Source organism: Pseudophryne corroboree, chromosome 7, assembly GCF_028390025.1.
Source record: "Pseudophryne corroboree isolate aPseCor3 chromosome 7, aPseCor3.hap2, whole genome shotgun sequence".
Taxonomy (NCBI): Eukaryota; Metazoa; Chordata; class Amphibia; order Anura; family Myobatrachidae; genus Pseudophryne; species Pseudophryne corroboree.
In genome coordinates, this window is record NC_086450.1 from 392,260,747 (window position 1) to 392,404,925 (window position 144,179).

The 144,179-nt window shown below is 47.9% G+C and overlaps 3 protein-coding genes and 1 non-coding gene across 10 annotated transcripts in view; 2 read left to right on the forward strand and 2 right to left on the reverse strand.

Annotated features, from left to right (window-relative positions):
* MAD1L1 (mitotic arrest deficient 1 like 1) overlaps positions 1 to 5,662 on the reverse strand; it is a 1,517,492-nt gene extending 1,511,830 nt beyond the window's left edge. For 4 of the 5 annotated variants that reach the window (XM_063934609.1, XM_063934611.1, XM_063934612.1 and 1 more), the window contains exon 1: positions 5,499 to 5,660. The gene's annotated coding sequence lies outside the window, so the exon portion shown is untranslated. Of the gene's footprint in view, positions 1 to 5,498 lie in introns of all 5 variants that reach the window. The other variant, XM_063934608.1, reaches the window with a different exon arrangement.
* A 27,324-nt stretch (positions 5,663 to 32,986) lies between these two features.
* On the reverse strand, positions 32,987 to 46,036 carry MRM2 (mitochondrial rRNA methyltransferase 2). The gene is made up of 3 exons (XM_063934613.1): positions 45,940 to 46,036; positions 44,266 to 44,555; positions 32,987 to 33,551 (listed from the first exon to the last, which is right to left on the reverse strand). The coding sequence occupies exons 1-3, from the start codon at positions 45,960 to 45,962 to the stop codon at positions 33,112 to 33,114; spliced, it is 753 nt and encodes a 250-aa protein (XP_063790683.1). The 5' UTR covers positions 45,963 to 46,036; the 3' UTR covers positions 32,987 to 33,111.
* A 74-nt stretch (positions 46,037 to 46,110) lies between these two features.
* NUDT1 (nudix hydrolase 1) lies at positions 46,111 to 115,947 on the forward strand. Of its 3 annotated transcripts, XM_063934616.1 has the most exons (6): positions 46,111 to 46,439; positions 46,666 to 46,789; positions 98,475 to 98,631; positions 100,493 to 100,638; positions 114,353 to 114,432; positions 114,903 to 115,947. In XM_063934616.1, the coding sequence occupies exons 3-6, from the start codon at positions 98,480 to 98,482 to the stop codon at positions 114,987 to 114,989; spliced, it is 465 nt and encodes a 154-aa protein (XP_063790686.1). In that variant the 5' UTR covers positions 46,111 to 46,439; positions 46,666 to 46,789; positions 98,475 to 98,479; the 3' UTR covers positions 114,990 to 115,947. The 3 variants fall into 3 exon arrangements, with proteins under 3 accessions (XP_063790686.1, XP_063790685.1, XP_063790684.1); XM_063934615.1 differs by lacking the exon at positions 114,353 to 114,432 and having other exon boundaries at positions 46,124 to 46,439; positions 98,472 to 98,631; XM_063934614.1 differs by lacking the exon at positions 114,353 to 114,432 and having other exon boundaries at positions 46,126 to 46,439.
* LOC134946938 (U6 spliceosomal RNA) lies at positions 64,572 to 64,678 on the forward strand. Its single transcript, XR_010182485.1, has one exon. It is a non-coding gene; the product is annotated as a U6 spliceosomal RNA (small nuclear RNA).
* Positions 115,948 to 144,179: the final 28,232 nt, after the last annotated feature.

Genomic DNA, 144,179 nt, shown 5'->3' on the forward strand with positions numbered 1-144,179 from the left:
TGGAGTCCTCCAAGTCGCTAGTGGCCGCAGGCACCACAATAGGTTGGTTCAGATGAAATGCTGATACCACTTTAGGGAGAAAATGCGGACGAGTCCGCAGTTCTGCCCTATCCGAATGGAAGATTAGATAAGGACTTTTATAAGATAAAGCCGCCAATTCAGATACTCTCCTGGCAGAGGCCAGGGCTAGTAACATAGTCACTTTCAATGTGAGATATTTCAAATCCACCTTTTTCAATGGTTCAAACCAATGGGATTTGAGGAAATCTAAAACTACATTTAGATCCCACGGTGCCACCGGAGGCACCACAGGAGGCTGTATATGCAGTACTCCCTTGACAAAAGTCTGGACCTCAGGGACAGAGGCCAATTCTTTTTGGAAGAATATTGACAGGGCCGAAATTTGAACCTTAATGGATCCCAATTTGAGACCCATAGATAATCCTGATTGCAGGAAATGTAGGAAACGACCCAGTTGGAATTCCTCCGTCGGAACCCTCCGATCCTCGCACCACGCTACATATTTTCGCCAAATGCGGTGATAATGTTTCACGGTGACTTCCTTCCGTGCCTTAATCAAGGTAGGAATGACTTCTTCTGGAACGCCTTTCCCTTTTAGGATCTGGCGTTCAACCGCCATGCCGTCAAACGCAGCCGCGGTAAGTCTTGAAAAAGACAGGGACCCTGCTGTAGCAGGTCCCTTCTCAGAGGTAGAGGCCACGGTTCGTCCGTGAGCATCTCTTGAAGTTCCGGATACCAAGTCCTTCTCGGCCAATCCGGAACCACTAGTATTGTTCTTACTCTTCTTTGCCGAATGATCTTCAATACCTTTGGTATGAGCGGCAGAGGAGGAAACACATACACTGACTGGTACACCCAAGGAGTTACCAGTGCGTCCACAGCTATTGCCTGTGGATCTCTTGACCTGGCGCAATATTTGTCCAGTTTCTTGTTGAGGCGAGACGCCATCATGTCTACAATTGGTCTTTCCCAACGGTCTATTAACATGTTGAAGACTTCTGGATGTAGACCCCACTCTCCCGGATGAAGATCGTGTCTGCTGAGGAAGTCTGCTTCCCAGTTGTCCACGCCCGGGATGAACACTGCTGACAGTGCTATCACGTGATTCTCCGCCCAGCGAAGAATCTTGGCAGCTTCTGCCATTGCACTCCTGCTTCTTGTGCCGCCCTGCCTGTTTACATGGGCGACCGCCGTGATGTTGTCCGACTGAATCAACACCGGCTTTCCTTGCAGGAGAAGTTCCGCCTGGCTTAGAGCATTGTAGATTGCTCTTAGTTCCAGAATGTTTATGTGAAGAGACTTTTCCAGACTCGTCCATACTCCCTGGAAGTTTCTTCCTTGTGTGACTGCTCCCCAGCCTCTCAGGCTGGCGTCCGTGGTCACCAGGATCCAATCCTGAATGCCGAATCTGCGGCCTTCTAATAGGTGAGCCTTCTGCAACCACCACAGAAGTGACACCCTTGTCTTTGGTGACAGGGTTATTCGCAGGTGCATCTGCAGATGCGACCCTGACCATTTGTCCAACAGATCCCTTTGGAATATTCTTGCATGGAATCTGCCGAATGGAATTGCTTCGTAAGAAGCCACCATTTTTCCCAGGACTCTTGTGCATTGATGTACTGACACTTTTCCTGGTTTTAGGAGGTTCCTGACCAGATCGGATAACTCCTTGGCTTTTTCCTCTGGAAGGAAAACCTTTTTCTGAACCGTGTCCAGAATCATTCCTAGGAACAGCAGACGAGTTGTCGGGATTAAATGGGATTTTGGAATATTCAGAATCCACCCGTGTTGTCTTAGCACCTCTTGAGATAGTGCTAAAGCTGTCTCCAGCTGTTCTCTGGACCTTGCCCTTATTAGGAGATCGTCCAAGTATGGGATAACTAATACGCCTTTTCTTCGAAGAAGAATCATCATCTCGGCCATTACCTTGGTAAAGACCCGAGGCGCCGTGGACAATCCGAACGGCAGCGTCTGAAACTGATAGTGACAGTTTTGAACAATGAACCTGAGGTACCCCTGGTGTGCGGGGTAAATCGGAACGTGTAGATACGCATCCTTGATGTCCAAGGATACCATAAAGTCCCCTTCTTCCAGGTTCGCTATCACTGCTCTGAGTGACTCCATCTTGAACTTGAACTTTTTTATGTAGAGGTTCAAGGACTTCAGATTTAGAATAGGCCTTACCGAGCCATCCGGCTTCGGTACCACAAATAGAGTGGAATAATACCCCTTTCCTTGTTGTAATAGGGGTACTTTGACTATCACCTGCTGAGCGTACAGCTTGTGAATGGCTTCCAACACCCTCTCCCTTTCGGAAGAGACGGTTGGTAAGGCAGACTTCAGGAAACGATGAGGAGGATCCGTCTCTAATTCCAACCTGTACCCCTGAGATATTATCTGCAGGATCCAGGGGTCTACCTGCGAGTGAGCCCACTGCGCGCTGTAATTTTTGAGACGGCCCCCCACTGTCCCCGAGTCCGCTTGAGAGGCCCCAGCGTCATGCTGAGGTTTTTGCAGGAGCCGGGGAGGGCTTCTGTTCCTGGGAAGGAGCTGCCTGTTGGTGTCTCTTCCCTCTTCCTCTGCCTCGTGGCAGGTACGACAAGCCCTTTGCTCTCTTATTTTTGTAGGAGCGAAAAGGCTGCGGTTGAAAGGTCGGTGCCTTTCTCTGTTGGGGAGTGACTTGAGGTAAAAAAGTGGATTTCCCGGCAGTAGCCGTGGCCACCAAGTCTGATAGACCAACTCCAAATAACTCCTCCCCTTTATACGGCAAAACCTCCATGTGACGTTTTGAATCCGCATCGCCTGTCCACTGTCGTGTCCATAAGGCTCTTCTGGCTGAAATGGACATAGCACTCACCCGAGATGCCAGTGTGCAAATATCCCTCTGTGCATCACGCATATAGATAAATGCATCCTTTATTTGTTCTAACGACAGTAAAACATTGTCCCTATCTAGGGTATCAATATTTTCAATCAGGGATTCTGACCAAACTACTCCAGCACTGCACATCCAGGCAGTTGCTATAGCTGGTCGTAGTATAACACCTGCATGTGTGTATATATTCTTTTGAATAACTTCCATCTTTCTATCTGATGGATCCTTAAGTGCGGCCGTCTCAGGAGAGGGTAACGCCACTTGTTTGGATAAGCGTGTGAGCGCCTTGTCCACCTTAGGGGGTGTTTCCCAGCGCGCCCTAACCTCTGGCGGGAAAGGGTATAATGCCAATAACTTTTTTGAAATTATCAACTTTTTATCAGGAGCAACCCACGCTTCATCACACACGTCATTTAATTCTTCTGATTCAGGAAAAACTGTTTGTAGTTTTTTCACACCATACATAATACCCTGTTTTACGGTATCTGTAGTATCAGCTAAATGTAACGTCTCCTTCATTGCCAAAATCATATAACGTGTGGCCCTACTGGAAAATACGTTTGAATTTCTACCGTCGTCACTGGAATCAGTGCCCGTGTCTGGGTCTGTGTCGACCGACTGAGGCAAAGGGCGTTTTACAGCCCCTGACGGTGTTTGAGGCGCCTGGACAGGCATTAATTGATTGTCCGGCCGCCTCATGTCCTCAACTGACTGTTTAAGGGAAGATAAACCATCACGTAATTCCACAAATAAAGGCATCCATTCTGGTGTCGACCCCCTGGGGGGTGACATCTGCATATTTGGCAATTGCTCCGCCTCCACACCAATATCGTCCTCATACATGTCGACACCACGTACCGACACACACCGCAAACTCACAGGGAATGCTCTAATGAAGACAGGACCCACTAGCCCTTTTGGGGAGACAGAGGGAGAGTCTGCCAGCACACACCACAAAGCGCTATATATACAAGGGATATCCTTATATTAAGTGCTCCCTTATAGCTGCTTTAATATATATATATATAGCCATTAATGTGCCCCCCCTCTCTGTTTTACCCTGTTTCTGTAGTGCAGTGCAGGGGAGAGACCTGGGAGCCGTTCTGACCAGCGGAGCTGTGACAGAAAATGGCGCCGTGTGCTGAGGAGATAGGCCCCGCCCCTTTTTCGGCGGGTTCTTCTCCCGCTATTTTTCCAGTCAGGCAGGGGTTAAATATCTCCATATAGCCCCTATGGGCTATATGTGAGGTATTTTTAGCCTTGTATAAGGTTTATATTTGCCTCTCAGAGCGCCCCCCCCCAGCGCTCTGCACCCTCAGTGACTGCCCAGTGAAGTGTGCTGAGAGGAAAATGGCGCACAGCTGCAGTGCTGTGCGCTACCTTATGAAGACTGAGGAGTCTTCAGCCGCCGGTTTCCGGACCTCTTCACGCTTCAGCATCTGCAAGGGGGTCGGCGGCGCGGCTCCGGGACCGGACTCCACGGCTGGGCCTGTGTTCGATCCCTCTGGAGCTAATGGTGTCCAGTAGCCAAGCAGCAAATCCACTCTGCATGCAGGTGAGTTTACTACTTTCCCCCTAAGTCCCACGTTGCAGTGATCCTGTTGCCAGCAGGACTCACTGTAAAGAAAAAAACCTAAACTAAACTTTCTCTAAGCAGCTCTTTAGGAGAGCCACCTAGATTGCACCCTTCTCGTTCGGGCACAAAATCTAACTGGAGTCTGGAGGAGGGTCATAGGGGGAGGAGCCAGTGCACACCACCTGACCTAGTAAAGCTTTACTTTTTTGTGCCCTGTCTCCTGCGGAGCCGCTATTCCCCATGGTCCTTTCAGGAACCCCAGCATCCACTTAGGACGATAGAGAAACTAGGGTTAGTGCGCATTCACGTGCAATAACCCAGGTTATGTTTTGCAGTGTGAAAAGGGTATGAGATGGGAGGTTTCCGAATAGCCTACCACGGTGTATATGCAGACTGTGAGTGACCATCAATAGCTAGATTTTTGTTTTCTGTGGCATCATTGAAACTAGACCAGATTACTATTTTTGCTGATAGAAAAATGCCCTCAAACACACTAAAACACAAATGTGGACCTAGAGCCTGACAGTGCAGCTCTTAATGTTGCAATGCTGTAGCAGCCCTATGCACAATCTACTCACGTATGTACCGTATATGTTTATTTTACTTTTTTAAGTATTTATTTTTTTCCTAGATCAACCTGCAGCCATCACTCATTTGGCACTAACCAATTCAGAATCCCCTGGGGACGGCGCAGAGTGTCACTGCTAGAAATACAGGATATGGCGGATTGTAAACCTAGTCAGAAGAGCTTGCAATCAGGAGGAAGCCAAGGTAAAAGGGACCCGACATCACTAAGCAATACAGGGCTTTGAACTGGAGACCTGTGGCTCTCCAACAGTAACTACAAGTCCCATCAGCATGGGTCTGCTGGGACTTTTAGTTCTACGAGTGCTGAAGAGTCACTAGTTGCCGTATATAAAGCACAGGTCCATACACATGAGCCACAGAGAGAGAGAGTGCGAAGCTCCCTACACTGCCCAGCAGTAATGACCATGTGCACAGAGCCATTCACACCCGGCCACTCACCGCCTCCTCTCCGCCTGCCTGCCCGGGATGCTGCTGCTGCTACCGGACACAGAGAATAACTGAAGGCTCCCGCGTAGTTGCGATCTCCCTTACCAGATCTCGCGACACAGCCGCCTACCGTAATGACCGTGCTTCAGGAGCACTACTGTAGTATCTGGGTGACTACCGTAATTACCGAGCTGCAGGAGCTTTGTCTTAAAGCTAGACGACTACCGTAATGACTGTTCTTCAGGAGCACACCGTAGTAGCTTAGTGACTACCGTAATTACCGTGCTGCAGGAGCATTGCCTTAACAGCTGTACAACTACCGTAATGACTGTTCTTCGGGAGCACGCCGTAGCAGCTGGATGATCGGTCATGGCCCCTTTATTACCCCAACCTGCTCAGCCACTGTGCTGGTGATACAACAGATCATGGTGTAAAATTATATGATGATGATATTATTATTATTATTATTATTATTATTATTATTTATTTTAATAAATGTAATCATGTTTCATGTATCCGTTTGTGGCTGGTACACCTGCTAACGCAGTGCAGAGTGGCATGGCTGCTTGTAAGTCACTTGCAACAAAGTCGATTTATAGAAAACAATTTTTGCCCAGTTAAAAAAAATGTAGCTTTCTATTTCATTCCTGAATTCTGCGACAGAAAGTTGCCAGTCCCACACCAGCTTAATGGATATAAATATGGGGCTATATCTTCACACCTTTCAAACTAGGCTTACCATACGATCACTTTAAACCGGGACACTCATGAATTGCACAGGTTCTGTGGCGGATTAATACCAGGTAAAATGCAGGCTTGAAGTCAGCCAGCAACAGAACACGAGTGTCCCGGTTTAAAGGGACTGTATAGTAAGCCAACTGAAAACAGATGGAGAGGAGATGTAGGCTGCAAGTGCAGGAAAGTGCCATTTCAATGGCGTGGAAACGGGGCACCTCATCTCACCTTGGACTTAAAAGAGTTTTGAGTACAATTCAATTAGAGGTGAGTTGCCGTTGTGACAGCACATATACACTGGCCTCAGCAGCAGAACGTGGTGGCGTGATCTCATTGATAAATGTACACAGACATAAGGGGCTGCAAAAAAAAACCCACATAGCTGACATAGTGGGTCATTCCGAGTTGATCGTAGCTGTGCTAAATTTAGCACAGCTAAGATCGTTAACTCAGACATGCGGGGGGACGCCCAGCAGGGCCGGATTAACAATGGGGCTGATGGAGCTGCAGCTCCAGGCCCACCTTCAAAATAGGCCCACAGCAACTGCATACTGCTGTGCTGCTGTAAACAGGAAAAAAAATTCCTGCTACAGCAGATTGCCAGTGACGCTGCAGCGTGGTGACCACAGCTGCAGAGCAGAGCCACCCCGCCAGCACCTCGCTGCAGGACAAGACGATCAAGCCAGCGGCACTAGGACCCAGCGCTGCTGCTGACGGCATCTCTGCAGTGGGGATGAGTGGGAGGGGACAGGGCAGGCCTTTACATTACACAGCGTACGCGACGGGAAGCCTGGACCACGACCCCAGCCTACCATGAAGCCCTTGCTGAAATTCCTGCTCTGGCGGCTCCCGCGCTGTTCTTTTCTCAGCCGCGGCTCCATCTAGATGCCACACGGGCCGTCCGCGGCTGTGCCGTGATTGGAGGCCGTGGAAGGCCGGGTGTCCCCCTCACACTGGGTAAAACAGAAAAATGCAGCGCTTGAATGGTCACATAAGCAAAAACAAGTAGCGTATAAAATCCTTATTTTAATAAAACATATGTTAAAAGGTGATCTGTAATAATTGAGTATATGTATCTAATAAACTTTCACATGGTTTTCAAATATCAATCATGATAGGTGTTTTTCAAATGTCAAACAGTCCTTGTAGAAGGTCGGTAATACGGAACCTGTTCCTATGATAGTCCCCTTGCATAGAAGGACCCTATGTCCTATCCGTGAGTTTATAGTTACCACCAGCGTCCCTTGAGGTAATTGGGCGAAGCTGCGTCCGCAAAGTGCTAGTCCCCCGGGTGGGACTTGCCTGATAGTGTGTTTGCCTAAACCTTGGAAGGATTGGACCTGGACCAAGCCCCCGCAATTGCCTTTTCAACAACTTGGACCCTTAAAAGAACCTATACTGTACCGTGGAGGAGTCACATCTACCACCCTCTGAGGACTAGCACTTTGCGGACGCAGCTTCGCCCAATTACCTCAAGGGACGCTGGTGGTAACTATAAACTCACGGATAGGACATAGGGTCCTTCTATGCAAGGGGACTATCATAGGAACAGGTTCCGTATTACCGACCTTCTACAAGGACTGTTTGACATTTGAAAAACACCTATCATGATTGATATTTGAAAACCATGTGAAAGTTTATTAGATACATATACTCAATTATTACAGATCACCTTTTAACATATGTTTTATTAAAATAAGGATTTTATACGCTACTTGTTTTTGCTTATGTGACCATTCAAGCGCTGCATTTTTCTGTTTTACCTACTGTCTAGGGGTCTGACCAACCCTTTCCTATACAGCTGCTGTGGGGAACCACCCATCTAGCGCCTGGGTATAGGTAATACCTTTGGGTATTGCTTTTTTAATTCTCTTGCACGTCCCCCTCACACTGCCCGGTGCAAGTAGGTCAGAAACCCCGGAGTCCCCTCTTATACCATTACTGGTGCCGCAAGTGACAGGTACTGTGATAAACAAAATATAATATATAACCCAAAACTCTGCAGTGTGTAGTGAAAGCGCCTCCTGCGCCCCCTCCCTCCCTCCCTCCACAACCAGACTAGTCCCTTCTCCTCCCACTGTCACCAGGCTAATTCCCCCCCCCCCCCCACCCCAGAGCAGGCTAATCCCCTCCCCAAGACTAGACTAATCTCCCTCCTTCCCCTGTCACCAGACTACCCCCTCCTCACCAGCCTAGTCCCCCTCCTTCCCCTGTCACCAGACTACCCCCCTCCTCACCAGCCTAACCCCCCCTCCTTCCCCTGTCACCAGACTACCCCCCTCCTCACCAGCCTAACCCCCCCTCCTTCCCCTGTCACCAGACTACCCCCCTCCTCACCAGCCTAACCCCCCCTCCTTCCCCTGTCACCAGACTACCCCCCTCATCACCGGCCTAACCCCCCCCCCCCCCGTCTACACCTGTCACCAGGCTACTTCCCCTACTCACCAGCCTAATCCACCCTCCGCACCCTGTCACCAGGCTAACCAACACCCCTCACCAGACTAATCCCCTCTCCTCCCCCTGTCACCAGGCTAATCCCCCCCCCCACCCACCCTACCCAGAGCAGGCTAATCCCCCCCTAAACTAGACTAATCCCCCTCCTTCACCCTGTCACCAGACTACCCCCCCTCCTCACCGGCCTAACCCCCTTCATCCCCACCCCTGTCACCAGGCTAACCCCCCCCCTCACCAGACTAATCCCCCCCCACTTCCCCTGTCACCAGGCTAACCGACACCTCTCACCAGACAACCCCCCCCCTCTACCCCTGTCACCAGGCTAACCGACACCTCTCACCAGTCTAATCCTCCTCCTGTCACCAGGCAAATCCCCCTCCTCCCCCTATAACCAGGCTAACCCCCCCTCACAAAAATAATCCCCCTCCTCCCCCTGTCACCAGGCTAACCCTCCCCCTCACAAAACTAATAACCCTCCTCCCCGTCACCAGGCTAAACCCTCCCCCACCAGACTAATCTGCCCTCCTCTCCCATCACCAGGCTAATCCCCCTCCTCCCCATCACCAGGCTAACCCCCCCCAACCAGACTAATCTGCCCTCCTCCCCCATCACCAGGCTTATCCCCCTCCTCCCCATCACCAGGCTAACCCCCCCCCCAACCAGACTAATTTGCCCTCCTCCCCCATCACCAGGCTAATCCCCCCCCCCCTTACCAGACTAATCCCCCCTCCCTCCTCACCAGGCTAATCCTCTTTGCATCCCTTGTAACCAGGCTAATCCCCCTCCTCCCTCATCACCAGTCTGATTCCCCCAGCCACCAGAACACCTGACTGTTCTTCCCCCTGTCTTCCTCCCATCTTCCATTGCTCTTCCCATATCTCCCTCCTGTCTTCCTCCCATATAGCCCCTATTCTTCCTCCCAACCCTGTTCTTTCACCTGTTTCCCTCCCAGTGGCGGAACTAGAGAGTGGTGGGCCCAGGCGCATCAATATGCATTGGGCCCCCCCTCCCATATACAAAATAGGGACCACCCAAAAAGTGGGGTTTGGTCTCACTGAGAAGGGGTATCACCACACAATAGTACTCTCAAATGGCACCACACAGCAGCGCTCCTAATACACCTTACACTACACAGCAGCACTCATTATACACCTTACACTACACAGCAGCCCTCATTATACACTTTACACTACACAGCAGCACTCATTATACACCTTACACTACACAGCAGCGCTCATTATACACCTTAAGCCACACAACAGCCCTCATTATACACCTTAAGCCACACAACAGCCCTCATTATACACCTTAAGCCACACAACAGCCCTCATTATACACCTTAAGCCACACAACAGCCCTCATTATACACCTTAAGCCACACAACAGCCCTCATTATACACCTTACGCTACACAGCAGCACTCATTATACACCTTACGCCACACAGCGCGCTCTTTATACACCTTACACCACACAGCAGCACTCATACACCTTACACCACACACCAGCGCTCTTTTTACACGTTACGCCACACAGCCGTGCACCTTAAACACCTTACGCCACACAGTAGTGCTCCTTACACACCTTACACCATACTGCAGCGCTAATTACAAACCTTACACCACACAGCAGCGCTCCTTATACTTGTAATCCCACACAGCAGCACTACTTATACACGTAACGTCACACAACAATGCTTCTTACACATGTCCCGCCACTCAGCAGTGCTTCTTATACACGTAACACCACCCAGCAGCGCTCCTTACACATGTCCTGCCACACAGTAGTGCTGCTTATACACGTAACGCCACACAGCAGCGCTCCTTATACACATAATGCCACACAGCAGTGCTCCTTATACATGTAATCCCACACAGCAGCACTTCTTATACATGTAATGTCACACAGCAGCGCTCCTTACACATGTCCTGCCACACAGCAGTGCTTCTTATATACGAAACACCACACAGCAGCGTTCCTTATACACGTAATGTCACACAGCAGTGCTCCTTATACATGTAATCCCACACAGCAGCACTTCTTATACACGTAATGTCACACAGCAGCGCTCCTTACACATGTCCTGCCACACAGCAGTGCTTCTTATACACGTAACACCACACAGCAGCGCTCCTTATACACATAATGCCACACAGTAGTATGCCTTATACATGTAACGCCACACACAGTAGTGCTCATTATACACAACGCCACACAGTAGAGTGCCTTATACACGTTGCGACCCACTGTAGTACTCCTTATACGGGTGTAGTATGGTATGTCGGCGTCCGGGCTCCCGGCGACCAGCATACCGGCGCCGGGAGCCCGACCGCTGGCATACCGACAGTGTGGCGAGCGCAAAGTAGCCCCTTGCGGGCTCGCTGCGGGCACGTGGCGCGCTGCGGGCACGTGGCGCACTACGCGCACCACGCTATTTATTCTCCCTCCAGGGGGGTCGTGGACCCCCACGAGGGAGAATAGCTGTCGGTATTCCGGGTGTCGGGATCCCGGCGCCGGTATACTGTGCGCCCGGATCCCAACATTTGGCATACTGAAGACCACCCCCTTATACACGTTATAACACTCAGTATGTGAGTGCACTATTTTTATAGACAAATAGTTAAAAACTGTTTAAAAATGTTTCAAACTCGCGCGCGCACACACACACAGCACTGGTCACACCCCCATACCAGTAGCCACACCCCCACCATGCTGGCCACACCCTTTGCGGCGGCACACAATAGGCCCTTCATAAATTTCAGCTCCAGGCCCATGAGGACCTTAATCTGGCACTGACGCCCAGCACAGGGCTAGTCCGCCCCGCATGTCAGTGCCACCCCCCCCCCCAACCCGCACAAATACAAAGGCATCGCACAGAGGCAATGCCTTTGTATTTGAGGAGTAACTCCCGGCCAGCGCAGCTCCTGCGGATGGCCGGGAGTTGCTCGTTGCTCCCGATGGCCACAGCGGCTGCATGACATGTCAAGCAGCCGCTGCGTGCCCGCCCCCCCAACGGTCCAGCCACGCCTGCATTGGCCGGACCGCTCCCCCTAAACGGCAGCTTAACGCCACCGTTCAGCCCCCTCCCGCCTAGCAACCGCCTCTGTCTTAGAGGCGATCGTTAGGTAACGAAAGCTGCCATGCGCCGGCGCACTGCGGGGTCGGCGCATGCGCAGTTCCGACTCGATTGCTGCGACAAACTGCAGTGAGCGATCGGGTCGGAATGACCCCCATAAGCCGCACTTACAGAGGCGAGAACATTGGCCCTAATTGAACTGACCTTTTTTGTATGCAGTTCTATGGGGCTGAAAACAAAAATCAGCAGGTACAGCGATTACTAGAAGTGCTGCATATGCACATTTTTACTCGGGAGAGCCAACCTGCCCCTAATTGCATCAACCCAAGTTTAATTGATCACTTTTAGTGCACATGATTGATAGGGATGTGGTATCTCAGCAGTTGGGATCCTGACAGTCAGAAAACCGACAGCGGAATCCCGATGGTCAGAATTTCAACAGATCCTGACGGTAATTACTGGGGTTAAGGTTAGAGTTAGGAACTAGGGGAAGGGTTACGTACAGGCTGCGGGGTGGAGGGGACAGTTTGGTATAGACTGTGGGATGGGGGTGTTAGGGTTAGGCTGCAGGAGGGGTGAGTTAGGGGTAGGGCCAAAATACTTACCGAGATCCATCGGGATTTTGACCATCAGAATACCGATGTCAGAATCCTGACCATCGGGATTGTCACTGCCAATATATTATACCCAACCCATTTGATATTGTCATTGTAAGCTCATTCTTGGTGGTTGGCAGGGATTGCACTAAAATAATATGTTATAAATAATGAGCACTCAAAATGTAGCATTATATTAGTATGGACATCTACATATATGTAATGCATGCTGTCCATATGTATTGTCAAAGTCGAAAAATATTGTAATGCATGCCTAACGTACTAACCCCATGCACATCCCCGCTGCGCGTGCACTCAGTCTGCCGTGCGTGCGCATATCCGCAATTTGCGTAACGGAGCTTGTCACGGCCATGCGCCTTAGCGCGTGGTATGCGCATTTACGGTAGAGTTTGTGAACGCATAGAGGGTTATTAGAACATGACATATTTAACCCAAATAGTGTACATTGTAGATATAGTTCCCCTAGACCAGTTCCTGGACGGAGGGATTCGCCTTTGCATGATAGGAAGGGTCAGATGAAGGTTGGAAGGTGATGTCTAGTATCCAGCTGTAGGGTATTTTGAGGGTAACATTCCGGTGTTAGTTAGAGAAAGATCGCTTATTCCTGCGTATAGTTATGTGCAAAAGTAGAATATGAACATTAACTGTATTTACTGTATTTTATGTATGCAGCGGGAATCCAGAGGATACCACCCACAAGAGCAGTTGGGGAAAGACATCGCCCACTTATTCAAATCCACCTATGACCTTTTCTGTAATGTAGAGACACATCTCTGTGTCCAATGAACAATGAGATTACAGTGACCATTGTATTGTGTATGCATGTTGTGTATAAAAATACCATTGTTGCCTGGCCGGTCAGAAGACTCTGAACGCTATCTGTATGACCAGTGGAGGATCGGCCAGGTTGCGCTTGCGAACATTCTCACGTATGTACATTCTCTGTAGCCATTATTCTATTTAGATTTACTTGTTAGCCTGTAGTGTATGATTTGTATTGTTTTACCTTTTGGAATTAATCCACTGAGGCCTTAGAACCCTGTGGTTGCAACTACAAATCAGTGTTGTGTTTTCACTTTCCTGCATGGGCTTTAAAGTAGATTTATCTGTATAAGGTGAATAAGCATTGATAAGGTGTACGCACTGCGGGTACATTGTACCGCCAGCGCTACTTAAGGTTTAAAGGTATTACATCATTACAGTACTTTGCTGTTAAGGGTTTAAAGTGTAAGCATATCATTACATTGTATCATTTAACAAGGTTTAAAGGTTATCCATTGTATGTGCGCACGCTGAGCGTACTCCGTACACTCAGCACGGCGTGTGTACGCCAAGTGCGTAGCACGTGCATTCAGTCTAGCGGCCATAGCGGCTCCACGGTAATAGTGTATTTAGAGGTATAGCTTTGCGGTCTAAGATAATATCGGCATTATCAATTGGGAGCTAGTCCGGTTCCTTCTCATACCCGCAGCCTAGCAGAGTTTTCGCAGACTTTATCTATCAGAAAAGGGCGGAAGGGTATCCCCTATAAACCTTCTCTTGGTCGGGGGATACAATAAGTGCTGATTAGATAAGCGTCTGCCCTGCATGGTTTGAAGGGATGCTGGAGGGATCTGTAAGGTAAGAACGCAAAAGCTATTTTTCTTTTTAAAATCTGTAAATTTCTGTTTTGGCGCCAAATGCGCACACAACACACACATACATCTGTATTTTGTACTTTGCATATCAGCTCACACTATTGCCATAATTACTGATTACTAGATTCATTTTGACCTGTACTGGAAAATTTGTTGCTATTTAGTTAACATATAGAGTTAATATTTAAGGGAGTAAGTGTAAGACGCACACGCAGCCTGGCCTAGTTGTAAAGGTTTATACAGTAGAAACTGTGTGTGTGTTAAGTAAGTGATTATAGTTAAATATCGCTTACATTTATAGAAGTGTGGGATTTGTAGTACTGCGGATGTACGCCCTTTGTACACGTGTCTCGGACAACGTTTGGGACTGCGTACGCAACGTAAAGGCCTACACACGTGGCGTGTTTACGCAACGTGCTTACAGGTACGCCCACTAAATACAAATCGCACAATATCATTGTTTCAGTTTAGGCGATACGGTAGCCACGCGATAATAGCACAAATTTGTTCAGTTTCCAATATTTAATTTAAAAGAACCTTCCCTTACTGTATCACCTCTGGAATTACTCTGTTTATCTGAATGAAAGTTAATTTTCTGTACAGAAAAACCAAAGTGTATATGAGTGAACGAGCGTGAGTGTGCAAACAATAAAGGTTTTGTGGACCCAGGGAATTCGGGATCCCGTAGGAGACCACATCAGGTGAGTGGACACTTGGTGGCGAGAGAGTGGCTTTCTCACGTTAACATTGATTAAGGTATAAAGGAGCAATTAGTATATCAGCAGACCAAGAGGTCAGCGAAGTCAGAAAACCGCAGACAAAGTCACGCGAAGCTCTGAATACAGCGGCCTAAAAGGTCCGCAAGGTTTTGTGTAGAGCGCAGCCCCGGGGGTTGGCGTAGTACCCATATAGGCCCGTTCAGATACGCTCCGGCTGAGGTTTCGCAGCCTGAAAAACGTTACCTATACGCTGTGTGATTGTACCGCGCGTTTGTGAGTGCAATACTTGGCCCACCGCGATAACCCTTTTACAAGTTGTGCGTAAAAGTCGCGGGCTCATTGGCGCTAAGTGTAGTACACGCAACGTGATTTCTGTAACATTTTTTTTATTTTAAGGGAGTTTCGCTGGTCACTCAGGAAATCTCCAACGACCAATATTTACTGGGAAGGGTAAGTCACTCCCACACACTCTCAGTAAATAGAGGTTACATAGGGCCCTAGGATGGGTACGACCGGTGCTGAAGACAGTGCTTAGGTGTATTGGCCAACGTGGGCGTGAGTGGGTGAGAGCGCTCTGAGAACTTTCACCGTTGCCTTACCACTGAGTATTTTGGTTTTTGTAGGAATTAGCTGAGAAGGCAATACCTGCAAAGGATGGGGGCCAGTTGCTCAAGTAAGGGACGATCAACCAGGGTTCAGGTTGATATTCCGCGGCCCAAGGGGTCGGCGAGGTACATAATGTGTGAGAAATATGGCTCACACACAGAGGTTTTATGCAATGAATGGGAACGTATGACTGTGGAAGATAGGGAACCATTCCCTAAGGTAGGCAGTTTTAGTCTACAGGTGTTGCAAAATTTAAGGAGAAGGATATGTCTAATAAAATCCAGAAAACAAAGGATTAGACATACAGATTGTTTACATTTATGGCAACAGGAGGGTGATATGCAAAGGGGATTAGCTCAAACAGCTGGTTCCAACCCTAGCAGGAAACTGATAGCAACTGCACCACCACAGACCGTACATTACAGGTGTTATGCACACCAGTGCCTGCAGGAAAGTACTGGTGTCAGGACTGTTATGCACTCCAGTGCCTGCAGGAATGTACTGGTGTTTGAACTGTTATGCAAAACAAATGGACTCACAGACAGACTAGGGAATATGACATAACGTACACAGAAGGTGGTAGGGTAACAAAATACACACAACGTGAACAGAGAAGCCCAGAGGCTAAGGAACTGGGTATCTCCCTTGTATTAGAACTGCTCAGATGTGAAAAGCAAGATGTTGTGTTTTAATACATAGAAAACCCGAAATGCTGTTGCTAAGGGCAACAGCAAAACCCTAAAGGGTTACCAACGGGTGTGGCAGTAAACTCCTTGGTCAGAGATGGAATGATAGACACAAGGAGATTCTTCACAATCCTAATTCTCACTTGCAGTGCACAGGTTCGGTTTACTGCCACTAAACTGACCCCTGACACCTAGCACAGTGAGACAGGATTAGACAGGCAAGTCTTAGAATACAGCCGCAAACTTGCTAAGTTCACAGAGTAATAACAGAACCCCAGCAAGCTAAACGACTGACTCCAGTCTTACTGCTAGGTCTGGATTGGCAGAGTGTAATACCAAATCCCCAGGCCTATTTGCAGTAAGCAACAAACAAATACAAAGCTACACAGTACTGGCTAACTTTCAGAAACTGACTAACCAACAAAGATTCAGCAGCATCTGCTTACCCTGAAAAGAGGCCTTATAAAGCAGGTGCTGTCCACGCCCCACTCAGACCTCACAGACTGTGAGCACAAAAACCAGCACCGGATCCCCTGCCATGCACAGAGCCTATAACCACTGCACAGCAAAAGACCCGAACCGGAGTATCAGCTGCGCTCAGGTTACTCCGCTAGCACTTGTCTCCCGGTTGCCATGACGACGTGGCAGCACAGGGCAGGAGACCCTAACAGTACCCCCCCTCTGACGAGGGGTCAAAGAACCCCTACCACCGGGTTTATCGGGGAACTGCGAGAAGAAAGAGCGTATCAGTCTGGGGGCATGAAGATCACAACTGCGCACCCACGACCGCTCCTCCGGGCCATACCCCTTCCAGTGCACCAAAAATGACAGCCGACCCCGAACCACCTTGGAGTCAAGAATCCTTTCAACAACAAACTCCCTCTGGCCACGTATCAGAAGAGGGGAAGGTCTTCCACTGGAAGAAGGATTACTAATCGCCCGTTTTAAAAGGGAACAATGAAATGTTTTATTGATACCCAAAGAACGGGGCAGATCTAACTGAAATGCCACCGGATTGATAACCCTGGTGATCTTATAAGGGCCGATGAACCGGGGGCCTAACTTATGAGATGGCTGTCTCAACTTCAAATTCTTGGTAGACAACCAGACGAAGTCTCCTAATTTGAAGCTGCAGGGTCTTTTCCGCTTATCAAAAACCCTTTTGGTCACTAATGACACAGACACAAGGGCTTTCTTCACTTTCCGCCAAATACCTCTAAGGACCGAAACCACAGAGGAACCACCAGGCGCGGAGTCCAGGGGGTCAAAAGAATTGGCCTTAGGATGATGCCCATACACACAAAGGAAGGGAGAGATCCCTGTAGCAGAGTGAGCCGCGTTGTTATAGGCAAACTCCGCCATGGACAGATGAGCAACCCAGTCAGTCTGACACTTGGAGACATAACACCTGAGGAACTGCTCCAAGGACTGGTTCACCCTTTCAGTCTGCCCATTAGACTGCGGATGGTAGCCCGACGACAAGCTGACAGAAATCTGGAGATCGGAACAAAATGCCCTCCAGAATTTGGCCACAAACTGGGATCCGCGGTCAGAGACCACATCAAGTGGCAACCCGTGGAGACGCACAACATGCAGCATAAATAATTCAGACAGGCGTCTGGCCGATGGCAGCCCAACCAGTGGAACGAAGTGCGCCATCTTCGAAAACCTGTCAACGACAACCCAGATGGCTGTCATCCCCGAGGATTTGGGCAAGTCCACCACAAAATCCATTGAAATGTGGGTCCATGGCTTAGATGGGATAGAGAGTGGATGTAGTGGGCCAACAGGAACCCCTCTAGGAGTCTTATTTCGGGCACAGATGTCACATGCCCGAACCCACTGATCCACATCCTTAGCCACCGAGGGCCACCACACCGCCCTAGATAGCAACTCCCGAGTTCTGGCAATACCCGGGTGACCTGCAGACTTCTTGGCATGGAATTCCAGGAACACTCGCTGTCTTAACCTAGGAGGCACAAACAAAAGACCTACCGGAAGGTCTGGAGGAGCCTGCTCCTGTGCTCTAAGGACTAATGATAAGAGGTCCTGGGTAATGCCCACTTTAATACATGATGGGGAAACAATGGGCAACGGCTCCTCGGTGGTCTCCTGGATTGGAGCAAAACTCCGCGAGAGCGCATCAGCCTTGATGTTTTTTGACCCAGGGCGATATGTTATCAAAAAATTAAAGCGAGCAAAAAACAAAGCCCATCGTGCCTGCCTGGCATTGAGACGCTTCGCTGACTCTAAATATGCCAGATTCTTATGGTCAGTGAGAATTGAGACCACAAACTTAGCCCCCTCAAGCCAGTGTCTCCACTCCTCGAGTGCATCCTTAATAGCCAACAATTCCCGGTTACCCACGTCATAATTCATCTCGGCAGGCGAAAATTTACGGGAAAAGTAAGCACAGGGATGAAGGCGATTATCTGACACTCCCATCTGAGAAAGCACTGCCCCAATACCCATCTCAGAGGCATCCACCTCCACCACAAAAGGACGCTCTGGATCTGGGTGTTGCAGCACCTTGGCCGAAACAAATGCCCTTTTGAGACGGGCAAAAGCCGCTTTAGCCTCACAAGACCAGTGAGCAACATCCGCCCCTTTCTTAGTGAGTGCCACCAAGGGCGCCACTATAGACGAAAATCCAGCGATAAATCGTCTATAAAAATTCGCAAAGCCCAGGAAACGCTGAAGCGCCTTCAAACTAGTGGGCTGCACCCAATCCAGGACTGCCTGTACCTTGGAACCCTCCATTTGGAAACTTTCTGGGGAGATAATATATCCTAGAAATGCGATTTGCTGAACTTCAAATTCGCACTTCTCCAGCTTCGCCCCAAGCCGGTGGTCTCTGAGTTTCTGGAGGACTAAGCGTACATGCTTCCGATGTTCCTCCAGGGAATGGGAGAAGATTAGGATGTCATCTAAGTATACAACTAAGAATCTATCCAAATATTCCCTGAGCACATCATTCATGAAATCCTGGAAGACTGCCGGGGCATTACAGAGCCCAAAAGGCATCACCAAATATTCATAATGCCCCGAGTGGGTATTAAAGGCAGTCTTCCATTCATCCCCCTCTCTTATTCGGATTAGATTGTACGCACCGCGTAGGTCAATCTTAGAAAAAATGGTGGCAGTACGAAGCTGGTCAAACAAGACCGAAATGAGAGGCAGTGGGTATGAGTTTTTAATCGTGATACGGTTCAATTCCCTGAAGTCGATGCAGGGTCGCAACGAACCGTCCTTTTTACCCACGAAGAAGAACCCCGACCCAACTGGAGACTGTGAAGGTCTGATAAATCCCTTAGCCAAGTTCTCCTGAATGTACTCTGCCATAGCCTGAGTCTCAGGACGTGACAGGGAGTACAACCTGCTCTTGGGAAGCTTAGCATTTGGCAACAAATCAATGGCACAGTCATAGGAGCGATGGGGAGGTAGTACCTCTGCAACTTTTTTGGAGAACACGTCCGCAAAATCTGCATAACACCCTGGCAATCCTGGCAAACTTAGCTGCGAGAACCTGACTGGAAGGCTCAAGCAACTCCTGAAACAATCAGTACTCCAACTAAGAATCTCCCCAGAGACCCAGTCAAATTGAGGATTGTGGGCCCTTAACCAGGGTAACCCCAACACCAATGGGGCAAAAGTACAGACAGTCACATAAAAGGACAATTTTTCAGAGTGTGTGGCTCCAATAAACAAAGAAATCTGGCTAGTGCAAGAGGTAATTTTACCTTGGGATAATGGTTCCCCGTTTAACCCACAAATCTCAATTTCCGATGCCAAGGGTACTAAGGGAACAGAGTGTTTCAGGGCGAATTGGCGGTCCATAAAAACCCCGTCGGCCCCACTGTCCACAAAGGCCTCAGTCTTGACAGTTTGACCGAGGATCTTCAAGGTCACCGGAATGATAAAAGTCTTCTTGGGAAATTCTGACTTCTGGCCTGACAGGATATTTCCCATCACCCTCAGGCCCTGAAGTTTTCCGGCTTTTCTGGGCATGATACTACCACATGACCTTTATTCCCACAGTACAAACACAACCCCTGCTGTCTCCTCCGCATCTTCTCACGCGAGGAGAGGCGGGTAGCCCCAATCTGCATAGGCTCCTCGGAAAATTCCTCAGAGTCTGAGGTTCCCTTGGGAAGGAAGGAAATCTCAGTCTCCCTTTCAAGCCTACGCTCTCTCAGCCGTCTATCCACCCGGATGGATAACTGCATGAGCTGATCCAAGCTATCAGGCAAGGGATGTTGTACCAGTTGGTCCTTTATCTGGTTAGAAAGACCTCTTCGGTACTGGTGTCTCAGGGCTGGGTCATTCCACTGGGTATCATGGGCCAACCTCCGAAACTCCGTACAGTAAACTTCAACTGGCCTTCGCCCTTGCTTAAGGATCGAAATCTGAGCCTCGGCTGAGGCCGTCTTGTCAGGGTCATCATACAACATGCCCAGTGCCGTAAAAAAAGCATCAACACTTTTAAGCGACGGACAGTCAGGCTGCAACCCATATGCCCAGACCTGTGGGTCTCCTTGTAGCAAGGAAATCACTATGCCCACCCGCTGAATATCCGACCCAGAAGACTGAGGCCTAAGCCGGAAGTATAGCTTGCAGCTCTCCTTGAAACAAAAGAACTGCGAGCGATCTCCAGAAAAACGATCCGGGAGATTTACTTTCGGCTCCTTAACCCCTGCAGGTGCTGCTGCTGCGGGAGCTCCGCCAGCAGCCTGGGAGGTGTGCATTTTAATGGACAAATCATTACATTTTTGAGTCAGGACCTGCACCTGATCAACCACCTGTTGCAACGTATTTTGAGGGGTATGCTCCATATTCCCACAAAATTTCAACAGGAGTATTTGGGCTGCTGAATATGTTATGCACACCAGTGCCTGCAGGAAAGTACTGGTGTCAGGACTGTTATGCACTCCAGTGCCTGCAGGAATGTACTGGTGTTTGAACTGTTATGCAAAACAAATGGACTCACAGACAGACTAGGGAATATGACATAACGTACACAGAAGGTGGTAGGGTAACAAAATACACACAACGTGAACAGAGAAGCCCAGAGGCTAAGGAACTGGGTATCTCCCTTGTATTAGAACTGCTCAGATGTGAAAAGCAAGATGTTGTGTTTTAATACATAGAAAACCCGAAATGCTGTTGCTAAGGGCAACAGCAAAACCCTAAAGGGTTACCAACGGGTGTGGCAGTAAACTCCTTGGTCAGAGATGGAATGATAGACACAAGGAGATTCTCCACAATCCTAATTCTCACTTGCAGTGCACAGGTTCGGTTTACTGCCACTAAACTGACCCCTGACACCTAGCACAGTGAGACAGGATTAGACAGGCAAGTCTTAGAATACAGCCGCAAACTTGCTAAGTTCACAGAGTAATAACAGAACCCCAGCAAGCTAAACGACTGACTCCAGTCTTACTGCTAGGTCTGGATTGGCAGAGTGTAATACCAAATCCCCAGGCCTATTTGCAGTAAGCAACAAACAAATACAAAGCTACACAGTACTGGCTAACTTTCAGAAACTGACTAACCAACAAAGATTCAGCAGCATCTGCTTACCCTGAAAAGAGGCCTTATAAAGCAGGTGCTGTCCACGCCCCACTCAGACCTCACAGACTGTGAGCACAAAAACCAGCACCGGATCCCCTGCCATGCACAGAGCCTATAACCACTGCACAGCAAAAGACCCGAACCGGAGTATCAGCTGCGCTCAGGTTACTCCGCTAGCACTTGTCTCCCGGTTGCCATGACGACGTGGCAGCACAGGGCAGGAGACCCTAACAACAGGAGAGAAAGTGGCTACAGACAATGGCATACTAATATATAATAAGAGTGAACTTAATAAATGTGTTAATGCTAACCCGTGCAAGTTGTATCCCATTTTAAACTTCCCTCATGACTGCGACCAAGAAGATGAGCCCAGCACGATATCGGCACTCTCTCTAGCAGCCACCATACAAGACACACAAGTGGGCACGGCCCAACCAGTAAGAGCAGTAGCAAAGGCCCCTAGCGGAGGGACAGGTGAGGTCGTGTCCACAGGTAAGTACGGTACAGTACATTATGCAGAGACAATTGCACCTCACATTGTAGAAGCAACCCAGAACGATGTAATTGAACTGAATCCTGTCAGGGTGATCGCAGTCCCCAATGGGAAGACTGACGCTCAGGGAATTACTCCCGTCAGGAACATTGCTATGCATTGTCCCTGGTCCCGGACAGAATTGAGGACAATTATGTCTGAATTTCCCGATCCCAGGAAGGATCTAGCCGCATGTCAGAGGTTTATTAGAGAACTAGGTAACGCCACCGAACCCACAAACAAAGATTGGCGGACAGTGCTACGGGCATGTTTGCCCTCCAATATTGACCCTGTGAAATTCATTGCTGACTGTAAATTAGATGCAGAGGTACCTCTCACTGATGAATACAATCAGTAGAATGTAAAACAGATCAACCTGCAATTAGGAGTATATTTCCCAACTGTTATCAAATGGAATAAAATCTTCTCCATTAGACAAAAAGAAGGTGAAACGGCTTCTGAATATTTCCATCGAGCACTGCAGGAAATGGCTAGATACACTGGGGTCGAGGATATTAAGGAAAATGTACATCATAGAGAGGTAGCTGTGTCCGTATTAATGGACGGTTTAAAAGAAACGTTGAGAACAAGGGTACAAACCACTCAACCAAATTGGAGAGGTATCTCGGTGGCTGCGTTAAGAGAGTCCGCTATTGAGCATGATCGGAACATCATTAGGCACAGGGAGTCACAGGGGGATAAGCTGATGACAGTAAGTATAAAAGCCCTGACAACGAAGCCACATCAGCCTAAACCCCAGACCCCTGATGGTAAGTCATATGTGGTAAAATGTTTTAAATGTCAGAGGGAAGGACATTACGCACGGAACTGTAATTTTAAAGACCCACATAAGGTATATCGACCCCCTAGACCAGAACATGACTCACAGCATAACACACGTAATTGGGATCAGGGACCGCATAGGAGGAATTACGAGCCACATGCAGGGGAAACAAGGAGGTACCCACCTAGGAGGGATTGGCAGCCCTCTGGAAATTCTCAGCTACCCCCCTCACATATCGTAGCTGCCAGTGCGCTGCGGGAGGGTCACAACTTACAATAGGGGTCAGGCCACCCCTGTAGTTTGCAGCCAGTGAAGTTGATTGCTAGCCTTGGAAATGAACCAGAGGTTACAGTTGATGTAGCTGGTAGATCACTACCTTTCCTTGTAGATACAGGGGCGGCCAGGTCAGTGTTAAATTCAACGGTAGGTATGAAAACAACGGGTAAAACAATTTCAGCAATGGGGGTAACAGGAGTAGTGCAACACTACCCTTTAAGTAAACCAGCAGAGATTACGATAGGGCCTTTGCAGACCAAGCACTCCTTTTTGCTAGCTGCATCGGCTCCGACTAATCTACTTGGGAGAGATTTACTGTGTAAGATGAGATGTGTCATATATTGTACTCCTGAGGGTGTCTTCTTAGATATACCCGAGAACCACGTTCAGGAAGTGCAGGATATGTTAGACACTCCACAAAGGTTGATGTCACCCTCTGCTGTTATAGACAGGTGTCCATCCAAGGTAGAGGAAATGATCTCCCAGATACCGGAATCCCTCTGTACCGAAGATGGACAAGACACTGGATTGATGGCAAATGTAGCTCCAGTAGTTGTGCAAGTAAAAGATGGTAGGATAGCTCCAAAAATCCCACAGTATCCTCTGAAGCCAGAGGTGGAATTAGGAGTGTACCCAGTCAAAGAGCGCTTCTACAACAGGGCATCCTAGTTAGGACGTCTAGCACTGCCAATAGTCCCATCTTCCCTGTGAAAAAGAGTGGGGGGAGGGGTTACAGGCTAGTTCAGGAACGAAGGGGGATAAACAAGATAGTTGAGAGCCAATTCCCCGTAGTGCCAAATCCAGCTGTCATCCTCATGCAAATTCCCCCTACTGCGAAGTTTTTCACTGTCATTGACCTCTGTTCTGCTCTCTTTTCGGTCCCTCTGCACCCTGACAGCCAATATTTGTTTGCATTTACATACAGAGGAGTACAGTACACTTGGACTCGTCTACCCCAAGGTTTCATTGACAGCCCAAGTATTTTCTCTCAGGCTTTGCATGACTGTTTACAATCCTTTCAACCTGAGAGCGGATCAGTATTAATACAGTATGTAGATGACTTACTGCTGTGTTCTGATTCACTCGAATCGTCCTTGAAAGACACGAAACAGCTTCTGTTTCACCTTTCCAATACGGGACACAAGGTTTCAAAGGATAAGTTACAGTTGTGCCAGACCAGGGTGAAATATTTGGGACATTGCTTAACACAAGGACTGAGACACCTCACCGCTGATAGAATACAGGCGATTCGCGACATGACTCTGCCACAAACCCAGCAACAGATCCGCACTTTCCTTGGAATGTGTGGGTACTGCCGAAACTGGATCCCAGGGTTCTCCATACTGGCTTTACCTTTGCAAGAGATGGTCTCTTCAAACAAACCAGATCGGATTTCGCACACAGATGAGCCCGAACTGGCATTTGAGAAACTCAAACAGTGCCTATCACAGGCACCTGCATTAGGTATGCCAGATTATGGGAAACCCTTTGAATTGTACGACACAGAGAGTGCTGGGTGTGCGGCAGGTGTTTTAACACAGAGACATGGTGATGCCAGCAGGCCAGTAGCTTACTACAGCGCAGCTAGACACCGTAGCACGGTCTCTCCCCACATGCTTGCGAAGTGTTGCAGCGATAGCATTGCTAGTGAGTAAAAGTGAAGATGTAGTGTTGGGACACAACCTGACCATCCACACGCCTCATGCAGTGTCAGTCTTACTGAATTCTGCCCAAACCAGACATGTCTCATCAGCACGGTTTACAAGGTGGGAATAAGCACTAATGGCCCCTGTAAACATCACCATAAAGAGATTCAGCGCACTAAATCCTGCAACGTATCTCCCAGGTGTGCCTGGACAGGCACAAAGGGTGGAGGATGAGAGTGATGGTAAAGGAGGATTTAGTACAGAAACTGACACACATGATTGTATGGAATATCTGAACCAAACTTTCACTGAAAGACCCAACATTAGTGACAACCCACTGGAAGGCGTAGATTTTACTTTTTACACTGACGGTAGTTGCCACAGACAGACGGACTCGGGAGACTTGTGTACTGGATACGCAGTCGTAGATGACAAAGCTATCATAGAAGCTGAACCCCTGGGCCCACCGCACTCAGCACAAGTTGCTGAGCTGGTCGCCCTAACCAGAGCGTGTGAATTGGCTAAGGGTAAGTCAGCCAATATTTATACAGATTCTAGGTATGCCTTTGGAGTAGTGCATGATTTCGGGGCCCTATGGCGCCTCAGAAATTTCATGACGGCAGCTGGCACACCCGTGGCGCATGCAACCCACATCAAAAGACTTCTAACAGCGATACAGGAACCTGACAGAGTGGCTGTTATCAAGTGTAAAGCCCACACGTACAGTCAAGACCCAGTGTCACTTGGTAACAGCCGGGCAGACGAAGCTGCTAAATCAGCAGCCAGCACCCCCATACAGACAGACATCACACAACTGATGGTATTCAATACCGTCAACACACAAAAATTAAGTGAAATGCAAAATTTGTGTTCTCCACAGGAAAAGGCAGTCTGGAGGTCAAAAGGGTATGGCCGAGACCTCAGGACTCTGGACAGATGGACAAGGTAAGCCAGTAGCCCCCAGAGCATATCTTCCAAGCTTAGCTGAGGCGGCACACGGTCTGACTCATCTGGGCAAGGAGGGTATGTGTAAGCTGGTGAGAGCCTACTGGTGTGCGCCAGGATTCTCTTCTCATGCGGGTAAGAGAGCAATGACATGTCTTATATGCTTGAGGAAGAATAATGGAAAGTCAATACCAACAGAACCATCCCATATCCCGCCAACAGACGGCCCCTTTCAGGTAATACAAATTGATTTCATACAGTTGCCACCCTGCAGAAATTTAAAGTATGTGTTAGTTTGTATTGACGTGTTTTCAAATTGGGTAGAAGCATTCCCCGCGGCCACAAATACTGCTACGTTTACTGCAAAGAAAATTGTGCAGGAATTTGTGTGCAGATATGGTATCCGTAGGATAATTGAAAGTGATAGCGGTACCCATTTTACAGGTGAAGTCTTTCAGGTAATGTGCAAACTGATGGGAATTAATAGTAAGCTGCATACTCTGTACCGCCCACAGGCAAGTGCGAAAGTGGAAAGAGTAAACAGCACTATTAAGAACAAACTGAGCAAAGTGATGGCTGAAACTGGATTGTTGTGGCCAAAAGCTTTGCCACTTGTATTGTACAGCATCAGAACCACTCCCAGGTGCCCCCTTAACCTATAACCCTTTGAGATTCTTATTGGTCGACAACCCCATGTAATGATTGACCCCCAGGATGATTTGAAATGCAATAATGAAGTGACTGTAAAATATTTGGTTAAGATGAGCAAGCAGTTGAAGAATCAAAACAGAAACTTAAAGCTGGTGATTCCTGACCTACCAAACAGTAATTGTCATGACATTGAACCTGGGGATTATGTAATGATTCAAAATTTTCTACGCTCAGGTTGCCTTATTGACCGGTGGGAAGGACCGTACCAAGTCTTACTGACCAGCATGACAGCATTAAAGGTTGCAGAGAGAGAGACTTGGGTTCACTCGTCCCACTGTAAGAAGGTCGCTGACCCAGAGAAAGCCCGTGACAAAGAGCAGAGTGTGGATGAAATCGTATCACTGGAGTGCCTGTTCCGGGAAGGTTGAGAGGCAGGACTGTTGTCACGGCACCTGAGCACAGAGAACTACAAGACCAGAGGCAGTTGTCGCACAAAAATTTCTTTTTCCTTTTTATTATTTTCTCCATCTCCCATTACCCTTCTCTCCCCCTTCCCCTTGCTCCTTTCTCTCCCCTTAGCAAGATGGACTTACCCCAAGAGACTGCATTCCGGGTTTTCCTGTTGACCCTGTTGTTGACCAGAGCAGTCTATTTCGGTGAGAGTACCAGAGAGGTCGAGAAAGAATCTGGAATGGGTTCTGATGGCAAGGACGGATTTGTAGAATTCCAAGAGCAACACATTCACCGAGCAAAGGCGAGTATCAGAAAACGATCTGGTAGTCACGAAACTAGGAGGCACTGTGAAGGGTTATTGGCTGAGGAAAATTGTATTTGTAGAAACTGTGAAAACATAGTTGAGGACGGATGCATCCAGAGATGTCAGTCCAGCCTTAATATCAACATGGACCGTCATCCATTGAGTGATTATCACTCATTAGTGGGTAAGGTTTTAAACCAAACAGAATGCTGGGTGTGCTCACAAGTACCTCAAGGTCAGAGCAAGTCAGGACTAGTACCGTATCCCTTAACAATAGATGAGGTACTTGAATTAAGGGGTGGGAGACCGGTGGACAAGAAATTTAATATTTCTAGTCCCCCTAGTTTGAAGCTCCACCAATATCATGTGGATAGGTCCTTAGTATGTTTCAACATTTCCAATTCCCAAAAACCGGGAAATTGGGAAGTGACATGGAATAACCAAACCATGGCATTTTCACACAGAGCCGACAGAATGCCCGTAGACTCAGAACTTATACGCCAAATAGCCGACGTTGGAAGGTATTTTCGGTACAGGTATACGCTAGGAAGTAGGACCATGCGGGTTGGAGAAGTATCACCAGGGTACTGTGCGCATATCATACATCCTGATACGTGTACTGAACAGATGAGAGAGTTAGGGGTAGGATTTTTCACTTGGAAGGTTTGCAATATGGTAATGTCATATTCTGTCCCATATGTTCTCCCCGATGATGCATATTTCATATGCGGGAGGAAGGCGTATAAGTGGCTTGCCCCAAACTCAGAGGGATTGTGTTACATTGGAAGAGTGTTGCCAGAAGTTATGACCATAACCCATAATAAGATGAAAGACGTTCACCGCAATGCTCAAGCTCCTTATACTCACACTCACTATGAACACATTGTTAAGAGACACCTTATAAATAGGACAGAGCACGCAGCCTCTGATTTGATCCACGAATCCACCGGGATTCAATTCCTACTCGCGTTAGATATCACCCGTACCGCCAGAGGAATTATAAATTATAGGTATATTCATGCGCTAGCGAACCTGATAGATAATATCACCGAGATGTATGATGACACCTTCAGGTATACAGGGAGGGAGTTGCAAGCTTACAAAACGGAACTGATCCAGCACAGGATGGTTCTAAATTATATCACAGCGGTGACAGGCGGGTATTGTGTCACCCTAGCAACTCAGTATGGTGTGAAGTGCTGCACGTACATTACAAACAGCACTGATGACCCAACCGAGGTCATAGATCAAAAGATGGACGATATCTTGCAGTTGAAGTGGGAGTTCCGAAGGAGACACAACCTTACCCTTACTGCTGTGAGTAATGAACTGACCGGCTGGGTCTCATGGTTGAACCCACGAAATTGGTTCTCAGGTTTAGGAGAATGGGCTCAAAATGTTATCGTGAGTGTAGGAAAGTTTCTCCTTTGTATCCTGGGAGTCGTCGTAATGATTGGTTTGATATTTAGATGTGTTCGATTTTTAATGCGGCGCAAGCACGGTACCAAAGTGATGAGTTTGAGGAGCGAGGGCATTGTTACACAAACTGATTTAATTTATGACCCATCAATAGAGACAATGTTGTGATAAAACGTGATTTCACGGTCCGTTTCTTTCACCCGTTTCTCCTTTGTTTTCCCTCAAGCAAAAATGCATCCATTCGGAAGGAACTTTGATGAACTATACATTCATTCGGAAAAGACTTTGATGGACATTCTAAATACTTTGATGGACATTCTAAAGACTTTGATTAACACCTTCAGCAAAGATACACCCATCCGGACAAGACTTCAACCAACACCCAAGAACGATTACACAGATGTTATGTGAATGTATTTGTGATACGTGTCTTATCTTCATCTCTACAACCTTCAGGTAGTGACACACATAGTCGACAGGTGATATATATATATATATATATATACACATATTAGCATTCATATGTATTCCCCCTCCATGTATCATCAACTAAATGTGCACCCCATTTGTTAGAACAAGAAGCCGAAAAGAGCTCGGTAGTGTTTGTTGGCCCACTTACAGACCCTTAATACGGGATAAGAAGGATTTAATGTATACTTCGCAATACCTCGAAGCTTATCAAGAACATGTACAGGCACGATGATACATGCCCCTCAGACATGAATTTCATACATACATGCTTTTACTATCCCACTAGGTCATACATTTCCTGCCTACTCCTCTCCTCCTACCACCCAATCATTTATGGATAATGTATTGTATATTTTTCTGTTTAATGTTTAGATAGTGGCAGTTATTGTTGACTGCCAAAGGGTGGACTGTCAAAGTCGAAAAATATTGTAATGCATGCCTAACGTACTAACCCCATGCACATGCCCGCTGCGCATGCACTCAGTCTGCCGTGCGTGCGCATATCCACAATTTGCGTAACGGAGCTTGTCACGGCCATGCGCCTTAGCGTGTGGTATGCGCATTTACGGTAGAGTTTGTGAACGCATAGAGGGTTATTAGAACATTACATATTTAACCCAAATAGTGTACATTGTAGATATAGTTCCCCTAGACCATGTCAGCGAGTATTATTAGTTTAAACAGTTCCTGGACGGAGAGATTCGCCTTTGCATGATAGGAAGGGTCAGATGAAGGTTGGAAGGTGATGTCTAGTATCCAGCTGTAGGGTATTTTGAGGGTAACATTCCGGTGTTAGTTAAAGATCGCTTATTCCTGCGTATAGTTATGTGCAAAAGTAGAATATGAACATTAACTGTATTTACTGTATTTTATGTATGCGGCGGGAATCCAGAGGATACCACCCACAAGAGCAGTTGGGGAAAGACATCGCCCACCTATTCAAATCCACCTATGATCTTTTCTGTAATGTAGAGACACATCTCTGTGTCCAATGAACAATGATATTATAGTGACCATTGTATTGTGCATGCATGTTGTGTATAAAAAGACCATTGTTGCCTGGCCGGTCAGAAGACTCTGAACGCTATCTGTATGACCAGCGGAGGATCGGCCGGGTTGCGCTTGCGGACATTCTCACGTATGTACATTCTCTGTAGCCATTATTCTGTTTAGATTTACTTGTTAGCCTGTAGTGTATGATTTGTATTGTTTTACCTTTTGGAATTAATCCAATGAGGCCTTAGAACCCTGTGGTTGCAAGTTGCAACTACAAATCAGTGTTGTGTTTTCACTTTCCTGCATGGGCTTTAAAATAGATTTATCTGTATAAGGTGTATAAGCATTGATAAGGTGTACGCACTGCGGGTACATTGTACCGCCAGCGCTACTTAAGGTTTAAAGGTATTACATCATTACAATACTTTGCTGTTAAGGGTTTAAAGTGTAAGCATATCATTACATTGTATCATTTAACAAGGTTTAAAGGTTATCCATTGTGTGTGCGCACGCTGAGCGTACTCCGTACACTCAGCGCGGCGTGTGTACGCCAAGTGCGTACCACGTGCAGGACTCTGTACGCAAATAGCGTACAAAGTGCGTAGCATGTGCATTCAGTCTAGCGGCTCCACGGTAATAGTGTATTTAGAGGTAGAGCTTTGCGGTCTAAGATAATATCGGCATTGTCAGTATATACATAAAAGACATATGCAGTCTATGTAGTACATCTATACATAGGATAATACCCTTTGTGAGAAAAGGGATGTTTGATACCAGCCTGTAGTTAATCATGCAATCAGGATCTAGATTAGATATTCTGAATACAGAGATCTAATGCCGCGTATACACGGTGCCACCCGTGCGGCGCTAGATACTGACTATATTGACGCCGGAACCATAAGCCTTTGATAGACAGTATTGGCCCTGCCTGCACCCACTGTATTTCCTTGTGCTGCCGATCCCGTGGGACCGCGCATAGTCATCACAAGGTGCATACCCATGGTGCGATATGCACTATATTTACTTCTGATATGGACTATATAGTCCATATCCGAGGTAAAATTGCACCCACCGTGTGAATGCACCTTAACACTTGCTTCCTTTAGTGTTTTCATGAAAAATACCTATCTGTAAAGAGAAATGTACTATTTTGGCAAACACAGGCACAATTAAATCAATACCAAGTATTAGACGCTTGGTTGAGGCATAGTTCAGATCACAAGTGGTGGGATGCAACTTTTAGTCCATGAAGCCAGATGGCCTACATACCCAGGTATGGAAACTTGGTGCTTATTTCAAGTTTGGGATTCCAGCCTGGATGGAGGATACCTTATCAGCAAAGAAGATTGTAAACTCAATGCATCTGGACTGTAAGAGGGTTGCATCAGGCTGCAGACATACTGGTTTGCAGAGCATTTCCACCAAATAAAAAAGCTGATCTGGCCTATTATTCACCACCATGATCTCAAGTAACGGTCAAAGGAATAAGGACTCTCACAGAAATCCGAAACAGCAGAGAGATCCAGATATGCTACCATAGCCTGGGAAGTAGCACCCATCATTGGATTATACCTGCAAAATCCACAGAAAAATGTAAGGGGTTATCACAGAACCATGGGGTGGTGGTCTGACCAAGTAACGTTGTTTATAGTTTGGTGAGACACTTCTATTCTAATCCAATCTGGAAAACAAGATCAAGAGTGTGACCACTTTAGGGCGTAGCAAAACGAATATCTTGTGCAGACAAAAGTATTCCCTGTGCTCAGGATGTCATGAACAAGGTGTGTTAGTTTATCATCATCAACCTATGCATTGAAATCCCTCAGGATAAGGCGTTTTTGGTGCTCCAGAACTAGGCCAGTAACGGTGTCTGCAATCTCTTCTAGGAATTTCTTCCCATCTCCAGGGAGCAGTAAATGAATATGTGGAACATGTACTTGCTGCAGGATACGTATGCACTGTATAACTGTTAATAAACAAATAATAACTCTAAAACCTAAACTTGTAAAACTCCTGGCAGCGGTAACTCTAGATTTCGGTGCTTGCAGTTGTTAGCTTGCATGGAATAAACAATACATGTCTTAAAGCTAGTTAGCACGGCAAAATATAGCTCTACATTTGTCTCTGTAAATTATCGCAGATAATGGGCCTAATTTAGTATCAGTAGCAGATTCTATTATGTCACAAAGCCACACCTAAAATGGTCCAAACACCCCTGCATTGTCCAGACCACTCCACAATAATGCCACGCCCCACCGCCATGCCCGAAAATCGTTCATTTGCAATTTTCGGACATTTGCAATTTAACATGAATGAGGGCCAATGGATTCCCCGGGGCTATACAATTACCCCTGACTGCCTGCATTTCTCCAGATTAGCCTTAGCGTGCCTCATTCATGAAAAGCAGAATCCTCTCAGAGAACCATTTTTCAGCGGTAACACATGGGTTGGGGAATTCATCTCGGATACCACGTGTTATCGTCTGAACACAGGTCATTTACTGCACAAAAAACACGGGCTAGAATTGGATAAATACTAAAAAGCCATGTTTGCTGTGCGGTAAATTAGCGTCGGCAGTTAGATATTGCCCATTATCTGTATATTAGACAAATACCAAAGGAAGTATCTTTAAGGTTAGTGTGTCTGTGAAAGGAATATACATCCTATCAAAATTATTTTCAAGAACAACATTCGTGCTCTTCTACAGACGTTCAGTAAAATGTATACATATAAATTATTCTACACAGTAAAATATTACCTATTTGCACTTAATTATATTAAAAAGAATGTAAATCCTGATGGGTAGGTCTAAATGAGGATTAACCGATGCGGCCACAAATACCTTTAAATGGCCATAAACTGTCAATGTAATGTTGATCAATAGTTTCTAATTTAACACCACAGAAAGATCTTTACCAAGCACAAACGTGTTCAAAGTAATTTCTGTATTAATAATGATGATGATGATGATGATGATGATTCCATGTATAAATAATGACTTCAACAACAGTAGAATGTTTCATTTGTGGGATTAGCAGCTATCAGAGGATTATAGATTTAAAGATTTAGTATTATTGTGTAATTTTCCCAACAAAAATATCTCTGCAGACTCCATCCTGCTAGCTTTAGGCTTCAGAGTCTTCACATGCTGAAATCGCCGCCGCAATCTGTCCCTCATGCTATTGCTTTCACTGCCATCCCAGAGTTTGCACAGGAAGCTTCCCCCAGGTCGCAGAACCATCTCAGCAAAGTCCAGCAGGGACAGACACATGCTGACAAGTCTCTGATGATCCAATTCTCTGATCCCACTGGCATTGGGAGCCATGTCGCTCAAGATGACATCTGCCTGCCCAGACGGGAGGAGACTTCTTATCTTCTCGTGGGTGGCAGGTAGTGTAACGTCGCACTTAGGAAGGAAAACTGCCCCGTCCAGCGGAGTTATATGAAGAAGGTCTACACCCAACACAAATCCAACACTCAAAGCTGGGTCTGGGGAAACACAGAGAGAACAGTGCTGGTAGAAGTAGAGTAAAGACAAACTGAACATTCTCCTCTGTGGAGTACCCATAATACTTGATAAAAACATACATTACTACTGTAAATATCTAATAACACATATAGTCAAACTATAAGCAAAGTACACAAATTATATGTATACTAGAAGTATGTATACATGCACTAAAAACAAGGAATTGCATCACTGGCTCTTGAATTTAGATTTAGGCATAAATTTATCAAGTCTCGGAGAGTGATAATTAGCACGGTGATAACGTACCAACCAGCTGCCAGCTGTAATTTTTCCAACACAGCCTGTAACATGACAGCTAGGAGCTGGTTGGCTGGTACTTTATCACCGTGCAATTTATCACTCTCCAAGCTTTGATAAATATTGGTCTTAAATTTTATTTTTGTATAATCTGATTTTTATTGAAAGAAGACAAAGTACATTGAAAACATCGTGCTCAAATACAATAGTCTCAGTAAACTAGACCGGAACGACACTGTACTAAATGTAGAGAAGTTGAATTGAGCTCAACCAGTTGAGTATCCAGAAAGTTCTAAACACTTGTCATTCAATACCTGAGCACATCCAAAATTACACAATAAACTTTAAACTTTCAACTTTATACAGAAAATAAAAAGAAGAGAAAGAGGAAAAAGGAAAGAAGAGGCAGGAAAGGAGCGAAAGGGAAAGAGAAAAAGGGAAAGCGGGGGAAGACACCCTGGGAAGGGTACCAATAGCAAGGCGTAAATAATGTCAGGAAACCTCCCTAGCCACAGTATTACGAGATGTGAAGTTTATACGTATCTGTCGTTTTAAAATCAAGCCAGGGAGCCCAGGTGGTCCTAAAAACTGATAGTCGGAAAGTGGAGGTAAGGAGTAAATCTTCCATGACCATATAGGTATCTACTCTGCGGAACCAATCCCTCCTAGTAGGTGGGGATGAGGATTTCCACAATACAGGTATAACTGCACGAGCTGCGTTACAGAGATGTTTCAGCAGAGATTTCTTGTAACTGGAGACAGGAATCGAAGAATGACCCAATAGCCAGAACGCAGAGTCTTCTGGCAGCTGAATACCTAAGATCTCGGTTGAGATCTTTATTACCTCGTTCCAAAAGGGTCTCAGGCGTGGGCAATCCCACCATATGTGAATCATCGTACCTATTGTTGAGGAGCAGCGCCAACATTTATTTGAGGCAGCAGGGAACATTGTGTGAAGAATGGAGGGGTATCTATACCATCGGGTGAGAATTTTGTACTGGGTCTCTCTAATCTGAATACATATGGAGCTAGCGTGCGCTTTGAGGAAGATAGATTCCCATTCCTCCTGTGAGAGTGTTAAACCAAGATCTTTTTCCCACGCGCGGGCAAAAGACGGTTTGGTGTCAGTTTGGGAGTTTTGTAGCATTTTATAAAGAGTAGAAACCGAGTGGGCTAGGGGTTGGGGGGATATACAAAGCTTTTCAAATGGAGTTAGTTCGCGGGAAAATGCCAATCGTGCAGAGTTAGTTAATATAAAATGTCTGACTTGCAGAAACTTCCAAAAATCCGTCTGAGGTATGTCCCAATTTTGCCTAATCTCGGAGAACTGTTTCACCTGAGACGCTGCGATCAGCTGACCGACCCTGAAGAGCCCCATCTCAGTCCAATGAAGAAAATGCTTGGGGTGAAGGCCGGAAGGGAACTCATTATTAGCTAAAAAAGAGGTCAGTGGGCAAGAAGGGGAGGAAATGGAGGGCAGACGGCTTAAATTTTTCCAGGCGGCTATTGTTGGAGAGATCGTCGGGTGGGGGGGGGAAAGCTTTGCAATATGGGGTAACCATGGGAAAATCTCAGGGTGTCGTAACATACAAGACCCTTCAAGTTTCACCCACTGTTTGATATCCCCATTCTTGGTCCAATCGAGCACTCTATTCAGTAACACCGCATGATAATAAGTTTTGATGTTAGGTAGTTGGACACCACCGGAACTAGTAAATCTAGAAAGAGTGGCATATCCAATTCTGGGTCTTTTACGGAACCAGATAAACTGTTGAATCAAGCGTTGAATAGACTGGAACCAAGAATTCGGGATAGAAATCGGTAAAGTTTGGAAGAGGTACAGCAGCTTTGGGAGAGTATTCATTTTAATAACATTAATTCTCCCTAGCCAAGACAGGTGTTTGGAATGCCATCTGCTAAAATCATTACGAATTAAGGATAATATTGGCGCAAAGTTTAGGGTGAACAGTTGTGAAAGATTATTTGTTAATCTAACTCCTAGGTAGGTGATGCAATTAGAGTTCCAAGAGAAGGGGAATGCTTGTTGAAGGCCCCTAACCGCAGCGGGGGATGCGGAGACATTAAGGGCGGAGGATTTAGAGTAATTAATTTTAAAGTTAGAAAGTTTGCTGAAGGTGTCAAATTCTTGCATAAGATGAGGGAGCGAAACTGAGGGGTTGGATATGACCGCTAGGAGGTCGTCAGCGAAAAGCGCCAGTTTAAATTCCTCACCATCCACCTGGGGGCCAGAGATATTAATATTTTTCCTAATAGTTCTTGCTAACGCCTCAATACACAGTACAAAAATCAAAGGGGAAAGAGGGCAACCCTGTCTCGTGCCGTTGGTGACACTAAAGGAGTCCGAAAGAGTACCATTAATCCTGACCCTGGCAGTAGGAGTGGTGTATAAAGCCATGATTCTATGGAGCGCGATAGGTCCCAGGCCAATATGCTCCAGCACAGACCTCATGAAATCCCAGCTGATCCTATCAAATGCTTTTTCAGCATCCGTCGAGAGCAATACTGTGGGTAGTTGCCTCAAGCAAGCCAAATGTATCAAATTCAAAATCTTTGTGGTGTTATCCTTAGCTTCCCTACCGGGGATGAATCCCACTTGATCCCCATGTATTAGGGAGGGAAGAAGGTTATTCAGTCTGACAGCCATGAGTTTAGCGTAGAGTTTTAAATCAACATTCAACAGTGAGATGGGTCTGTAGCTGGAGCACAACGTGGGATCCCTACCTTGTTTAGGAATCACTGCAATATGTGCCTCTAGGGATTGAGGGGAAAAATGTGAGGTAGCAGAAATAGCGTTATAGGCACGAAGCAGTAAAGGGGCCAAACTATCCTTAAATGTTTTATAATATGCTATAGTAAAACCATCCGGCCCAGGGCTTTTACCGGACGGAGTTAACGAGATAACATGGTCTAATTCTTGTAGGGTGAATGGACGCTCTAGCAGCTCTATATCTGTCGTTGAAATAGTGGGAAAATCTGTGGCTAACAAATAATTCCGAATTTGAGGTAACACTAACAAAGGGTTAGGGTTATTCGAGGATGTAGCTAAATTATAAAGGGTGGAGTAATATTGCTTAAAACAAGAGGCAATTTCTGGGGTCTTGGAGTGAAGAAGGTCATTAGCATCTTTCATTGCACTGATAAATGAGGCAGAATGCTGTGCACGTAAAGCACGTGCCAACAGTCTGCCAGGCTTATTACCCCATTGGTAAAATCGATTTTGACATTTACGCATGGAGTGTAGCGTGGTATCAGATAGTACTTTATTCAGTCGGGCTCTAACATCAGTTAATTTTGCATAAGTTTCTCCAGACAGAGAAGTTTTATGATCAGATTCTAGGGTATGTATCTGTTGCAAGAGGGTATCGATGAGGGCCTTTTTCTGTTTTTTCACATGTGTTCCCAATTGAATCAGTTTACCCCGGATAACACATTTGTGTGCTTCCCACACTACAATTTTGGACACATCGGGCGTATCGTTCAGGTCAATGTAATCAGACAAGGCCTTCTCGAGTTCCCCCTTACAATAAACATCTTGCAAAAGAGATTCATTCAGACGCCAAGACCATTGACCTAAAGTGGGAGTTTGGAGCGAAAGAGACATAGAAATAGGAGCGTGGTCTGACCACGTGATTGAACCTATATCAGCATCTAAGAGGAGGGGAAGATGTCTATGGCTTAAAAATAGGTAGTCTAAACGTGAGTAGACCTGGTGGGGATGAGAAAAAAAAAAGAGTAGTCTCGGGCAGTAGGGTGCAGGACTCTCCAGGAGTCGGCCAGCTGAAGCTCGTGGAAGACTTTCCGAACTTGGCAATGCTTGCGCTTCGAAAATCTAGGGGCTGCGTTAGAAGTATCTACTGTGGGATTTAGAGACCAATTACAATCACCTCCCAATACCACTATGCCCTGCAAGAGAGAATCAAACTGAGAGAGGAGTGATGTAAAGAACTGGGGTTGGGCTTGATTGGGAGCATACAACACAATAAACGTGAAAGTTTGTTGAAAAATTTGACAGTTTAGCAATAGTAGTCTACCTGGAACCAATCTGTGGGCCATCACGTCCGTCACACGGAGTTTTTTGGAAAATAAGATTGCTACCCCTTTTGTTTTACCTTCCGGATTGTTACTAAAGAATGAGAGAGGGAAGTGGCGGTCCGATAAGGAGGGGGGCCTCAGGTCTGTCTTAAAGTGTGTTTCCTGAATTAGGGCTACATCTACCTTATCCAACCATAATGATCTAAGTAGTTTGGATCTTTTTTCAGGTACATTAAGCCCTTTAACATTAAACGAGGAGATTTTAATTCGGTTAGGAGCACTCATGGTGTCCAAATAAGGGGATCAGCAGCATGGTTCCCAGGGAAACTACCACAGAAGAGAGACAGAGATATAGAAAGAGGAGAGAGGAGTTAGAACAAAAGAAAAGAGGAATAGAAAAATAAACCATTATAAAGCACCCGCCGTGGAGACCGCGTCCCAACGATAGGATCACAGCTCCAGGGGATAGTGTTATACTAAGCGGGTAGGGGGACAAGGGAGTCGTCGTCAGGAGACGCAAACATCGAAATGCAAGTACGAACATCTTAGAAGCATTCACAAAAAAGAACATATAGCTATCTAGCACCGGAATACTAGGAGTAACATCTAAAGACCATAACCACCACACATGTAGAAGATAACGTTGCAAAATCAATTAAAGTACCAGGAGGGCCACGTAGGAGGATCTCAGCCCCACTAAGAGGCGGAGCAATACACCAACTGAAAAATCCAAGAGGTAGAGAGCGTCCAGTCAGGTATCATCCGTGGCAGAGGACACTGCAACAGCGGTCGGAGCCTTTTTGGCATAGCGGACTGTCTGCCAGGGGGGGCCTCTTTGTTTATGTTGCGGCAGTTGTAGTTGCGGGATTTCCGCCTCCCAGGCTGGGATGGCCAGTTCCGGCAGTCCCAGTGCAGCACAAAAGGACGGTAAATCGGAAGAATTTTGCAGGAAGAATACTTTCCCAGAATATGAAACTTGTAGGTTAAAGGGGAACCCCCAGCGATATTTTAATTGCCGCTTGCGTAGTTCGTCTGTCAAAGGTTTCAATGTCTTGCGTAATTGAAGTGTGTGCTAGGACAAGTCTTGATAAAGGAAGATCGGCGTTCCATTAAAATCCACTTCATCTAGCTGGCGCACTTTGCGCATAATGTCTTCCTTTTGCGTGAAATAATGCAAGCGGCAAATCACGTCGCGGGGTCGGTCTGAAGAAAGTCCACGAGGCTTAAGAGCACGGTGAGCCCTATCAAAGACAATCTCGGTGTCAGGTTCATTTCCCAGCAGTTCATTAAAGATCTTCGTGAGAGCGTCAATGAGACCTGATTGTGGGACATCTTCCGGGAGGCCCCTTATACGGATATTGTTCCGACGTCCCCTGTTATCCATATCAGTCACCCTATTTTGTAGGGAGCGTATTTCCATGGTTTGGGCTGTAAGGATATCCTGCAGGGATCGAAAAAGTGTATCGGAAGTATCTTGGGTCTCCTCAACAGCTGTCAGCCTGTCCGATAATTGTGAGATATCCTTCTTAACAGTCGCCATTTCCTGTCTAATCGTATCCTGAAGATCCTGTTTAGTGGGGAGTGTTTTAAGGAATGAAAATATTTCCTTGAGTTCGTTTCTCTCCCAGGATGGAGGGGGTGCAGGGCCGCCTTTGGACAACGATACAGGCGAGGAAGAGGGCGAAGAAGTAGGACTGGCCGCCATTGATTCTTGATCCGTCTCGGTCGTTGTCGGCTGGAGATAAGGCCTAATGGTCGATTGTGATGAAGGGTTCTTTGGTCGAGGTGTGGGATTGGTTCGGGATGATTTCCTGGGTTTGGTTCTGACCATAATGTAGGAATATAGCAATAAAAGCGTAGTTTGGTCTGAACTGTAAAATGGTGGTGGTGCAGAGCTACATTAGAATGCGTCTATCGAGCAACGACCCCCATCAGCCTGGCATTAATATATCATTGAGGAGCCAGCATCACAGCAATGAGTAGGAATGCAGAGATCACATCTCCAAACAGGTCCTGCCTATTTTGCACATACAGAGAGGCAGGGAAGCTATGTATGGAAGTGGCACTGTAGCTTACCGTATATACTCGAGTATAAGCCGACTTTTTCAGCACTTTTTTTTGTGCTGAAAAAGCCACCTCGGCTTATACTCGAGTCAGTGCAGGCAGAGGCAGAGCAGTGTGAAGGAGGGACATGGAGCGCACAGCGCGCGGCGCTCCTGTGTCCCTCCTGCATCTCCGGCGGCAGCAGCGGCGGTTCTATTACAGGAAATACCCGTTCGTGACCTCTGATCACGAACCGGCACTTCCTATAATAGACCCGCCGCGGCCGCCGAAGATGCAGGAGGGACACAGGAGAGCCGCGCACGCTGTGTGCTTCGTGTCCCTCCAGAAGACAGCGCGGGATCGACGGAGGGGTAAGTAACAGCACTGTGGGGCATACCTGGCACTTGGGGAGGGAACGTATCTGGCAGCACTGTGGGGGCATATCTGGCAGCACTGTGGGGGCATATCTGGCAGCACTGTGGGGGCATAACTGGCAGCACTGTGGGGGCATATCTGGCAGCACTGTGGGGGCATATCTGGCAGCACTGTGGGGGCATAACTGGCAGCACTGTGGGGGCATATCTGGCAGCACTGTGGGGGCATATCTGGCAGCACTGTGGGGGCATATCTGGCAGCACTGTGGGGGCATATCTGGCAGCACTGTGGGGGCATAACTGGCAGCACTGTGGGGGCATATCTGGCAGCACTGTGGGGGCATATCTGGCAGCACTGTGGGGGCATAACTGGCAGCACTGTGGGGGCATATCTGGCAGCACTGTGGGGGCATATCTGGCAGCACTGTGGGGGCATATCTGGCAGCACTGTGGGGGCATATCTGGCAGCACTGTGGGGGCATAACTGGCAGCACTGTGGGGGCATATCTGGCAGCACTGTGGGGGCATATCTGGCAGCACTGTGGGGGCATATCTGGCAGCACTGTGGGGGCATATCTGGCAGCACTGTGGGGGCATATCTGGCAGCACTGTGGGGGCATAACTGGCAGCACTGTGGGGGCATAACTGGCAGCACTGTGGGGGCATAACTGGCAGCACTGTGGGGGCATATCTGGCAGCACTGTGGGGGCATATCTGGCAGCACTGTGGGGGCATATCTGGCAGCACTGTGGGGGCATATCTGGCAGCACTGTGGGGGCATATCTGGCACTATGAGGGCATATCTGGCACTGAGGGCTGTGTACGGCTAGAGCTGCATTTCCCACCCTAGGCTTATACTCGAGTCAATAAGTTTTCCCAGGTTTTTGTGGTAGAATTAGGTGCCTCGGCTTATATTCGGGTCGACTTATACTCGAGTATATACGGTAAATCCCCTTCAGCTCGAGGACCAGGCACTTTAAGGCCCCAAGGCCAGCAATAAAAGAATACAGGGTGAGAAAGTCTATAAGATGGGGCCCTGTGTGGGCCTCTGCCCTACAAGTCAGTCTCAGTGTTATAACAATACACTGGGGATTCCAGCCCCATATAGTGAGATCCGGACTCACCACATCCAGCAATGCCCGGCAGGATCTCTCTGCAGGTGGGCTGCAGACAGCAGCAGAGTGTGCAGGCAGCCAGGGGGATCTGTGTCCGCGACTTGCGGGGGGTAAACGGTCACTTCTGTGGAGCTCCGCGCCGGCCGCGGCCCGCCGCCGGGAGCGGTCCGGAACCCGAGGCCGCGGCTTCGGCGGGCGGGTAAGGCCGCAGTCGGCGGCTCGTATTGAGGTGGATCCTGGGCTCCGTGGAGGACGCGGACAGCGGTAAGAGAGGTCTCAGTGGGATGCGCAGGGTGGTCGCCGGGGAAGGCAGCTGCCTTTATGGATTCCCGCACTGGCCGTGGACAGCCTCTGGGGGCAGCCCGGAACTCGAGGCCCCGGCTTCCAGGGGTGATGAAGGCCTCAATCGGCGGCTTGCAGGGTAATGGTCCCCGGGCTCCGTGAGTGCTGCGGGGAGCGGTAGGGGGGATCCCAGCAGCTGGACAAGGGAGCTGGGTCCCCACAAAGGGGATAAAGTGTGTGGAAGCGGAGTTATAGCGGGAGCTGAGGAAAAGCTGGACTCCACTGTTCACGAGCCAGGCCACGCCCCCGGGTCTTAAATTTTAATTTTGAGTGTGGCTTTCGGAGCCCTACATAGTTTTGGTGAGGTGTTACTTCAATCCGACAGGTTTACCCATGGGCCCCTAAAAGTCCAAGGCCCTCATTCAGAGTTGATCGCTCGCCAGCTACTTTTAGCAGCCGTGCAAACGCATAGTCACCGCCCACGGGGAAGTATGTTTTCGCTCTACAAGTGTGCGAACGCCTGTGCGAAAACAATTTGTGCAGTTTCTGAGTAAGCCTGGACTTACTCAGCCCTTGCGATCACTTCAGTCTTTTTGGTCCTGGAATTGACGTCAGACACCCACCCAGCAAACACTTGGACACGCCTGCGTTTTTCCAAACACTCCCAGAAAACAGTCAGTTGCCACCCACAAACGCCTTCTTCCTGTCAATCTCCTTGCGATTACCAATGCGAATGGATTCTACGTTAAATCCATCACTCATCAACGATCTGCTGTGTACCCGTACGATGCGCCTGCGCATTGCGGTGCATATGCATGAGCAGTAGAGACCTGATCGCTGCGGAGCGAAAAACGTCGGCGAGCGATCAACTCGGAATGACCATCCAAGTGCAGTGATCCTATCTCCTATCACAATGGGAGTTTTAACAAGTAACCGTGCACTGCCAATGAGCCATTTCCATGAACGTTCAACTTACATAATGTCATTAGGAGACACAGGGGTAAATGTAATAGGGTGCCAGAAGCTGGAAGTCCGGGATTTCGTCTGAAAATGGACGCATTTTTAAAGGGGCAATCATTTACAAGGCAAAACCAACCTGATTTTGCCTTGTAAACGGTTGCCGCTTTAAAAATATGCCAATTCTTGGACGAAATCCTGGACCACCAGCTTCTCGCATCCTATTATATTTACCCAAAGACTATTTGAAAAAAACAGTGGTAAGAGAAAGGAGTGCAGCACTGACTCACTGGATCCTTCAGGGGTATAGAAGATGGACAACGTGCAGTAGGTCAACAGGTACAAAATGGCAATATGACAATGGTTAACACAAGTTTTTTTAAGGTCAAATCGTGTATGTTTGGCAATATGTGACCACCATCAGTAAAAAAGTACACCCTTGCGTCTCACTTCGCTCATCACGCCTCAGGCAAAGTGGCGCGCTCTGCTACCGCTATGCTCGCCACTGGTTACTATTCCCAGTCGTAGTCCACATGGATAGTAAGTCAAGCAAATGCCGGGAAAACATGTACGAAAACCCAAAAACATGTGTTGACTATTGTCTTGTCAACCTAATGCATGTTGACCATATAGTGTCGACCTAGACACTGTCTATCTAGCATCCGGATATTGGATCCTTCTGGGGACCTTCTATATCTGAGGTACACACCAGGGAAACTACTATTAAGTATGGTTTAACTCATTTTTTACAGTGTAAATAGGGAAAAAACAGTAGCATCCAATGAGACACAGACTTATAGGCCGGTATTCAAATACCTGCGAAGAAACGGTATTCAAATACCTGCAATGTTTCTTCGATACTTACCTTCCCCCAATGCCCACCTAACCCTCCCCAGTGGTGCCTAAACCTAACCCAGAAAAAACAAAAAACACCTGCGCTCTGTTGCTGATAAAAGGGGTATATCCCTCTAATAGATTAAATAAAAATTAATTAATAATCAATAAGGACGGTAGGTTTAAGTTGAATTAATATATAATCAATTTAATTAGAATACTATCTAAAAACACAAGATGTCTTTCACATAAAATCACCTGTTTTTTGTTTTTTTCTGTGTTTCCACGTATTGGGGACTACCACCCCCTACACCAGCGGCTATTGACAGCGCCCTGCATTCTATTCTTCCTAAACCTAACCCCCCTTTCCTGCAGCCTAACCCTCCCCCTCACCCCCTTCCTTCAGCCTAACCCTAACTCTCCCCGGTGATGCCTAACCCTAACCCCTCCTCCCCGCAGTTTAACCCTAACCCTCCTTCTGCACCCTAAACCTAACCACCCTCCACTGCGGCATACCTCTCCGGCAGCCCGGCAGTATGTCGTTCAGGATCCTGGGTGTCAGAAAGCCGTCATCGGGATTGTGATCCCTCTAGGAGCGGGAATCCGGAATTGGTATTTAGACATCCGGGATCCCCAAGCAATATGCAGGAACAAGAGAAGCAGGAACCAAATGCTGAGGGTTTTTGGTAAACAATAGTCAATAACCCAACTGATTAGACAGTTACTCTTACATCCATTGCAGACACATTACAAGAGATGGGAGTCCTACAATTGCTCACCTTGTCCCAAGGCATTCACTTTGTCAACAAGCACCTGACTCCAGGCCCCTGGTGCTGCACCACAATCTATTACATGTTGTCCTGGTCGCAGAATTTTATGCTCCTTGTCAATCTCTAGCAGTTTGAAGGCACTGCGGCAGCGGTAGTTTTGTGCATGTGCTGCTTTTACATATGGGTCCCTCTGTTGCCTTGTCAGCCATTGCTGTTCTGCTCCAGTTTTGGCCTTCTCCAGTCCCAAAGTGACATGCAAACAGCGTAACTGCGCCCATGACCTTCCCGTCTGCCGCACACTGCAAACACAAAACATATTCCACACCTTAATAACAAAATGATCTCTATTTGTGCAGAAAAACAACATTTCGATACAACACTATAGGCTTTTTGTTCCTATCAATGTTTTTGCTTTTTAAGTGCACTCCCAAGCCGCCCAGCACAGACAATGCAAACTTTTGTGGTACGCACATGCAGTGTGGAAGACGAGGCTGAAGTTAGCTTCTTATTCACTTCTTATTCAAGCTCCAGCCTTCTTATCCAGATCATTCAGTTTTGGGCAACACATCTGATACCTGAAATTCACTGAGTAGGGTCCCTTTCATATGACCCACATGAATTTTGGCTTGTCCAACGCTGGTTTGGGCATGAAATACGCTGGCAAAGTGGGCACATACACAATATTCTAATTTACTATTTTCCATATGTGCCCACTTTGCCAGCGTATGTCATGCCCAAACCAGCGTTAGGCAAGGAAAAATCCATGTGGGCCATATGCAAGTGACCCGACTCAGTTGATTTCAGGTGTCAAAATTGTTGCCCGAGACTCGTTAACCCTTGCAAAACTACAGCTACTAATTCAAAAAGGTAAATTATAGTGTATGTGCCCACTTTGCCAGCGTATTTCATGCCCAAACCAGCGTTGGACAAGCCAAAATACATGTGGGTCATATGAAAGGGACCCTACTCTGTGAATTTCAGGTGTCAAATGTGTTGCCCAAGACTCATTAACCCTTGCAAAACTGAATGATCTGAATAAGAAGCTGGAGCTCGAATAAGAAGTGAATAAGAAGCTGACCGAATAAGAAGCTAACTTCAGCCTCGTGTGTGGAAGAACGTGTCCTACACCAAACAAAAATAAAAGTATACCCAGCTGTACATGATGGGCCTCAATGTCTTTCCTGCAAGCACAATAGAGAACATTATTTTAATTATATTACAGTGGCTTCTGAAGCTGAACATAAAGATCTATTCTTAATCCCATTGTGATATTTTCTCATATAACCAAAAAAAATATTATTGCACCTTTACAGGTGCATTAAATCTTGGATAACCTGGGAAAGAGCAGGTCTTTAATGTATGATTAATGTCCCAAACCGGCACCGTGCTTTATATGTGGCTGCCAGAGCTATGTATACTGTACATATTCACATGCATATTTAATTTTAAGCAATCAACCATTATTTTATGCACTATATGTGTGAATAATTTAGTTGTACTATGTAATTATACTTCAGTTCCGATTAGCAGCACCAAGAGGCACATTTGTTAATGTTGAGTAAGAAGATCAGTTTGTAACCATTATCTTGAGGAAGTAACAACAGTCACTGACACACAAATCATTATCAGCCACATTTACTTAATCGGCATGTCATCAGCCACATTTACCTAATACACACTCACCGTAAGGTCATTGCAGCTGCCATCACTATGTTATGAATAACTAATGTTATGAAGCATATACATGCTGTAGCCTGTTAGGGTAGAAGAGAAGTTCCGCCCTCACCTGATGTTACATCCGGGTCCTGTCCATGAAAGGGAAAAATAGACTCAATCATAGAGTGAGGGCAGCCGAAGTATTGGTGGCCATATTTGTTAACGGAAACATACTGAAATGCACACGGGTTAACCTATATTGTGTAAATATGTAAAATATGAGAATATGATGACACAGTAACCGTAAAAGTAAGAGTTGATTGACGAAATAAGACAAAGGAAACCAGCTGCCCGAAATTGACATGGCCGCCGGTGGCATCATACTGGCAGATCACGTGACCAGCTGAATCACCGCGGGCAAATCACAATTCTATCACATAATCACACGCTTTAAGTTAAATACCTTCCTGGATCGCTGTTGTTATCATTCTTCTACTTACTGAATCTTCCTCTGCTTATTGGTCAAGGTAACGCTCTGAAACGCATTGTAAATAAAATAAAATAAAAAAATATATATATATATATATATATATATATATATATATATATATATCTATCTCACTCTTGTGCTAATAATCACTATTAATAATTATAGACATTTTTGAAAACTCAAAACAAATTTTTTTACTTTTAACATATGAAAGTGAATGACATTGGTTACTATTTTATACCATTTTTATCTGTAATCTACAGTATATTTACAAGTCCAACGATACATTACAAGAGTGAGTCATTGGCCGCTGTCAGTTCTCGTCTGGTAATACCTCTTGCAGGATCCCGAAAGCAGGGTTTGTGCCGTTAATAACAGTCACTTCAGGTAAGTAGTGATCTTACATATGTATGTACTGTGAATATAACATATGTGTGTGTGTGTGTGTATATATATATATATATATATATAATTTCTCTTACGTCCTAGAGGATGCTGGGGACTCCGTAAGGACCATGGGGTATAGACGGGCTCCGCAGGAGACATGGGCACTTTAAGATCTTTTAATGGGCGTGAGCTGGCTCCTCCCTCTATGCCCCTCCTCCAGACCTCAGTTAGATCCTGTGCCCAGAAGAGACTGGTTGCACACTAGGGGAGCTCTACTGAGTTTCTCTAGAAAAGACTTTTGTTAGGTATTTTATTTTCAGGGAGCACTGCTGGCAACAGGCTCCCTGCTTCGAGGGACTGAGGGGAGAGAAGCAGACCCACTTTCCTGGACTGATGGGCTCTGCTTCGTAAGGCCCATACACACTTGACGATGCACACGTCGTTAACGACTTCCCTTGAACAGCTGAGCAAACGACATGAGCATACACACTACCAACGACCAAAGACCATTCATCGTTGAAGCATCCAAGCTGAACAGTTTATTAAAATAATGAGCTGGGAACAGGGCTGGTGAACAGTGGCTTGGTCGTTGGTCGTTCACACCATACACATTCAACGACGTCTCTGGTCGGTAACGACCATAGTGGAAATTGAGCATACATGCTCCACAGATAAGCGATGGTCGTTAACGTCCCGCGGGGCCGCGCATCGGTGGTCGTCGGATGCATACACACTTGACGATATAATGAGCGACGTAGTTGATGAGGGCTGAAATGAACGACGTCGCTCATTTTATCGTCAAGTGTGTATGGGCCTTTAGGTTACTGGACACCATTAGCTCCAGAGGGTCGGAACACAGGTGTCGTCCTTGCTGTTCGTCCCGGAGCCGCGCCGCCGTCCTCCTCACAGCGCCGGAAGATAGAAGCCAGGTAAGTATAAGAAACAAGAAGGCTTCAAAGGCGGCAGAAGACTTCAGATCTTCGTGAGGTACCGCGCAGCGGTCGCGCTGCGTGCCACAGTTCCCACACACACACAAGGCGCAGGGGGGCGCCCTGGGCAGCAATTATGGCCTCATATTAGACTGGCACAGATATATAGACACTGCGGAGGCAGTATATATAAAAACCCCGCCAGTATAAACAAATAGCGGTACCGAAGCGCTTACAGGTCTGGGACTTTGTTTCAAAACGAAGTGGCGCTGGGTGTGTGCTGGCATACTTTCTCTCTCTGTCTCTCCAAAGGGCCTTATTGTGGGTCTGTCCCCATATCCATATATCCCAGTGTGTGTGGGGGTCTCAGTACGCGTGTGTCGACATGTCTGAAGCGGAAGGTTCGTCTAGGGAGGAAGCAGAGCAGATGGTGGTAGTGTCTCTGTCGGCACAGCCGACGGCGGATTGGGTGGACATGTGGAGTGTTTTGAATGCTAGTGTGGCTTTATTACATAAGAGATTGGACAAGGCAGAGTCCAAAGACCAAGCAGGGAGTCAATCCATGACTCTTACTGTGTCACAAGACCCTTCAGGGTCCCATAAACGTCCCTTTACCCAGATAGCAGACACTGATACCGACACGGATTCCGACTCCAGTGTCGACTATGATGATGCACGGTTACACCCAAGGGTGGCTAAGAGTATTCAATACATGATTATTGCAATAAAAGATGTATTACATATCACAGAGGACCCCTCTGTCCCTGACACAAGGGTCTGCATGTTTAAGGAAAAGAAATCTGAGGTAACGTTTCCCCCATCTCATGAGCTGAACCCTTTATTTGAAAAAGCTTGGGAAACTCCAGACAAGAGACTGCAGGTTCCCAAGAGAATTATTATGGCGTATCCTTTCCCCTCAAAGGACAGGTTAAGGTGGGAATCCTCACCCGCGGTGGACAAGGCCTTAACACGCTTATCCAAGAAGGTGGCCCTACCGTCCCCGGACACGGCGACCCTAAAGGATCCTGCGGATCGCAGGCAAGAAACTACCTTAAAGACAATTTATGCGACTACGGGAGCCCTGCTCAGACCGGCAGTAGCGTCGGCATGGGTGGGTAGCGCAATTGCAGCTTGGGCAGATAACTTGTCATCTGACATGGACACCCTAGATAAAGATAGTATTTTATTGACCGTAGGTCACATCAAGGACGCAGCGTTATATATGAGGGAAGCTGCGAGAGATATTGGTCTATTGGTTCATCAATGCACTGGCGTATTGGGAAAGATGGTGGCAGCCTACGAGGCCATTCCGTTCGGCAGGTTCCATGCAGGAACTTTTCAGTGGGACCTTCTGGACAAGTGGTCAGGGTCCCATCTCCAGATGCATCGGAGGATACGCCTGTCCCCCAGGGCCAGGGTCTCTCTCCTGTGGTGGCTCCAGAGTGCTCACCTTCTAGAGGGTCGCAGGTTCGGAATTCAAGATTGGGTTCTCGTGACCACGGACGCGAGCCTCCGAGGATGGGGAGCGGTCACCCAGGGAAAAAAATTTCAGGTAATATGTTCAAGCCATGAGGCTTGTCTACACATCAATGTGCTGGAATTAAGGGCCATATACAACGGCCTGAAGCAGGCGGAGAATCTTCTCCGCAACCTACCCGTTCTGATCCAGTCAGACAACATCACAGCCGTGGCGCATGTAAACCGCCAGGGCGGGACAAGGAGCAGAGCAGCAATGGCGGAAGCTACCAGGATTCTTCGCTGGGCGGAAAATCATGTAAGCGCTCTATCAGCAGTTTTCATTCCGGGAGTAGACAACTGGGAAACAGACTTCCTCAGCAGGCACGATCTCCATCCAGGGGAGTGGGGACTTCATCAAGAAGTCTTTGCAGAGGAAACAAGTTGTTGGGGACTCGCTCAAATAGACATGACGGTGTCACGCCTCAACAGGAAGCTTTGGACGTATTGTTCCAGGTCGAGGGACCCTCAGGCAGTGGCAGTGGACGCCCTAGTGACACCGTGGCTGTTTCAGTCGGTCTATGTGTTCCCTCCACTTCCACTCAACTCAAAAATATTGAGAATCATAAGACGAACAAGAGTGCAGACAATACTCGTTGTCCCAGATTGGCCTCGAAGGGACTGGTATCCAGATCTTCAGGAAATGATCACAGAAGATCCTTGGCCGCTTCCTCTCAGAGAGGACCTGTTACAACAGGGGCCGTGTGTGTTCCAAGACTTACTGCGGTTACGTTTGACGGCATGGCGGTTGAACACCAGATCCTAGCTAGGAAAGGTATTCCGGAGGAAGTCATCCCTACTCTATTAAAAGCTAGGAAGGAGGTAACGGCGAAGCACTATCACCGTATCTGGAGGTAATATGTGTCTTGGTGTGAAACCAAGAATGGTCCTACGGAAGATTTTCAGCTGGGTCGTTTTCTCCATTTTCTACAGACAGGAGTGAATATGGGCCTAAAGTTAAGCTCCATTAAGGTGCAGATTTCGGCCTTATCTATATTCTTTCAGAAGGAATTGGCTTCTCTCCCAGAAGTCCAGACTTTTGTAAAAGGAGTGCTGCACATCCAACCTCCTTTTGTGCCCCCTGTGGCACCGTGGGACCTTAACGTGGTGTTACAGTTCCTTAAATCGCACTGGTTTGAACCTCTTCAAACCGTTGAATTGAAGTTTCTCACTTGGAAAGTGGTCATGTTGTTGGCCTTGGCGTCTGCAAGGCGGGTGTCCGAATTGGCGGCTTTGTCTCACAAGAGCGCCTATCTGATTTTCCATGTGGATCGAGCAGAGTTGAGGACTCGTCCGCAATTTCTGCCTAAGGTGGTTTCGTCTTTTCACATGAACCAACCTATTGTGGTGCCTGTGGCTACTGATGCCTTGGAGGGTTCCAAGTCCATTGATGTAGTCAGGGACTTAAAAATTTATGTACCAGAACGGCTCGGGTTAGAAAAACAGAGGCACTGTTTGTCCAGTATGCAGCCAACAAGGTTGGCGCTCCTGCTTCTAAGCAGACTATTGCACGCTGGATCTGTAACACGATTCAGCAGGCTCATTCTACGGCTGGATTGCCGTTACCAAAATCAGTAAAGGCCCATTCCACCAGGAAGGTGGGCTCTTTTTGGGCGGCTGCCCGAGGCGTCTCGGCATTGCAGCTTTGCCGAGCAGCTACGTGGTCGAGTTCAAACACTTTTGCGAAATTTTACAAGTTTGATACCCTGGCTGATGAGGACCTCATGTTTGCTCAATCGGTGCTGCAGAGTCATCTGCACTCTCCCGCCCGGTCTGGAGCTTTGGTATAAACCCCATGGTCCTTACGGAGTCCCCAGCATCCTCTAGGACGTAAGAGAAAATAAGATTTTAAATCTACCGGTAAATCTTTTTCTCCTAGTCCGTAGAGGATGCTGGGCGCCCGTCCCAGTGCGGACTAAATCTGCAAGGCTTGTATATAGTTGTTGCTTACATAAGGGTTATGTTACAGTTGAGATCAGTCTCTGGCTGATACGGTTTGTTCATACTGTTAACTGGTTTAGTATATACCATGTTGTACGGCGTGTGTGGTGTGGGCTGGTATGTATCTCGCCCTTAGATTAACAAAATTCCTTTCCTCGTACTGTCCGTCTCCTCTGGGCACAGTTCTATAACTGAGGTCTGGAGGAGGGGCATAGAGGGAGGAGCCAGCTCACGCCCATTAAAAGGTCTTAAAGTGCCCATGTCTCCTGCGGAGCCCGTCTATACCCCATGGACCTTACGGAGTCCCCAGCATCCTCTACGGACTAGGAGAAAAAGTTTTACCGGTAGGTTTAAAATCTTATATTATAAAATATATATATATATATATATATATATATATATATAATTATACATCACATTCTCATACAAGTCACATCTCTAAAGCAGGTAAATGTCATATAGGCGTAGTGGATCTACTGCAAGTTGAGAAAAAGTGCAGCATGAATCCGTGAAGTATATTGGTGACAGAGCCAGAACAGACTATGGTGGTCATTCCGAGTTGATCGCTAGCTGCATTCGTTCGCTGTGGCAAAAAAAAAGGCACTTCTGCGCATGCGGCGCGAAGTAATATTACAACGGCCGATGTAGTTTCACACAAGGTCTAGCGAAGCTTTTCAGTCGCACTGCTGGCCGCAGAGTGATTGACATGAAGTGGGCGTTTCTGGGTGTCAACTGACCATTTTTAGGGAGTGTTAGAAAAAACGCAGGCGTGGCTGGGCGAACGCAGGGCGTGTTTGTGACGTCAAAACAGGAACTGAACAGTCTGAAGTCATCGCAAGCGCTGAGTAGGTATTGAGCTACTCTAAAACTGCACAAAAAAATTATGCCGCCGCTCTGCGATCCTTTCGTTCGCACTTCTGCTAAGCTAAAATACACTCCCACTGGGAGGCGGCCTAGCCTTTGCACGGCTGCTAAAAACTGCTAGCAAGCGATCAACTCGGAATGACCACCTATGAGGGGAAGGGTACAGAATTAGCATCCCAGTCTCCTGCAATTCTGTCAGATGACCCGTGTCACCCACCAATCCATGTGCTACTGTGCCTGCCTATTGCACAGCTGTAGATAATTGTCTCTTTGACGCAGGTTTTACCAGATATATGAATCAGTTCAGTAGCATGCAGTCAATACATTTATTGTGGAAAGTTCATAGAAGGAGAACAGTAGACCTCAATGTCAGTTTAGTACAGTGCAGTACAATCACTTGATTTTGTCATAGAGATCAAATTTCTATGACATACAGTAATCCTGTTAAGTGTTTCATGGGTACATTGCTAGCTTCATCAGACTGAGTTATGCTAATATGTTTGGGATGGTGATTATGTTATTCAGAAGTCACATTAGTTCTTCTGATAATGACAAAATAGTCACTCGAGTAGCCTATTATTAATTACAATTACATATAATAGCGCCAGCATAATCTTTTGTGCTTTAAAATTGGTAACAAAACAGGAATAAAACAAGACAGGGTAATAGACAAAGTGGTTAGAGGGGGATCGGCATACGTGCCCGGCGGACTAAATGCCGTTGGTCACAATACCGACGCCGGCATCCCGATGGTGACGATCCCGACAGGAGCGAGGTAAGTATTCTAAACCCCCATTTCCCCCCACCCTCCCTTACTGTAACCTACAGTAACACTAACTTCCTCCCTTAGGGGTCTATTCAATTACTGTCGAATACGATAGTTCAGTATTCAATTTGAGGCCAAATCCGACAGGTTTTTTTCTCTTACGTCCTAGAGGATGCTGGGGACTCCGTAAGGACCATGGGGTATAGACGGGCTCCGCAGGAGACATGGGCACTATAAAGAACTTTAGATGGGTGTGCACTGCCTCCTCCCTCTATGCCCCTCCTCCAGACCTCAGTTAGATCCTGTGCCCAGAGGAGACTGGGTGCATTACAGGGGAGCTCTCCTGAGTTTCTCTGATAAAAGAATTTTGTTAGGTTTTTTATTTTCAGGGAGCACTGCTGGCAACAGGCTCCCTGCATCGTGGGACTGAGGAGAGAGAAGCAGACCTACTTAAATGCTAGGCTCTGCTTCTTAGGCTACTGGACACCCATTAGCTCCAGAGGGTCGGAACGCAGGTCTCACCCTCGCCGTTCGTCCCGGAGCCGCACCGCCGTCCTCCTCACAGAGCCAGAAGATAGAAGCCGGGTGAGTATTAGAAGAAAGAAGACTTCACAGGCGGCAGAAGACTTCAGATCTTCTCTGAGGTAACACGCAGCCATTGCTCCCACACACAGCGGGCACTGATGGGTGCAGGGCGCAGGGGGGGCGCCCTGGGCAGCAATATTAAACCTCTAGGGACTGGCTATATATATTATAGGCTGCGGAGGCAGCATATATAATAATCCCCCGCCAGTATTGGGAAAATTGAGCGGGACCGAAGCCCGCCGCTGAGGGGGGCGGAGCTTGATCCTCCAGCACTAACCAGCGCCATTTTCTCCACAGCACACTGCAGAGAAGCTGGCTCCCTGGACTCTCCCCTGCTAAACACGGTGACAGAGGGCAAAAAAGAGGGGGGGGGGGGCACTTTTAATTGGCGCAGTGAGTGTATAGATATATGTTTATATAAAAGCGCTGTTTATCTGGGAAGTTTGTTTCCAGTGTCAGTTGGCGCTGGGTGTGTACTGGCATACTCTCTCTCTGTCTCTCCAAGGGGCCTTATTGGGGAACTGTCTCCATATAGATATATCCCTGAGTGTGTGGGGGTGTCGGTATGCGTGTGTCGGCATGTCTGAAGCGGAAGGCTCATCTAAGGAGGAGGTGGAGCAGATGATTGTGGTGTCTCCGTCGGCAACGCCGACACCTGATTGGTTGGACATGTGGAATGTTTTAAATGCTAATGTGGCTTTATTACATAAGAGATTAGACAAAGCAGAGTCCAGGGGTAATACAGGGAGTCAATCAATGGCTTTGACGGTGTTACAGGGCCCTTCAGGGTCTCAAAAACGTCCCCTATCCCAAATAGCAGACACTGATACCGACACGGATTCTGACTCCAGTGTCGACTACGATGATGCGAGGTTACACCCAAGGGTGGCCAAAAGTATTCATTATATGATTATTGCAATAAAAGATGTTTTGCATATCACGGATGACCCCTCTGTCCCTGACAAGAGGGTTCACATGTTTAAGGAAAAGAAACCTGAGGTAACCTTTCCCCCATCTCATGAGCTGAACGAGTTATTTGAAAAAGCTTGGGAAACTCCAGACAAGAAACTGCAGATTCCCAAAAGAATTCTTATGGCGTATCCTTTCCCTGCGCAGGACAGGTTATGGTGGGAATCCTCTCCCAGGGTGGACAAGGCGTTAACGCGCTTGTCCAAAAAGGTGGCGCTACCGTCTCCAGACACGGCAGCCCTCAAGGATCCTGCTGATCGCAGACAGGAAACTACCTTAAAATCAATTTATACACATACGGGGGCCTTGCTCAGACCGGCAATAGCGTCGGCTTGGGTTTGTAGCGCTGCAGCAGCTTGGACTGATACCTTATCAGCTGACATTGATACCCTAGATAGGGATACCATTTTGTTGACCTTAGGTCACATTAAAGACGCAGTCTTATATATGAGAGACGCTCAGAGAGACGTTGGTCTGCTAGGTTCGAGAGCCAACGCCATGGCGATTTCGGCTAGGCGAGCCCTGTGGACCCGCCAATGGACGGGTGATGCCGACTCAAAGAAACATATGGAAGTTTTACCTTACAAAGGTGAGGATTTATTTGGGGAAGGTCTCGCAGACCTGGTTTCCACAGCTACCGCGGGTAAATCTACCTTTCTTTGACGTCCTAGTGGATGCTGGGAACTCCGTAAGGACCATGGGGAATAGCGGCTCCGCAGGAGACTGGGCACAACTAAAAGAAAGCTTTTAGACTACCTGGTGTGCACTGGCTCCTCCCACTATGACCCTCCTCCAAGCCCCAGTTAGATTTCTGTGCCCGGCCGAGCTGGATGCACACTAGGGGCTCTCCTGAGCTCCTAGAAAGAAAGTTTATTTTAGGTTTTTTATTTTACAGTGAGACCTGCTGGCAACAGGCTCACTGCATCGAGGGACTAAGGGGAGAAGAAGCGAACCTACCTGCTTGCAGCTAGCTTGGGCTTCTTAGGCTACTGGACACCATTAGCTCCAGAGGGATCGACCGCATGGAACTGGCCTTGGTGTTCGTTCCCGGAGCCGCGCCGCCGTCCCCCTTACAGAGCCAGAAGCAAGAAGAGGTCCGGAAAATCGGCGGCAGAAGACATCAGTCTTCACCAAGGTAGCGCACAGCACTGCAGTTGTGCGCCATTGCTCCTCATGCACACTTCACACTACGGTCACTGAGGGTGCAGGGCGCTGGGGGGGGGCGCCCTGAGCAGCAATAAAAACACCTTGGCTGGCAAATATATCACAATATATAGCCCCAGAGGCTATATATGTGATAAATACCCCTGCCAGAATCCATAAAAAAGCGGGAGAAAAGTCAGCGAAAAAGGGGCGGGGCTATCTCTCTCCGCACACTGGCGCCATTTTCTCTTCACAGTACAGCTGGAAGACAGCTCCCCAGGCTCTCCCCTGTAGTTTGCAAGCTCAAAGGGTTAAAAAGAGAGGGGGGGCACTAAATTTAGGCGCAATATTGTATATACAAGCAGCTATTGGGAAAAATTCACTCAATATAGTGTTAATCTCTAAATTATATAGCGCTCTGGTGTGTGCTGGCATACTCTCTCTCTGTCTCCCCAAAGGGCTGTGTGGCGTCCTGTCCTCAGTCAGAGCATTCCCTGTGTGTGTGCGGTGTGTCGGTACGGCTGTGTCGACACCGATGAGGAGGCTTATGTGATGGCAGAGCAGATGCCGATAAATGTGATGTCGCCCCCTGTGGGGCCGACACCAGAGTGGATGGATAGGTGGAAGGTATAAACCGACAGTGTCAACTCCTTACATAAAAGGCTGGATGACGTAACAGCTATGGGACAGCCGGCTTCTCAGCCCGCGCCTGCCCAGGCGTCTCAAAGGCCATCAGGGGCTCAAAAACGCCCGCTCCCTCAGATGGCAGACACAGATGTCGACACGGAGTCTGACTCCAGTGTCGACGAGGTTGAGACATATACACAATCCACTAGGAACATCCGTTACATGATCCCGGCAATAAAAAATGTGTTACACATTTCTGACATTAACCCAAGTACCACTAAAAAAGGGTTTTATGTTTGGGGAGAAAAAGCAGGCAGTGTTTTGTTCCCCCATCAAATGAGTGAATGAAGTGTGAAAAAGCGTGGGTTCCCCCGATAAGAAACTGGTAATTTATAAAAAGTTACTGATGGCGTACCCTTTCCCGCCAGAGGATAAGTTACACTGGGAGATATCCCCTAGGGTGGATAAGGCGCTCACACGTTTGTCAAAAAAGGTGGCACTGCCGTCTTAGGATACGGCCACTTTGAAGGTACCTGCTGATAAAAAGCAGGAGGCTGTCCTGAAGTCTGTATTTACACACTCAGGTACTAGACTGAGACCTGCAGATAGTGCTGCTGCAGCGTGGTCTGTAACCCTCTCAAACAGGGATACTATTTTGCGAACATAAGACGTCGTCTTATATATGAGGGATGCACAGAGGGATATTTTGCCGGCTGGCATCCAGAATTAATGCAATGTCCATTCTGTCAGGAGGGTATTAGAGACCCGACACTGGACAGGTGATGCTGACTTTAAAAGGCACATAGAGCCTTATAAGGGTGAGGAATTGTTTGGGGATGGTCTCTGGGACCTCGTATCCACAGCAACAGCTGGGAAGAAAAATTTTTATCTCAGGTTTCCTCACAGCCTAAGAAAGCACTGTATTATCAGGTACAGTCCTTTCGGCTTCAGAAAAGCAAGCGGGTCAAAGGCGCTTCCTTTCTGCACAGAGATGAGGGAAGAGGGAAAAAGCTGCACCAGTCAGCCAGTTCCCAGAATCAAAATTCTTCCCCCGCTTCCTCTGAGTCCACCGCATGACGCGGGGGCTCCACAGGCGTAGCCAGGTACGGTGGGGGGCCGCCTCAAAAATTTCAGCGATCAGTGGGATCGCTCACAGGTGGATCCCTGGATCCTTCAAGTAGTATCTCAGGGGTACAAGCTGGAATTCGAGGCGTCTCCCCCCCGCCGTTTCTTCAAATCTGCCTTGCCGACAACTCCCTCAGGCAGGGAGGCTGTGCTAGAGGCAATTCACAAGCTGTATTCCCAGCAGGTGATAGTCAAGGTGCCCCTACTTCAACAAGGACGGGGTTACTATTCCACACTGTTTGTGGTACCGAAACCGGACGGTTCGGTGAGACCCATTTTAAATTTGAAATCCTTGAACACATACATAAAAAAATTCAAGTTCAAGATGGAATCGCTCAGGGCGGTTATTGCAAGCCTGGAGGAGGGGGATTACATGGTATCCCTGGACATCAAGGATGCTTACCTACATGTCCCCATTTACCATCCTCACCAGGAGTACCTCAGATTTGGGGTACAGGATTGCCATTACCAATTCCAAACACTGCCGTTTGGACTGTCCACGGCACCGAGGGTCTTTACCAAGGTAATGGCAGAAATGATGATACTCCTTCGAAAAAAGGGAGTTTTAATTATCCCGTACTTGGACGATCTCCTTATAAAGGCAAGGTCCAAGGAGCAGTTGTTGGTCGGAGTAGCACTATCTCGGGAAGTGCTACAACAGCACGGATGGATTCTATACATTCCAAAGTCACAGCTAGTTCCTACCACACTCCTACTGTTCCTGGGGATGGTTCTGGACACAGAACAGAAAAAAGTGTTTCTCCCGCAGGAGAAAGCCAAGGAGCTGTCATCTCTAGTCAGAGACCTCCTGAAACCAAAACAGGTATCGGTGCATCACTGCACACGAGTCCTGGGAAAAATGGTAGCTTCTTACGAAGCAAAATTCCATTCGGCAGGTTCCATGCAAGAACCTTTCAGTGGGACCTCTTGGACAAGTGGTCGGGATCGCATCTTCAGATGCATCGGCTGATACCCTGGTCCTTGGAGACAGGGTTATCTCTACTGTGGTGGCTGCAGAGTGCTCATCTTCAAGAGGGCCGCAGATTCGGCATACAGGACTGGGTCCTGGTAACCACGGATGCCAGCCTTCGAGGCTGGGGGGCAGTCACACAGGGAAGAAATTTCCAAGGACTTTGGTCAAGTCAGGAGTCGTCCCTACACATAAATATTCTGGAACTGAGGGCCATTTACAATGCCCTAAGTCTGGCAAGGCCTCTGCTGCATAACCAGCCGGTACTGATCCAATCAGACAACATCACGGCAGTCGCCCTTGTAAACCGACAGGGCGGCACAAGAAGCAGGATGGCGATGGCAGAAGACACAAGGATTCTCCGATGGGCGGAGAATCACGTCTTAGCACTGTCAGCAGTGTTCATTTCGGGAGTGGACAACTGGGAAGCAGACTTCCTCAGCAGACACGACATACACCCGGGAGAGTGGGGACTTCATCCAGAAGTCTTCCAACTGTTGGTAAACCGTTGGGAAAGGCCACAGGTGGACATGATGGCGTCCCGCCTAAACAAAAATCTAGATATTGCGCCAGGTCAAGGGACCCTCAGGCAATAGCTGTGGACGCTCTAGTGACACCGTGGGTGTACCAGTCGGTTTATGTATTCCCTCCTCTGCCTCTCATACCAAAGGTACTGAGAATAATAAGAAAACGAGGAGTAAGAACGATACTCGTGGTTCCGGATGGGCCAAGAAGAGCTTGGTACCCAGAACTTCAAGAAATGATATCAGAGGACCCATGGCCTCTACCGCTCAGACAGGATCTGCTACAGCAGGGGCCCTGTCTGTTCCAAGACTTACCGCGGCTGCGTTTGACGGCATGGCGGTTGAATTCCGGATCCTAAAGGAAAAAGGCATTCCGGAGGATGTCATTCCTACGCTGATAAAAGCCAGGAAAGAAGTAACCGCAAACCATTATCACCGTATTTGGCGAACATATGTTGCGTGGTGTGAGGCCAGGAAGGCCCCAACAGAGGAATTTCAGCTGGGTCGTTTTCTGCACTTCCTACAGTCAGGAGTGACTATGGGCCTAAACTTGGGTTCCATTAAGGTCCAGATTTCGGCTCTGTCGATTTTCTTCCAGAAAGAACTGGCTTCACTGCCTGGAGTTCAGACATTTGTAAAGGGAGTGCTACATATTCAGCCCCCTTTTGTGTCTCCTGTGGCACCTTGGGATCTCAACGTGGTGTTGAGTTTCCTAAAATCACATTGGTTTGAGCCACTTAAAACTGTGGATTTTAAATATCTCACGTGGAAAGTGGTCATGTTATTGGCCTTGGCTTCGGCCAGGCGTGTGTCAGAATTGGCGGCTTTGTCATGTAAAAGCCCTTATCTGATTTTCCATATGGATAGGGCAGAATTGAGGACTCGTCCCCAGTTTCTCCCTAAGGTGGTATCAGCTTTTCACTTAAACCAACCTATTGTAGTGCCTGTGGCTACTAGGGACTTGGAAGATTCCACGTTACTGGACGTAGTCAGGGCCTTAAAAATTTATATTTCCAGGACGGCTGGAGTCAGGAAAACTGACTCGCTTTTTATCCTGTAGGCACCCAACAAAATAGGTGCTCCTGCTTCTAAGCAGACTATTGCTCGCTGAATTTGTAACACAATTCAGCTGGAGCATTCTGCGGCTGGATTGCCGCATCCTAAATCAGTAAAAGCCCATTCCACGAGGAAAGTGGGTTCATCTTGGGCGGCTGCCCGAGGGGTCTCGGCTTTATAACTTTGCCGAGCTGCAACTTGGTCAGGGGCAAACACGTTTGCAAAATTCTACAAATTTGATACCCTGGCTGAGGAGGACCTTGAGTTCTCTCATTCGGTGCTGCAGAGTCATCCGCACTCTCCCGCCCGTTTGGGAGCTTTGGTATAATCCCCATGGTCCTTACGGAGTTCCCAGCATCCACTAGGACGTCAGAGAAAATAAGATTTTACTCACCGGTAAATCTATTTCTCGTAGTCCGTAGTGGATGCTGGGCGCCCATCCCAAGTGCGGATTGTCTGCAATACTTGTATGTAGTTATTGCCTAACTAAGGGTTATTGTTGAGCCATCTGTTGAGAGGCTCAGTTATATTTCATACTGATAACTGGGTATAGTATCACAAGTTATACGGTGTGATTGGTGTGGCTGGTATGAGTCTTACCCGGGATTCAAAATCCTTCCTTATTGTGTCAGCTCTTCCGGGCACAGTATCCTAACTGAAGCTTGGAGGAGGGTCATAGTGGGAGGAGCCAGTGCACACCAGGTAGTCTAAAAGCTTTCTTTTAGTTGTGCCCAGTCTCCTGCGGAGCCGCTATTCCCCATGGTCCTTACGGAGTTCCCAGCATCCACTACGGACTACGAGAAATAGATTTACCGGTGAGTAAAATCTTATTTTTTACCTTATGTTTCTCCACAGCAAAAGAAAACGCCGCAATATCAGATGCAGTCTTTTCGGTCGCACAAGTCCAGAAGAGGTCGGGCTCTTCCTTCCTCGCCAGAGGTAAGGGTAGAGGGAAAAAACTGCCGGCTACGGCTAGTTCCCGGGAGCAGAAGTCCTCCCCATCTTCTACTAAATCCACCGCATGACGCTGGGGCTCCACTGAGGGAGTCCACGCTGGTGGGGGCACGTCTTCGACTCTTCAGCCACGTCTGGGTTCAGTCGGACGTGGATCTTTGGGCAATGGAAATTGTATCCCAGGGTTACAAACTGGAATTCGAAGACGTGCCTCCTCGCCGATTTTTCAAATCGGCTTTACCAGCTTCTCCCCCAGAAAGGGAGATAGTTTTAGCTGCAATTCAAAAACTGTGTCAACAACAAGTGGTTGTCGAGGTTCCCCTAGTTCAACAGGGGAAGGGGTACTATTCAACCCTATTTGTGGTCCCGAAACCGGATGGCTCGGTCAGACCCATTCTAAATTTAAAATCCCTAAACCTGTACTTAAAAAAGTTAATATTCAAGATGGAATCGCTCAGGGCGGTTATCTCCAGCTTGGAAGGGGGGGATTTTATGGTGTCACTAGACATAAAGGATGCATACCTTCATGTCCCTATATATCCCCCTCATCAGGCGTACCTGAGATTCGCTGTACAGGACTGTCATTACCAGTTTCAGACGTTGCCGTTTGGGCTTTCCACGGCCTCGAGGATTTTCACCAAGGTAATGGCCGAAATGATGGTCCTCCTGCGCCGGCAGGGAATCACAATTATCCCGTACTTGGATGATCTCCTGATAAAAGCGAGATCGAGAGATCAGTTGCTGAAAAGCGTGTCGCTCTCCCTGAGAGTGCTGCAGCAACATGGCTGGATTCTAAATCTACCAAAGTCACAGTTGGTTCCAACGACTCAGCCATGTTTCTTAGGCATGATTCTGGACACGGAACAAAAGAGGGTTTTTCTCCCAATGGACAAAGCCCAGGAACTCCAGAACATGGTCAGAGACCTGTTAAAACCGAAAAGAGTGTCAGTCCATCAATGCACTCGAGTACTGGGGAAAATGGTGGCGACCTACGAGGCCATCCCCTTCGGCAGGTTTCATGCGAGGACGTTTCAGTGGGACCTTCTGGACAAGTGGTCCAGGTCCCATCTTCAAATTCATCAGAAAATAAGCCTGTCCCCCAGGGCCAGGGTGTCTCTCCTGTGGTGGCTGCAGAGTGCTCACCTTCTAGAGGGTCGCAGGTTCGGCATTCAAGACTGGGTTCTGGTGACCACGGACGCGAGCCTCCGAGGATGGGGAGCGGTCACACAAGGAAGAAACTTTCAGGGGATATGGTCAAGCCAGGAGGCTTGTCTACACATCAACGTACTGGAATTGAGGGCCATATACAACGGCCTACGTCAAGCGGAGAATCTTCTTCGCGGACTACCGGATCTGATTCAATCAGACAATGTCACAGCTGTGGCTCATGTAAACCGCCAAGGCGGAACAAGGAGCAAAGTGGCAATGGCGGAAGCCACCAGGATTCTGCGCTGGGCGGAAAATCACATAAGCGCTTTGGCAGCAGTTTTCATTCTGGGAGTGGACAACTGGGAAGCAGACTTCCTCAGCAGACACGATCTCCATCCAGGAGAGTGGGGACTTCATCAAGAAGTTTTTGCTGAGATAACAAGTCGTTGGGGACTTCCTCAAATAGACATGATGGCGTCACGCCTCAACAAGAAGCTTCGGAGGTATTGTGCCAGGTCAAGGGACCCTCAGGCAGTAGCAGTGGACACCCTGGTGACACTGTGGGTGTTTCGGTCGGTCTATGTGTTCCCTCCTCTTCCACTCGTATCAAAGATATTGAGAATCATAAGACGAAAAAGAGTGCAGACAATACTCATTGTTCCAGATTGGCCTCGAAGGGCCTGGTATTCAGATCTTCAGGAAATGCTCACAGAAGATCCGTGGCCTCTTCCTCTCAGAGAGGACCTGTTGCAACAGGGGCCCTGCGTGTTCCAAGACTTACCGCGGTTACGTTGACGGCATGGCGGTTGAACACCGAATCCTAGCTGGGAAAGGCATTCTGGAAGAAGTCATCCCTACTCTGATAAAGGCTAGGAAGTAGGTGACGGCGAAACATTATCACCGTATCTGGAGAAAGTATGTATCTTGGTGTGAATCTAAGAATGCTCCTACGGAAGATTTCCATCTGGGCCGTTTTCTCCACTTTCTGCAGACAGGAGTGGATATGGGCCTTAAATTAGGCTCCATTAAGGTACAGATTTCGGCCCTATCAATTTTCTTTCAGAAGGAATTGGCTTCTCTCCCAGAAGTCCAGACTTTTGTAAAGGGAGTGCTGCACATACAGCCTCCTTTTGTGCCCCCAGTGGCACCATGGGACCTTAACGTGGTGTTACAGGTCCTAAAATCTCAATGGTTTGAGCCCCTCCAAACAGTGGAATTAAAATTTCTCACTTGGAAGGTGGTAATGTTGTTGGCTTTGGCATCTGCAAGGCGGGTGTCTGAATTGGCGGCTTTGTCTCACAAAAGCCCCTATCTGATTTTCCATGTGGATAGAGCAGAGTTGAGGACTCGTCCTCAATTTTTGCCTAAGGTGGTTTCATCTTTTCATATGAACCAACCTATTGTGGTGCCTGTGGCTACGGGTGACTTGGAGGATTCCAAGTCCGTTGATGTAGTCAGGGCCTTAAAAATGTATGTAGCCAGGACGGCTCGGGTTAGAAAAACAGAGGCACTGTTTGTCCTGTATGCAGCCAACAAGGTTGGCGCTCCTGCTTCTAAGCAGACTATTGCCCTCTGGATCTGTAACACGATTCAGCAGGCTCATTCTACGGCTGGATTGCCGGTACCTAATTCGGTAAAGGCCCATTCCACTAGGAAGGTGGGCTCTTCTTGGGCGGCTGCCCGAGGTGTCTCGGCTTTGCAACTTTGGCGAGCGGCTACTTGATCGGGTTCAAACACTTTTGCTAAATTCTACAAGTTTGATACCTTGGCTGAGGAGGACCTCATGTTTGCTCAATCGGTGCTGCAGAGTCATCCGCACTCTCCCGCCCGGTCTGGAGCTTTGGTATAATCCCCATGGTCCTTACGGAGTCCCCAGCATCCTCTAGGACGTAAGAGAAAATAAGATTTTAAACCTACCGGTAAATCTTTTACTCGTAGTCCGTAGAGGATGCTGGGCGCCCGTCCCTGTGCGGACATATTTCTGCAAGACTTGTATATAGTTATTGCTTACATAAGGGTTATGTTACAGTTTTGATCAGTCTCGGGCTGATCGGCGGAATAGCCGCCGATCCGCGTGCTTCTGTTGGAAACGGGGCCAAATCCAACTGGTTTTGGCCCCGTTTTCGACCATCTCAATCCAACTTTAAAAAAAGTCTGATTGAGATGAGGGAGCTGAGAGGAGGAGATGGGAGAGAGAAGCGGGGAGACGGGAGAGAGCAGCGGGGAGAGCAGCGGCTACAGCACAGCGTAGCAGGAGATTGGGGCACCAACGCCGCTCATGGCAGCATCCATCCGGCTCCAGCATGCGAGGTCCCGCTTGCTGGAGCCGGGTAGACACTGCCGTGAGGTCTGGCGGCGGTGCCCCATCCTCCTGTTATGTAGTGCTGTAGCCGCTGCACTGCCCCGTCTCCCCGCTGCTCTTCCTATGTCTCCTCCTCTCTGCTCCCTCATCTCAATTCGACTTTTTTTTAAAGTCTGATTGAGATGGTCAGGAACGGCCAAATCCGACAGTTCATTGAATAGCCCTTGTCGGATCCAAATGCATGTCGGAATGGATCCGACTTTAATTGAATTTCTCTAACGTCCTTGAGGATGCTGGGACTCCGTAAGGACCATGGGGAATAGACGGGCTCCGCAGGAGATAGGGCACTTTAAGAAAGCTTTGGTGCTCGCTTCGGCAGCACATATACTAAAATTGGAACGATACAGAGAAGATTAGCATGGCCCCTGCGCAAGGATGACACGCAAATTCGTGAAGCGTTCCATATTTTTTATTTTCGTCGGCACAACTGAACTTAAGGTCGCCTTATTTGCAGACGACATGCTCTTGTTTGTCTTTGATCCACTTTCATCTATCCCTGAAATTCTGCGCTTGATCTCGGATTTTGGTGCGACGGCCGGCTATAAGATTAATGTCGACAAATTGGAATTATTCCCTCTGAACGTTCCTCCTTCCTTGCTCTCCACACTCCCGCAAACCACCACCTTCACGATTACTCAATCGCATTTCAAATATCTAGGAGTTAGTATCCCACGTGATCTCTCACGCATTTATGAGTTAAATTTTTCTTCGGTCATCGCTGCTGTGATCGCTAAGCTGGAGGGCTGGGCTACCCTTCCCCTCTCCATGTTGGGACGGATTGCAGTTCTCAAATCTGTAATCTTCCCTAAGATCTTTTACGTTATGCAATCTCTCCCGATTAGCCTCCGTGACTTGGACAACACCAGACTCCGCAGAGCTATGACCCGTTTTATCTGCCAAGGAAAGAAACCAAAGGTGGCTTTTGCGAAGCTGGTGATGGACAGATCTGCGGGTGGGTTTGGTGTCCCTGATTTTCTATCCTATTCTCTCACAGTCTTCCTTCGATATGCCGCTGACTGGCTACTGGGTAGGAGCACTTATACAGACCTGGCTCTAGATACTAATGCCTTTAGACCTTTTTCCCCTTGTGCTCTTCTGCATACGAAGAAGGCCTCGATCCCTCCCTCAATTATGGAACATCCCCTATTTAGGGACACCTATATCAGTTGGGTGAAAATACATAAGAAATTAAACTTAGATCACACTGCTTCCACATATATACCTTTTTGGGGAAACCCCTCCTTTCCTCCTTCCCTTCACAACACTTTATTCCTTCAGTGGCGAGAGAGGGGGCTATGCTCCGCTTCCCAGGTTTTCGATCCGGGTGGCCACATTACGCAGTTCGCGACGCTGAGAGACAGGTACTCCCTACCCTCTTCCCACTTTTTCATGTATCTCCAAATGAGGCACTATCTTACATCACTTAACCTTGGTTCCTCTCATATGACCCCCTCCTCCCCGCTAGCAAAAGTTCTGAAACAATGGGAGTCATGCCCTTACAAAATTAAGCACCTCTATATTCTCCTAGTAAACATTCCCTCCACGCCATACCTTCCAAGACTAGTTGCCTCCTGGCAATCGGATGTTTCAGACATTACCTCCTACGAGCTTTTACTAGATCATCATCAACGCACCTTGTCCATACTGAGCTCTGCATACCTCCAGGAGGTTCATCTCAAAACTATACATAGGGCTTATCTCCCTCCCTATGACCGGGCCGCTGTCGACCCCTTGGATTCCAACAAATGTCCTAAATGTAAAGGGGCTAGAGCCTCATTCTACCATTGTCTCTGGAGTTGTACTAGGATCCAGCGCTTTTGGAATAAATTATTCGTATACATCAATACTCGTTTCCACACCTCTCTACGGCCAGACCCGCTGGCATGCCTCTGCATAAATTTCTCTGACGTCCTAGTGGATGCTGGGAACTCCGTAAGGACCATGGGGAATAGACGGGCTCCGTAGGAGACTGGGCACTCTAAAAGAAAGATTAGGTACTATCTGGTGTGCACTGGCTCCTCCCTCTATGCCCCTCCTCCAGACCTCAGTTAGAATCTGTGCCCGGCCAGAGCTGGGTGCTCCTAGTGGGCTCTCCTGAGCTTGCTAGAAAGAAAGTATTTGTTAGGTTTTTTATTTTCAGTGAGATCTGCTGGCAACAGACTCTCTGCTACGTGGGACTGAGGGGAGAGAAGCAAACCTACCTGCTTGCAGCTATCTTCTGCTTCTTAGGCTACTGGACACCATTAGCTCCAGAGGGTTCGAACACAGGGCCTGACCTCGATCGTCCGTTCCCGGAGCCGCGCCGCCGTCCCCCTTGCAGAGCCAGAAGACAGAAGAGAAGCGATGAAATCGGCGGCAGAAGACTCCTGTCTTTATTAAGGTAGCGCACAGCACCGCAGCTGTGCGCCATTGCTCCCACAGCACACCACACACTCCGGTCACTGTAGAGTGCAGGGCGCTGGAGGGGGGGGGGGGGGCGCCCTGGGCAGCAATAAAAATACCTTTGGCATAAAAATACACATAATACAGTCTGTGACTGTATATGTGTAAAACCCCCGCCATTTTTAGTCAGAAACAGGACAGAAGCCCGCCGCTGAGGGGGCGGGGCCTTCTTCCTCAGCACACCAGCGCCATTTTCTCTTCACAGCTCCGCTGGAAGGAAGCTCCCCAGGCTCTCCCCTGCAGTATCCTGGTACACAAAGGGTGAAAAGAGAGGGGGGGGCACATAAATTTAGGCGCAAAAATTGTATATACAGCAGCTAATGGGTAAACACTGAGTTGTAGTGTAATCCCTGGGTTATATAGCGCTGGGGTGTGTGCTGGCATACTCTCTCTCTGTCTCTCCAAAGGGCCTTGTGGGGGAACTGTCTTCAAATAGAGCATCCCCTGTGTGTGTGGTGTGTCGGTACACGTGTGTCGACATGTCTGAGGTAAAAGGCTCCTCTAAGGATGTGATAGAGCGGATATGTATGTGAGAGGGTGTCTCCATCGACAACGCCGACACCTGTTTGGATATGTGTAAGTGCTAAGGTGAATTTATTGCACAAATGGTTAGGGAACAGACAGGAAATCTACCCATGTCTGTCCCTATGTCACAGAGACATTCAGAGTTCACAATGCTCACTATCCAAAATAACAAACACTGGTATCGACACGAGTTTAACTCCACTGTCGACTACGATAATGCAAAGTTACAGCCAAGATGGCTAGAAGGTATTCAATATATGATATTGAAATAAAAGATGATTTGCATATCACTGATGACTCATCTGTCCCTGACACGAGAGTACACATGTTTAAGGGGAAGAATGCTGAGGTAAATTTCCCTCCTCTCATGAGGAAAAAGAGCGGGAATCTCCAGACAAGAGACGGCAGCTTCCCACAAGAGAATTCTCAGGCTGTATCCTTTCCCCACTAGGGCCAGGATGTGTTGAGAATCTTCCCCTAGGGTGTCCTGTTTGCACAGACGGTAGCACTTGCTATTCTCAGGGATCCTGCAGATAGCGTGCACATTCTAGTATACTACCCAGACCGGCGATTGTGTCGGCATGGGTTTATAGCGCTGTGGCAGCGTGGACAGGTACCTTATCAGCAGAGATTAAGACCCTAGTAAATATATTAAAGATGCTGTCTTAAGTGATAGATCTATAGTTATAAAGCATGCCCAAAGAGACATGAGTATACTGGGTCCTAGAGTCAAAGCTATGTCGATCTCTGCTTGACGTGTCCTGTAGAATATGCATTGGACAGATGATGCCGACTTAAGAGGCATATGGAAGGCTGAGGAATTGTGTGGAGAAGGGTTCTCGGGCCTGGTCTCCACAGCTATAGCTGGTAATTCTGCTAGTTTGCCTTATATTCCTGCACAGCCTAAGAAAGCACGACATTATTAAATGCAGCCTTTCGAATAAAGAAACAAAGTCTGAGGTGCGTCCTTTCTTGTCAGAGCCGGGACCAACACAGCTAGTTCCCAGGAACAGAAGTCCTCCCCGGCCCCTACAAAAATCCACCTAAGCCGCTGGGGCTCCACAGGCGGAGCTAGGCCCGGTGGGGACACGCCTTCGTAAGTTCAGCCACAAGTGGGTTCACTCCCTGTTAGGTCCCTGGGCAATAGATATTGTGTCTCAGGGATACAAGCTGGACTGTGAGAAGATGCCCCCTCACCGACGGCCCTGCGGGCTTCCCCCCAAGAGGGGGAGCCAGTGTTAACTGCAATTCACAAATTGTATCTTTAACAGGTGGTGGTCAAGGGTCCCCTCCTTCAACAAGAGGGTGTTATTATTCGACCATGTTGTAATCCCGAAACCAGACGGTTCGGTCAGACCCATATTGAATTAAAAATCCCTGAACATATACCTGAGAAGGTTCAAGTTCAAGATGGAATCGCTAAGAGCAGTCAGGGCAAGCCTAAAAAGAGGGAGACTTTATCGTGAATCGGGTCATAAGGGATGCATACCTTCATGTCCCCATTTATCCACCTCATTAGGCGTACCTCAGAATTGCGGTACGGGATTGTCATAACCAAGGTAATGGCGGATATGATTGTGCTCCTGCGGAAGCAAGGTGTCACTATTATCACGTACTTGGACGATCTCCTCATACAAGCGAGATCAAGAGAGCAGTTGCCGAACAGCGTATCACTTTCTCTGGAAGTGTAACGGCAACACGGCTGGATTCTATATATTCCAAAGTCGCAGTTGGTTCCTACAGCTCATCTGCCTCTCCTAGGCACGATCCTAGACACAGACCAGAAAAGGGTTTATCTCCCGATAGAGAGAGCTCAGGAGCTCATGACACTGGTCAGGAATCTATTAAAACCAAAACAGGTGTCAGTGCATCACTGCACTCGAGTCCTGGGAAGGATGGTGGCATCATACGAGGCCATCCCCTTAGGCAGGTTCCATGCGAGGACCTTCCAATGGGACTTACTGGACAAGTGGTCCGGATCACCTCTTCAGATGCATCGGTTAATCACCCTATCCCCCAGGGCCAGGGTGTCTCTCCTGTGGTGGCTGCAGAGTGCTCACCTTCTCGAGGGCCGCAGATTCGGCATTCAGGACTGGATCCTGGTGACCACGGATGCAAGCCTCCGAGGGTGGGGGGCAGTTACACAGGGAAGAAATTTCCAAGGTCTGTGGTCAAGTCAACAGACTTGCCTTCACATCAATATCCTGGAACTAAGGGCCATATACAACGCCCTAAGTCAAGCGGAGATCCTGCTTCGCGACCAACCGGTTCTGATCCAGTCAGACCGCAGGGGTTCATGTAAACCGCCAAGGCGGCACAAGGAGCAGGGTGGCGAGGGTAGAAGCCACCAGAATTCTTCGCTGGGCGGAGAATCAAGTAAGCGCACTGTCAGCAGTGTTAATTCCGGGAGTGGACAACTGGGAAGCAGACTTCCTCAGCAGGCACGACCTCCACCCGGGAAAGTGGGGACTTCATCAGGAAGTCTTCACGCAGTTTGCAAATTGATGGGAACTGCCTCAGGTGGACTAGATGGCGTCCCACCTCAATAAAAAGCTAAAAAAGGTTTTAAGCCGGGTCCCTCAGGTGATAGCTGTGGTCTCACTAGTAACACCATGGGTGTTCCAGTCGGTCTATGTATTCCCTCCTCTTCCTCTCATACCCAAGGGCTGAGAATTGTAATAAAAGGAGGAGTGAGAACAATATTCTTTGCTCCGAATGGGCCAAGAAGGACTCGGTACCCTGAGCTGCAAGAAATGCTCTCAGAGGACTCAGGGCTTCTGCCTCTCAGACAGGACATGTTGCAACAGGGGCCCTGTCTGTTCCAAGACTTACCGCGGCTGCATTTGACGGCATGGCGGTTGAACGCCGGATCATAGCGAAAAAGGGCATTCCGGATGCAGTTATTCCTACGCTGATAAAGGCTAGGAAAGACGTGACAGCAAGACTTTTTCACTGTATATAGCGAAAATAGGTTGCTTGGTGTGAGGCCGGGAAGGCCCTACAGAGGAATTCCAGCGGGGTCGATTCCTGCACTTCCTACAGTCAGGAGTGACTATGGGCCTAAAATTAGGATCCATAAAGGTCAAGATTTCGGCCCTATCCATTTTCTCTCAAAAGAACTGGCCTCACTGCCTGAAGTTCAGACGTTGTTCCGGGGGTGCTGCATATTCAGCCTCCTTTTGTGCCACCGGTGGCACCTTGGGATCTTAACGTTGTGTTGGATTTCCTGAAATACCACTGGTTTGAGCTACTTAAGACCGTGGAGCTAAAATATCTCACGTGGAAAGTGGTCATGCTATTGGCCTTAGCTTCGGCTAGGCGTGTGTCAGAATTGGCGGTTTTGTCATGTAAAAGCCCTTATCTGATCTTCCATATGGACAGGGCAGAATTGAGGACTCGTCCCCAATTTCTCCCTAGGGTGGTATCATCGTTTCATTTGAACCAGCCTATTGTGGTGCCTGCGGCTACTAGGGACTTGGAGGATTCCAAGTTGCTGGACGTAGTCCGGGCTTTGAAAATTTATGTTTCCAGAACGGCGGGAGTCAGAAAGTCTGACTCGCTGTTTATTCTGTATGCAGCCAACAAGGTTGGCGCTCCTGCTTCGAAGCAGACTATTGCTTGCTGGATCTATAGCACGATTCAGCGGGTACACTCTGCGGCTGGATTGCCGCATCCAAAATCGGTGAAAGCCCATTCCACAAGGAAGGTGGGCTCTTCTTGGGCGGCTGCCCGAGGGGTCTCGGCTTTACAGCTTTGCCGAGCTGCTACTTGGTCGGGGTCAAACAAGTTTGCTAAGTTCTACAAGTTTGATACCCTGGCTGAGGAGGACCTTGAGTTTGCTCATGCGGTGCTGCAGAGTCATCCGCACTCTCCCGCCCGTTTGGGAGCTTTGGTATAATCCCCATGGTCCTTACGGAGTTCCCAGCATCCACTAGGACGTCAGAGAAAATAAGAATATACTCACGGGTAATTCTTTTTCTCGTAGTCCGTAGTGGATGCTGGGCGCCCGTCCCAAGTGCGGAGACTCTGCAATACATGTATATAGTTATTGCTTAACTAAAGGGTTATTGTTATGAGCCATCCATTAAATGAGGCTCAGTTGTTATTCATACTGTTAACTGGGTATGGTTATCACAAGTTGTACAGTGTGATTGGTGTGGCTGGTATGAGTCTTACCCTGGATTCTAAATCCTTTCCTTGTTGTGTCAGCTCTTCCGGGCACAGTTTCCCTAACTGAGGTCTGGAGGAGGGGCATAGAGGGAGGAGCCAGTGCACACCAGATAGTACCTAATCTTTCTTTTAGAGTGCCCAGTCTCCTGCGGAGCCCGTCTATTCCCCATGGTCCTTACGGAGTTCCCAGCATCCACTACGGACTACGAGAAATAGAATTACCGGTGAGTAAATTCTTATTTTTTCTGTGTGGCAATCTATGCATGGGGTTAAACCACTCTTTCCTATGCTGACCATGCTGTTTACGATTTAAAAAAAAACGATTCTGTAGCACTGGGTTGTTAGATCCACCCCCTCCCTATCTGAAGTTTTAAAAATTATGTTGAACTATATCTATTTTGATCGCAAATCTACTATCCTTACGGGATATACTGGTCTTGCTGGGTTTCATTGAAAATGGGGTCCCTATCTGTCAACATTTGACCCAGATACTCGAACTCAGATAACCTCAGCTTTTGAAAATCCTCTATGGAAGTTGTCTAAATAACTATCTAAATAACAGTATAAATGGACTATGTTACTCCACTCTTCTTCCTCAGCCATTCTCTCTCTACTTCTCCTCTTTGTTGTCTAACCTTTTGTAATGCTCCCCCACTCTTCTGTTACCTTTTTTCCATGACTTCTTTGCCCTTACTCTTTGATATTGCCTTCACTCTATTGTTATTCTTATTGCTGTAGCAATACCACCGACCACATTGTCCTGGGTCTTCGCCTGATAGGCTTTTTGCCCATGTTTTCTCAGACAAATTGTCAGTGCTCCCTCTATTTCACCCCTCCCCCCCCCCCCCCCCCCCCTTTTTCTTCTTTCTCCCTCCCACATATTTTACCTCTACTCACCCTCTGTGATTTGACTGTATTTCTTATCTGTTTAAGATTGTTTGAACCACGCTTACATATGTTTCTATTCCAATGTTCTCACCTCACTGAAGGCTCAAACAATCTGTTGTGTTGTTGTTGTTTTTGATGTCGATTGTACATTTTTCTTCTAAAAACCCAATAAAAATCAGTCTTGTAAAAAAAAAAAAGAAAGCTTTGGATTCTGGGTGTGCACTGGCTCCTCCCTCTATGCCCCTCCTCCAGACCTCAGTTTTTACACTGTGCCCAGAGGGAAATGGGTGCACTGCAGGGAGCTCCCCTGAGTTCTCTGCCTAGAAAGCATTTTTGTTTGGATTTTTTCTATATTTTTACAGGGAGCACTGCTGGCAACAGGCTCCCTGCATTGAAGGACTGAGGAGAGAGGGGCAGACCTTCTTAAATGATAGGCTCTGCTTCCTCGGCTACTGGACACCATTAGCTCCAGAGGGGGTGAACACAGGTTCGTCCTGGGCATTCACTCCCAGAGCCGCACCGCCGTTCTTCTCACAGAGCCAGAAGAAACAAAGTCAGAAGACGTCTCAGGCGGCAGAAGCCTTCAGAGCTTCACTGAGGTAACGCACAGCACTGCAGCTGTGCGTCATTGCTCCCATACACCTCACACACTCCGGTCACTGTAAGGGTGCAGGGCGCAGGGGGGGCGCCCTGGGCAGCAATATAACACCTCTCTTATGGCAAAAGACAATATACATGTACAGGTGGGCACTGTACATGTATATAAAAGAGCCCCCGCCATATTTTAATAACTTTGAGCGGGACAGAAGCCCGCCGCTGAGGGGGCGGGGCTTCTCCCTCAGCACTCACCAGCGCCATTTTCTCTCCACAGCACCGCTGAGAGGAAGCTCCCCGGACTCTCCCCTGCTTTACACATGGTGACAGGGGGTTTGAAGGAGAGGGGGGGGGGGGGCACATATTTGGCGTTTAATTACTACTCAGCGCTTCTGGAAAAGGGTATTCTGTGTTTTTTTTCCAGGGGTATAGCGCTGGGGTGTGTGCTGGCATACTCTCTCTCTCTCTGTCTCTCCAAAGGGCCTTAAAGGGGATACTGTCTTCAGAAAAGAGTTTCCCTGTGTGTGTGAAGTGTGTCGGTACGCGTGTGTTGACATGTTTGACGAGGAAGGCTCGCTTAATGTGGAGGGGGAGTGCTTGAATGTCATGTCGCCGTCGGCAACGCCGACACCGGAATGGGTGGATATGCTGAATGTCTTAAATGCAAATGTCAATCTATTGCATAAAAGGTTAGACAAGGCTGAAGCTAGGGATCAGTCAGGTAGCCAGACCATGCCTGTCCCTGTGGCTCCAGGACCTTCGGGGTCTCAGAAGCACACCATATCCCAGATCGATGACACAGATACCGACACGGACACTGACTCTAGTGTCGACTATGAAGATGCAAAATTACAGCCGAGGGTGGCAAAAGGTATTCGGTACATGATTATTGCCATTAAAGAGGTTTTGCATATTACTGAGGAACCCCCTGTCCCTGACACGAGGGTACACATGTATGAAGGGAAAAAGCCTGAGGTCACCTTTCCGTCCTCATTTGAGCTGAGCGAATTGTGCGAGAAGGCTTGGGAATTTCCAGATAGGAGACCACAAGTTCACAAAAGGATTCTAATGGCGTATCCTTTTCCACAAACGGATAGGATACGATGGGAGTCTTCGCCTAAAGTAGACAAGGCGCTGACACGCTTATCCAAAAAGGTGGCACTGCCTTCTCAGGATACGGCTTCCCTCAAGAATTCTGCTGATCGCAGGCAGGAAATTACCATGAAGCACATTTACACTCATTCAGGTATTATTGTTAGACCGGCTTTTGCGTCGGCCTGGGTTTGTAGTGCTGTGGTGGCATGGGCAGAATCCTTATCTACGAAGATTGACACCTTAGATAGGGATGCCATTTTAATGACCATAGAGCATATCAGAGATGCTGCCTTGTATAAGTGAGATGCTCAAAGAGACATTTGTTTATTAAGCTCCAGAATAAACGCTATGTCTATTTCTGCTAGGCGGCTCTTGTGGACCCGACAGTGGACGGGAGATGCCGATTCAAAGCGGCATATGGAGTCCTTGCCTTACAAAGGGGAGGAGTTGTTTGGAGACGGCCTCTCGGACCTTGTCTCTACTGCTACGGCTGGTAAGTCGAATTTCTTACCTTATGTCCCCCCGCAGCATACAAAAAAGGCACCTCATTATCAAATGCAGTCCTTTCGTTCCAGTAAGAGCAAGAAGGTACGGGGATCGTCCTTTGTTGCCAGAGGAAAAGGCAAGGGAAAAAAGCTGCACACAGCTAGTTCCCAGGAGCAGAAGTCCTCCCCTGCATCTGCAAAGTTCACCGCATGACGCTGGGGCTTCCCGGGGGGAGGCAGATCTAGTGGGGGCTCGTCTTCGGTTTTTCAGCCACGTCTGGGTTCACTCGCAGGTGGATCCCTGGGCATTAGAGATTGTTTCTCAAGGATACAGGCTGGAATTCGAAGACTTGCCTCCTCGCCGGTTTTTCAAATCGGCTCTGCCGGCTTCCCCGTCAGAGAGGGAGCTAGTGTTGGCAGCAATCCAAAAATTGTATATTCAACAGGTGATTGTCACAGTTCCTCATCTCCAGCAAGGAGAGGGATATTACTCAACCCTGTTTGTGGTCCCGAAACCAGACGGTTCGGTCAGACCCATTTTAAACCTAAAATCCCTGAACCTGTACTTGAAGAGGTTCAAGTTCAAAATGGAATCACTCAGGGCGGTCATCGCCAGCCTGGAGGGGGGGGATTGGATGGTGTCCCTAGACATAAAGGATGCTTACCTTCATGTTCCGATATTCCCCCCTCACCAGGCGTTCCTGAAATTTGCAGTGCAGGACTGTCACTACCAATTTCAGACGTTGCCGTTTGGGCTTTCCACGGCCCCGAGAATTTTCACCAAGGTAATGGCGGAAATGATGGTGCTCCTGCGCAGGCAGGGTGTCACAATTATCCCATACTTGGACGATCTCCTCATAAAGGCAAGATCTCGGGAGAAGTTGCTGGACAGCGTGTCTCTGTCCATGAAGACGTTGCAGTTACACGGCTGGATTCTCAATATACCGAAGTCCCAGCTTGTCCCTACAACGCGTCTGACCTTTTTGGGCCTGATTCTAGACACAGACCAGAAAAAGGTTTCTCTGACGTCCTAGTGGATGCTGGGAACTCCGTAAGGACCATGGGGAATAGACGGGCTCCGCAGGAGACTGGTCACTTTAAAGAAAAGATTAGGTACTATCTGGTGTGCACTGGCTCCTTCCTCTATGCCCCTCCTCCAGACCTCAGTTAGAATCTGTGCCCGGCCAGAGCTGGGTGCTCCTAGTGGGCTCTCCTGAGCTTACTAGTAAAGAAAGTATTTATTAGGTTTTTTATTTTCAGTGAGCTTCTGCTGGCAACAGACTCACTGCTACGTGGGACTAAGGGGAGAGAAGCAAACCTACCTGCTTGCAGCTAGCTTGTGCTTCTTAGGCTACTGGACACCATTAGCTCCAGAGGGTTCGAACACAGGCACCTGTCCTCGATCGTCCGTTCCCGGATCCGCGCCGCCGTCCCCCTCACAGAGCCAGAAGAACAGAAGCTTGAAGACGACGAAATCGGCGGCAGAAGACTCCTGTCTTCATTTAAGGTAGCGCACTGCACCACAGCTGTGCGCCATTGCTCCCAGCACACTTACACACTCCGGTCACTGTAGGGTGCAGGGCGCTGGGGGGGGGGGCGCCCTGGGCAGCAATTGAAGTACTTTTTGGCAATAAAAATACATATATACAGTCTGGAACTGTATATATGTAAAAAAAAAACGCCATTTTTTTACACAGAAAGCGGGACAGAAGCCCGCCACTGAGGGGGCGGGGCCTTCTTCCTCAGCACACCAGCGCCATTTTCTCTTCACAGCTCCGCTGGAAGCAGCTCCCCAGGCTCTCCCCTGCAGTATCCAGGTACAAGAAGGGTAAAAACGAGAGGGGGGGCACATAAATTTAGGCGCAAATAAAACATATAAGGCAGCTATTGGGTAATCACTTATTATAAGTGAAAATCCCTGTGTTTATATAGCGCTGTGGTGTGTGCTGGCATACTCTCTCTCTGTCTCCCCAAAGGACTTTGTGGGGTCCTGTCCTCAGTCTGGGCATTCCCTGTGTGTGTGCGGTGTGTCAGTATGGCTGTGTCGACATGTTTGATGAGGAGGGTTACGTGGAGGCGGAGCAAGGGCAGATAAGTGTGGTGTCGCCCCCGTCGGGGCCGACACCTGATTGGATGGATATGTGGAAGGTCTTAAACGACAATGTAAGCTCCTTACATAAAAGGTTTGATGACGCTGCAGCCTTGGGACAGCCGGGGTCTCAGCCCGCGCCTGCCCAGGCGACTCAGAAACCGTCAGGGGCTCATAAACGCCCTCTATTTCAATGGTTGACACAGATGTCGACACGGAGTCCGACTCAAGTGTCGACGATGATGAGGCACATTTACAGTCTAAAGTGACCAAGGCCATCCGATACATGATTATTGCAATGAAAGATGTATTACACATTTCTGAGATTAACCCTGTTAATACCGAGAGGGTTTATATGTTTGGAGAGAAAAAGCAGCCAGTGACTTTTCCCCCATCTGATGAATTAAATGAATTATGTGAAGAAGCGTGGAGTTCCTCTGATAAGAAACTAGTGATTTCTAAGAGGTTACTGATGGCGTACCCTTTCCCGCCAACGGACAGGTTACGTTGGGAAACATCCCCTAGGGTGGACAAGGCGCTGACACGCTTATCTAAAAAGGTGGCCCTGCCGTCTCAGGATACGGCCGCCCTAAAGGAGCCTGCGGATAGAAAGCAGGAAGCTATCCTGAAGTCAGTGTATACACACTCTGGTACTCTACTGAGACCTGCTATTGCTTCAGCCTGGTTGTGTAGTGCTGTAGCAGCATGGACAGATACTCTGTCAGACGACATAGATTCCCTCGACAGGGATACTGTTTTGCTAACCCTGGGCCATATAAAAGACGTCGTCTTATATATGCGGGATGCTCAGAGGGACATTTGCCTGCTGGGCTCTAGAATTAATGCTATGTCCATTTCTGCCAGGAGGGTCTTATGGACTCGGCAATGGACAGGAGATGCTGATTCTAAAAAACACATGGAGGTTTTGCCTTATAAGGGTGAGGAATTTTTTGGGGACGGTCTATCGGACCTCGTGTCCACAGCGACAGCTGGAAAGTCGACTTTCTTGCCTCAGGTTTCCTCACAGCCTAAGAAAGCACCGTATTATCAAATGCAGTCCTTTCGTTCTCAGAAAGGCAAGAGGGTCAGGGGCGCATCCTTTCTTGCCAGAGGCAGGGGTAGAGGTAAGAAGCTGCACCATGCAGCCAGTTCCCAGGAACAAAAGTCCTCCCCTGCTTCCACTAAGTCCACCGCATGACGTTGGGGCTCCACAGGCGGAGCCAGGTGCGGTGGGGGCGCGTCTCCGAAACTTCAGCAACCAGTGGGTTTGCTCACAGGTGGATCTCTGGGCTGTACAAATTGTATCTCAGGGAAACAAGCTGGAATTCGAAGCGACTCCCCCCCGCCGTTACCTCAAATCAGCCTTGCCAGCTTCCCCCATGGAAAGGGAGGTAGTACTGGCGGCAATTCACAAGCTGTACCTCCAGCAAGTGATTATCAGGGTCCCCCTCCTTCAACAGGGAAGGGGTTACTATTCCACAATGTTTGTGGTACCGAAACCGGACGGTTCGGTGAGACCCATTCTGAATTTAAAATCCTTGAACACTTATATAAAGAAATTCCTCAGGTTTGTGGTACAGGACTGTCATTACCAGTTCCAGACGTTGCCGTTTGGCCTGTCCACGGCACCGAGGATATTTACCAAGGTAATGGCCGAAATGATGATACTCCTTCGGAAGAAGGGAGTTATAGTTATCCCGTACTTGGACGATCTCCTCATAAAGGCGAGGTCCAGAGAGCAGTTGTTGATCAGCGTAGCACTCTCTCAGGAAGTGTTGCAACAGCACGGCTGGATTCTGAATGTTCCAAAATCGCAGCTGATTCCTACGACGCGTCTGCTTTTCCTGGGCATGATTCTGGACACAGAACAGAAGAAGGTATTTCTCCCGGTGGAGAAGGCCCAGGAATTAGCATCTCTGGTCAGGGACCTCCTGAAACCAAAACAGGTATCGGTGCATCACTGCACGCGAGTCCTGGGAAAGAAAGTGGCTTCATACGAAGCCATTCCCTTCGGCAGGTTCCATGCAAGGATCTTTCAGTGGGATCTGTTGGACAAGTGGTCCGGATCGCATCTTCAGATGCATCGGCTGATCACCCTGTCCCCAAGGGCCAGGGTGTCTCTTCTGTGGTGGCTGCAGAGTGCTCACCTTCTCGAGGGCCGCAGGTTCGGCATACAGGACTGGGTCCTGATGACCACGGATGCAAGCCTCCGAGGATGGGGGGCAGTCACTCAGGGAAGAAACTTCCAAGGGCTGTGGTCAAGTCTGGAGACTTCACTACACATAAATATACTGGAACTAAGGACCATTTACAACGCCCTGAGTCAAGCAGAGCCCCTGCTTCGAAACCGGCCAGTGCTGATTCAGTCAGACAACATCACGGCGGTCGCCCATGTAAACCGCCAGGGCGGCACAAGAAGCAGGATGGCAATGGCGGAAGCCACAAAGATTCTTCGGTGGGCAGAGAATCACGTGCAAGCACTGTCAGCAGTGTTCATTCCGGGAGTGGACAACTGGGAAGCAGACTTCCTCAGCAGACACGACCTCCACCCGGGAGAGTGGGGACTTCATCAAGAAGTCTTCACACAGATTGCAAAGCGATAGGAACTGCCCCAGGTGGACATGATGGCGTCCCGCCTCAACAAAAAGCTAAAAAGATATTGCGCCAGGTCAAGGGACCCTCAGGCGATAGCTGTGGACGCCCTAGTGACACCGTGGGTGTACCAGTCGGTATATGTGTTTCCTCCTCTTTCTCTCATACCCAAGGTACTGAGAATAGTAAGAAAGAGAGGAATAAGAACAATACTCATTGTTCCGGATTGGCCAAGAAGGACTTGGTACCCGGAACTGCAAGAAATGCGCACAGAGGACCCTTGGCCTCTGCCTCTCAGACAGGACCTGCTGCAACAAGGGCCCTGTCTGTTCCAAGACTTACCGCGGCTGCGTTTGACGGCATGGCGGTTGAACGCCGGATCCTAGCGGAAAAAGGCATTCCGGATGAAGTTATTCCTACGCTGATAAAGGCTAGGAAGGACGTCACAGCAAAGCATTATCACCGTATATGGCGAAAATATGTTGCTTGGTGTGAGGCCAGGACGGCCCCTACAGAGGAATTCCAGCTGGGTCGATTCCTGCACTTCCTACAGTCAGGGGGGACTATGGGCCTAAAATTGGGGTCCATAAAGGTCCAGATTTCGGCCCTATCCATTTTCTTTCAAAAAGAACTGGCTTCACTGCCTGAGGTTCAGACGTTTGTTAAGGGAGTGCTGCATATTCAGCCCCCTTTTGTGCCACCAGTGGCACCCTGGGATCTTAACGTTGTGTTGGATTTCCTGAAATCCCACTGGTTTGAGCCACTTAAGACCGTGGAACTAACGTATCTCACGTGGAAAATGGTCATGCTGTTGGCCTTAGCATCGGCTAGGCGTGTGTCGGAATTGGCGGCTTTGTCATGTGAAAGCCCATATCTGATCTTCCATATGGACAGGGCAGAATTGAGGACTCGTCCCCAATTTCTCCCAAAGGTGGTATCATCGTTTCATTTGAACCAACCTATTGTGGTGCCTGCGGCTACTCGGGACTTGGAGGACTCCAAGTTGCTGGACGTAGTCAGGGCTTTGAAAATATATGTTTCCAGAACGGCTGGAGTCAGGAAGACTGACTCGCTGTTTATCCTGCATGCACCCAACAAGCTGGGTGCTACTGCTTCAAAGCAAACTATTGCTCGCTGGATCTGTAGCACGATTCAGCTGGCTCATTCTGCGGCTGGATTGCCGCTTCCAAAATCAGTAAAAGCCCATTCCACAAGGAAGGTGGGCTCTTCTTGGGCGGCTGCCCGAGGGGTCTCGGCTTTACAGCTTTGCCGAGCGGCTACTTGGTCGGGTTCAAACACCTTTGCAAAGTTCTACAAGTTTGATACCCTGGCTGAGGAGGACCTTGTGTTTGCTCATTCGGTGCTGCAGAGTCATCCACACTCTCCCGCCCGTTTGGGAGCTTTGGTATAATCCCCATGGTCCTTACGGAGTTCCCAGCATCCACTAGGACGTCAGAGAAAATAAGAATTTACTCACCGGTAATTCTATTTCTCGTAGTCCATAGTGGATGCTGGGCGCCCGTCCCAAGTGCGGACTTTCTGCAATACGTGTATATAGTTATTGCATAAGGGTTATTGTTATGAGCCATCCGTTGAGTGAGGCTCAGTTGTTGTTCATACTGTTAACTGGGTAAGGTTATCACAAGTTGTACGGTGTGATTGGTGTGGCTGGTATGAGTCTTACCCTGGATTCCAAATCCTTTCCTGGTAATGTCAGCTCTTCCGGGCACAGTTTCCCTAACTGAGGTCTGGAGGAGGGGTATAGAGGGAGGAGCCAGTGCACACCAGATAGTACCTAATCTTTTCTTTAGAGTGCCCAGTCTCCTGCGGAGCCCGTCTATTCCCCATGGTCCTTACGGAGTTCCCAGCATCCACTACGGACTACGAGAAATAGAATTACCGGTGAGTAAATTCTTATTTTTTCTTCCGATCGAAAAGGTTCAGGAGCTCATAGCCCTGGTCAGGAACCTATTAAAGCCAAAAAAGGTTTCAGTGCATCATTGCAAACGGGTTCTGGGGAAGATGGTGGCTTCATACGAGGCCATCCCCTTCGGCAGGTTCCATGCGAGGACTTTTCAATGGGACCTCTTGGACAAGTGGTCCGGGTCCCATTTACAAATGCATCAAAGGATCACCCTGTCTCCCAGGACCAGGGTATCTCTCCTGTGGTGGCTGCTCAGTGCTCACCTACTAGAGTGTCGCAGGTTCGGCATTCAGGACTGGGTCCTGGTGACCACGGACGCAAGCCTCCGAGGCTGGGGAGCAGTCACACTGGGAAGAAATTTCCAAGGTCTCTGGTCAAATCTAGAGACTTGTCTCCACATCAACGTCCTGGAGTTGAGGGCCATATACAACGCCCTGCGTCAAGCGGAGAATTGCTTCGGGGAAAACCGGTTCTGATTCAGTCAGACAATGTCACGGCAGTGGCTCATATAAACCGCCAAGGCGGAACAAGGAGCAGAGTGGCCATGGCAGAAGCGACCAGGATTCTACGCTGGGCGGAAGGCCATGTAAGCGCACTATCAGCAGTGTTCATCCCAGGGGTGGACAACTGGGAGGCGGACTTCCTCAGCAGGCACGACCTGCATCCGGGAGAGTGGGGACTTCATCAAGAAGTCTTCGCACAGATCACGGGTCGGTGGGGACTGCCTCAAATATACATGATGGCATCCCGTCTCAACAAAAAGCTAAAGTGGTATTGCGCCAGGTCAAGGGACCCTCAGGCGGTAGCGGTAGACGCTCTGGTGACACCTTGGGTGTTCAGATCGGTCTATGTGTTTCCTCCTCTTCGTCTCATACCCAAGGTGTTGAGAATAATAAGAATAAGCAGGGTCAGAACAATCCTCATTGTTCCAGATTGGCCACGGAGGACTTGGTATCCGGAGCTGCAAGAGTTGCTCACAGAAGATCTGTGGCCTCTTCCTCTAAGGCAGGACCTGCTGCAGCAGGGGCCCTGTCTGTTCCAAGACTTAACGCCGCTGCGTTAGACGGCATGGCGGTTGAACGCCGGATCCTAGCGAAAAAAGGGATTCCGGAGGAGGTCATTCCTACCCTGATCAAGGTTGAAACATTATCACCGTATATGGCGAAAATATGTTTCTTGGTGTGAGGCCAGAGCTGCTCCTACGGAGGAGTTACATTTGGGCCGTATACTTCACTTCCTTCAAACAGGAGTGAATTTGGGCCTAAAATTAGGGTCCATAAAGGTCCAAATTTCGGCCTTATCCATTTTCTTTCAAAGAGAATTGGCCTCTCTTCCTGAAGTACAGACTTTTGTGAAGGGAGTGCTGCATATTCAGCCTCCCTTTGTACCTCCGGTGGCGCCTTGGGATCTTAACTTGGTGTTACGTTTCCTCAAGTCACCTTGGTTTGAACCACTCAAAACAGTGGAGTTGAAATACCTCGCGTGGAAAGTGGTCATGTTGTTGGCATTAGCTTCGGCAAGGCGTGTTTCAGAATGGGCGGCTTTATCACATAAAAGCCCATACTTGGTTTTTCACGTGGATAGGGCAGAGTTGAGGACTCGTCCTCAATTTCTGCCAAAAGTGGTCTCATCTTTTCATGTGAACCAACCTTTTGTCGTGCCTGTGGCTACACGGGACTTGGAGGATTCCGAGTCCCTGGATGTGGTCAGGGCTTTGAAGGGGACCAGAACGGCTAGAATCAGGAAGACTGAAGCTCTGTTTGTTCTGTATGCGGCCAACAAGGTTGGCGCTCCTGCTTCAAAGCAGACTATTGCTCGCTAAATCTGTAACACGATTCAGCAGGCGCATTCTACGGCAGGATTACCATTGCCTAAATCTGTTAAGGCCCATTCCACTAGGAAGGTGGGCTCTTCTTGGGCGGCTGCCCGAGGGGTCTCGGCATTACAGTTGTGCCGAGCAACTACTTGGTTGGGGTCAAACACCTTTGCAAAGTTCTATAAGTTTGATACCCTGGCTGAGGAGGACCTCCTGTTTGCTCAATCGGTGCTGCAGAGTCATCCGCACTCTCCCGCCCGTTTGGAAGCTTTGGTATAATCCCCATGGTCCTTACGGAGTCCCAGCATCCTCAAGGACGTTAGAGAAAATAAGATTTTACTTACCGGTAAATCTATTTCTCGTAGTCCGTAGAGGATGCTGGGCGCCCGTCCCATGTGCGGACTTCTTCTGCAAGACTTGTTTATAGTTATTGCTTACATAAGGGTTATGTTATAGTTTATCGGTTGACCCGAGGCTATGTTGTTGTTCATAAGGTTAACTGGGTAGTTTATCACAAGTTATACGGTGTGATTGGTGTGGCTGGTATGGATCTCGCCCTTAGGTTTACAAAAATCCTTCCTCGTACTGTCCATCTCCTCTGGGCACAGTTTCTCTAACTGAGGTCTGGAGGAGGGGCATAGAGGGAGGAGCCAGTGCACACCCAGAATCCAAAGCTTTCTTAAAGTGCCCTATCTCCTGCGGAGCCCGTCTATTCCCCATGGTCCTTACGGAGTCCCAGCATCCTCTACGGACTACGAGAAATAGATTTACCGGTAAGTAAAATCTTATTATACCCCATAACCTCACATATTTTCTCTTTCTTCACTTTCACATCCTCCTGACCTTTGGCCAACATTGCACAGTGATCATATCATACAAACCATTAAGAACCTTTGCAATCTTGCAGGACCATTATGCAATAGGTAGCACCTATCTTTGTGTATCAATGCCTATTTCCCTAAAGATTATAAGCTTGCGGGCAGGGCCGGCATACCTCTAGGTCTGTCTATTATTATTATTACCCGGATTTGTTCTGTTACTGTTGTTCCAATTGAAAAGCGCAGCGGAATATGCTGTGCTATATAAGAAATTGTTAATAAATAAATAAAATAAATATGATGCTTCCCTTATGACCACAATAAGAGAGACCAGGTGGGATTCTCTGTAAGCCTATCGATCAACAAGCACTTCTATTTGGTGTGAGGCAGCTGGCAGCCCTCCCCCGCTACGGGCAGGCACGTGCCCCAGACGTCCCCTGAATCCGCCACTGGTTTCAAAATGGACGAATGATGCACTAAGTCTGTGAATTTTTATGTCGCTCCTGCTAAAAAGGTGGTGGTGGTTTTTTTTTTGTTTTGGTTTTTTTTATTGTGTTTTTTTATTTTATTTTTATCATTTTCTATTTTATGTATTTCTAATTCACTAATTACTTAATATAAAGATTTTGTTGCTTTTGAGCATTTTATAGTGGAGTGTGTTTTATAGATTAATAGCATAAAACGTGATTATCGCTACAATGCTTCCCTGGCTTGCAAGTTGCATTGTGAAATTAATTTGCCGATTTAGTATTAAGGGGGGTACTCACGGAGCGATCGCTGCTTAAAATCTAAGCAATCTGACTAGGGGGGTAATTCCAAGTTGATCGCAGCAGGATTTTTGATAGCATCTGGGCAAAACCATGTGTACTGCAGGGGAGGCAGATATAACATGTGCAGAGAGTTAGATTTGGGTGGGGTGTGTTCAATCTGCAATCTAATTTGCAGTGTAAAAATAAAGCAGCCAGTATTTACCCTGCACAGAAACAAAATAACCCACCCAAATCTAACTCTTTCTGCACATATTATATCTACCTCCCCTGCAGTGCACATGGTTTTGCCTGGTTGCTATCATAAATCCTGCTGCGATCAACTTGGAATTACCCCCTAGATTGCTTAGATTTTAAGCAGGATCGCTCCGTGTGTAGCCCCCACAGCGATAGCGATGCACAGCCCGCGCATCGCTATCGCTGGTGCTAGATTGTCCTGCCATGCAGGCCAATCTAGCAGGTCGCTCATTTCACCCGCTGATCTGCCACTTTCGTTTCTTTTCTAAGCATCCCAGAATTTAATATAGATGAGGTTCGGGTACACTATACCTGTGGTCTTATTATGGTGATTCAGGGGGTAATTCAGATTTGATCGCTAAGCAGCGTTTTTTACAGCCCTGCAATCAGATAGTCACCGCCTACTGGGGGAGTGTATTTTCGCTGTGCAAGTGTGCGATCGCATGTGTAGCAGATGATAAAGCTAAATATTTATCTTATTTAAAACCCTTTAAGAGGCCTAAGAACACTGTACGCTATTGACGTATGGAGTACCGTAAGGGTACGCACGTTGCGTAGCAAGCGCTTAGCCGAGGTCGAGACGCTCAAGCGTCACGTTCGCTCACGGCCAAGAGATCACAGGCAGGCACACTATTGGCTGCTGACTAACGTAATGGTTCGCTATAGCGTGGCGGACGCTCGGGACCACGAGGAGATCACCAGCGGCGCAGACGCTCACAATGTTAAACCTTTATATCTAAACCATAAACAATGTACTATGCTGTAAAACCTTAGTGTAGAGATAGGGTGTAGATGCAACACAGTGTAACCTTATTAACTTAAAAGCTGTTTGAGCGTCACCGACGCTCTGTGAATACTTAACACTATAAGAAATACACAGATACCGTGCTTAGGGTCTAACGCCTTATATGAATGTTATACTTGCAAAAAGAATAACACAATACAAGTCACACACTACAATATAACATAGACTAACTAACCAGGTAACTACACATGAAATACAATACAATACTATTATGTTTAAGAGAATACGAGAGAAAGAGAAGAGAGAGAGAGAGAGATATGGCCCATAATAACAAGAAAGACAATATGATTGCGGAGAAAACTTACGCACAAGGGGAACGATCGCATGCGCCTCTGGACATCCAGCTCCCGATTTTCAGCAATGAGAACCGTTGAAGAGTGAGCTGGATGTGATCGGCTTGTCTATTTATGCCCCACACACAATACAATTCAATGGTCCCTACAATCTCATTGTTCATTGGACACAGGAATTCCTCCTCGCATTATAACAAAAGGTCATAGGTTGATTCATACAGGTGGGCTGTGACGATTTCCAACTGCTCAGGTGGGTGGGAAACTAGGTTTCCCGCCGCATGGATAAGTAAGTGCAAATAATAGTAAATGGACATAAACTTCTTATGTCCATAACTATTCGCACGAGCGATTAATCCGCTTCAAACCAACACCGGAATATTGCTAATTAAATACTCTTCCGATGGATACTAAACACCACAGTATTACTCCTGTCTGACCCTTCGTATCAAACAAAGAGGGATTTCTCTGTCCATGAACATGCTACATTAACCAAACTTTCAGAATCTATCAAAAGGACCATGATCTACAAAATACATTATATAGTGGAAATATGTAACGATTGAGTCGCACGCTACGAACACATGAACTCTACCGTAAATGCACATACCGCGCGCCCGCGGGTGCCCGCAACAGCGAGTATGCGCACGCACGGGAGAGCGCACGCATGCGCAGCGCGGACCTGTATGAGGTGCAAATATGGCAGTGTGCATCGTGATATTTTTCTGACTTTGACAGTCCACCCTTTGGCAGTCAACAATAACTGCCACTTCCTAAAACATTTCAAAAAGAGAAAAATATATGTCAGGGGTTAATACATTTACATGGTTGGGTAGGGGAGGAGAGGAGAAGGTAGGAAAAGGGTATGACCTAGTGAGATAGCAGAAGCATGTGTGTATGAATCCGTGTTTGGGGGTCATGTATCATCGTGCCGTACGTGTTTTAAATCAAGCTTCGAGGCATTGCGAAGTATACATTTGAATTCCTTCTTATCCCGTGGTACGGGTCTGTGGATGGGCTGTCAAACTTTACCGAGCTCTTTTCGGCTGTGGTTGTAACAAAATGGGGAGCACATTTTAGTTGATGATACATGAATGGGGGAATATGTGATTGCTGATATCTGTGCCTGTATTCCCTATCGACTATGTGTGTAATTACCTGAAGGTTGTAGAGATGAAGAAAAGACATAATTACGGTAAATGCAGTGGTATTCTATGTCAGGTAAATGAACATTTGTCGGTTGAAGTCTTGTTCGGTGTCTGTTGAATGCAGTCTTCTTTGTGCTTTTGCCAAAAGGCGTGTGGGCAAAAAGCTTTGTCAATGTCCATAGACTTACAAAAGTGTTGGGCTAGCGTAATTTTAAAATTTCTAGGGAAACTGGGGGTCTATGGCAAAGTTCATCAAATATCTGTGTATAAGGTTGTCAAAACTTCTTCTTTAATCCATCAGTTGTCTGTATACAGGATCATCAAATTCCTCGTCCAAGTGGGTCTTTTTACCTTGGAGAAAACGGAAAAACAGGTGAAAGAAACGGACCGTAGAAATCGCATTTTCATCACATCATTGTTTCTACATTTGGGTCATAAATCAAATCCATTGGAATTACAATTTCCTCACTCCTTAAACTCATCACCCTAGTACCTCGTTTGCACTTCATTAAAGCCTGACCGCATCTAAATATCAAGCCAACCGTTATGATAACACCTAAGATACATAGGAGAAACTTCCCAACATCCATTATGACTCCTTGAGCCCATTCTCCTAAACCGGAGAACCAATTTCGCGGGTTCAACCATGACACCCAACTAGTCAGCTCATTACTCACAGCAGCAAGGGTGAGATTGTGTCTCCTGCGAAATTCCCACTTCAATTGGAGAATATCGTCCATCTTTTGGTCTATGACCTCGACCGGGTCCTCGGTACTATTTGTAATATATGTGCAACATTTCACGCCGTACTGCGTTGCCAGTGTGACACAATATCCACCTGTCACTGCCGTGAGATAATTGAGAATCATTCTATGCTGAACTAGTTCTGTTTTATAAGCTTGAAGTTCTCTTCCAGTATACCTAAACGGGTCATCATACATTTCTGTGATATTGTCTAACAAATTTGCGAGCGCAGATATGTATTTATAATTCAGCACTCCTCTGGCGGTGCGAGTGATGTCTAACGCGATTAGAAACTGAATCCCGGTGGATTCATGGATCATGTCAGAGGCCGGATGCTCTGTTCTTTCTATCAGGTGCCGTTTAACTACGTGCTCGTAATGGGTATGAGTATAAGGAGCTTGGGCAACACGGTGTATATCTTTCATTTTGGCATGTGATACAGTCATTACTTCAGGCAATACTTTTCCAATATAACACAATCCTTCAGAGTTTGGGGCAAGCCACTTATACGCCTTCCTCCCGCATATGAAATATGCATCATCGGGGAGAACATATGGGACGGAGTAGGACATAACCATATTACACATCTTCCATGTGAAATCTCCTAACCCTAATTCTCCCATCTGTCTAGTACACGTATCAGCTTGTACGATATGTGCACAGTATCCTGGTGATACCTCTCCAACTCTCGTAATCCTATTTCCTAGGGTATACCTATATCGGAAAGATTTTCCTCTACTGGCTATGTGGCGTATAAGCTCTGTATCTGTAGGCATTCTATCTGCTCTATATGAAAAGGTCATGGTTTGGTTACTCCATGACACTTCACAATTTCCCGGCTTTCGGGGATTGGAAATGTTAAAACATATGAGGGATCTATCCACATGATATTGGTGGAGCTTCAAACTAGGAGGACTGGAGATATTAAACCTCCTGTCCACCGGCCTCCCACCACTTAGCTCAAGTACCTCCCCTATCGTTAAAGGAAATGGTACTAGTCCTGATTTGCTATGACCTTGAGGTACTTGAGAGCATACCCAACAATCTGTTTGATTTAACACACTACCCACTAAGGAGTGATAGTCACTCAAGGGATGCCGGTCCATGTGGATATTAAAACTGGATTGGCATTTCTTGATGCACCCATCCTCAACTACATTGTCACAGAGCCTACAGATACAGTTTTCTTCAGCTAACAATCCTTCACAATTCCTTCTATGGTCAATGCTATCGGATCGTTTTCTGATACTCGCCTTTGCTTGTTGATTATGTTGTTCTCGGAAAACTACGCCTCCATCTCTGTCATCAGAACCCATTCCAGAACCTCTCTCGACCTCCATGGTACTCTCGCCGGAACAGACTGCTCTGGTCAACATCATGGTCAACAGGAAAATCCGGATCACAGTCTCTTGGGGCAAGTCCATCTTATAGGAGTAAACGAAGAAGAATGAGAAGGGGGAAAAATAATTTGAGGGAGGGGGGATGGGAAGTGGAGAAAAACAATAAAAGGGAACAGGGAATCGACAACTGCTTTTGATCTTGTGATTCTCAATGCTCAGGTGCCGCCTCAGTCCTCCTGGAACAGACACTCCAGTGATACAACTTCCTCTACCGTCTGTTCCTTATCACGGGACCTCTCTGGATCAGCAACCTTCTTACAATGGGACGAATGAACCCAAGTCTCTCTCTCGGCAACTTTCAATGCTGTAGTGCTAGTCAATAAGACTTGGTATGGTCCTTCCCATCTGTCAATAAGGCAACCTGAGCGTAGAAAATTCCGTATCATTACATAATCCCCAGGTTCAATGTCATGACAATTACTATCTGGTAAATCAGGAATCACCAACTTCAAATTATCATTTTGATTCCTTAGCTGTTTGCTCATGTTAATCAAGTACTTTACAGTCACTTCATTGTTACACTTCAAATCATCCTGAGGGTTAATCATAACATGCGGTTGTCGACCAAACAAGATTTCAAAGGGAGACAGATTAAGAGGGGACCTGGGAGTGGTTCTGATGCTGTACAGTACAATGGGTAAAGCTTCTGGCCATGTCAATCCTGTCTCTGCCATAACTTTGCTCAGTTTATTTTTAATAGTGCTGTTCACTCTTTCCACCTTCGCACTCGCCTGTGGACGGTATGGAGTGTGCAGCTTGCTATCAATTCCCATCAACTTACACATTCCTTGAAAGACATCACCTGTAAAATGGGTACCCCTATCACTTTCAATTATTCTAGGGATACCATATCTACATACAAATTCCTGTACAATTTTCTTAGCAGTAAACATAGCGGTATTTGTGGCCGCAGGAAATGCTTCGACCCAATTTGAGAATACATCTATACAAACAAGTACATATTTCAAATTTCGACAAGGGGGTAATTGAATAAAGTCAATCTGTATTACCTGAAAAGGACCGCCTGTAGGTGGGATATGAGATGGTTCTGTTGGTATTGCCTTTCCGATATTCTTTCTCAAGCATGTAAGGCATGACATTGCTCTCTTACTCGCATGAGATGAAAATCCTGGGGCGCACCAATATGCTCTTACCAACTTGCACATTCCTTCCTTGCCCAGATGAGTCAGCCCGTGAGCTGCCTCAGCTAAACATGGGAGATATGCTCTGGGGGCCACCGGTTTACCTTGTCCATCCGTCCAGAGTCCTGAGGACTCCTGGCCATATCCCTTTGCCTTCCAAACTGCCTTTTCCTGTGTGGAACACAAATTTTGCATCTCACACAGCTTCTGTGTGTTGATGGTATTAAATACCATCAGTTGTGTGGTATCTGTCTGTCTGGGGGTACCAGCTGCTAACTTAGCTGCTTCGTCTGCTCGACTGTTACCAAGTGATACTGGGTCTTGGCTATATGTATGTGCTTTACACTTGATAACAGCCACTCTGTCGGGTTCCTGTATCGCTGTTAGAAGCCTTTTGATGTGAGCTGCATGCGCTACCGGTGTACCAGCTGCCGTCATGAAATTTCTGAGGCGCCATAGGGCTCCGAAATCATGGACTACCCCGAATGCGTATCTAGAGTCGGTGTAGATATTGGCTGATTTGCCCTTAGCCAATTCACATGCTCTGGTTAGGGCGACCAGTTCAGCAACCTGGGCTGAGTGAGGTGGGCCTAGCGGTTCCGCTTCTATGGTGCCTTGGTCATCTACGACTGCGTATCCAGTACACAAGTCTCCCGAGTCTGACTGTCTGTGACAACTACCGTCCGTGTAGAAAGTTAGATCTACATCTTCCAGTGGGTTGTCACTGATGTCAGGCCTTGCGGTAACATTTTGGGTCAAATATTCCATACAATCATGTGTGTCCTCCTTTGTATTAAATTCTCCTTCCCCACCACTCTCATCCTCCACCCTTTGTGCCTGTCCAGGCACACCTGGGAGATATGTTGCAGGATTTAATGCACTGCATCTCCTTATGGTGATGTTTACGGGGGCCATTAGTGCCAATTCCCATCTTGTAAACCGCGCTGATGAGACGTGCCTGGTTTGGGCAGAATTTAGCAAGGCTGACACTGCATGTGGTGTATGAATTGTGAGGTTGTGACCTAGCACTACATCTTCGCTTTTCGTTACTAGCAATGCTATCGCAGCAACGCTCCGCAAGCATGTGGGGAGGGATCGCGCTACCGTGTCTAGCTGAGCGCTGTAGTATGCTACTGGCCTGCTGGCATCACCGTGCTTTTGGGTTAAGACACCTGCCGCGCAACCAGCACTTTCTGTTCCGTACAGCTCAAAGGGTTTCCCATAGTCTGGCATACCTAATGCTGGTGCCTGCGTTAGGCACTGTTTAAGTCTCTCAAATGCCATCTCGGACTCGTCTGTATGCGAAATCCGATCAGGTTTGTTTGAGGAGACCATCTCCTGCAAAGGTAACGCTAGAATGGAAAACCCTGGGATCCAGTTACGGCAATACCCACACATTCCTAAAAATGTTCTGATCTGTTGCTGGGTTTGTGGCAGAGTCATGTCTCTAATTGCTTGAATTCTATCAGCGGTCAGGTGTCTCAGTCCTTGTGTTAGACAGTGTCCCAAATATTTTACCTTAGTTTGGCATAATTGCAACTTGTCTTTGGAAACCTTGTGTCCTGTGTCTGAAAGATGAAACAGGAGCTGTTTCGTATCCTTCAGGGATGCTTCCAATGAATCAGAACACAGTAGTAGATCATCCACGTACTGTATTAATACTGATCCACTCTCTGGTTGGAAAGACTGTAAACAATCATGCAAAGCCTGGGAAAATATACTTGGACTGTCTATGAAACCTTGTGGTAATCGAGTCCATGTGTATTGGACTCCTCTGTATGTGAATGCAAACAAATATTGGCTGTCAGGGTGCAGAGGTACCGAAAAGAAAGCGGAGCAGAGGTCAATAACAGTGAAAAATTTCGCAGTGGGAGGGATTTGCATAAGGATGACAGCTGGATTTGGCACTACGGGGAACTGACTCTCAACTATTTTGTTAATCCCCCTTAGATCCTGCACTAGCCGGTAACACCTCCCCCCACTCTTTTTCACAGGGAAGATGGGATTATTGGCAGTGCTGGACGTTCTTACCAGAATGCCCTGTTGTAGCAAGCGCTCTATTACTGGGTAAACTCCTAACTCCACCTCTGGCTTCAGAGGGTACTGTGGGATTTTTGGAGCTATCCTACCATCTTTTACTTGTACAACTACTGGAGCTACGTTTGCCATCAATCCAGTGTCTTGTCCGTCTTTAGTCCAAAGTGACTCTGGTATCTGGGATGTCATTTCTTCTACTTGGGATGGAGTCCTATTTGTCATAATGGTATGTGACATTAATTTTGATGGGGAGTCTAACATGTCTTGCACTTCCTGAGCGTGATTCTCAGGTATGTCCAAGAATACACCTTCAGGAGTACAATAGATGACGCACCCCATTTTACACAATAAGTCTCTTCCCAGGAGATTAGTCGGTGCCGATGCAGCCAGCAAAAAGGAATGCTTGGTATGTAAAGGCCCTACTGTAATCTCGGCTGGTTTGCTAACAGGGTAGTGCTGGACTACTCCTGTTACCCCTATGGCTGGAATTGTCTTACCAGTGGTTCTCATGCCCACTGTCGAATTTATCACTGATTTGGCCGCCCCTGTGTCTACAAGAAAGTTTAATGATTTACCAGCTACATTGATTGCAATTTCAGGTTCACTCCCAAGACTTGCAATCAATTTTACTGGCTGCAGATTACAGGTATGGCCACACCCCTATTGGGTATGGTGACCTCCCTGAATCCCGCTGGCAGCAACTACTTGTGAAGGGGTTAAATGGGAACTGCCAGGAGTTTGCCAGTCTCTGTTCGGGGGGTATCTTTTTGTTTCCCCTGCATGTGGCTCATAACTCCGTTTCTGCGGACCCTGCTCCCAATGTCGTGTGTCGTGTCGTTGTCTAGGGGGTTGATATGAGTTTTGTGAATTTTTCACTCTACAGTCTCGTGCCATGTGTCCCTGTCTATGACAAGAAAAACAAGTTACCACATTTGACTTACCCACAGGGTTTGGTGATTTATACAAAGGCTGCCTTGTGGTCAGGGCCTGTATACTTACGGACATTAACTTATCACCTTGTGACTCCCTGTGTCGGGTGATATTCCGGTCGTGATCAATTGCAGCCTCTCTCAGAGTAGCCACCGACAGACCTCGCCAACATGGTTGCGTGGTCTGTACCCTTGTCTTTAATGTCTCTTTTAAACCATCCATTAGTACAGATACTGCTACTTCTCGATGGTTTATGTTTGTTTTAATGTCCTCTATACCTGTGTATTTTGCCATTTCTAGTAATGCCCTGTGAAAATATTCTGCAGCAGTTTCTGACTCTTTCTGTCTAATGGAGAAAATCTTGTTCCACTTAACTACCGCTGGAAAATACTCCTTTAACTGTAAACTTATTCTTTTTACGTTATCTTTGTTGTACACATCTGTAAGAGGTACATCCTGATCTAGTCCACAGTCAGCTAAAAATTGAGCTGCGTCGACATTGGAGGGTAAACATGCCCTCAGCAATACCTGCCAGTCTTTGTTATTGGGCTCTAAAGTGTTTCCTAGGTCTCTGATGTATTTCTGGCTAGCAACTAAATCTTTTCTAGGATCAGGGAATTCAGACACTATGGTTCTTAATTCCATTCGGGAAAATGGGCTGTACATGGCAATGTTCCTAACAGGTGTGATTCCTGTCGTGTCAGTTTTCCCATTTGGCACTGCTATTACCCTAACAGGATTAAGTCTACTAACATCACTCTGTGTAGGTTCTACAGCCTGTGGTGAAATGGTTTCAGCGTAGTGTATGGTGCCGTACTTACCTGTAGATACGACCTCACCTATCCCTCCGCTAGGGGCTTTTGTTACTAATCTCGTGGGTGGAGCCGTGCCTACTGTTGTCTCTGCTATGGTGGCTGCTAGAGAGAGCGCCGATATTGTTGCCGATTCGTCCTCTTGATCACACTCCTGGGGAAAGTTCAAAACAGGGTACAACTTGCACGGGTTAATACTTGCATTGGTTAACTTATTAACATTATCCTTAACATTTATACAGTTGCTAAGTGCCTGTTTGTTACACCCTAATGCGTCATTCTCCGCAACCAATTTCTCTCCTGATATGTATGGTGGCGGCGGGGCCGTCGCTATCAATTTCTTGATAGGATTAGATCCCGCCGCCAGAGCCAATCCTCTCTGTATTTCACCCTCCTGTTGCCATAACTGCAAATAATCATAATGTTGGATTCGTCTCTTTGTTGATTTAATGAGACATATCCTCCTCCTTAAATTTTGCAACACTTCTGGGCTAAAGCTACCTACTCTTGGGAATTTCTCCCCGTCATGCACTGTCATTCTCTCCCATTCATCACATAAAACCTCTGTATGTGAACCATATTTTTCACACATTACGTACCTTGCCGACCCGACTGGTCGGTTTACTGAATCAACCCGAACCGAGGTTGATCGCCCCCTTCCTGAACAATTGGCCCCCATAACTTGCAGGCGTTGCTTTCACCACCTCTGACCTTCAATCAGGGTCTTCAGCGAACCCTTACAAAAACCAAAATGTTCACGATAGGCTGACGGTGGCGGTTTACCGAGTACCCCACTCACTCGCCCACGCCGACCAATACGACCCACACACTGCCTTAGCGCTGGCGTACTCGACCCAGGGCCCCTATGAACCTCTATTTACTGGAACATGCGAGGGATATCCGCAGAACACTTACTCTTTCCAGTAACTATTGGTTGTTGGACAATTCCTGAGTGACCAGCGAACTTCCCTTCAGAAAATAAAAAATTACACAAATCACATCAGAGTGTACAAATAGTTTTATGACCGGGTTCGTACACAAATGGTACTGGTCAGATTAACTAATGTACACAATTACGTGCGGTACAATCGTTCAGCACATAAGCAACTAATCTTATGTGCTGGGCGACCAGTGGAATCGAAAATTTCGGCTGCGAATTCCTTCAGCCAGAGCTTTATTGGCCTATATGGGTTTTGCACCAACCCCCTGGGTTGTGCCCTTTTCTCTTATTTATGGCAGACTTCTTAGTCTGCTGTACCTGGACCTCCTGGTCTGTAGTATGACCTCCTGGTCTACTATACTCTACTGCTCAAATTTTATGTTTAACCAGAGATGCCTCCCTAGCCACCATGCACGTCACTTACATGTATGTACCTCTGCGAGAACTCGACTTCTTGTGGTTCAACCTGGAAAATTGTATAAACTTATATATACAAAACACTCACTCACCACATGTACACTTTTGTTTCTATTTCTATTTCTGCGCAGAAATTTTCTTTAAACCAGATGTGTTGTGAATTTGGAGAAGGATCTGTTAGTCTAAATTTCGGACACTAAAATAGACTTGCGCTACTTACCACGTTGCCACCTTTCCGCCTGTTGCAATAACACTATCGTGTGATTTGAGTTACGTGGGCGTACCCGGACGCTCCGTTGCGTAATTTACGCTGCGTGCGTCGGCCTTTGAGTTGCGTACGCGAGTCTCACCCTTTGTTAGAGACACGTGTACGCAAAGCAAATATCCACCGTAACACAACTAGCACGTTTTATCAATGTAGATGATCCTCGATCGTCTACCGCGCAACACACCAATCTCTCCTTATACCTTAGGTAGAGTTGCGTGTGGGCTTTACACTTTATCCCTTTATATATTACATTTACACTTTAACTATGAAATAGCGACAAATCTCTCTTAGCACGTTTTATCAATTATAAAATGGCAAACAGGAGAGTGATATGAAAATACACGAATGAAAAAGAAATGCAGATATGTGCGTGTGTACGCAAGACAGAAATAAACAGTTTTAAAAGACACTAGCGTGTTGTTCTTACCTCCGGTTCCGGATTCCTTCAGCACCCTTTACTAAGCGAAGCAGACGCTTATCCAAACAGCACTACGAGGAATATGACCTCCCGCCCTTTGCTGCTGGATAATGTCTGCTGAAATTACCTAGCAGAGATATGTGAAGGACAGGACGAGCCGCCAATTGATAAAGCTAAATATTTATCTTATTTAAAACCCTTTAAGAGGCCTAAGAACACTGTACGCTATTGACGTATGGAGTACCGTAAGGGTACGCACGTTGCGTAGCAATCGCTTAGCCGAGGTCGAGACGCTCAAGCGTCACATTCGCTCACGGCCAAGAGATCACAGGCAGGCACACTATTGGCTGCTGACTAACGTAATGGTTCGCTCTAGCGTGGCGGACGCTCGGGACCACGAGGAGATCACCAGCGGCGCAGACGCTCACAATGTTAAACCTTTATATCTAAACCATAAACAATGTACTATGCTGTAAAACCTTAGTGTAGAGATAGGGTGTAGATGCAACACAGTGTAACCTTATTAACTTAAAAGCTGTTTGAGCGTCACCGACGCTCTGTGAATACTTAACACTATAAGAAATACACAGATACCGTGCTTAGGGTCTAACGCCTTATATGAATGTTATACTTGCAAAAAGAATAACACAATACAAGTCACACACTACAATATAACATAGACTAACTAACCAGGTAACTACACATGAAATACAATACAATACTATTATGTTTAAGAGAATACGAGAGAAAGAGAAGAGAGAGAGAGAGAGAGAGAGATATGGCCCATAATAACAAGAAAGACAATATGATTGCGGAGAAAACTTACGCACAAGGGGAACGATCGCATGCGCCTCTGGACATCCAGCTCCCGATTTTCAGCAATGAGAACCGTTGAAGAGTGAGCTGGATGTGATCGGCTTGTCTATTTATGCCCCACACACAATACAATTCAATGGTCCCTACAATCTCATTGTTCATTGGACACAGGAATTCCTCCTCGCATTATAACAAAAGGTCATAGGTTGATTCATACAGGTGGGCTGTGACGATTTCCAACTGCTCAGGTGGGTGGGAAACTAGGTTTTCCGCCGCATGGATAAGTAAGTGCAAATAATAGTAAATGGACATAAACTTCTTATGTCCATAACTATTCGCACGAGCGATTAATCCGCTTCAAACCAACACCGGAATATTGCTAATTAAATACTCTTCCGATGGATACTAAACACCACAGTATTACTCCTGTCTGACCCTTCGTATCAAACAAAGAGGGATTTCTCTGTCCATGAACATGCTACATTAACCAAACTTTCAGAATCTATCAAAAGGACCATGATCTACAAAATACATTTTATAGTGGAAATATGTAACGATTGAGTCGCACGCTACGAACACATGAGCTCTACCGTAAATGCACATACCGCGCGCCCGCGGGTGCCCGCAACAGCGAGTATGCGCACGCACGGGAGAGCGCACGCATGCGCAGCGCGGACCTGTATGAGGTGCAAATATGGCAGTGTGCATCGTGATATTTTTCTGACTTTGACACAGAGATGCACAAACTGATTTTGTGCAGTCTCTGTGCAGCCCAGGATTTACTCTTCCTCTGCGATCACATCAGGCTGATCGGGACCGGATTTGACGTCAGACACCCTCCCTTCAAATGCTTGGTCCCGCCTGCGTTTTTCCAGACACTCCCTGAAAACGGTCAGTTGCCATCCACAAATGGCCTCCACCTGTCAATCTCCTTGCGAACGCCCGTGCGAATGGATGCTTTGCACAATCCCGTCGCTGACTGGCGATCCTCGTTGCAGCTGTTTATCGCACCGGCGCATTGCGGTGCATGCGCAGTTTGGATCTGATCACCCGCAGTGTGAAAACGCACAGCGGCAATTAGATCTGAATGACCCCCTTAGTTACTCCTAGAATATGACAGCTATACGCCTAAAACGAAGGCTAGAGTTGGAAATACAAGGAATTAATATAAGGAATTCTTGATCCATTTTGTCTGATTAATTAAAAAATCTCATATAGGAAAAATTGCACATGCTAATCATATGCTTATTTTTATTATTATTATTATTATTATTATTAACTGTTTCTTATATAGCGCAGCATATTCCGTTGCGCTTTACAATTAGAACAACGGTAATAGTACAAAACTGGGTAAAAACAGAGACATAGAGGTAGGAAGGCCCTGCTCGTAAGCTTACAATTTATATGATGAGTTGTAAATGTATTAATTGTAACCACATATCATCCGTATTGCAATCACACTGGGCCAGGCAGATGTGGACATCTATGCATCTCCAGCTCTTAGGGGAATACCTGTCTGATTCCACCTATTACAAACAGTGATGAATACAGTCTACAAGTTTTCATCCACTTATATTATAATGTAATGTCCCAGCAGACATCATGTTCACATCCAAGCTCCTCACACTTGTCCTGGTAGTCCAGCCCCCGAGGATTTTGCTGGGCATGAAAAAACGTGGCTTTGGTGCTGGCTTGTGGAATGGCTTTGGTGGGAAAGTGCAGGACGGAGAGACAATTGAGGAAGCTGCCAAGAGGTGGGAGACTTGCTGAATAATATATCACAGATAGTGCCACTTTGCTCTCGTCCATAGAAGTCAATTTGAACGTCTTGCCACTATTAAGCTATCTTACTCTAAACTGGTCAACACTAGTATCTTGGTAGTAGTGGGTTGCCGTGGGTTACTGCATGTTCAAGACGTTCAATTTCTGGTGTGTTTAGTTTTCTGGCTATTGTGTTTCTCTCTGCAACCTTTTCTTAATACATTGCGTACAATCGATGAGACCTGATTTAATCAATGTTCATTAGTAACATTTTTGTACTACAGAGAGTTACGTTACTGATATTAAGCCACTTTGGTTTTCCGTGACCTGCATAAAAGAACTTGTCGCCCTGGGACTCTTCAGTGACTTCTGTTATCTGTATCATTTACTGTAAGAGGTACATTAACCTATATTAAAGGCAATGAATACAAACCATGAATGAAGTTGATTGTCTAAACATTCAGACAAGGTAACTGCTGCTTTGTTGGGCAGTGGTCTGACTGGCAGATATTTGTCAGTGGGAAAGGGATGTGTTCTAGGCTGGGAAACGCACACTGGACGGAGCTGTAGAAGGTGACACAAGATAGCTCAGCTGTGGCTGCATCCAATAACGGGAACACTGCCCCCATGCCCACTGTCAAATACAGTCAGTATAGACCACACCAGGCTTCTCATCAATTTCTCTAGTGTTGTGTGCTTTTGCTTTACTACATAGAGATGTATGTACTGTGCAGTAACATAAAATAACGACAGCCCCTAGACTGTTCATCCAGGAGAGAGCCATCCAGGAGAGAGCCTGCGGTCAGGATCTCGGCAGTCAGAATCCCAACTGTACGTACGGGGGGTGGTTAGGGTTAAGCACTAGGGGGAGGGTTAGGCTGCAGGGGTGTGTGAGGTTAGGGATAGCCTGGTGGGGGGGGGGGGGGGGGTGAGGGGGGGTTAGTGTTAGGCTGTGGGAGGGGTGAGTTAGGGGAAGGAATAGGGGTGGGGTTAAAATACCGGGATCCGTAGGGATGCTGCTGTCAGTATCCTGACTGTCGGGATTCTAACTGCCGGGATTTTATACCCAACCTGATCTAAGACATGTAGAGTAAGCTAAACTAATAGCATGCATAGGGCAGTCCGATAACTTAGGTAAAGTTAGGCTGTTGGACTGGAGTGCTTATTCCTGGGTGACCTCACAGCTCTACTTCTGTGTAGATTGGAGGACGCTGAATAAATTGCTCTCTGCCAGTAGAACAGAGTTCTGGCAGACAAGGAACTACATATATTGTATAGTAAAACAAGCAATTAAGGGCCTAATTCAGAGCTGATCGCACCCCCGCACAGGTACAAAAGTATCGCACGGCGGCGATGCTTTTGTACCTGGCGAGTAGCTCCCTACCTGTGCAGCTGCTGCGCTGTGGCCGCCGCGGCCTGCCCCCCCCCCCCCCCCCCCCCCAACAGTCCGGACATGCCTCACTTGTCTGGACCGCTCTAACGCTATTGACACTCCTCCTCCCGCCCCGCGACCGCCTCTGCCTGTCAATCAGGCAGAGGCGATCGCAGTCCAGAGTTGCTGATAGCATCTCACTGGGCTCCCGGGGTGCGCACGTGCAGTGCTACCGCTGCGCGTGTGCACTCCACAAAGTAATTCAGACTGCGATCCAGTCTGAATTACCCCCTAAATCAGATATTTCACTCAACCTCTTCAAATCATGGGTCCAGAGTGTCACACAGCCTCTGTGGTTGAGTGAAAGTCTCTAATCCCGGGATTTGGTTGCTAGATAAACCTTAGTACCTTAGCCCAATCCTTGCTCGTTGTGTGGATTGCAATATTTAGTTATATTTTACTATGCCTGTTTCTTTACATAGGGAACTGTGGGAAGAAAGTGGGCTAAGTGTTGACACTCTCCTGAAAATCGGCCATATAAAATTTGAGTTCGTTGGCAGCACAGAATTATTAGATGTCCATGTTTTTCGGGCAGATGAGTTTAAAGGAGAACCAAGTGAAAGTGAAGGTAAGCCAGCTACTTCGGATGTTTTTTGTTTGCTACCACTAGCTGACTTCACGAGCTATTCTCACTGGTGTAGAGTGCGGCAGTAACTGGGCTATTTACTAATTGTCTCCTCTTCTCCTGTGTATGGGAATCCTAGGAGGTCTTCTAAGGTAGTGTTTCTCAGACCCAGTCCTCATGGAACCCTTCCCGTGAATGTTTTCCAGATCATGTTTGTTAATTGACTAAGACAATAAATCTACAGGTGGTATTATTACTGGGGATACCTTGAAAATACGTACTGCTAAGCTATTTACACACTATGCAATTCGGGATCCGGTCTGAAGATCGACACTGTCTAGGTCGACAATGTTTAGGTCGACCACTATAGGTCGACAGTCACTAGGTCGACATGGATGGAAGGTCGACAGGGTTTCTAGGTCGACATGTGCTAGGTCGACAGGTCTAAAGGTCGACATGAGTTTTTCAAAAAAAAAATTCTTTTTTTGAATTTTTTCATACTTAACGATCCACGTGGACTACGATTGGAACGGTAATCTGTGCCGAGCGAAGCGGTAGCGGAGCGAAGGCACCATGCCCGAAGCATGGCGAGCGAAGCGAGGCGGTGCACTAATTTGGGATCCCGGTCACTCTACGAAGAAAACGACACCCAAAAAAAAAAAATCCTCATGTCGACCTTTAGACCTGTCGACCTAGAAACCCTGTCGACCTTCCATCCATGTCGACCTAGTGACTGTCGACCTATCGTGGTCGACCTAAACATTGTCGACCTAGATACTATCGATTTGATAAACCACACCCATGCAATTCACAGTACACAGTTTTTTGGCAAGTGGAAGAGCCTGATATCGACAGCACACATTAAGCATTTTTTTTTTCATTATTAGTTATCAAATTTCCGCTACACCAGATTGAATTTGCATATGTCCGCCCGCAAAGAGGATGAGGTCATCAGGATAAACCATTATCGGGACCTATTGGCTGATGTCTTATGGAAAGTCTGAACAATCGGATAATTGAAGGATGTTGTTTGGCAGCTTTATCGGTGAAACGCTTAAACCTACACGTGACACAATAAAACAGGCAGCTCACCCACTTATTGGCAAATTGGACCAGTGATTGTATAGTGTGTACCTAGCTTTAGGGTTCCAAATGAACAATGGGCCTAATTCAGACCTGACCATAGATGTGCGAAAAAACGCACATCTACGATCAAAATCTTAGCCGTGCCAGGTCCTGACTCCCCCCGTCAATCAGGCAGAGGCGATCGCACGAGTGAGATGACGTTGTACGCACACAGCACAGGGCTTCAGCCAGCGACCGCTGCAGCAACCAATCTGAATTAGGCCCGCTGTTTTAAGGCATAACAAGAAGTTTGCCCTCCTTCCATATACTCCTCCTTCCAGCAGCAGAAAGGAGATACAACGGCAGAAGCCATGGTTGCAGTACCAAATATTCATGACAAAGTATGCCACCCATCTAATGGTAGACCCACATGCTTCTTTTTAGTGTATAGGAGGAATGTCCCTATCCCCACTCTGAGCTACATTCCTAGTCTTTGCCCTATTCACACGAGCAGGGCCCCCACCTATTTGTGTGTACCTGTTTTATATATGTTCCACCACCCACCTCACTGTCTGGTGTTGCGGAGAAGTAAGCCACCTTTCAAATCGATGATGATGATAATAATATAATCAAGACGTGAAGTAAAACTCTAACAGGGTATCCTTTCATTCTACTCCACATCAGGCCCTAAATTGTATATTTCTCTATCGTCCTAGTGGATGCTGGGGTTCCTGAAAGGACCATGGGGAATAGCGGCTCCGCAGGAGACAGGGCACAAAAGTAAAGCTTTCCGATCAGGTGGTGTGCACTGGCTCCTCCCCCTATGACCCTCCTCCAAGCCAGTTAGATTTTTGTGCCCGGCCGAGAAGGGTGCAATCTAGGTGGCTCTCCTAAAGAGCTGCTTAGAGAAAGTTTAGCTTAGGTTTTTTATTTTACAGTGAGTCCTGCTGGCAACAGGATCACTGCAACGAGGGACTTAGGGGAGAAGAAGTGAACTCACCTGCGTGCAGGATGGATTGGCTTCTTGGCTACTGGACATCAGCTCCAGAGGGACGATCACAGGTACAGCCTGGATGGTCACCGGAGCCTCGCCGCCGGCCCCCTTGCAGATGCTGAAACATGAAGAGGTCCAGAATCGGCGGCAGAAGACTCCTCAGTCTTCTAAAGGTAGCGCACAGCACTGCAGCTGTGCGCCATTTTCCTCTCAGCACACTTCACACGGCAGTCACTGAGGGTGCAGGGCGCTGGGAGGGGAGCGCCCTGGGAGGCAAATGAAAACCTATTTGGCTAAAAAAATACCTCACATATAGCCTCCGGGGCTATATGGAGATATTTAACCCCTGCCAGAATACACTAAAGAGCGGGAGACGAGCCCGCCGGAAAAGGGGCGGGGCCTATCTCCTCAGCACACAGCGCCATTTTCCTTACACAGCTCCGCTGGTCAGGACGGCTCCCAGGTCTCTCCCCTGCACTGCACTACAGAAACAAGGTAAAACAAGAGAGGGGGGGCAAAATAGTGGCAAAAATTATATTATAAAAGCAGCTATACAGGGAGCACTTATTATAAGGCTATCCCTGTCATATATAGCGCTTTTGGTGTGTGCTGGCAAACTCTCCCTCTGTCTCCCCAAAGGGCTAGTGGGGTCCTGTCTTCGTTAAGAGCATTCCCTGTGTGTCGGTACGTGTGTGTCGACATGTATGAGGACGATATTGGTGTGGAGGCGGAGCAATTGCCAAATATGGGGATGTCACCTCCTAGGGGGTCGACACCAGAATGGATGCCTTTATTTATGGAATTACGGGATAGTGTCAACACGCTAAAGCAGTCGTTTGACGACATGAGACGGCCGGACAATCAGTTAGTGCCTGTCCAGGCGCCTCAAACACCGTCAGGGGCTGTAAAACGCCCTTTGCCTCAGTCGGTCGACACAGACCCAGACACAGGCACTGATTCCAGTGGCGACGGTGACGAATCAACCGTATTTTCCAGTAGGGCCACACGTTATATGATTTTGGCAATGAAGGAGGCGTTACATTTAGCTGATACTACAGGTACCACTAAACAGGGTATTATGTGGGGTGTGAAAAAACTACCTATAGTTTTTCCTGAATCAGAAGAACTAAATGATGTATGTGATGAAGCGTGGGTTGCCCCCCGATAAAAAGATGCTAATTTCAAAGAAGTTATTAGCTTTATACCCTTTCCCGTCAGAGGTTAGGGCGCGCTGGGAAACACCTCCTAGGGTGGATAAGGCGCTCACACGCTTATCTAAACAAGTGGCGTTACCCTCTCCTGAGACGGCCGCACTTAAAGATCCAACAGATAGGAGGATGGAACATATCCAAAAAAGTATATACACACATACAGGTGTTATACTACGACCAGCTATAGCGTCAGCCTGGATGTGCAGTGCTGGAGTAGTTTGGTCAGAGTCCCTGATTGAAAATATTGATACCCTGGATAGGGACAATGTTTTACTGTCTTTAGAGCAAATAAAGGATGCATTTCTTTATATGCGTGATGCACAGAGGGATATCTGCACACTGGCATCACGGGTAAGTGCTATGTCCATTTCGGCCAGAAGAAGTTTATGGACGCGACAGTGGTCAGGCGATGCGGACTCAAAACGGCATATGGAAGTTTTGCCGTATAAAGGGGAGGAGTTATTTGGAGTCGGTCTATCAGATTTGGTGGCCACGGCTACAGCCGGGAAATCCACCTTTTTACCTCAAGCTACTCCCCAACAGAAAAAGACACCGACTTTTCAACCGCAGCCCTTTCGTTCCTTTAAAAACAAGAGAGCAAAGGGATATTCATATCTGCCACGAGGCAGAGGAAGGGGGAAGAGACACCAACAGGCAGCTCCTTCCCAGGAACAGAAGCCCTCCCCCGCTTCTACAAAAGCCTCAGCATGACGCTGGGGCTTCTCAAGCGGACTCGGGGGCGGTGGGCGGTCGTCTCAAGAATTTCAGCGCGCAGTGGGCTCACTCGCAGGTAGATCCCTGGATCCTGCAGATAATATCTCAGGGGTACAGGTTGGAACTAGAGACAGATCCGCCTCGCCGTTTCCTGAAGTCTGCTTTACCAACGTCCCCCTCCGAAAGGGAGACGGTTTTGGAAGCCATTCACAAGCTGTACTCTCAGCAGGTGATAGTCAAGGTACCTCTTCTACAACAGGGAAAGGGGTATTATTCCACTCTATTTGTGGTACCGAAGCCGGACGGCTCGGTAAGACCTATTCTAAATCTGAAGTCCTTGAACCTGTACATAAAGAAGTTCAAGTTCAAAATGGAGTCACTCAGAGCAGTGATAGCGAACCTGGAAGAAGGGGACTTTATGGTGTCCTTGGACATCAAGGATGCGTACCTCCACGTTCCAATTTACCCCTCACACCAGGGGTACCTCAGGTTCGTTGTACAAAACTGTCACTATCAGTTTCAGACGCTGCCGTTCGGATTGTCCACGGCACCTCGGGTCTTTACAAAGGTAATGGCCGAGATGATGATTCTTCTTCGAAGAAAAGGCGTATTAATTATCCCATACTTGGACGATCTCCTAATAAGGGCAAGGTCCAGAGAACAGCTAGAGAGGGGATTAGCACTGTCTCAAGAAGTGCTAAAACAGCACGGCTGGATTCTGAATATTCCAAAATCCCAGTTAATGCCGACAACTCGTCTGCTGTTCCTAGGGATGATTCTGGACACGGTTCAGAAAAAGGTTTTTCTCCCGGAGGAAAAAGCCAAGGAGTTGTCCGAGCTTGTCAGGAACCTCCTAAAACCAGGAAAGGTGTCTGTACATCAATGCACAAGAGTCCTGGGAAAAATGGTGGCTTCTTACGAAGCAATTCCATTCGGCAGATTCCATGCACGAATTTTCCAGAGGGATCTGTTAGACAAATGGTCAGGGTCGCATCTTCAGATGCACCAGCGGATAACCCTGTCTCCAAGGACAAGGGTATCTCTTCTGTGGTGGTTGCAGAGTGCGCATCTATTGGAGGGCCGCAGATTCGGCATACAGGATTGGATCCTGGTGACCACGGACGCCAGCCTGAGAGGCTGGGGAGCAGTCACACAAGGAAGAAACTTCCAGGGAGTGTGGACGAGCCTGGAAACGTCTCTTCACATAAACATTCTGGAACTAAGAGCAATCTACAATGCTCTAAGCCAGGCAGAACCTCTGCTTCAAGGAAAACCGGTGTTGATCCAGTCGGACAACATCACGGCAGTCGCCCATGTAAACAGACAGGGCGGCACAAGAAGCAGGAGTGCAATGGCAGAAGCTGCAAGGATTCTTCGCTGGGCAGAGAATCATGTGATAGCACTGTCAGCAGTGTTCATCCCGGGAGTGGACAACTGGGAAGCAGACTTCCTCAGCAGACACGACCTTCACCCGGGAGAGTGGGGACTTCATCCGGAAGTCTTCCACATGCTGGTAACCCGTTGGGAAAGACCAATGGTGGACATGATGGCGTCTCGCCTCAACAAAAAACTGGACAGGTATTGCGCCAGGTCAAGAGATCCGCAGGCAATAGCTGTGGACGCGCTGGTAACGCCTTGGGTGTACCAGTCGGTATATGTGTTTCCTCCTCTGCCTCTCATACCAAAAGTATTGAGAATTATACGGCAAAGAGGCGTAAGAACGATACTAGTGGTTCCGGATTGGCCAAGAAGGACTTGGTACCCGGAACTTCAAGAGATGATCACGGAAGATCCGTGGCCTCTACCTCTAAGGAGGGACTTGCTTCAGCAGGGTCCCTGTCTGTTTCAAGACTTACCGCGGCTGCGTTTGACGGCATGGCGGTTGAACGCCGGATCCTAAAGGAAAAAGGCATGCCGGAAGAAGTCATTCCTACTTTGATTAAAGCAAGGAAGGAAGTAACCGTGCAACACTATCACCGCATTTGGCGAAGATATGTTGCGTGGTGCGAGGATCGGAGTGCTCCGACGGAGGAATTTCAACTGGGTCGATTCCTACATTTCCTGCAATCAGGATTGTCTATGGGTCTCAAATTGGGATCTATTAAGGTTCAAATTTCGGCCCTGTCGATTTTCTTTCAAAAAGAATTGGCTTCAGTTCCTGAAGTCCAGACTTTTGTTAAGGGAGTGCTGCATATACAGCCTCCTGTGGTGCCTCCAGTGGCACCGTGGGATCTCAATGTGGTTTTGGAATTTCTAAAATCTCATTGGTTTGAACCACTAAAAAAGGTGGATTTAAAATATCTCACATGGAAAGTGACCATGTTACTAGCCCTGGCTTCGGCCAGGAGAGTGTCAGAACTGGCAGCTTTATCTTACAAAAGCCCATATCTGATTTTCCATTCGGACAGGGCAGAACTGCGGACTCGTCCGCATTTTCTCCCTAAGGTGGTGTCAGCATTTCATCTGAACCAGCCTATTGTAGTGCCTGCGGCTACAAGTGACTTGGAGGACTCCAAGTTACTGGACGTTGTCAGAGCATTAAAAATATATATTGCAAGGACAGCTGGAGTCAGAAAATCTGACTCGTTGTTTATATTGTATGCACCCAACAAGATGGGTGCTCCTGCGTCTAAGCAGACGATTGCTCGTTGGATCTGTAGCACAATCCAACTTGCACATTCTGTGGCAGGCCTGCCACAGCCTAAATCTGTAAAGGCCCACTCCACAAGGAAGGTGGGCTCATCTTGGGCGGCTGCCCGAGGGGTCTCGGCATTACAACTTTGCCGAGCAGCTACGTGGTCAGGGGAGAACACGTTTGTAAAATTTTACAAATTTGATACTCTGGCTAAGGAGGACCTGGAGTTCTCTCATTCGGTGCTGCAGAGTCATCCGCACTCTCCCGCCCGTTTGGGAGCTTTGGTATAATCCCCATGGTCCTTTCAGGAACCCCAGCATCCACTAGGACGATAGAGAAAATAAGAATTTACTTACCGATAATTCTATTTCTCGGAGTCCGTAGTGGATGCTGGGCGCCCATCCCAAGTGCGGATTATCTGCAATAATTGTACATAGTTATTGTTAACTAATTCGGGTTATTGTTTAGGAAGCCATCTTTCAGAGGCTCCTCTGTTATCATACTGTTAACTGGGTTTGATCACAAGTTGTACGGTGTGATTGGTGTGGCTGGTATGAGTCTTACCCGGGATTCAAAATTCCTCCCTTATTGTGTACGCTCGTCCGGGCACAGTACCTAACTGGCTTGGAGGAGGGTCATAGGGGGAGGAGCCAGTGCACACCACCTGATCGGAAAGCTTTACTTTTGTGCCCTGTCTCCTGCGGAGCCGCTATTCCCCATGGTCCTTTCAGGAACCCCAGCATCCACTACGGACTCCGAGAAATAGAATTATCGGTAAGTAAATTCTTATTTTCAGATTGGCATACCTTGTAAAGTCCATGCATAAAACAAAGCAATTGAAGGCATTCTTCCTAATTTTCTTTGCCCTGTGTTTCTGTAATGTAAATGATTAGGAATTACTGTTTAATATTCTGCAGAGCTCACCCTTCAGTAGAGTGCCATTCTTTCTCTCTTATCTCCATTATCTCCTCACAGCACTCTCCTGTAAAGGGGGGTACTCACGGAGCGATAATCTAAGCAATCTGACTAGATTGCTTAGACTTTAAGAATGATCGCTCCGTGTGTACCCCCCATAGCGATGCGCAGCCCTGCGCATCGCTATCGCTGGTGCTAGATTGGCCTGCCATGCAGGTGAATCTAGCAGGTCGCTCATTTCACCCGCTGGGTGAAATTTGTGCCCCCCCCCCCCGTCTCCCCCCGCACGCTCAGCACACATCGCGCTGTGCTGAGCGTTACGCTCAGCACACATCTCTCCCACATACGGTATCCGGACTCTGGGTCGACACCCATTAGATCGACAGTGAATAGGTCGAAACTAGAAATAAGTCGACACGACCATTAGGTCGACACGAGCAATGTTGACATTAGTTTTTCACTTTTATTTTCTCTCTAACGTCCTAGAAGATGCTGGGGACTCCGTAAGGACCATGGGGATAGACGGGCTCCGCAGGAGACATGGGCACTTTAAGAAAGAATTTAGTTCCTGGTGTGCACTGGCTCCTCCCTCTATGCCCCTCCTCCAGACCTCAGTTTGATACTTTGCTTAGACGAGCTGGGTGCTTTTCAGTGAGCTCTCCTGAGTTTACTGATAGAAAGTATTTGGTTAGGTTTTTTATTTTCAGGGAGCTCTGCTGGCAACAGACTCCCTGCTTCGAGGGACTGAGGGGAGAGAAGCAGCCCTACTCTCTGAAGCTAGGTCCTGCTTCTTAGGCTACTGGACACCATTAGCTCCAGAGGGATTGGTACGCAGGATCTCACCCTCGCCGTCCGTCCCAGAGCCGCGCCGCCGTCCCCCTCGCAGAGCCGGAAGATAGAAGCCGGGTGAGTATGAGAAGAAAAGAAGACTTCACAGGCGGCAGAAGACTTCATGATCTTCACTAGAGGTAACTCGCAGCACTGCAGCTGTGCGCCATTGCTCCACACACCTCACATACTCCGGTCACTGTAAGGGCGCAGGGGGGGGGGGGGGTGCCCTGGGCAGCATTTGGGACCTCATATTGGCAAAAAGAACACATATATACAGCTGGGCACTGTATATATGTATGAATCCCCGCCAAAATTACAGTTTAAGCGGGACAGAAGCCCGCCGCAGAGGGTGCGGGGCTTCTCCCTCAGCACTCACCAGCGCCATTTTTTTCTCCACAGCACCGCTGAGAGGAAGCTCCCCGGGCTCTCCCCTGCTGATACACGGTAGAAGAGGGTTGAAAAGAGAGGGGGGGGCACATAATTAGGCGCAAAAACTATAACATACAACAGCTACCTGGTTAACATTAAGTTACTGTGTTATTCCTGGGATATTATAGCGCTAGGGTGTGTGCTGGCATACTCACTCTCTCTCTGTCTCTCCAAAGGGCCTGGTGGGGGAACTGTCTTCAGAAAGGACATTCCCTGTGTGTGTGGTGTGTCAGTCTGCTTGTGTCGACATGTCTGATGAGGAAGGCTATGTGGGAGAGGAGCGGGAGCAAATGAATGTGGTGTCTCCGCCGACGGCGCCGACACCTGATTGGATGGATATGTGGAAGGTTTTAAATGATAATGTTAATTCCTTGCATAAAAGATTTGACAAGGCTGATGCATTGGGGCAGTCAGGGTCTCAACCCATGCCTGACCCTATGTCGCAGGGACCGTCAGGGTCTCATAAGCGCCCACTATCCCAAATTGTTGACACAGATACCGACATGGATTCTGACTCCAGTGTCGATTACGATGATGCAAAGTTACAGCCAAAATTGGCTAAATCCCTTCGATATATGATTATAGCAATAAAGGATGTTTTGCACATCACAGAGGAAACCCCTGTCCCTGACACGAGGGTGTATATGTATAAGGGAAAGAAGCCTGAGGTAACTTTTCCCCCCTAACACGAACTGAATGAGTTATGTAAAAAAGCTTGGGAATCTCCAGATAAAAAACTGCAGATTTCCAAACGGATTCTTATGGCGTATCCTTTCCCGCCAACGGATAGGTTACGATGGGAATCCTCCCCTAGGGTGGACGAAGCTTTAACATGCTTATCCAAAAAGGTAGCCCTGCCGTCCCACGATATGGCTACCCTCAAAGATGCTGCTGATCGCAAACAGGAGGTTACCCTGAAGTCCATTTATACACATTCGGATACCTTACTAAGACCAGCAATTGCGTCGGCCTGGGTGTGTAGTGCTGTAGCGGCATGGACGGATACCTTATCTGAGGAATTGGATACCCTAGATAAGGATACTGTATTATTGACCCTGGGGCATATAAAAGACGCTGTCCTATATATGAGAGATGCTCAAAGAGACATTAGTCTATGGGTTCTAGAATAAACGCTATGTCGATTTCTGCCAGAAGGGTCCTGTGGACTCGGCAATGGACAGGTGATGCCGACTCAAAAAGGCATATGGAGGATTTTACCTTACAGGGGTGAGGAATTGTTCGGGGAAGGTCTCTCGGACCTGGTCTCCACAGTTACAGCTGGAAAGTAAAATTTTTTGCCTTATGTTCCCTCACAGCCTAAGAGAGCACCGCATTATCAAATGCAGTCCTTTCGTTCACAAAGAAACAAGAAAGTCCGAGGTGCGTCCTTTCTTGCCAGAGGTAGGGGCAGAGGAAAGAAGCTGCACAACGCAGCTAGTTCCCAGGAACAGAAGTCCTCACCGGCCTCTACAAAATCCACTGCATGACGCTGGGGCTCCACTGGCGGAGCCGGGCCCTGTGGGGGCACGTCTTCGGAATTTCAGCCACATGTGGGTTCACTCCCAGGTGGATCCTTGGGCAATAGAAATTGTGTCTCAGGGTTACAAGCTGGAATTCGAAGAGGTGCCTCCTCGCCGGTATTTCAAATCGGCCCTACCATCTTCCCCCCAAGAGAGGGAAATAGTGTTAAACGCAATACAAAAATTGTATCTTAAGCAGGTGGTGGTCAAGGTTCCCCTCCTTCAACAGAGAAGGGGTTATTATTCAACCATGTTTGTAGTCCCGAAACCGGACGGTTCGGTCAGACCCATATTGAATTTAAAATCACTGAACCTATACTTGAAAAGGTTCAAGTTCAAGATGGAATCGCTAAAAGTGGTCATCGCAAGCCTGGAAGGGGGGGATTTTATGGTGTCACTGGACATAAAGGATGCGTACCTTCATGTCCCCATTTATCCACCTCATCAGGCGTACCTAAGATTTGCGGTACAGGATTGTCATTACCAATTTCAGACGTTGCCGTTTGGTCTCTCAACGGCCCCGAGGATTTTCACCAAGGTAATGGCGGAAATGATGGTGCTCCTGCGGAAGCAAGGTGTCACAATTATCCCGTACTTGGACGATCTCCTCATAAAAGCGAGATCAAGAGAGCAGTTGCTGAACAGCGTATCTCTTTCACTGAAAGTGTTACAGCAACACGGCTGGATTCTCAATATTCCAAAGTCGCAGTTGGTTCCTACGACTCGTCTGCCCTTCTTGGGCATGATTCTGGACACGGACCAGAAGAGGGTTTATCTCCCAATAGAGAAGGCCCAGGAACTCATGACTCTGGTCAAGAACCTATTGAAACCAAAACAGGTGTCAGTGCATCATTGCACTCGAGTCCTGGGAAAGATGGTGGCGTCATACGAGGCCATTCCCTTCGGCAGGTTCCATGCGAGGACTTTCCAATGGGACCTACTGGACAAGTGGTCCGGGTCACATCTTCGGATACATCGGTTGATCACCCTGTCCCCCAGGGCCAGGGTGTCACTACTGTGGTGGCTGCAGAGTGCTCACCTTCTCGAGGGCCGCAGATTCGGCATTCAGGACTGGATCCTGGTGACCACGGACGCAAGCCTCCGAGGTTGGGGAGCAGTCACACAGGGAAGAAATTTCCAGGGTCTTTGGTCAAGTCAAGAGACTTGTCTTCACATCAACATCCTGGAGCTAAGGGCCATATACAACGCCCTACGTCAAGCGGAGACCTTACTTCGCGACCGACCAGTTCTGATCCAGTCAGACAACATCACCGCAGTGGCTCATGTAAACCGCCAAGGCGGTACAAGGAGCAGAGTGGCAATGGCGGAAGCCACCAGAATTCTTTGCTGGGCGGAGAATCATGTAAGCACACTGTCAGCAGTGTTCATTCCGGGAGTGGACAACTGGGAAGCAGACTTCCTCAGCAGACACGACCTACACCCGGGAGAGTGGGGACTTCATCCAGAAGTCTTCGCACAGATTGTGAGTCGTTGGGAACTGCCACAGATAGACATGATGGCGTCCCGCCTCAACAAAAAGCTACAGAGGTATTGCGCCAGGTCAAGAGACCCTCAGGCAGTAGCGGTAGACGCCCTAGTGACACCTTGGGTGTTCCGGTCAGTCTATGTATTTCCTCCTCTTCCTCTCATACCAAAGGTGTTGAGGATAGTAAGAAGAAAAGGAGTGAGAACAATCCTCATTGTTCCAGATTGGCCAAGACGGACCTGGTATCCAGATCTCCAGGAACTGATCACAGAAGATCCGTGGCCTCTTCCACTAAGACAGGACCTGTTGCAACAGGGACCCTGTCTGTTCCAAGACTTACCGCGGCTGCATTTGACGGCATGGCGGTTGAACGCCGGATCCTAGCAGAAAAAGGCATTCCGGTTGAGGTTATCCCTATGCTGATAAAGGCTAGGAAGGAAGTAGCAGCAAAACCTTATCACCGTATATGGCGAAAATATGTTTCTTGGTGGAAGAATTCCATCTGGGTCGTTTCCTTCACTTCCTACAAACTAGAGTGAATTTGGGCCTTAAATTAGGTTCCATTAAGGTCCAGATTTCGGCCCTATCATTTTCTTTCAAAAAGAATTGGCTTCTCTCCCAGAAGTTCAGACTTTTGTAAAGGGAGTGCTGCATATTCCTTTTGTGCCTCCGGTGGCACCTTGGGATCTTAACGTGGTGTTAAGTTTCCTAAAGTCACACTGGTTTGAACCACTTAAAACGGTGGAGTTGAAATATCTCACGTGGAAGGTGGTCATGTTATTAGCCTTGGCTTCGGCTAGGCGAGTGTCTGAATTAGCGGCTTTGTCACATAAAAGCCCCTATTTGGTTTTCCATATGGATAGAGCAGAATTGCGGACCCGTTCGCAATTTCTGCCAAAAGTGGTTTCATCTTTTCATATGAACCAACCTATTGTGGTGCCTGTGGCTACACGTGACTTGGAGGACTCCGAGTTACTTGATGTGGTCAGGGCTTTGAAAATGTACGTAGCTAGAACGGCTAGAGTCAGGAAAACTGAAGCGCTGTTTGTCCTGTATGCATCCAACAAGATTGGTGCCCCTGCTTCAAAGCAAACTATTGCTCGCTGGATTTGTAACACGATTCAGCAAGCGCATTCTACGGCTGGTTTGCCGTTACCAAAATCGGTCAAGGCCCATTCCACTAGGAAGGTGGGCTCTTCTTGGGCGGCTGCCCGGGGGGTCTCGGCACTACAGCTGTGTCGAGCTGCTACTTGGTCGGGTTCAAACACTTTTGCTAAATTCTACAAGTTTGATACCCTGGCTGAGGAGGACCTCATGTTTGCTCAATCGGTGCTGCAGAGTCATCCGCACTCTCCCGCCCGTTTGGGAGCTTTGGTATAATCCCCATGGTCCTTACAGAGTCCCCAGCATCCTCTAGGACGTTAGAGAAAATAAGATTTTACTTACCGGTAAATCTATTTCTCGTAGTCCGTAGAGGATGCTGGGCGCCCGTCCCAAGTGCGGACTTCTTCTGCAATACTTGTATATAGTTATTGCTTCAATAAGGGTTATGTTATAGTTGCATCGGTCTTGAACTGATGATATGTTGTTTTCATACTGTTAACTGGGTAGTTATCACAAGTTATACGGTATGATTGGTGTGGCTGGTATGAATCTTGCCCTTGGATTAACAAAATCCTTTCCTCGTACTGTCCATCTCCTCTGGGCACAGTTTCTCTAACTGAGGTCTGGAGGAGGGGCATAGAGGGAGGAGCCAGTGCACACCAGGAACTAAATTCTTTCTTAAAGTGCCCATGTCTCCTGCGGAGCCCGTCTATCCCCATGGTCCTTACGGAGTCCCCAGCATCCTCTACGGACTACGAGAAATAGATTTACCGGTAAGTAAAATCTTATTTTTTTACTTTTTCATACTTTAAGATCCACGTGGACTACGATTGGGAACGGTAACCTGTGCCGAGCGCAGAGTTAGTGGAGCGGGGCAGCTTGCCCAAAGCATGGCGAGCAAAGAAAACTACACCAAAAAAAACATGAAAAACTCATGTCGACCTAATGGCCGTGTCGACCTAGCCACTGTCGACCCTGAGTCCCACACCCCTCTGATACAGAAGGGTTGTGACCACTAAAAAGGTGTGTGGGTATATCCCATTGTGGGGGTGTGGTGTAGCATAGGGGGGAGGGGGGGTTATACCCCTCCTGCACTCCTGGGGCCCTGCAGAAACCCAGATATTTTGCCCCAGCGCCCCTCCTGATACACTAGCTGGGCAGATCACTTTTCTTTTGTGTAGGGAAGTTACACTAGTCTCACTGTGTTTGGAAGTCTGAGTATCTGAGTTTGATCTGACTCTTCATAGAGCGATAGCATAAAACGATTTTGCCATTCATTAGATGGAACTATATAATATGCTGTGAGATTTCTGACAGCGGAAGCACCAACATTTATCAGTGGTCCTGTGTTTTATTTTCTCAGAAATGCGTCCCCAGTGGTTTCAGCTGGACAGTATTCCCTACGATACAATGTGGCCGGATGACGTACTATGGCTGCCCCTCTTGCTGAAGGGGAAGAAGTTTCTGGGATATTTCAAGTTTGAGGGAAATGACAAGATTCTAAACTACACACTGGAACAAGTGGACGATGCCTGAGAGGAATCAGCAACAGTTCAGCCACGAGGCCATACGTTCAGTAGAACATTACAACAACACTATTAGTTTGGCTCTATCTCCAAGTTATTGCGCTCCATTGATCTTAATTTCCCCCACAGGTTATATATTTAATGAGAAAGGCAGTGTTGGTGGCACTAACTATCCAGCATTCTCCTGACTGGACTTTTCTCTGTTAGGCATTGAGAGATTTCTGTGGCACATACTCTAGTTTTAGCCATTTTTAATGATAGAGTCTAGGGTGTATATTTACTAAAGCTTCTATAAATGAAAAGCGATGTTGCCCATAGCAGCCAATCAGATTCTGTCTATCATTTTCTAGGATGCAATAGTGAAATGATAGACAGAATCTGGTTGCTATGGACACCATAGTAACTTCTCATTTATAGAAGCTTTATTAAATTAATCCCTCAGCGTCCTACGGTTTGTTGTGTTTATCATTGTGTTAATGAATATTTCAGTTACTAAGGGGGCAATTCAAATGTTGTAATCAGTGCCCGTCAGACCACATCCATTATTGCTCCAAGCGTGCTACCAAATAGACTGGCTTTAGTCACAAATAGCACCTAAACCCATAGTCATTGCTTAGGGTGCTCAACTTCTCATTTAAGTGCCCAAACCACAAAGTTTCAGCTCGCCACCTCAGGAAGCTGCAAGCTGAAATGTGTCCTGTGCACGTGCGCCTGAACAGAGCAACAATTGAATTGCTCCATCGGGCACCAGTGGCAACTGGGGGGGGGAAACAATTGAATTCCCCCCTATGACTCTAACGTGTGTATCTAATATATGTAATTTTGTCAATTTGCCCATAAACATGTGATTTGTTTTAAATGTAATAAAAAATGTACAGATATATAATCATGTTTGTGTTATTTTGCTGTAACATTGAAAAAAAAAAAAAAAAAAAAAAAATATATATATATATATATATATATATATATATATATATATATATATATATATATATATATATATATATATATATAAAATATAAGAATAGCTCGGATCGGCACTCTCCATAAAGGTACAATAATGCTCCGGTGCCCTCTGGGACATGCATCCAGAAGTTTACAATTAATCAATCAGCAGCACTCAGAGACTGGGACAGCCATGAAAAAAGTGCTAGGTGCTTTTAATCCATATAAGCAAAAAATGGGTGGTCCCCCACCCATTTTTTGCTTATATGGATTAAAAGCACCTAGCACTTTTTTCATGGCTGTCCCAGTCTCTGAGTGCCGCTGATTGATTCGTTGTAAACTTCTATATATATATATATATGTACACACACATATAGGGCGGGATTTAAATCTTTTCTGCCCCCATCGCACCTGCCGGCAGTATTCAAATGTTACTGCTGATGGGTGCGATATCAGCATTTCAGCTGTGGCGAGCTGAAATGCGTGAAAAGTGACCCGTTTGGACGCCCAAACAGGACTTTTTACGATTGCGCCCATGTCTTTAGTCGGGTTTAGCTGCTTTACGTGGCTAAACCCGTCTCTTATGGGCGTGATCAGCGCGAAAACGGGGGTCATTAGAATATCGCCCTGCGATCTCCCGTCACTTTAGACGGGAGATCGGGGGCAGTAGAAGATTTGAATCCTGCCCATAATATGCACAGTTTATATACTGTAGGTTTGAATAGGAGAACGATATAGAGAATTTTGGGGAAGATGTACTAAGCAGTGATAAGAGTGGAGAAGTTGCCATGCAACCAATCAGCATTGACGTAACATAATTTGCATACTATAAAAGTATACAGAGCTGCTGATTGGTTGCCATGGGCAACTTCTCCACTGGCTCACTTCTCCACTTACAGGGTAATGACAAAAATCAAGTGCTTTTGCCTTCTGAAATATAAAGAACATCTTTCCATTCGCCCCATCTCCACTGCTTATTTTAATATCTAGTACATGTAAGGAAACACATAACTGCGTGTAGATTGTTAAGCCCCATACACGCGGGGCAGATGTGTGCTGAGCGATCTAGCATTGACTGCTCAGCACACAGCGCGATGTGTGCTGAGCGAGGAGGGGGACAGGGGGTCCGCTCATTTCACCCAGCGGTGAAATGAGTGATTACTAGATTTATCATGCATGCCAAATCTAGACTCAGCGATAGCGACGTGCGGGGCAGTCAGATTGCTTAGAATTTAAGCACGGATCTCTCCGAGTGTACCCCCCCTTTAGGCTCCTTGAACACCACAATCAGCTCTCTTATCCAGAGCAACTGTTGCTTCCTACAAGTCATCTGGCTGCAGAAAACTGAAAAACTCTGCAATGATATCTGGACACTTATAAAGTAGATTCCGAATGGGTTCAGTATGGTATGCCGGTCGTCAGTATACAGACAGCAGCATCCCTGACGCCAGTATGCTGGCAGCGGGGTGAGTGCAAAAAGTCCCCTAGCGGGCTCGCAGCGTCCCCACAGGTTCTGTTCCCACTCTATGGGTGTCGTGGACACCCAAGGGTGGGAATAGCCCTGTTGCGCTGACATTGCCAGCTGTCAGGATTCCGGCGTTGGTATCCTGAACACCGGGATCCCGGCAGGCGGGAATATTAAAACGTCTACCTTCCAAACACATCTTTTGCTGTTCATATAGCCTGCTGTCACTGACAGTCCTCCTAGGTAACAAACAAGGTCTTTCCATAATCCACAACAATCTCATATGTGTTCCAAAATAAAGTACTCAATTTGCAAATCGCCATATGCATAGCCAAAATGCCAGATACCGCAAGTTGCTGTCTCAGTTCTTTCAGTGTTCTCTATACTAGTCATCCCCAAACACACGGCAACTATATAGATCATGGGTCTTCATCCTGTGGCCCTCCAGCTGCTGTGAAACTACACATCCCAGCATGCCCTGCCACAGTTTTGCTATTAAGGTATGCTAAAACTGAGGCAGGGCATGCTGGGATGTGTAGTTCCACAGCAGCTGGAGGGTCGCAGGTTGAAGACCCATGATATAGATGCTATAAATCAATCTGAAATGTTTTACTGAAGCAAAAAGAAAAATGTCCCCTGCATGAATGAGAGGTTTGGTGGTGTCTGTGGTGAGAAAGGGTCTGATTCTAGAGATACTGTAGTTAAAGGTGTCAGGAGTGTAAGAGATTGTATATGGGGAGTTGAGGATGACACTCAGGCATCAGACTTAAGGGATAGAGGTGAGTGTAGTGCTAGAAATAAATTGTAAGGGGGAGATGAGTGGGTCTTGGATTTAAGAAACACAATAACTTTGATTCTACAAATATTGAGTTTGAGAAAGTGGAGAGACAACCAGAGAAAATGGCAAAAAGACATAAACACAATAGGACAGAGGGATTGAGGTCAGGAGGGGAGATATAGGGGGTAATTCAGATCTGATCGTAGATGTGCTGAATTTAGCACATCTACGATCACTTACTCTGACATGCGGGTGGGACGCCCAGCACAGGGCTAGTCCGCCCACATGTCAGGCCCTGCTCCCCCCCCCCCCCCCCACGCACGGGTGCGAAAGCATTGCAGGCTCGCGGTGCTTTTGCGCATGGCCAGTAGCTCCCTGCCTGCGCAGCCTACCTGCGCTGGCAGTCGGCTACTCATCGCGGCCCGGGTCGCAGCAGCTGCGTGTGACGTCACGCAGCTGCCGTAGCCTGCCCCCGCAACAGTCCGGACATGCTAGATCAACGGTAAGTCTACCATAACTACTTTTCTCTTACGTCCTAGATGATGCTGGGGACTCCGTAAGGACCATGGGGTATAGACGGGCTCCGCAGGAGACATGGGCACTATAAATAACTTTTAGTATGGGTGTGCACTGGCTCCTCCCTCTATGCCCCTTCTCCAGACCTCAGTTAGATTTTGTGCCCAGAGGAGATAGGGTGCATTACAGAGGAGCTCTCCAGAGTTTCTCTGAAAAAGAATTTTGTTAGGTTTTTTATTTTCAGGGAGCACTGCTGGCAACAGGTTCCCTGCATCGTGGGACTGAGGAGAGAGAAGCAGTCCTGCTTCTGTGAGACTGATAGGCTCTGCTTCTTAGGCTACTGGACACCATTAGCTCCAGAGGGAGTCGGAACGCAGGTCTCACCCCGCCGTTCGTCCCAGAGCCGCGCCGCCGTCCTCCTCGCAGAGCCGGAAGATAGAAGCCGGGTGAGTATAAGAAGAAAAGAAGACTTCAAGGCGGCAGAAGACTTCAGATCTTCACTGAGGTAAGCACACGCTACACACACAGAACGGGCACTGATGGGTGCAGGGCGCAGGGGGGGGGCGCCCTGGGCAGCAATAAACCTCGGGTCTGGCAAAAACGGGTACATTAGGCTGCGGAGGCAGTAAATGAAGAGCCCCCGCCATTTTTTGTATTTCTCTAACATCCTAGTGGATGCTGGGGACTCCGTAAGGACCATGGGAATAGCAGGCTCCGCAGGAGACTGGGCACTCTAAAGAAAGATTTAGTACTATCTGGTGTGCACTGGCTCCTCCCTCTATGCCCCTCCTCCAGACCTCAGTTAGAATCTGTGCCCTGCCGAGCTGGGTGCTCCTAGTGGGCTCTCCTGAGCTTGCTAGAAAAGAAAGTATTTTGTTAGGTTTTTTTATTTTCAGAGAGCTTCTGCTGGCAACAGACTCTCTGCTACGAGGGACTGAGGGGAGAGAAGCAAACCTACTCACGGCAGCTAGGTAGCGCTTCTTAGGCTACTGGACACCATTAGCTCCAGAGGGATCGAACACAGGTACCTAACCTTGATCGTCCGTTCCCGGAGCCGCGCCGCCGTCCCCCTCGCAGAGCCAGAAGAACAGAAGCAGCAGAAGCAAGAAGACATCGAAATCGGCGGCTGAAGACTCCTGTCTTCACTTAAGGTAGCGCACAGCACTGTAGCTGTGCGCCATTGCTCCCACAGCACACCGCACACTCCGGTCACTGTAGGGTGCAGGGCGCAGGGGGGGGCGCCCTGGGCAGCAATTAAGTACCTTTTTGGCAAAAAGAGGCATATATACAGTCTGGGACTGTATATATGCCCGAGCCCCCGCCATTTTTTACACATTAAAGCGGGACAGAAGCCCGCCGCTGAGGGGGCGGGGCCTTCTTCCTCAGCACACCAGCGCCATTTTCTCTTCACAGCTCCGCTGGAAGGACGCTCCCCAGGCTCTCCCCTGCAGTATACAGGTGCATTAAAGGGTAAAAAAGAGAGGGGGGGCACATAAATTTAGGCGCAGTATATATATATTAACAGCAGCTACAGGGTAAACACTAAGGTACAGTGTAATCCCTGGGTTATATAGCGCTGGGGTGTGTGCTGGCATACACTCTCTCTGTCTCCCCAAAAGTCTTTGTGGGGTCCTGTCCTCAGTCAGAGCATTCCCTGTGTGTGTGCGGTGTGTCTGTACGAAACCTGTGTCGACATGTTTGATGAGGAAGGATACGTGGAGGCAGAACAAGTGCAGCTGAGTGTGGTGTCGCCGCCGACGGTGCCGACACCTGATTGGATGGATATGTGGAAGGTGTTAAATGATAATGTAAACTCGTTGCATAACAGATTGGATAAAACTGTAACCGGGGGACAGTCAGGGTCTCGACCCATGCCTGATCCTACAGCGCAGAGGCCGCCAGGGTCTCAAAAGCGCACACTATCCCAGATAGTTGACACAGATGTCGACACGGAATCTAACTCCAGTGTCGATGACGATAAGGCAAAGTTGCAGCCTAAAATGACTAAAGCCATCCGCTACATGATTGTAGCAATGAAGGATGTATTACACATTTCTGAGGAAAATCCTGTCCCTGACAAGAGGATTTATATGTATGGGGAGAAAAAGCATGAAGTGACTTTTCCCCCTTCACATGAATTAAATGAATTATGTGAAAAAGCGTGGGATTCCCCTGACAGGAAGGTGATAGTTTCCAAGAGATTACTTATGGCGTATCCTTTCCCGCCAACGGACAGGTTACGCTGGGAATCCTCCCCTAGGGTAGACAAGGTGTTGACACGCTTGTCCAAGAAGGTGTCCCTGCCGTCTCCGGATACGGCCGCCCTAAAGGATCCTGCGGATAGAAAGCAGGAAGCTATCCTGAAGTCGGTTTATACACATTCTGGCACACTGCTGAGGCCAGCAATTGCTTCGGCCTGGATGTGTAGTGCGGTAGCTGCATGGACGGATTCTCTGTCTGAGGAGTTAGATACCCTGGACAGGGACACTGTTCTACTGACCCTGGCACATATCAAGGACGCGGTCCTATATATGCGGGATGCCCAGAGGGTCATTTGCCTGCTGGGCTCTAGAGTTAACGCAATGTCCATTTCTGCCAGAAGGGTCTTATGGACTCGGCAATGGACAGGGGATACCGACTCTAAAAAACACATGGAGGTTTTACCTTATAAGGGTGAGGAATTGTTTGGGGACGGTCTCTCGGACCTAGTTTCCACAGCTACGGCTGGGAAGTCAAATTTCTTGCCTTATGTCCCTCCACAACCTAAGAAAGCACCGTATTCCCAAAATGCAGTCCTTTCGTTCTCAGAGGAGCAAGAAGGTCAGAGGTGCGTCCTTTCTTGCCAGAGGCAGGGGTAGAGGAAAAAAGCTGCACCATGCAGTTAGTTCCCAGGAACAAAAGTCTTCCCCGGCTTCCACTAAATCCACCGCATGACGCTGGGCTCCACAGGTGGAGCCAGGAGCCGTGGGGGCACGTCTCCGACTTTTCAGCCACCAGTGGGTTCGCTCACAGGTGGATCCTTGGGCTATACATATTGTGTCTCAGGGATGCAGGCTGGAATTCGAGGTGATGCCCCTCACCGTTACCTAAAATCGGCCTTACCAACTTCCCCCATGGAAAGGGAGATAGTGTTGGAGGCAATTCACAAACTTTTTCTCCAGCAGGTGGTGGTAGAGGTCCCCCCCCTTCAAAGGGGAAGGGGCTGCTATTCCACTATGTTTGTGGTACCGAAACCGGACGGTTCGGTCAGACCCATTTTAAATTTAAAATCCCTGAACATTTATCTGAAGAAATTCAAGTTCAAAATGGAATCGCTCAGAGCGGTCATTGCAAGCCTGGAGGAAGGGGATTTTATGGTGTCTCTGGACATCAAGGATGCTTACTTGCACGTCCCCATTTATACGCCTCATCAGGAGCACCTCAGGTTTGTGGTACGGGACTGTCATTACCAATTCCAGACGTTGCCGTTTGGCCTGTCCACGGCACCGAGAGTTTTTACCAAAGTGATGGCGGAAATGATGGTGCTCCTTCGGAAGCAAGGGGTTACAATTATCCCATACTTGGACGATCTCCTCATAAAGGCGAGGTCCAGGGAGCAGTTGCTGATCAGCGTAGCACACTCTCAGGAAGTGTTGCGTCAGCGCGGCTGGATTCTGAACATTCCAAAGTCGCAGCTGATTCCTGCGACGCGTCTGCCCTTCCTGGGCATGATTCTGGACACAGACCAGAAGAAGGTGTTTCTCCCGGAGGAGAAGGCTCAGGAGCTCGTGACTCTGGTCAGAGACCTCCTAAAGCCAAAACAGGTGTCGGTGCATCGCTGCACGCGAGTCCTGGGAAAGATGGTGGCGTCATACGAAGCCATTCCCTTCGGCAGGTTCCATGCAAGGATCTTTCAGTGGGATCTGCTGGACAAGTGGTCCGGATCGCATCTTCAGATGCATCGGATGATCACCCTGTCCCCCAGGGCCAGGGTGTCTCTTCTGTGGTGGCTACAAGGTGCTCACCTCCTCGAGGGCCGCAGATTCGGCATACAGGACTGGGTCCTGGTGACCACGGATGCAAGCCTCCGAGGGTGGGGGGCAGTCACTCAAGGAAGAAACTTCCAAGGGTTGTGGTCAAGTCAGGAGACTTGTCTGCACATCAATATCCTGGAACTAAGGGCCATATACAACGCCCCGAGTCAAGCGGAGCCTCTGCTTCGAAACCAACCAGTGCTGATTCAGTCAGACAACATCACGGCAGTGGCCCATGTAAACCGCCAGGGCGGCACAAGAAGCAGGGTGGCAATGGCAGAAGCCACCAGGATTCTTCGGTGGGCGGAGAATCACGTACTAGCACTGTCAGCAGTGTTCATTCCGGGAGTGGACAACTGGGAAGCAGACTTCCTCAGCAGACACGACCTCTACCCGGGAGAGTGGGGACTTCATCAAGAAGTCTTCACGCAGATTGCAAATCGATGGGAACTGCCACAGGTGGACATGATGGCGTCCCGTCTCAACAAAAAGCTAAAAAGATATTGCGCCAGGTCAAGGGACCCTCAGGCGATAGCTGTGGACGCACTAGTAACACCGTGGGTGTTCCAGTCGGTCTACGTGTTTCCTCCTCTTCCTCTCATACCAAAGGTGCTGAGAATTTTAAGAAAAAGAGGAGTGAGAACAATACTCATTGTTCCGGATTGGCCAAGAAGGACTTGGTACCCGGAATTGCAAGAAATGCTCACAGAGGACCCATGGCCTCTGCCTCTCAGACAGGACCTGTTACAACAAGGGCCCTGTCTGTTCCAAGACATACCGCGGCTGCGTTTGACGGCATGGCGGTTGAACACCGGATCCTAGCAGAAAAGGGCATTCCGGAAGCAGTTATTCCTACGCTGATAAAGGCTAGGAAGGACGTGACAGCAAAACATTATCACCGTATATGGTGAAAATATGTTGCTTGGTGTGAGGCCAGGAAGGCCCCTACAGAGGAATTCCAGCTGGGTCGATTCCTGCACTTCCTACAGTCAGGTGTGACTATGGGCCTAAAATTATGGTCCATAAAGGTCCAGATTTCGGCCCTATCCATTTTCTTTCAAAAAGAACTGGCTTCACTGCCTGAGGTTCAGACGTTTGTTAAGGGTGTGCTGCATATTCAGCCTCCTTTTGTGCCACCAGTGGCACCTTGGGATCTTAACTTGATCTTGGCTTTCATGAAATCCCACTGGTTTGAGCCACTTAAGACGGTGGAGCTAAAGTATCTCACGTGGAAAGTGGTCATGCTGTTGGCCCTAGCCTCAGCTAGGCGTGTGTCAGAATTGGCGGCTTTGTCATGTAAAAGCCCCTATCTGGTTTTCCATATGGACAGGGCAGAATTGCGGACTCGTCCGCAGTTTCTGCCAAAGGTGGTGTCATCTTTTCACACGATTCAGCAGGCTCATTCTGCGGCTGGATTGCCGCATCCAAAATCAGTAAAAGCTGATAAAGCTGATTATTTACCTTAGAACACAAGCTATTTACTAATATCGTGAAGCCGTAATGGCCGCTGTCCCTCGTGCACGTGCTACGCACTTCGTACGCTATTTGCGTACAAAGACCTCGCACGTGGTACGCAAGTTACGTACACACGCTGCACTGTGAGTACAGGATACACACAGCGAGCGTACACACAGATAATAACCTTTTAAACCTTACACAGAGTATGCTTATACTGTAATTCTTAGTGTTGAGATAATACAAGGATATAACTGTTTAACCTTGGTCTGTAAGCTAGCTGTTTGAGCGATTGAGACGCTCCGATTACCCTCAGCAATGTAATAAACACACAATACCTTGCTAAGGTTCCAACACCTTTACTAACAATATGTAGCTAAGTAAAAGGAAAATAAAACAGTTAACAGTTCATACACTACAGGCTAACATAAATATCTAACAGAATAACTAAACAGAAATATACACAACAGCGAACGATCGCAAACACAAATACATAGACTAAGAATGAATGGCTAACATTAAAACGGGTAACAAAGTGGCCACAGAGAAACATACCATACGGGGAACAATCGCTAGCGCAACCGGATCCAGTCCTCCAATTATCAGAGATAAATGTTGATGAGAGAGAGTACTGGCCGGTCTGGGGACGGTGACCCTTATATACACAACATACAGTGTACTACAAAGGGCCCTACAATCTTATTGTTCATTGGACACAGGAATGTCTCTCCGCATTATAACAAAAGGTCATAGGTTAGTTTGAATAGGTGGGCTATGACTATATCAAACTGCTCAGGTGGGAGGGAATCTCAGAATTCCCGCCGCATGGATAATGAACCGCAAATATAGTAAATGTCCAGAAACTACTAATAGACATAACTATACGCAGGAGCGATTAATCTTTACCTAACCAGCACCGGATTGTTTCTAATAAAATGTTCTTTAGTTAGGTACCAAACACCACTGCTCAAACCCTGTCTGACCCTTCGTATCATGCAAAGAGGAATTCCTCTGTCCAGGGACCAGTTACAATAAACAAACTTACAGTTATTATTAAGGGGAACATTATCTATAAATCATACTATTTGGATCTACTATGTAACATTTGAGTCGCCCGCTAGACGCACACAAACTCTACCGTAAATGCACATACCACGCGCGATTGCGCACGGCCGTAGAAGCTACATTACGCAGCTGCGAGTATCCGCACGCACGGGAGAGAATGTGCACGTGCAGCGGGCAAGCGCATGGGGTGAATATATGGCAACGTGTAGCGTGATATTTTTCGACTTTGACAGTCCACCCTTTGGCAGTCATCAATAACTGCCACTTCCTAAAACAGTTCAAAAAAGAAAAATATATGTCATCATGTAAATACCATTTTATGATTGGGTAAAGGAAGGTGAGGAGAAGGTGGGAAAAAGGTATGACCTAGTGAAATAGTAGAAGCATGTGTGTATGAATCCATGTTTGAGGGGTCATGTAGCATCGTGCCGTACGTGTTTTAAATCAAGCTTCGAGGTATTGCGAAGTATACATTTGAATTCCTTCTTATCCCGTGTCAGGGATCTGTGGATGGGCTGTCAAACTCTACCGAGCTCTTTTCGGCTTTTGGTTGCAACAAATGGGGAGCACATTTAGTTGATGATACATGAAGGGGGGGAGAACATGTGAATGCTGATATATGTGTCTATATTCCCTATCGACTATGTGTGTCGTTACCTGGAAGTTGTAGAGATGAAGATAAGAAACAATCGTTATAAATGCAGTCGTAAACTATGTGAGTTTAAATAAACAATTGCTGATTGAGGTCTTGTCTGATGTCTTGTCTTGATGTACATGTTGTCTAATGTCTCTCGGTGCTTTTGCTATAAATATCGAGCAAAAGTTGTTCCATTGTCCATAAAGTTACAGTCTCTAAAGTATTGGGCTATCGTAAAAGTTAAAGTCACTAGGGAAATTGGGGCTTGTAGCATAGTTCATCAATGGTCTGTATAAAAGAGGTTGTCAAATTCTTCTTCCAAGCGGATGTCTTTGTACCTTGGAGGAAAACAAAGGAGAAACGGGTGAAAGAAACGGACCGTGGAATCACATTTTCATCACAACATTGTCTCTATCGTTGGGTCATAAATCAAATTAGTTGTTGTTATTACAGTGTCTTCGCTCCTCAGACTCATCACTCTAGTACTACCTTTACACTTCGTTAAAGTCCGAACGCATCTAAATATCAGGCCAACCAATATGACGACACCCAGAATACACAAGAGAAATTTCCCTACATCCATAATAATACCTTGGGCCCATTCTCCTAAACCAGAGAACCAATTTCGTGGGTTCAGCCATGACACCCAACTGGTCAGCTCATTACCCACAGCAGCGAGTGTGAGATTGTGTTTCCTTCGAAACTCCCACTTTAATTGTAAAATGTCAAACATCTTTTGGTCTATGACCTCGGCTGGGTCCTCCGTGCTGTTTGTAATGTACGTACAGCACTTTATTCCATATTGAGTTGCTAGGGTAACACAATACCCGCCTGTCACAGCTGTGAGGTAATTGAGAATCATCCTATGCTGAACCAGTTCTGTTTTGTAGGCTTGTAACTCTTTCCCAGTATACCTGAATGTGTCGTCATACATTTCGGTGATATTGTCTAATAAATTTGCAAGCGCAGATATATATTTATAATTTATCACTCCTCGGGCGGTACGAGTGATATCTAACGCGAGTAGGAATTGAATCCCAGTGGATTCATGGATCAGATCAGAGGCCGAGTGCTCTGTCCTCTCTATCAGGTGCCTTTTAACGATGTGCTCGTAATGAGTGTGAGTATAAGGAGCTTGGGCACTGCGATGAATATCTTTCATTTTGTTATGGGTTACAGTCATTACTTTAGGCAGTACTTTTCCAATATAACACAATCCCTCTGAGTTTGGGGCAAGCCACTTATACGCCTTTCTCCCGCATATGAAATATGCATCATCGGGGAGAACATATGGGACAGAGTATGACATTACCAGAAATCTCCTAACCCTAACTCTCCCATCTGTCTAGTACACGTATCAGGTTGTACGATATGTGCACAGTACCCTGGTGATACTTTTCCAACTCGCATGGTCCTACTTCCTAGAGTGTACCTATACCGGAAATATTTTCCATGGTCGGCTATCTGGCGTATAAGTTCTGTGTCTATGGGCATTCTGTCGGCTCTGTATGAAAAGGTCATGGTTTGATTACTCCATGACACTTCCCAATTTCCCGGTTTTCGGGGATTGGAAACATTAAAGCACACTAAGGACCTATCCACATGATATTGGTGGAGCTTCAAACTATGAGGACTAGAGATATTAAACCTCTTGTCCACCGGCCTCCCACCACTTAACTCAAGTACCTCTCCTACAGTTAAAGGGAATGGTACTAGTCCTGACTTGCTATGACCTTGAGGTACTTGAGAGCATACCCAACAGTCTGTCTGATTTAACACTTTACCCACTAAGGAGTGATAGTCACTCAATGGATGCCGGTCCATGTGGACATTAAAACTGGACTGACTTTTCTTGATGCACCCATCCTCAACTATATTGTCACAATGCCTACAGATGCAGTTCTCTTCAGCTAACAATCCTTCACAATTCCTTCTATTGTCAATGCTACCAGATCGTTTTCTGATACTCGCCTTTACTCGGAGATTATGTTGCTCTTGGAAATTTCCGCCTCCATCCTGGTCATCAGAACCCATTCCCGATCCTTTCTCGACCTCCATGGTACTCTCACTGAAACAGACTGCTCTGGTCAACATCATGGTCAACAGGAAAATCCGGATCACAGTCTCTTGGGGCAAGTCCATCTTAGAGGAGTAAATGGAGAAAAATAAGAAGGGGGGAAGGAAATAGGAGGGAGGTGGGAACTGGAGAAAATAACAAATGGGAAAATGAAATCTGGCTCGACAAACGCCTCTGGTCTTATTATTCTCAGTGCTCAGGTGTCGTCTCAATCCTCCCTGAACAGACACTCTAGTGATACAACCTCTACCGTCTGTTCTTTATCATGGGACCTCTCTGGGTCAGCAACCTTTTTACAATGAGACGAATGGACCCAAGTCTCCCTCTCGGCGACCTTCAATGCAGTTGTGCTGGTCAATAAGACTTGATATGGTCCTTCCCATCTGTCAATAAGGCAACCTGAGCGTAGAAAATTCCGTATCATTACATAATCCCCAGGTTCAATGTCATGACAATTACTGTCTGGCAAATCAGGAATCACCAACTTTAGACTATCATTCTGATTCCTCAATTGCTTACTCATCTTAACCAAGTACTTTACGGTTACTTCATTGTTACATTTCAAATCATCCTGGGGGTTAATCATAACATGGGGTTGTCGACCAAACAGAATTTCAAAGGAGACAGATTAAGAGGGGACCTGGGAGTGGTTCTGAATCTTAGAGATGAGCGGGTTCGGTTTCTCTGAAACCGAACCCGCACGAACTTCATGTTTTTTTCACGGGTCCGAGCAGACTCGGATCCTCCCGCCTTGCTCGGTTAACCCGAGCGCGCCCGAACGTCATCATGACGCTGTCGGATTCTCGCGAGACTCGGATTCTATATAAGGAGCCGCGCGTCGCCGCCATTTTCACACGTGCATTGAGATTGATAGGGAGAGGACGTGGCTGGCGTCCTCTCCATTAGAAATTAGATTAGAAGAGAGAGAGAGATTGTGCAGAGTCAGACAGAGTTTACCACAGTGACCAGTGCAGTTGTTGTTAGTTAACTTTTATTTATTTTAATATATATCCGTTCTCTGCTATATCCGTTCTCTGCCTGAAAAAAAACGATACACAGCAGCAGCCAGTCACACAGTGTGACTCAGTCTGTGTGCACTCAGCTCAGCCCAGTGTGCTGCACATCAATGTATAAAAGGCAAAGCTTATAATAATTGTGGGGGAGACTGGGGAGCACTGCAGGTTGTTATAGCAGGAGCCCCCAGGAGTACATAATATTATATTAATTTAAAATTAAACAGTGCACACTTTTGCTGCAGGAGTGCCACTGCCAGTGTGACTAGTGGTGACCAGTGCCTGACCACCAGTATAGTAGTATATTGTTGTATGTATTGTATACTATCTCTTTATCAACCAGTCTATATTAGCAGCAGACACAGTACAGTGCGGTAGTTCACGGCTGTGGCTACCTCTGTGTCGGCAGTCGGAACTCGGCAGGCAGTCCGTCCATCCATAATTGTATTACAATATATACCACCTAACCGTGGTATTTTTTTTTTCTTTCTTTATACCGTCATAGTGTCATACTAGTTGTTACGAGTATACTACTATCTCTTTATCAACCAGTGTACAGTGCGGTAGTTCACGGCTGTGGCTACCTCTGTGTCGGCAGTCGGCAGGCAGTCCGTCCATCCATAATTGTATTATTATTATAATATATACTACCTAACCGTGGTTTTTTTTCCATTCTTTATACCGTCGTCATAGTGTCATACTAGTTGTTACGAGTATACTACTATCTCTTTATCAACCAGTGTACAGTGCGGTAGTTCACGGCTGTGGCTACCTCTGTGTCGGCAGTCGGCAGGCAGTCCGTCCATCCATAATTGTATTATTATTATAATATATACCACCTAACCGTGGTTTTTTTTTCATTCTTTATACCGTCATAGTGTCATACTAGTTGTTACGAGTATACTACTATCTCTTTATCAACCAGTGTACAGTGCGGTAGTTCACGGCTGTGGCTACCTCTGTGTCGGCAGTCGGCAGGCAGTCCGTCCATCCATAATTGTATTATTATTATAATATATACCACCTAACCGTGGTTTTTTTTTCATTCTTTATACCGTCGTCATAGTGTCATACTAGTTGTTACGAGTATACTACTATCTCTTTATCAACCAGTGTACAGTGCGGTAGTTCACGGCTGTGGCTACCTCTGTGTCGGCAGTCGGCAGGCAGTCCGTCCATCCATAATTGTATTATTATTATAATATATACCACCTAACCGTGGTTTTTTTCCCATTCTTTATACCGTCGTCATAGTGTCATACTAGTTGTTACGAGTATACTACTATCTCTTTATCAACCAGTGTACAGTGCGGTAGTTCACGGCTGTGGCTACCTCTGTGTCGGCAGTCGGCAGGCAGTCCGTCCATCCATAATTGTATTATTATTATAATATATACCACCTAACCGTGGTTTTTTTTTCATTCTTTATACCGTCGTCATAGTGTCATACTAGTTGTTACGAGTATACTACTATCTCTTTATCAACCAGTGTACAGTGCGGTAGTTCACGGCTGTGGCTACCTCTGTGTCGGCAGTCGGCAGGCAGTCCGTCCATCCATAATTGTATTATTATTATAATATATACCACCTAACCGTGGTTTTTTTTTCATTCTTTATACCGTCGTCATAGTGTCATACTAGTTGTTACGAGTATACTACTATCTCTTTATCAACCAGTGTACAGTGCGGTAGTTCACGGCTGTGGCTACCTCTGTGTCGGCAGTCGGCAGGCAGTCCGTCCATCCATAATTGTATTATTATTATAATATATACCACCTAACCGTGGTTTTTTTTTCATTCTTTATACCGTCGTCATAGTGTCATACTAGTTGTTACGAGTATACTACTATCTCTTTATCAACCAGTGTACAGTGCGGTAGTTCACGGCTGTGGCTACCTCTGTGTCGGCAGTCGGCAGGCAGTCCGTCCATCCATAATTGTATTATTATTATAATATATACCACCTAACCGTGGTTTTTTTTCCATTCTTTATACCGTCGTCATAGTGTCATACTAGTTGTTACGAGTATACTACTATCTCTTTATCAACCAGTGTACAGTGCGGTAGTTCACGGCTGTGGCTACCTCTGTGTCGGCAGTCGGCAGGCAGTCCGTCCATCCATAATTGTATTATTATTATAATATATACCACCTAACCGTGGTTTTTTTTTCATTCTTTATACCGTCGTCATAGTGTCATACTAGTTGTTACGAGTATACTACTATCTCTTTATCAACCAGTGTACAGTGCGGTAGTTCACGGCTGTGGCTACCTCTGTGTCGGCAGTCGGCAGGCAGTCCGTCCATCCATAATTGTATTATTATTATAATATATACCACCTAACCGTGGTTTTTTTATACCACCTAACCGTGGCAGTCCGTCCATAATTGTATACTAGTAAACTATCCAATCCATCCATCTCCATTGTTTACCTGAGGTGCCTTTTAGTTCTGCCTATAAAATATGGAGAACAAAAAAGTTGAGGTTCCAAAATTAGGGAAAGATCAAGATCCACTTCCACCTCGTGCTGAAGCTGCTGCCACTAGTCATGGCCGAGACGATGAAATGCCAGCAACGTCGTCTGCCAAGGCCGATGCCCAATGTCATAGTACAGAGCATGTCAAATCCAAAACACCAAATATCAGAAAAAAAAGGACTCCAAAACCTAAAATAAAATTGTCGGAGGAGAAGCGTAAACTTGCCAATATGCCATTTACCACACGGAGTGGCAAGGAACGGCTGAGGCCCTGGCCTATGTTCATGGCTAGTGGTTCAGCTTCACATGAGGATGGAAGCACTCAGCCTCTCGCTAGAAAACTGAAAAGACTCAAGCTGGCAAAAGCACCGCAAAGAACTGTGCGTTCTTTGAAATCCCAAATCCACAAGGAGAGTCCAATTGTGTCGTTTGCGATGCCTGACCTTCCCAACACTGGACGTGAAGAGCATGCGCCTTCCACTATTTGCATGCCCCCTGCAAGTGCTGGAAGGAGCACCCGCAGTCCAGTTCCTGATAGTCAGATTGAAGATGTCAGTGTTGAAGTACACCAGGATGAGGAGGATATGGGTGTTGCTGGCGCTGGGGAGGAAATTGACCAGGAGGATTCTGATGGTGAGGTGGTTTGTTTAAGTCAGGCACCCGGGGAGACACCTGTTGTCCGTGGGAGGAATATGGCCGTTGACATGCCAGGTGAAAATACCAAAAAAATCAGCTCTTCGGTGTGGAGGTATTTCACCAGAAATGCGGACAACAGGTGTCAAGCCGTGTGTTCCCTTTGTCAAGCTGTAATAAGTAGGGGTAAGGACGTTAACCACCTCGGAACATCCTCCCTTATACGTCACCTGCAGCGCATTCATAATAAGTCAGTGACAAGTTCAAAAACTTTGGGTGACAGCGGAAGCAGTCCACTGACCAGTAAATCCCTTCCTCTTGTAACCAAGCTCACGCAAACCACCCCACCAACTCCCTCAGTGTCAATTTCCTCCTTCCCCAGGAATGCCAATAGTCCTGCAGGCCATGTCACTGGCAAGTCTGACGAGTCCTCTCCTGCCTGGGATTCCTCCGATGCATCCTTGCGTGTAACGCCTACTGCTGCTGGCGCTGCTGTTGTTGCCGCTGGGAGTCGATGGTCATCCCAGAGGGGAAGTCTTAAGCCCACTTGTACTACTTCCAGTAAGCAATTGACTGTTCAACAGTCCTTTGCGAGGAAGATGAAATATCACAGCAGTCATCCTACTGCAAAGCGGATAACTGAGTCCTTGACAACTATGTTGGTGTTAGACGTGCGTCCGGTATCCGCCGTTAGTTCACAGGGAACTAGACAATTTATTGAGGCAGTGTGCCCCCGTTACCAAATACCATCTAGGTTCCACTTCTCTAGGCAGGCGATACCGAGAATGTACACGGACGTCAGAAAAAGACTCACCAGTGTCCTAAAAAATGCAGTTGTACCCAATGTCCACTTAACCACGGACATGTGGACAAGTGGAGCAGGGCAGGGTCAGGACTATATGACTGTGACAGCCCACTGGGTAGATGTATGGACTCCCGCCGCAAGAACAGCAGCGGCGGCACCAGTAGCAGCATCTCGCAAACGCCAACTCTTTCCTAGGCAGGCTACGCTTTGTATCACCGCTTTCCAGAATACGCACACAGCTGAAAACCTCTTACGGCAACTGAGGAAGATCATCGCGGAATGGCTTACCCCAATTGGACTCTCCTGTGGATTTGTGGCATCGGACAACGCCAGCAATATTGTGTGTGCATTAAATATGGGCAAATTCCAGCACGTCCCATGTTTTGCACATACCTTGAATTTGGTGGTGCAGAATTTTTTAAAAAACGACAGGGGCGTGCAAGAGATGCTGTCGGTGGCCAGAAAAATTGCGGGACACTTTCGGCGTACAGGCACCACGTACAGAAGACTGGAGCACCACCAAAAACTACTGAACCTGCCCTGCCATCATCTGAAGCAAGAAGTGGTAACGAGGTGGAATTCAACCCTCTATATGCTTCAGAGGTTGGAGGAGCAGCAAAAGGCCATTCAAGCCTATACAATTGAGCACGATATAGGAGATGGAATGCACCTGTCTCAAGTGCAGTGGAGAATGATTTCAACGTTGTGCAAGGTTCTGATGCCCTTTGAACTTGCCACACGTGAAGTCAGTTCAGACACTGCCAGCCTGAGTCAGGTCATTCCCCTCATCAGGCTTTTGCAGAAGAAGCTGGAGGCATTGAAGAAGGAGCTAACACGGAGCGATTCCGCTAGGCATGTGGGACTTGTGGATGCAGCCCTTAATTCGCTTAACAAGGATTCACGGGTGGTCAATCTGTTGAAATCAGAGCACTACATTTTGGCCACCGTGCTCGATCCTAGATTTAAAGCCTACCTTGGATCTCTCTTTCCGGCAGACACAGGTCTGCTGGGGTTGAAAGACCTGCTGGTGACAAAATTGTCAAGTCAAGCGGAACGCGACCTGTCAACATCTCCTCCTTCACATTCTCCCGCAACTGGGGGTGCGAGGAAAAGGCTCAGAATTCCGAGCCCACCCGCTGGCGGTGATGCAGGGCAGTCTGGAGCGACTGCTGATGCTGACATCTGGTCCGGACTGAAGGACCTGACAACGATTACGGACATGTCGTCTACTGTCACTGCATATGATTCTCTCAACATTGATAGAATGGTGGAGGATTATATGAGTGACCGCATCCAAGTAGGCACGTCACACAGTCCGTACTTATACTGGCAGGAAAAAGAGGCAATTTGGAGGCCCTTGCACAAACTGGCTTTATTCTACCTAAGTTGCCCTCCCACAAGTGTGTACTCCGAAAGAGTGTTTAGTGCCGCCGCTCACCTTGTCAGCAATCGGCGTACGAGGTTACATCCAGAAAATGTGGAGAAGATGATGTTCATTAAAATGAATTATAATCAATTCCTCCGCGGAGACATTGACCAGCAGCAATTGCCTCCACAAAGTACACAGGGAGCTGAGATGGTGGATTCCAGTGGGGACGAATTGATAATCTGTGAGGAGGGGGATGTACACGGTGATATATCGGAGGGTGAAGATGAGGTGGACATCTTGGCTCTGTAGAGCCAGTTTGTGCAAGGAGAGATTAATTGCTTCTTTTTTGGGGGGGGGTCCAAACCAACCCGTCATATCAGTCACAGTCGTGTGGCAGACCCTGTCACTGAAATGATGGGTTGGTTAAAGTGTGCATGTCCTGTTTTGTTTATACAACATAAGGGTGGGTGGGAGGGCCCAAGGATAATTCCATCTTGCACCTCTTTTTTCTTTTCTTTTTCTTTGCATCATGTGCTGATTGGGGAGGGTTTTTTGGAAGGGACATCCTGCGTGACACTGCAGTGCCACTCCTAGATGGGCCCGGTGTTTGTGTCGGCCACTAGGGTCGCTAATCTTACTCACACAGCTACCTCATTGCGCCTCTTTTTTTCTTTGCGTCATGTGCTGTTTGGGGAGGGTTTTTTGGAAGGGACATCCTGCGTGACACTGCAGTGCCACTCCTAGATGTGCCCGGTGTTTGTGTCGGCCACTAGGGTCGCTAATCTTACTCACACAGTCAGCTACCTCATTGCGCCTCTTTTTTTCTTTGCGTCATGTGCTGTTTGGGGAGGGTTTTTTGGAAGGGCCATCCTGCGTGACACTGCAGTGCCACTCCTAGATGGGCCCGGTGTTTGTGTCGGCCACTAGGGTCGCTAATCTTACTCACACAGCTACCTCATTGCGCCTCTTTTTTTCTTTGCGTCATGTGCTGTTTGGGGAGGGTTTTTTGGAAGGGACATCCTGCGTGACACTGCAGTGCCACTCCTAGATGGGCCCGGTGTTTGTGTCGGCCACTAGGGTCGCTTATCTTTCTCACACAGCTACCTCATTGCGCCTCTTTTTTTCTTTGCGTCATGTGCTGTTTGGGGAGGGTTTTTTGGAAGGGACATCCTGCGTGACACTGCAGTGCCACTCCTAGATGGGCCCGGTGTTTGTGTCGGCCACTAGGGTCGCTTATCTTTCTCACACAGTCAGCTACCTCATTGCGCCTCTTTTTTTCTTTGCGTCATGTGCTGTTTGGGGAGGGTTTTTTGGAAGGGACATCCTGCGTGACACTGCAGTGCCACTCCTAGATGGGCCCGGTGTTTGTGTCGGCCACTAGGGTCGCTTATCTTACTCACACAGCGACCTCGGTGCAAATTTTAGGACTAAAAATAATATTGTGAGGTGTGATGTGTTCAGAATAGGCTGAAAATGAGTGTAAATTATGTTTTTTGAGGTTAATAATACTTTGGGATCAAAATTACCCCCAAATTCTATGATTTAAGCTGTTTTTTAGGGTTTTTTGAAAAAAACACCCGAATCCAAAACACACCCGAATCCGACAAAAATAATTCGGTGAGGTTTTGCCAAAACGCGTTCGAACCCAAAACACGGCCGCGGAACCGAACCCAAAACCAAAACACAAAACCCGAAAAATTTCAGGCGCTCATCTCTAGTTCTGATGCTGTATAATACGATTGGCAAAGCTTCAGGCCATAACAGTCCTGTTTCAGTCATTACCTTGCTCAATTTATTTTTAATAGTGCTGTTTACTCTTTCCACCTTCGCACTCGCCTGGGGGCGGTACGGAGTGTGCAGCTTACTATTAATTCCCATCAACTTACACATTGTTTGAAAGACTTCACCTGTGAAATGGGTACCTGTGGCCGGAGAGACCAACCAGCCACACGTGTAATGGCGGCTGCGGCACTGAAGGTGTTAACCCTTGTGCCTGGCGCCATATTAAGGGACAATGGGCGCTGGGCGTCACTGTTAAACGTACTTACGGCGCTGGGTACGGACTGTTTAAAAGTTTGTTTAATGATGTGTTTTAACATGTCATATGTAGTGCTCTATGCACAATTGCAGGAATGCATGTTTAACTGTATTTTATATTCAAGATGTGGTCATCTGTATATTTAAAGAGGAAAATGCACTTACTATTATAGATGTCTGAATAATCATGTCTTATCCTTTGGGAATGGGACAGGGCCCTTAGCATGCCACTTCCTATCAGAGAGGTGTGAAGGACAATACCTTTTGATGTGTAAGTTCTTTAGAGAGAGATGCTAATCACTGGGTTTATGGGCTTGGAACTTGTTTCATGTACCTGATTTAATTGACATGCGAGCGACCTATGCAGGAAGGAAGACTGTTTGTATTGTAGCCTTCCTGTTGTGGTCTCAGACACTGGGTTTGCCTGGAGATGTGAATGAGACAGAAACATTGTGTTTTGAAGCTATGTGATAAATTTATCAATAGTGAATGTTAATCTGATACCAAACGCCTGTGTCAGAGGAAGGAGGATATTGTTTTATTGCACTTATATCCTTGTAAAATGTGATTTATTGGTATTTTGTAAAATAACCTGATTGGTTGGAGAAGACAGGGAGGGCTTACCTCCCTGTGATACTGTGTGGAAAACTGACATAAAAAGGAGACCTGCGTGCCTCCAGGTTGTAGTTATACCATCTTATTCTGCTGGAACATCTTACTGTATGCTGTTGCCCCTAGCAATAGGGAAGGGTTCTCTTTAGAACTATATTTGAGCAAATAAACATCATTGCCTCAAGAAGATTGCTTCATCTTGTGACCAACAGGGTTAGGCCAAACCTAGCCCCGTCCTCCGGCTGTCCAGGGAAGCACCTAACGTCTCCAAGCTCCGCCTTCCGCCAGCTACCGGTAGAGGCCTAGCAAGTGGCTAGTGGGGATTCGTCAACACCACACAGGTGTGGTAAGGCAGTGCGTCGGCACATACAGAGCAGAACCGTGGTTCCAAACGCCACGGCAGGTTAGGAGTTTGGTGGTGGCAGCGAGAACCCGCCCACAGTGCAGTGGGTGGAGTCAGTAACAGGCGGTTACTGACGGTAAGCGGGAATCCCCTATGTGGTCAGGCCTCGTGCGGCTTGACCTTCCAATCTGTGCGCAGTCAACGGGACGCGAAAGCGGCGAGTGCTTTCGTACGGTACCGTCCTGTCACAGAAATTGGTGGCATAGTGGTGGGATATTCCCAGGCGGCTTTTCATCACCCGATTGGAGAAGCCGAGTTACTCAGGAGAGGAGTAACTGCAGCGCAGGAGAACGCACAAGATGGCGGAATTCAGCGGAATGTCCAAGGATGATCTGGAGATCGTATGCCAGGGGAAGGGTGTGGATATCCCTTCCAACGCGTCCAGGAGCGTCATGCAGGCGGCGCTCAGGAGCGTGGAGGAGTCTCATCGGGCGGAGGTGGAAAGCACTGACGGCGTCAGCATCGCAGAGGACGGCCCAACAGTGGACCTTCGTAAGGAACCGGTGAGAACCACAAGCCCCGCCCTCTCTCACAGCAGCAATGTTTCCCAGCAATCCCTAGCAGGGCCAGGATCCCAACGTCCCAGGGGGGGCGACCCGGATACCCTAGCAGATCGGCTAGCGGAATTGGGGGAAAGGGCAACGGAGCAAGAGCGCTTGATCATCATCCAGATGTGGCGTGATGAGCGGGCACCACAGGCCGTGGTACCCCGGGAGCCGTTGTCAGCTGTTGTACACAGGTCAGGACGTATACAGTTTGCCAAGTTTGCAGACAGTGATGGGGACATTGATGGACATTTGCAAGTTTTTGAAAGGACTTGTAAACTACACGATCTACCCAAGTCAGAGTGGGTGAGACACCTTGTGCCCACTCTGCATGGAGAGGCCTTGGAGGCCTATCGAGGAGTGGCGACGGAGGACTGTGGGAACTACGACGAAGTCGCGAAGGCCCTCCTCCAGCGATTCTTCATCACTCCAGAGTCTTACAGGAAGAAGTTCAGAGACTTGCCCAAGAATCCTAGCAGCACCCATGAGCAGTTCGCCACCCAGCTGCGGCAGTACGTGGTGAAGTGGGTGAAGGATTCAGAAGCCACTACATGGGACGCACTGATCGACCTGATCTGCAGGGAGCAGTTCTACCGCCGGTGCGCCCAAGAAGTGAAGGAGTGGGTGCTAGATCGGGAGCCACCCAGCTTAAAGATGGCTGCCCAATTAGCCGACAAGTATGTGGCAATTCGGCCACAGGGGCAGAAGCGCCCAGCCAGCAGCCAGCTCCAAAAGACTGTACCACCAAGGGGACCCCCCTCTTCAGCTCATCACCCCCAAAGACAAGCATCTTCCAACCCGGGTGCTCTTGGCCAGCAACCGCACCGCAGCGTCCCTGCAACTGATCAGAGATCATCGGTGCCACGACTGGAGAAGAAGTGCTACGGCTGTGGGAAAATCGGACATCTGAGGATGAACTGTCCTGCATCCCAAGCACCCCAGACTCGTGCCCCAAATCCGAGTGCTGGAGCCCGGATCGCTTGTTTGACGAGAGGAGATGAGCCTACAGAGACTGTTCCCCCTCCAGTCAGTCCGATGGAGTGTGGCGAGAGACAGGTGCACTCTGCGGAGAGAGTCACCTGCATGGCCAAACAGCCCCTACACAACATGTGGAGGCACCTGCAGCCGGTCCACGTGGGACCCCTGCAGGGGGAAGGCCTAAGAGACTCTGGGGCCTCAATCACTGTGGTGAGCCCCCACCTTATAGATCCTGCTGCAGTATTGCAGGGTCGCACTGCCACGATCACCCTGGCAGAAGGAACAGAAAAAGCGGTTCCCATGGCAAGAGTCTACCTGGACTGGGGAGCTGGACCCGAGTTGCGAGAAGTTGCCGTCATGGATGGTCTCCCAACTGATGTGGTCCTAGGAAATGATCTGGGTGGTGGGATCGTCACTATGTTTGTTGGCGCCATTCCCCGGAGTCAAGTTCCAAAACCACCATTGACATCAGCTACTCCAGCACCGCCCAGCCCAGAGGAAAAGACTACAGCTGCTAGACAACTGCCAGCACAGCCAACCACAGCATCAACCAGCCCAGAGGAAAAGATTACAGCGGCTAGATCAGCACATCTACCCCGCATGCCTTTTGCCTCTGGTATGCCTACGTCCCCTAGCAACGCAGAGGATGTCGGTTCCAGCTCGTTTGATCCTGTGGGGGTGCCCAATGATGCTCCTGACCCAAGTGGTTTGCCAACTCCGGCGGTGAGTATGAGAAACCACACTGACTTTTCCATGACTGACCCCTACCAGACTGACCCTAGTAGTCCCCACCTAGATCCCCCTGTAGAGTGTCCCAATTTAGGAGAGATTGAGGGCCACAGGCAGGAGTTTAGGGAGGCTCAACTCTCTGACCCATCCCCAAAAGGCATGAGGCGCCACTCTGGCAGCGGCCTTGACAGGGTTGGGGCAGGAAGTTTGACCTGGCGGGAAGGGTTATGGTACAGGGTAGCCAGGAAAGTGGGAGGGGATAGACCAGATAGGGAATGTGTCCAACTGGTCCCCTCAGGGAACTTTCCTGCGCAACCGGTGTCGGTTGCCAGCGAAACCCCTTTGGACAGTAACCCGGAGACAGACCGTACCCTGAAGTGCCTGACACAGAGCTTACCCTGGTCTGGAATGTCGGATGACGCCCAGACCAACTGTAAGGCTGGTGCCATGCGTTGGCAGCCGGGGCACTCCCGCGGTTGTGTTGTCTCTGGGCCTCTGCCCATAGGAGAACCCTTGCAGCAAGTTGCTGTGGACATAGCAGGTCCCCTGCCTGTGCGCAGTAGATCGGGGAAGACACGCAGCCTCACTGTAGTGGTTGCCACACAGGATCCAGAGGCTGGTGGTCTGGCCGCCATCACTGCGGCACAGGTAGCGGACGAGGAGGAAAGAGTAGGCCTAGGTGACAGGGTAGGTTTCCCGAGTCATAGGTCGACAGAAGAGGATTGGAGGGCAGGTCTGACAGTTAGGGCAGACAGTTGCCAGATAGGTATGACGGAGGTGCAGTGCCTGGGGCACCATGTGGGAGGAGACAGGGGTAGGCCCAACCCAGAGGGGGTGGAGGCAACCAGAGGCTGTCCCCGACCCACATCACCCAGACCGGTACTGACCTTAGAACCTGTAAGGCCCTACGGACATGTTGTCATTGACTTTAGTCCTGTAGTGAACCCCTTGACAGAGATGGCTAGGAAGGGCATTCCCAAGTCAGTGGACTTTGCACCCGCTTGCGAGTTGGCATTCCAGTCATTGAAGGAGGCTCGGGTACCCGCTCCAGTGCTGATGGCGCACATTCTTGACCAGGACTGTGTGTTACGAACTATTGCGCCACTGCACGGACTGGGAGCTGTACCGAGCCAGAAAGAGCCATATGGGCAGGAGCATCCTGTGGCCTGTTTGAGCAGAAAACTGCTATTGTGGGAGGTGGGGTATGCCACAGTTGGGACACCGTGGGTGGCACTTGTTTGTAACCGGCCCCCCACCGTGGTGACTTACCACCTACCTGTTAGGTGGCTGCAACCTACCTTGGGGGAATTGGACAGACTTTTGTGGTGGAGCCTTGAACTTGGACTTCAGGTGGACTATTTGAAGATTGTGCACCCACGAAGAGAGGCCCACTGCACTATGGATGAACTGTCTAGGCCAGAGCCTACACATCTCAGGTAGCGTCCCCTTCACCCCAACGGACTGCGGGACCAGGACCCAAATCGTTGGGACATGGGTCCCTGGTTGACCCGCTTGAATGGGGGGGGAGGAGTGTGGCCGGAGAGACCAACCAGCCACACGTGTAATGGCGGCTGCGGCACTGAAGGTGTTAACCCTTGTGCCTGGCGCCATATTAAGGGACAATGGGCGCTGGGCGTCACTGTTAAACGTACTTACGGCGCTGGGTACGGACTGTTTAAAAGTTTGTTTAATGATGTGTTTTAACATGTCATATGTAGTGCTCTATGCACAATTGCAGGAATGCATGTTTAACTGTATTTTATATTCAAGATGTGGTCATCTGTATATTTAAAGAGGAAAATGCACTTACTATTATAGATGTCTGAATAATCATGTCTTATCCTTTGGGAATGGGACAGGGCCCTTAGCATGCCACTTCCTATCAGAGAGGTGTGAAGGACAATACCTTTTGATGTGTAAGTTCTTTAGAGAGAGATGCTAATCACTGGGTTTATGGGCTTGGAACTTGTTTCATGTACCTGATTTAATTGACATGCGAGCGACCTATGCAGGAAGGAAGACTGTTTGTATTGTAGCCTTCCTGTTGTGGTCTCAGACACTGGGTTTGCCTGGAGATGTGAATGAGACAGAAACATTGTGTTTTGAAGCTATGTGATAAATTTATCAATAGTGAATGTTAATCTGATACCAAACGCCTGTGTCAGAGGAAGGAGGATATTGTTTTATTGCACTTATATCCTTGTAAAATGTGATTTATTGGTATTTTGTAAAATAACCTGATTGGTTGGAGAAGACAGGGAGGGCTTACCTCCCTGTGATACTGTGTGGAAAACTGACATAAAAAGGAGACCTGCGTGCCTCCAGGTTGTAGTTATACCATCTTATTCTGCTGGAACATCTTACTGTATGCTGTTGCCCCTAGCAATAGGGAAGGGTTCTCTTTAGAACTATATTTGAGCAAATAAACATCATTGCCTCAAGAAGATTGCTTCATCTTGTGACCAACAGGGTTAGGCCAAACCTAGCCCCGTCCTCCGGCTGTCCAGGGAAGCACCTAACGTCTCCAAGCTCCGCCTTCCGCCAGCTACCGGTAGAGGCCTAGCAAGTGGCTAGTGGGGATTCGTCAACACCACACAGGTGTGGTAAGGCAGTGCGTCGGCACATACAGAGCAGAACCGTGGTTCCAAACGCCACGGCAGGTTAGGAGTTTGGTGGTGGCAGCGAGAACCCGCCCACAGTGCAGTGGGTGGAGTCAGTAACAGGCGGTTACTGACGGTAAGCGGGAATCCCCTATGTGGTCAGGCCTCGTGCGGCTTGACCTTCCAATCTGTGCGCAGTCAACGGGACGCGAAAGCGGCGAGTGCTTTCGTACGGTACCGTCCTGTCACAGAAATTGGTGGCATAGTGGTGGGATATTCCCAGGCGGCTTTTCATCACCCGATTGGAGAAGCCGAGTTACTCAGGAGAGGAGTAACTGCAGCGCAGGAGAACGCACAAGATGGCGGAATTCAGCGGAATGTCCAAGGATGATCTGGAGATCGTATGCCAGGGGAAGGGTGTGGATATCCCTTCCAACGCGTCCAGGAGCGTCATGCAGGCGGCGCTCAGGAGCGTGGAGGAGTCTCATCGGGCGGAGGTGGAAAGCACTGACGGCGTCAGCATCGCAGAGGACGGCCCAACAGTGGACCTTCGTAAGGAACCGGTGAGAACCACAAGCCCCGCCCTCTCTCACAGCAGCAATGTTTCCCAGCAATCCCTAGCAGGGCCAGGATCCCAACGTCCCAGGGGGGGCGACCCGGATACCCTAGCAGATCGGCTAGCGGAATTGGGGGAAAGGGCAACGGAGCAAGAGCGCTTGATCATCATCCAGATGTGGCGTGATGAGCGGGCACCACAGGCCGTGGTACCCCGGGAGCCGTTGTCAGCTGTTGTACACAGGTCAGGACGTATACAGTTTGCCAAGTTTGCAGACAGTGATGGGGACATTGATGGACATTTGCAAGTTTTTGAAAGGACTTGTAAACTACACGATCTACCCAAGTCAGAGTGGGTGAGACACCTTGTGCCCACTCTGCATGGAGAGGCCTTGGAGGCCTATCGAGGAGTGGCGACGGAGGACTGTGGGAACTACGACGAAGTCGCGAAGGCCCTCCTCCAGCGATTCTTCATCACTCCAGAGTCTTACAGGAAGAAGTTCAGAGACTTGCCCAAGAATCCTAGCAGCACCCATGAGCAGTTCGCCACCCAGCTGCGGCAGTACGTGGTGAAGTGGGTGAAGGATTCAGAAGCCACTACATGGGACGCACTGATCGACCTGATCTGCAGGGAGCAGTTCTACCGCCGGTGCGCCCAAGAAGTGAAGGAGTGGGTGCTAGATCGGGAGCCACCCAGCTTAAAGATGGCTGCCCAATTAGCCGACAAGTATGTGGCAATTCGGCCACAGGGGCAGAAGCGCCCAGCCAGCAGCCAGCTCCAAAAGACTGTACCACCAAGGGGACCCCCCTCTTCAGCTCATCACCCCCAAAGACAAGCATCTTCCAACCCGGGTGCTCTTGGCCAGCAACCGCACCGCAGCGTCCCTGCAACTGATCAGAGATCATCGGTGCCACGACTGGAGAAGAAGTGCTACGGCTGTGGGAAAATCGGACATCTGAGGATGAACTGTCCTGCATCCCAAGCACCCCAGACTCGTGCCCCAAATCCGAGTGCTGGAGCCCGGATCGCTTGTTTGACGAGAGGAGATGAGCCTACAGAGACTGTTCCCCCTCCAGTCAGTCCGATGGAGTGTGGCGAGAGACAGGTGCACTCTGCGGAGAGAGTCACCTGCATGGCCAAACAGCCCCTACACAACATGTGGAGGCACCTGCAGCCGGTCCACGTGGGACCCCTGCAGGGGGAAGGCCTAAGAGACTCTGGGGCCTCAATCACTGTGGTGAGCCCCCACCTTATAGATCCTGCTGCAGTATTGCAGGGTCGCACTGCCACGATCACCCTGGCAGAAGGAACAGAAAAAGCGGTTCCCATGGCAAGAGTCTACCTGGACTGGGGAGCTGGACCCGAGTTGCGAGAAGTTGCCGTCATGGATGGTCTCCCAACTGATG

What these genes read in the sequence shown, in the direction of transcription:
- NUDT1 (XM_063934615.1), top strand. Translation starts at nt 98,480, where the DNA reads ATGTTCACATCCAAGCTCCTCACACTTGTCCTGGTAGTCCAGCCCCCG. An exon ending in ATTGAGGAAGCTGCCAAGAG is followed by an intron (nt 98,632 to 100,492) that starts GTGGGAGACTTG and finishes TTCTTTACATAG; the next exon opens with GGAACTGTGGGAAGAAAGTG. An exon ending in AGAACCAAGTGAAAGTGAAG is followed by an intron (nt 100,639 to 114,902) that starts GTAAGCCAGCTA and finishes TTATTTTCTCAG; the next exon opens with AAATGCGTCCCCAGTGGTTT.
- MRM2 (XM_063934613.1), bottom strand. Translation starts at nt 45,962, where the DNA reads ATGGCAGCTGCAATGACCTTACG. An exon ending in GCAGCTGCAATGACCTTACG is followed by an intron (nt 44,556 to 45,939) that starts GTGAGTGTGTAT and finishes TTGTGTTTGCAG; the next exon opens with TGTGCGGCAGACGGGAAGGT. An exon ending in AGTGAATGCCTTGGGACAAG is followed by an intron (nt 33,552 to 44,265) that starts GTGAGCAATTGT and finishes GTGTTTCCCCAG; the next exon opens with ACCCAGCTTTGAGTGTTGGA.